At 44.3% G+C, this 121,896-nt stretch overlaps 1 protein-coding gene across 1 annotated transcript; it reads right to left on the bottom strand.

Moving 5' to 3' along the window:
* Positions 1-727: 727 nt before the first annotated feature.
* Positions 728-49,682, bottom strand: ADRA1B (adrenoceptor alpha 1B). Its single transcript, XM_059417275.1, has 2 exons — positions 48,185-49,682; positions 728-1,354 (listed from the first exon to the last, which is right to left on the bottom strand). Exons 1-2 carry the CDS (start codon positions 49,131-49,133, stop codon positions 747-749), a joined length of 1,557 nt encoding a protein of 518 aa, XP_059273258.1. The 5' UTR covers positions 49,134-49,682; the 3' UTR covers positions 728-746.
* Positions 49,683-121,896: the final 72,214 nt, after the last annotated feature.

Below are 121,896 nucleotides of genomic sequence, written 5' to 3'. Positions count from 1 at the left end.
TTAGATACCAGTGAGGGTCCAAAGCAGGCAAGGAGGATTTATGGGACAAATCCACCCGCTGACGTCCAGCCACAGGGTCAGATCTGTTTAGCCCTGGAGGGCCGTAATGGCAAGGGTAGAAGTGGGGCCAAGGGGCCCCAGCACAACTATCGCCCATAGGTTCGGTGGGACCGACGCAGACAAACCTGAAGGGGAAGGAAGAGGAGACTCCAGATCCTACCCACCGCCCTGTTCACAAACCGCTCAAAGGCGCACAGGAGAAATGACCTTTAATGTCCGATGTGTTTCCAACCCCGCCCAAGTGCCATCATTCAGTAAAGTACAAGGAGGGGCTTGAGAGGTACTAAGTCACGAGACAAACACCGCCCCCGCTGCCTCCCGGGCGCACACTCGCTCTGCCCCCGCGCGGGCGGCCCCACACACGCACACATGCAGACCACACGGACACCGCACAGACACACGCACGTGTACCCACGATTAAATACTTGTACAGAGGGACTCGTTTGGATATGTACAGAGAGAGAGAGAGACGGAAATCCCGGCCGGCGTCGGGTCCTCCAGGCTCTCAGCATGCTCGGCCCAGCTCTCCGCGCTGTACCTGGCACCCATGCCCCTGCCAGAAAAGCAGCTGCCCCTCTCCCCGCCCCCCTCCCCCCGTTTCCCCCTCGGGCCCGCGTCTCCGGGCGCCGACGCCCCCTCCCCCCCTCCGCCCGCCCTCCCCCCACGATGTTTCCTCCCCCGGGGCCCTAAAACTGCCCGGGCGCCAGGGGCATGTTGGTTTTGAAGCCCGGCTGCCCGTTGGCCACGTCGGTCGCGGCCTCGCAGCCACCGTTGCTGGCGCCGCCGTCGTCCCCGGGGCTCTCGGGTTCGGACAGGAGCTTGAAGGTGAAGAGGGGGCCAGAGTCGTGGCGGCCGCGGCGGCCGGGGGGCTCGGGCGCGGGCAGGCTCAGGAGCGCGCCGGGCGCCTTCCACTCCGGGAAGGCGCACAGCTCGACGGACGGCGGCGCGCCGCGGCCCAGGTAGCCCGGACTCGGCGAGGCCGAGGGCAGGGTCCGCTGGCTGCCGCTCAGGCAGCTGCCGCTGTCGTCCAGCGAGTCCTTGCGCGACTGCGAGCGTTCCAGCGAGCCGCCGCGCGTCCAAGGCCGGTAGGTGTAGGCGCAGCCGCCCAGGCGACGGCGACGGCGGCGGCGGCGGCGACCGCGGCACTGGCACCCGAGGATGCGCACGAAGGCGCGCTTGAACTCCTTGCTGGAGCACGGGTAGATGATGGGGTTGAGGCAGCTGTTGAAGTAGCCCAGCCAGAACACCACTTTGAACACGGCGTCGGGGGGCTTCAGGGTGGAGAACAGGGAGCCTGCAGCGGGGAGGGGTGGGGTGGGCACAGGGGCAGAAAGACAGACAGCAGTTCGTGAGTAGTCAGGCCCTCCTCTCCCTGCGCTCCGCCTGAACGCCGCGAACGCGCGGCAGTCCCGCCGCCTCGTCTCTGCCCAGGCCACCTTCTCTGCCCCAAGCGCTCGCCTTTCCATCTCTAAGGGAGCGAATGCGACATTCCTTTTCAGGGCCAATCTCCATAACTTTCGCTTCTCCTCTAAAACCTTTCCTGGCTAGCTAACCAGCCCCTAGGTTTCCATTTCTCTGGACTTGCCAGGACAGCGTTTACCACTTTCGACGCCAGCGATAATCATCATCACCGGCATTGGCTTAGTTCTTAGTTGGGAAGCATTGTGCTAGGGGCTTAGCTATATTATTTTATTCTACAGAAAGGCCTGGACGCAGATGCCGATTTATTTCCATAGTAGATATGAGAGGTATTAAAGACCTAAATGTGAAAGGTAAAACTTTAAAGGCAGAAGAAGACAACGTTCTTCTCTGATCTAGGAACGATCTTTTTGATCTAGCAGTGAAAGAAAAATGACTCAACACCGCAAAAAGATATACTACGAGCAAAGACGGGAGAGGAGATTTCCAATTTTTAAGACAGTCAAGGGATCAATATTTAGAATATAAAAGATACTCCTGCAAATCAACAAGAAAAAGAGCATTCCCAGTAGAAACGTGGGCAAAGAAAATGAACAGGCAATTTACAAAACAGGAAACCTCAGGGCTAATGAACATAGGTCAAGATGCTCAAAATATTAGGGGTTCAAATAAATTAAAATGAAAACCACAAAGAGATACAACATATCTGTTCAGCCGGCAAAATCAGGAAGCTGGAGAGTGCTAAGTGTAGGCAGGGTTGTGGGGACAGGGGGAGCCTTCTGCATGGCTAGTGCGGGCATAGGCTGTGAGGCCCTACTCAAGACTCTGGCCCTACCTGATGTCGTTAATTATATATACAGACTTCTTCTTCTACTACTACTACTACTACTTTTTTTAAAGATTTTATCCATTTATTTGACAGAGATCACAAGTAGGCAGAGAGGCAGGCAGAGAGAGGGGGAAGCAGGCTCCCTGCTGAGCGGAGAGCCCAATGTGGGGCTCCATTCCAGGACCCTGAGATCATGACCTGAGCTACCCAGGTGCCCCTATATACAGACCTCTTGACCCAGCAGTTCTGGTCCAGGGCATAGATCTCAAAGAACTTTCACACAGGTCCATAAGGTGATATTCACAAGTATACTCAGAGCACTGTTGCTTATGGTGACAGAGAGTTGGACAGAACTTAGGTGTCCCTCATTGGGAATTATGGAAAAGTAGAGTAGTATAGATGCCTAGTACAGTGACTGTGTCCCACTTAGAGTCCTGGACAGCATGTCCATATAGCACTAGGGAAAGATCTTAAAAAATATCATTCTTTATGAACAAATAGGAAACAGAATGAAGATTTACAACATAATACTATTTAAGTAACACACCAAACAACCACACACATTTTACAAAAACACTTCAAATAACGTCAAACACAAAATAGTTGCCTAAGGGTGAAGGCAGAGGGAAATGGAAATAAAAGGAAATAAATCAATAAAATAAGAGAGAGGGCTTATAATGAGGTGCTATGATGGAGAAACATGATTAACTCACCCCTTGAATTTCAGAACCAAAAATATTTTATGGCAATATTTAATTAAAAGCAATTTCCATTTTAAATGCAAGGCAACTAGGATTGGAGAGGGTAAATGACTTGCCCCAGGACACTCAGTATGTTTGTAGTATAGCTGGGATTTAAACTAAATTCTGTTTGAATACAAAATATGTTTTTAAAATGCTATTTACAATACCCTTTGTGGAAAAATGAGAAAAATATTAAAAAAAGAAAAAAGAAAAAACACACAACCCTGCACTGCAAAGAAATCAAATTGGGGTGCATAGACCTTCAGATCTTTTTTTCTGTTATACATCTATCTTTAAGTGTTTTGATAAATGCAATTATACTTTACAGGACTTGCCTTCTTCCTCCCTCCCTCCCTCCCCCCTTCCTTCCTTCCTTCCTTTTTTTGTTATTACAAACCATGTTCCTGGGCTCCTGGTGCAGGGCTAAGCCAGGCAAGGGTTTAAACTTAGAACGAGGGCTCTCCAGGGTTGTCTGGGTGGCTCAGTGGGTTAAGCGTCTGACTGTTGATTTCAGCTCAGGTTGAGATCTCAGGATCCTGAGATCAAGCCCCATGTTGGGCCCCAGGCTCAGCACAGAGTCCGCTTGAGAGTCTCCTCTTCTCTCTCTACCCTGCCTGCTCTAAATAAACTCTTTAAAAAAAAAAAAAAAGAAAGAAAGAGGGTTATCCATACCTGGATGTACTGATTCTTTTTTTTTTTTTTTAAGTTTATTTAAGTAATCTCTACACCCAGTGTGGGGCTCAAACTCACAACCCCAAGAAGCATGTGCAGTACAGACTGAGCCTGCCACACAACCTGTTATGATGATTCTTTTCCCAACTCAGGGGGAAATGTGGGAGTGAGCTAGATTCTTGGTTTGGTTTAAAGGAGGCAGATGAGGGCGACACTTCATGGTCTGATTTGTGACAAGGCCGGCACCATCAGGTTTTCATCCCATGATCCCAGATACTCCTTTGGATTAAGATGCTGTATGGAAGGCATTGGCTGAAATGCACATTTGGCATGTGAACACCTAGTCCCCATGACCGGATAGGTTGTCTCTGTCCGTGGGGATGTTCTTGTTTCTGTTACTGAGACTTCTTCTGAGTCTGAAGGGCTTAGGTACTGGCCTTGACAAATGCAAACCTGGAGAATAAATTTTGGGACAAGTGGAGAGAAGGCGGAAGAGCTAGGAAACCTTGTGCATTACCTTGGAGGGTAAATGCTGATGAGTGTGTATACAGGCGGGCACACCACCCTAATGAGGACACTTAGGGTCCAGGACTGGGGATGCACAGACAGTCATGCAAAAGTGAGGAGACCAAGAGTAGGAGAACTCCCTGAAAACAAACTCATAGCTGTGCTTGCCATAGCTTGTAGAATCGAAGTGCTTAATGGGGACGCTCCTTAGGGACTGGCTCTTTTAAAGGATACACAAACAACAATAATACTAGCGGCTAATATTCTTCAGAACCACTGTTTATATTGTAGGTGTGCTCTGTACAAGTCTTGTGCTAAACCCTTTATACCATCAGCCCATTTAATTATCACAATAATCGTCTGATGAAAGTACTATCATCAGTCCCATTTTATGGATTGGGACACTAACATATAATAGTAGTAGCTATTTACATTTTATACACTCATTCGTTTGCTCATTCATTCATTCCACAAATACTGAGTTCCCGTCAAGTGCCAGGGATGAGGCCAAGCTATGGGGATACAGAAATGACTTGGGGTGTGGCCTCTGTCCCAGGGCAGCCCACTGACAAGTGGGGAGGCAGGTGTGTTAAAAGTTCATTGCAACGGAACAGACATGGCATCACGATAGCAGCATAAATGATACTCTGTCCCCCTACACCCATGTGGCATTTCTTTCTGGTTCTTCTTCATCACTACCATATTCAAAGCCCCTTATCAAGGACAAAGATGGCTGGATATTTGCCTTTATTTTCTTACAAAGTATTCTTCAAGTACTGTAGCTCTGAGAAATATTCAGCCAAAAGTAAAGGGAGGATGCTGACTTTTTTCATAGCATTTATTTATAGCCACATTGTGAGTTTGGGCTCCCCGAGCTACTTGTTCCTCTGAGAAGAAGGTCATTCTCTGCCTTCCATTCTTTGCCTGCCTTTGTCACTCTTCTGCCGATGCGGGCAATGCGATCCTGTGGCTTGAAGACAGGATACGGGATCACTCAAACCTAGTTTTGAATTCCTTTTTTTTTGTGTGTGTACTGGCTGTTTGATTTTAGAAAAGTCAATTGGCCCTCTCAGACTCCATTTTCGCATCCATAAATTGGGGATAGTATCTGTTCCATAGGGTTATTTTGAACACATAAAAATACCCACGTAAAGTACTTGACACAGGGATAATAAATCATAAATAGTGGCCATTTTCCAAAAATACTTTATATCCTGGCCCAGTCAGGAGCCTTCTCCAGGAACTCTGCTCTGATGAACCCGTCCCAGCTCATACTGACTTCTTTCTTCTGTATTCCTCAGAAGGTATTACAATCACATCTTATTCTGTTATTTTACTGTTTGCCTGTTCAAGTTGTAAAGCCATCCCAGGGCTGGCTGAGTCCCCGCTCACCACTCAGACTTGAAATTCCTTCTTGGCAAGAACTACCTCTTCATTTCTTTTCTTTCCCTCTCCAGATTTGTATATTCTTATTACAAAAATAACAGATGGAGGGTTGAGTAGAGGGAACGTAGAGGATTTTTAGGGCAGTGAAACTATTCTGCATGATGTTATGATGGTGGATACATTCGTCCAAGTCCACAGCACGCAGAACACCGATAGCCCTAATCTAAGCTACGGGCTTTGGGAGACAATGAGGGGTCAGCAGAGTTCATCCACTGTAACAAATGTATCACACTGGTATGGACTGGTGATGATGGCAGAGGCTGTGCATGTGTGGGGGCACTGGGCATATGGGAAATCTCAGTACCTTCCTGTCAATTTGGGTGTGACTATAAAACTGCTTTAAAAAATAGTCTATTAAAAAAAAAAAACAACAAAACTCACTTGGAACCCCTGGCCGGCTCAGTAGGTAGAGCATTTTGATTGTTGATCTCAGAGTTGTAAGTTTGAGCCCCACCTTGGGTGTAGAGATTACTTAAAATAAAATCTTAAAAAAAATACAGTAACCACCTCACTTACTTAAAATAAAAAGTGACATGTACTGATTTAAAAAAATTACATTACAAAAAAAATTCTATTACAAAAAAAATTCTATATAATATAAATTGAAAATTCTTCTCCATTCAGATAGAGGACCAGAATTCACAGTTTTATTTTTAACCTTTAAGATTTTTTTTTTTTTTTAAATGTGGTGATACATGTATTGCATGCCTACCCTGAGCAAACCCTTGGTGACTTCTGATAGGGAGTCTCTTTCCTTACTAGAATTGGACTCGTTAGGATAGCATCCAAGCTCTTTCACCAGCAGCCAAGTGACCTTGGGCAGGTTTCACAGTGTCCCTAAGCCTTAGTTTTCTCAGCAGTAAAATGGGGCTAATAATGATGGTACCATGCCTCTGGGTTATTTTGAGAATATAGAAGATAAAACATATAAGGTGCTTATTAGCACTCAGGGTACCAGGAGCCTGCCATCCAATCAACTTTGGATTAAGGCTAATTAACAAAATAATTCTTTTTTAAGAAAGATTGATTTATTTATTTTAGAGAGAGAGAGAGAGAGAAAGAGAAAGAGAGCATGAGCAGGAGGGGCAGAGGGAGAGGGAGAGAGAATCTGGTGGAGTCTGAGAGCAAACCTGGACTTCGGGCTCAATCTCATGACCCTGAGATCACGACCTGGGTCGTGAAACCAAGAGTCAGATGCTTAACTGACTGCTCCACCCAAGCACCCCCACCAAATAATTCTTATTCTTGTCAATCACTGATTGGGCTAGAAGTCTAATTACAGGAAATCTCCAGGTGGGTCCTATGTTTGGTAACTCGATGTATCATTCTGAGTAAGTTGCTTTCCCTTTCTGGGCCCCACTTTCCCTCCTTCAGTTGACCGATCTGATCCGGGTTCTCCCTAGCTTTAAACTTCAGTTTCCAGGAAGCCAGAGATAGAAGCCCTGCCCATCCTGGCTGGGATGCACCCTCTTCTCTAGACCCACCACAGAGGGGCAGTGTGTGTCAAGGCCTGGACCAGCGGCCTCTCGGATTCCAGGCATGTTTCTGCCCCTTCTCTCCATCCCTCCCCCCAGCTGCACAGAATCTCCTGGGCTGAGGGGTCTTGTTTGCTACAGTGGCTGGTCCGGATGTGGTCAAGAAGCCGTAGTTAATTAGGGAAGGTGCTGAGCCTTTTTGGTGTGAAAGAGGATCAGTGACAGGGATCTTTTCTCCTGGGCACCCAAACAGACCTCTGGGGGGCCCAAAAAGCCAAGAGGAGAGGGAAGCAAAAATCAACAGGAAATGCGGGTTCCCGGAAGCCAGCTCTCTCCACTTTAGGTCAGGGCTGCATCAGCCTTTTTGACACGGCCACCAGCTCACGGTGCTCGTCCTTGAGGCTGGCTCCACTTCTCTTGCTCATGAAATGCTGTGAGGCTCCTTGCCCTGTATCTTAGAATCCTGGCTTGACGGGGCTGGGACACCTTCCTTAACTGGAGCTCAGTGAGGTAAGGGTCTTGGAGGTCCCTCAGCTGGTGACTAGCAGAACGACTGCCAGAACATGTTCAAGTATCATTTGATTCAACAAACATGGATTGAAGACGGGATATGGGATCACTCAAACCTAGTAGTGTAGGTCAGTGGTTAAGGACCTGCTTAGATGTCATAGGTAGGAAGATCTGGGTTCAAGTGCAAACGCTGGCTTCCCAGCTGTGTGACCTTGGAGAAGCTACTTGTGCTCAGTGAGGCTCAGGTTCCTGAAGAATGGATACAGTGAAAGTTCTTTTCTGTGGGGAGGAGATGAAGTTAGGCTTGCTAAGTGCCAGACATGTCAAAAGCACCCAATAAGCACAGCTATTCTGACGGCTTCAAATGCAGCCACTGTTACTACTGCCCATGCTGCTGTTAAGGCAGCATTACTGCTGCAAAGATGAGGGATGTGGCAATAAGCACAGGATCTGTGTGCGAAGCGGGTGTGGGGACTCCCACCCTCCTGCTCTGGCCCACACAGGCCCAAGGAGGGGGCACCCCGTCGTTCTCAAACATGCTGAAATTGTTCACTTGTTTTACTGGGGAAAGACCCCGTCTCAAGTCTGGGGCTCCCTCAGCACCGGTAACTTCATGCTTTTCTTTAGATCAGCTCACTTTTGGTGTCTAAACTAAAAATTTTTTAGGAAGCTTTCTGGCACTATTTTTAAATCAGCACCACTTGTTATAAATAGAATGTCATAGTAGAGAAAAATAAGATGAAAAAAAAAATGATTTAGTATCTCTGGATTGTTCAGACAGTGGTGGGCCCGAGGCCCTCTCTTTTTTTTCCAAAAGTTGGATTAGCTGGGATTGCGGGGTATTAAGTACTTGCTAAACGAAGACAACTTCCACTTTGAGGAGCTCAAGGGATTGAAGGAAAAGTGAATAGGGAAAATTTTTCTCACGGGAGAACCCAGCCTAGGGCACGTGGTCGCTGCTGAGTAAATATTTGCTCAATGACGGACTGATGGACCGAGTATGTGATTCAGTTTCTTGTGCCATCTCTGTTATTTCGAGCTATCCTGCACACCGCCTCACATCCAGAGTGAATTTGAGCAGCAGTTTAGAGGCAGCCCCGGGAAACGCTGTGGCTCTACTCGGATGCCTCCTGGTGGCCTCCTACTGAGGCCTTTTAAGCAAATCCAGTGGGACAACTAGTCGTTGGAACACTTCTAGTGGGTGGGAAGTGTAGGAGGGGGACCTGGAGGTGGAGGGGGTATGGAGAGCCCAGCAAAAGGTGCCCCGAGCCTGCCTTCCCAGGCCACTTGGGTTTTGCCTGCCTGAGGGCAAGGGCGATTTAGAGGGATTGGGAAATGTAAGGCTCAAAAGCCAAGGCTGAGCAGGATCAGCTCAGGGAGAAGTATTTTTTGGCTGGATGTGGTCCCAGTGGGTCAGCCCTTAAAATGCCACTCAGCCAATCAGAGCAGTGAACACAAGGTCTCAACCCTCTGTGAGCCTCCAGTCTTCAAAAGCACGGGTTGCGTTGGTGGAATAGTAGCTACCATTTGACAAGCTCTTACTCTGTGCCAGTCACTGGGTAAATGCTTAACCTTTGTTTGCTTTCTTTCAACCTCCAGGGTTCCCTGCCAGCCCAGCCTGGCTGTGCCGGGAGCAGCACTAGGGGCGCCATTCGACTCGGTAGTCTACAGCACTTTTAGGTGACTTTGGCCAACCTGCATGTGTCCCCGGGAGGCCATGACCCTTGCACTCAGGGGAACAGAAGGTAAGTCCCTGCATGTCACAGAGCCAATGGGTGATGGAGTTAGAATTTGAACGCAGGCCGCCTTCAGTCACCACCAATATAGTACACGGAGAGACAAAATATGCATGTGGATGTGGAGATGTCAACAGTGTTTATCCTTGGGTGGTAGACTCATGGGTGAATTTTCCCTCTGTGTGCTTTTCAATGTTTTCCAAAATTTTCTCCACAAACATGAGTTACTTTTGTAATTGGGAAAAAATCTAATAAGTAAATAAGTAAACCAAAAGATACTGTGTTTACTGGGTCCTTGTTTTATATCAGCCAACTTTCCTAGACTGTATTTCATTTAATTCTCACAACAACCTATGAGCAAAGTGGGATTATCCCTACTTTACAGAAAAGAACTGGAGGTACAAGTGGAGGTGGTACTTGTCCAAGGTCTCCCACAGGTAACAGGAAGAAAGAGGTGTGAAATGAGATTTTTTGTTGTTAAGCCCAGGAGCCTCCTCTGTAGTTCCTGGGGTGGCCGTGGGCACCCTGTCCTTATCCCCTTCCTGCAGGGTAGAAAAGGGGAGCATTTTTTATTCTTATGTATTCCTACATCTATAGGCCTTTATTAAACTTCGGCTGGAGGAATGACCAACAGGTGGCCTTGGAGATGCCCCATCGGATTGGGACCTAATGCAACATGTACTGGTCTTCCAGAGACTGGGTGGCTAGTAACATCCCCCGAGGCACTGACATTCTGAGACTCTAGGATTATAAATTTGACTTATTTGCCAGCATCTGACAAACTGATGACCTCAGGGGAGCCAGTGGGCGATAAAACCATTCTGATCAGCTTGCAAATTGAGTGGAACTCCTTTTCAACATGGCTCTCCTTAGGAGCATTTAGCTACACCTACAGCCAAGCCAAGTCTCCCCAGCTAAAACAGTTTGGCACAATAAAAACTCACAAATTTGAAATAGTTGCTAATTCTTTCAGCACCAGTTTTATAAAGGAGGTTTCCTTGGATTTGAAAATTCCCTTTGAGGTTTTCCATTTTCATTTGCCACTTAACTCTGGAATGAGGTCATAAAGTTGTCCAACAAATACAATATCTTTGGGGCCAACAGACCCATGCTAAGTTTTCAAGCAAATGAGGTGAACAGGAATAGTGACCCAAGCCACTATTTACAATGACCTATGAACCAGTTATTAGATACTATGTTTAGACACATGTGCTCATGCAATCCTTCCCCAGCCTTGCTGTTACTGTTTCTTATTTTACAGATGAAGCAACTGAGGTTTAAGAGATGAACAAAGTCACATGTCTAGTAAGGATTAAAATCCACTCTGAAAATCCAACTCCGAAGTCAGGGTTCTCACTCATTACTTAAGAATGAGAAAAAGAAGCTTCTATTCAGTTCCTTAAGCACCAGACAATTCCTCCCTCAACTGGGAACAATCTCTCTCTTAGCCATTGTCAAGGCCCTTTATCTGAACCCAGAAATGCGGCATTTATCACTTTCTACTTTGAATTACAGCTGCTGAGGGCTATGCCTCATCTCTTCTGATTAGACTGTGAGCTTCTAGAAAAGAGAGTTCATGTCTGATTTTTCTCTTTCCCGAGGGCCTAGCACAATGCCTGACACGTGATAGGCACTCGGCCAACATGTGTTATAGGAATGATATTAGTAATATGAATAATGCAATGGAAATATCTTAGCCCCTGGCTACTCAAAGTGAGGTTCATGGATAAATAGCCCCCATGTCATCTAGGTGCATGTTAGAAATGCAGAACCTCAGTGATCCAGTGAATCAGGATCGTTTTTTTTTTCTTTTCTTTTCAGGATCAGTTTTTTAACCAAGTCTTGAAGTGAAAAGCACTGCTTTAGCTCATGTTACAATTTTATTTTTAAAACTGTTTTCCTGGGTATCTTGGGATTTATGCCTGAGCAGCGGCTGGGCTGAAAGCCACCTCGCCATGAGGTCGACACTCTTGCCCCAAACCCTCCAGCGGCTCCTATAGTTTATAGGATAAAGTTCAAACTGCTGAGACTGGAATTAAGGACCTTCTCAACTTGGCTGCAGTGTACTGAATCTTCACAACACGAGATGACTTTTCTGGCTCCTTTCCCTTTATTCATGCTGTCCACTGGTCTGAGATGCCTTTCGCTCTCCCCTCCTGCTCTCCATCCTTTTCACACCTGGCTCAGATTCCTTCTACACATGACCACAGCCCACACTCCATGGCTTCCTCAGATGTGCAGAAGCAAGAGGAGGGAATAAGCCATCCATGAAGTCCTGCTAAGATCCCGGTGACCCACGTATCTTACCTAATTTCACCCTCACAACAGACAGGAGGAGAGGGGGTTCTCTAATTCTCCATTCTCTGTGACAGATGTGGAAATTGAATCTCCAAGGGAATGGAACTCACTCCAAGGTCACACAGCCATTAAATGGCAAAGCTGGGATTCTGACCCAAATCTGTCTGGTCCAAAGCTGGGCATTGCCTCTGAACTCTTAGAACACCTCTGGGATGGGGGACGGCTAGAACTGTTTGCTTGTTATTTGTCATGGTGACTTTAAATCTATTGTATCTGGCCATTAAGATGGCCAGGATCTAGGAACCAAGAGTTTTATGTCACTCTACTCCAGTGGTTCTTAACCTGCTAATGCTGGTTATGCAGATAACTTAGCATGATCTAATTTGAGGGGTTCACAGGACCCACTGAGTCCCATCCATGGGTACCCAGGAGGTGTGCCATCACAAGATTAACAGTCTTTGCTATTCACTGCAGATTCCTATCATAACAATTGCTGGACTTTAGCTGAGAGTCTCTTTCCCTTATTTACAAGATCCTCAAGGCCAGGGTCTGTCTTACTTGTCTTGGTTCCTCTGGCACCTAACACTGTACTTGCCTTATAGTGAATGTGTAAAAACATTTGTTGAGCCTACAACCTCCTCTTCCTGGGCCTAGGACAGCTTTCGATTTGAAGGAGGTGCTGAGTAAATGATTGTTGAGTGATTCCTTTGTTTATGCCATCCTTTCTTTCTTTTCTTTCTTTCTTTAAGTGGTAACCACATGCCAACACCCAGTTCAGTTCCCACCTCCTTCCTGGAAACTTACCCAACTGCTGCAGGCCTCCTCTTTATTTCCCGCCAGAACAGAGTCTGCAGCACATAGATTAATATGGGATGCCAATCTTAAAGGATGAGCCCCTTATCTCCTTAGGCAGCGTCAAAGCTTTTTGAAGAGGGGTCTTTGTCCTACACTTTTAGCACAGCACTGGGTATGCAGTCAGTGCCATCAATCACCCACTGATTAACGGATTGGCACATTTCATCTCCCAGGAAGGAAGCTACTTCCTGGTGTAGGCCCAGAGTGGAGAACAGAGGGGACGGACTGGTTTCCACAGCACTGAAAGATGGTTCTGATACCATCATGAACACTGAACGTGTTCCATGCTTCCATGACCTCACTGGAAATAGCAGTTTCCCTGAAGAACTCTTTTAGAAACTGCATATCAGTGGGACCTGTGTGAAAGAAGCTGTAAAACTTTATAAAAGGGCATAAAAGGAGACATGTATAAATGGAGAGCTATAGCTTGCTTTAAGTACAGGAAGTCTCTAAGAGAACTTTAGTTCTCTCCAAGTTCATCTGTAAATTCTAGACAATCTCATTAAAATGCCAAGATGAGGGGCACCTGGGTGGCTCACTTGTTAAGCATCTGCCTTCAGCTCAGGTCATGATCCTAGGGTCCTGAGATTGGGCCCTGCATTGGGGGTCCCTGCCCTGTGGGAAGCCTGCTTCTCCCTCTCCCACTCACCCTGCTTGTGTTCCCTCTTTTGCTGTGTCTGTCTCTGTCAAATAAATAAAAACAAAACAACAAAACAAAACAAAACAAAAACACCAAGAGGTGGTTTTTTTTTGTTTGTTTGTTTATTTGTTTTGTTTTTTTGAGGCGGGGGAGAGTACTAAATGATCCAGATATAGAAGAATATGGAATGTGGAAGAATAACCATGAAAAAAATAGCCAGGTCAATTGAAATAAATAAGGAATGGTGATATTGGGAAGATGGGTAAACCTACTCCCACAGATATTAAAACGTATCATAAAATCACAGGAAGTAAAAAATACCAGAGGTGCCTGTGTGGCTCAGTCAGTTCAGTGTCTGGCTTTGGCTGAGGTCATGATCCCAGGGTCCTGGGATCGAATCCGAATCCATCCAGCTCTCTGCTCAGTGGGGCGTCAGCTTCTAGCTTTCCCTCTGCCCCTCCCTCTGCTCATGCTCTCTCTCTCTCAAATAAAATCTTTAAAAAAATTACCAGAGCAGGAAGTGAAAGAAAAGGCAGATAAATCAATGAAATTATATAGTTTAGAAAGAGAGCCAAATATCTATGAGAATTTTATATGCCATTTCAGTGTTTATGGGAAAGAAGGGATGATTCTCTAGACAGTTTTGGGACACCAGGCTGGCTAGTTAGGAACAATTAAAACTGGATCCCGACTTTATTTATTTATTAAAAAAAAAAAGATTTTATTTATTTATTTGACAGAGAGAGAGAGCACAAGTAGGCAGAGAGACAGGCAGAGAGAGAGGGGGAAGCAGGCTCCCTGCCGAGCAGAGAGCCTGACTGTGGGGCTCAATCCCAGGACCCCGAGATCATGACCTGAGCTGAAGGCAGAGGTTCAACCCCCTGAGCCACCCAGGTGCCCCCCGACTTTATTTCTTAATTAAAATAAACCCAGAAGCATCCAAGATTTTAAGTGTAAGAATTATTAAAATATTAAAAGGTGTAAGTGAATATTTTTATAATTTTGAAATAGGAAAGAACTTTTTAAGCATGACAAAAGTTGTAAAGAACTTTACATGACAAAAGCATGTAAAGAAGAACATTGATGAGTTTGCTTAGACATTTCAATAAGGTTACAAACTTTGAGGGCGCCTGGGTGGCTCAGTGAGTTAAGCCTCTGCCTTCGGCTCAGGTCATGATCTCAGGGTCCTGGGATCGAGTCCTGCATTGGGCTCTCTGCTCAGCAGGGAGCCTGCTTCCTCCTCTCTCTCTCTGCCTGCCTCTCTGCCTACTTGTGATCTCTCTCTGTCAAATAAATAAATAAAATCTTTAAAAAAAAAAAAAAAGGTTACAAACTTTGAAAACAAAGTTAAAGGAAGAATTGAGAGAAATATTTGTAATTGAAGCAGTAGTTAAAGGAGTAATATTTCCAAAACACAAAGCTCTCTTTCAAATTAATCTCAGAAAAAATAACTCCATAGAAAACAAAGCAAATCACTATGGGTATGCAAATAACAAAAATTAGTACAACAGACAGCAAGTAAATTTGTGAAAAAATAGTAAAATTCCTTTACAAAATAAATAATGTAAATTAAACAGAAGCAAAATATTTCAAGTCTATTAGTTTAGGATATATTAAAATATTGCTTATGGTCAATTTGGCAAAGGTGTGGGAAAACAGATATTTTTGTATATTCTGGGTGGGAGTGTAGATTTTGGGTGGAAAATTGGCATTATCTAAAAAAAACTAAAATGAGCATAGCTTTTGATCTAAGTACTCCATGTCCAGAAATTTAGCTTAGAGAAGAACTCTTAAAAGACAGGAGAGATAAAAGTACAAGGAACTGCTATAATGGTCCCTCCAAATAGGAAATTACCTTAATTTCTAACAATAGGGGTTGTGAAATGAGCCGTGTATCATCACATGATGAAAAATCACAGATTATTAAAATGGTGAGCCAAGTCTACAAGGAGTGCTATCCATGACAGAATTAGCCAGAAAGAAGCCAATTTCAGGAAACAATGCCTTCCATGATCTGATTTTTACAGAGAAACTCTGTATGAGTGTGTGTGTGTGTGTGTGTGTGTGAGGACTGTGCATTAGCACGTCCACAGAAAAGGCAATCTGGGTGAATATACACCAAATTGTTCTCAGTGGTTATTTCTGAAGGATGGGTTTATGGGAAGACTTTCACTTTGTATTTAGAATTATTTGTGCAATGAACCCACATTGCTTTTGTCATGAAAGAGAGACAGCAAGAGAGAAGTGGAAAGGGGAGGGAGGCAGAGTGGGAGGGGAAGGGAGAGAAATTCTGAGCACAGAGAGGAAGAAGAAAAGGGCCAAAGTACAGGGTGAGTAGCTGGCACATCATTTCCTCTCCGGGCTCCCATTGCTTCACATCATGAAGCCACGGGGCTCCCAGGCCCCCTCCTTCTCAGAGTCTAAGCTTTGTATTCGCTTGGTTTCAGAGGTGGAATGAAAATGAGGGGAGAATGTACAGACATGCACCTGCAGCTAGAGCGTCTCTGAGCCCAGAACAAACAGGCCGCACACACTTGCTCCTTCCTTCCAAGGCACACGTGAGCCGGCCGCGTGGCGGAGAGGATCGGGGTGTTTGGATGAAAGGCTCTGTGAGAGAACAGGGACAATGACTAGCCTTGGGGAATCAGATGGTGAAATGGCAAGATTGGGCCACTTAGGCCATTAGACTCCGTTCGAGGCCTTTCATCCCTTCCCTCAGCAGCTGTCTGCCGAGTTCCCTGCCTTCCTCTCTCTGACTCATCCTTCTGTTCTGTCCTTTGGCTGGTGGCAATCAAAACCGTTCCCTATTTCCAAACTGGTCTACAGGCTCAGGTTGGGCCTGGGACCCACGGACAGCCCTGTGTCTGTCTCTTTTCCACTTGCATGGTCTGGTCTGGGACCCGCTCTTCCCTGCTCCTCAACCACAGAGAGCGTGACTGTGCTACTCCGCTGTCTCTAGGTGGTCCTGTCTTTTCGCCAGAGCCCTCTCCTGCCTTGGTGCATCTCGAGAGCTAGGCACATTGCTGGCCTCATGAATTATACTGTATAATAACACGATTAGCCTTTGTTGCTGAATGCATTCACTCTCCGGAGTTTTGCAAAAGGGGACTTTATCTTGCTTCTCAATCTTGGTTCAGAGGCACGCCACAGAATGACCCTGAAATTTCAGCTCCTTTTCAGAACTCGAAGGCTCCTTGCTGCTAGGAAACTTTCCAGGTAGAAGTGCCTGAAGGACAGAGAGCTGGCTGGGTTTGCTGAGGCCACATGGGAATGTTTTCTGGGAATTTCCATGAAGACGGGACCAATGGGTTCAATATTTACGGGTTGTGCTGTTTATATATGTGTAGCCTAGATGTCACCTGGGAGCATTCCTGCCCCTTGAAAGTGCGTTGGGATTATCGTGAGTGTTCCTTTTCCTTAACCTTGTCAAGTCCTCAGAATCATCCCTCAAAGTCTCTGGGGGGGGGGGGGGGGGCTAACTTCATTCCTGTCTCTCCTGCTTCTTGGGCTCCATTTCTCTTGACAGTGTGTTCTGCTAATTTCCCCTCAAAACATGATCCCACCAGAGAAAAATCACCTGGGCCAAGCATTTGAACCACTCTTTAAAGCCGGGCTCCCTGCTCCTGTCCCTGCCTCTCCTGTCTCAGCTCTTCTCCTCCCAGATTGCTCCAAGAGTTACAGAATATTTGCTTTTTCTTTTCTTTCCTTTCACTCTTAAGGTGAACATTTCTCTTCTCTCTTCTAGTTGTTTTGACATTGGCTTTGTGGAGGGCAGTGGGGGAGGGGACAGTTGGGGATGGTGATTGAGGGAGATGGGTTTAATTTTCCACACTTAGCACCAATTAAGATATTTCCCAAAGACAGTTCTTTTCTTCACAGAAAATCTAGATTTTTCAGAAAATACAGTTTTCTCCATCTCTTCCCATGTGAATAAATGCTCCGTTCCGTTCGATGTAAATTTGCAGATCGTTGCCCCTGCTTTTCTCCACTTCATAGCAAGTCTTTCCTGAGCACTTCCTGAGCCTGGAAGTGGCTGAGAATTTAATCCAGGAGATTAACATTGACTGGGGAAGCAGGGAGTGTTCAACAATGATTTTATTCAGTCCCCCTAAGCCACAAGGTGCCCATTTTAGGGACGAAAAACTATGGCTTTGAGTGATTTAGGAAATTGCTCAAGATTACAGAGTGATGGAGACGGGATTCAGTTCCAGGCCTGACACCAGAGCAACTGATCTCTCTGCTACCTCGAGGCTGATTCCCACAGACCGGAGACTCGTTATTTCCCTGGAACGTTCGGTGTGAGGGCGCCTGGAAGGAAACCAGGAGGTGCTGGTTATGTCTAGGCATGGAGAGAAGTGTGTGGGCGATGGTTCGGGAAGGAGGTGTTATTTGACTTTGCTACTTTCAGAGAGCTTTTCTGCAAAGAACAATTCCCTCCTCACACGTTTTGAGGAGCCAGAAACTGTAAGGGCAAGGAGTTGCATCCCCTTTGTGAGAGGGGTGCACTGAGGTTGCAAAGGCAATGAAGTAAGTGTGTTTTAGAGAGCCTGTAGCGTAAAGGGTGTTCTTGGTCCTTGAGAGGAGGCCCGACTCCCTGCACAGCGTCCTGATCACAAGGAAGGTGGAGAAGGCATGCTGACGCTCACAAGACAAACGGACTCAATCTCTATGATACTTCCAAAGAAAAGAAAGAAGAGGGTGCTGCTCCGAATTTAACCACAACAGTGACAACAGCAGTTTCCACCTGGTGAGACCTTAGAGGTTGCAAGCTCCGTATCTAATCCCTGATGTGCATTATTTCATTCAGGGTCTGAACAGCTCGAGGGAGCAGGTACAGCTGCTGTTCCCCATTTGACAGGTGTTGAAATTGAGGGTTGGAAGAGAAGTCATTTGCTCCCAGTCCCAGAGCTCTGAGAGAGTAGAGTTTTTTTTTTTTTTTGCAACCCAAGAGTGTTTGTTCTTCTCTCATCTGCTGTTTTGACTTTGTGAGGCAGGCCACCAAGGAGCGGAAGACTAAAAGAACATTTTAAAAAGTGGAGCAGATTTGTAGGGGAGTGGGGCGTGCAGGGGGAGACAGAAGAGCCATGTTTGGGTGTGAATAGACTAGTTTTCAGATGACTCACCTTCCCTGCCAAATCCAGGAGGAACTGTAATTATTTAGAATTGAAAAGTCATCCTTCTGCCATCTCCTGGCCTCTTAAAAAGTAAGTCAGCCCCAGGGGCCCACAAAGGTAGGGGGAGAAGGGATATTTCAACCACAGATTCTTCCATCCTCTGCAGAGAAGCAATGCCAAGAGCAAAAGCAAGAGACTAGGGCAACGTTTTCATAGGTTTGGGGAAAAATAAGTAGAGCTCAAAAGATGGAATGAAGCCATAAAACGCAGAACAGCCCCTTTCCCCATCACATCTCTGCCATCTTTCTGACAAAGATGTGGCAGTCTTGTGCAAAGTGAGACCCCAAAGCTGGCCGTGGCTGGGCGGCAAAGCCAGGGCAGTTCAGGTTCTAGGTTGAGAGGCTGCCTGCATTCTCTGTGTGCATTTCACCATGGTTTGGCACCCAACCTGTCCATCCAGATGGAGCTAAATCTTCCATGGGGTCACCCAAAAGGGCAATTCACTTAAGGGTGCTAATTCCGTACACCTCCTTCCCTCCAGGCTGCGACAGGATGTTCCCTCCCAATTCTGAAGATGTCACTGAACCTCAATGGATCATTATAAAAAAGGGTCCATTACTTCCAGAAGCAGGTGTTCTGGCCAAGGAACGCTCCCGGAAAAGCTGGCCTGGCAAAGCGGTATTTCCAGCAGATGGACGGGCGAGGCCCTGGCCTTCATGTCCCCTCCCCTCTTGTCCTCATCCACTGCTTGTGACGGGAGCCAGTGAGTAGGGTTGGTGGAGGTTTGACTGATCTGGGACGAGGCTCTCCAAACCATAAAGGAGCAGATGTGGGGGGAGATCATGACAAACAGCAGCCTGTGAAGAAGAAGCCCATTTGGCAGCCGGTCCCTCGCTTGTTCTTTGGAGGCCACCGAAGTGCCTGGTGGAGGCCAGCCGGGGCTGGCCCACCCTTCTGCTCAGAGCTCTCGCTGCTTCGCTAGAGGACAGCATGACCTCAGGAGGGAGTCGACCTGGGGATCTACTATCAGTCCACTAGTCCACTAGTAAGCACAGCGGTTCATAAAGGTGTCTGTGACTCCCTGTCAAATAAGTGGTTATTTGGTGGGCACGTGGGCGTTTTCTGTGTAACTGCTTCTAAATTCTGTCCGATTCTCAAAGGGCTCCATGAACCAAAAAAAAGGGGGGGGGATAAGAACCCTTGATTTAAAGAAAATCGATGTCTCCGTCAGGAACTGGGTTGCACGCATGCTCGGAAGAGTGCAGATCAGCTACAGGGAGTCTGGGCTGCGTGTCTCTAATGAACAGTGAAAGTTAATATTGCCCTGTGTTGGTGACAAGGCGAGTGGATAGGTGTTTCGATTCTGACGGTGGGAGTATTAATTGGGATGTGCCTGCTGGAGGGCAGTTGGGGAGTATGATGCCGAGACTTTACAATTTTATGTATTTAGTTACCCTGAAATTATAATTCTAGAAATTGATCTTAATGATTAAGGGCGCAGCCTCTGGAGTCATTGTCTATGTCACTGTGGGCAAGTTCCTTATGCTCTCTGGACCTCAGTTTCCTCATCTGTAAAACGGAGGCAATGTTATTTATCCGTCTAGATAGATATACACACAAAACACTTATACAATGCCTGAGACACAATAAATTCAGTGATTATTGTTTAGATATAAGGATTTTATTGTCACATTATTTATCGTAACTGAAAATTAGAAATAACCCCAAATAACCAACATAAGTGACTGGTTTCATGAACTATACAACTCAACCAGTAAAGATTAAATTAGTGAGTATCATTGAAAAAATGTTCATAGTATATTGGAAGACAAAGCAGTTTACAAAACAGTATGTATTATGCCCACAGAAAAGTGGCTGAAAAATACATATTAAATATTTCAATGATTATGTTGGAAGGGTGGCTTTTTATTGTCTTCTTTTTGTTTTTTTATGTCTTTTAAATTTTCTACAATGAACATTATAACTTTTTGCAATAAGGACAAAACTAACCTCAATAAAAAGAACTTTTTAAAAAAAAGATTTTATTTGAGAGAGAGAGAGAGAACAAGTGGTGGACTGGGGCAGAGGGAGAGAGAGAAGCAGATTCCCTGCTGGGAAGGAAGCCCACTGTGGGGCTCAATCCCAGGACCCTGGGATCATGACCTGAGCCAAGGCAAACGTTTAACCAACTGAGCCACCCAGGCACCCCCGAAAGTAACTTTAAAAAAAAAAATGATGACTAATCTGAGTTGGGAGACTGTGACCTTGAGTAGTCATTCCTGTGAGGGTTCCTTTCTTCAGGTCTGAAATGAAAAGTTGTACCTTCTTTCTTTCTTGAGAGAGGGGCACCTCAAATGGCAGGGGGAGGGTAAGCATGCTTTGTGAAGGGTGACACCTGGTGCCTGGAACCAGAGCAGCTCTCACAAAACAATCTGCCTTGTCATGCAGGACCCCTAGGTCCAGCTCTCTGGACTTTGAAAGCCTGCGTCTGGCTCTGGGCTCAAGTCCTGTTATGATTAACTCTGGGGGACTTGGCATGGATTGAGGATGAAAGGTAGAGTGACTTTCAGCCACGAAAATTAGTCTGCAGTCAGGATCCCAAGTTTAATCTCTGTGAAACCGATGGGCAAGTGTGGCCATGCTTACTAATTAGGCAACAGCAATGTAAATTGATCAAATCAATTCCCTTCGTGACGCAAAGCCTAAGAACCCAGAGACAGCTGGAGCTTGGAAGAGCTTCCAGAAAGCCAGAGAACATGAATCCCTTTCCCAGAGATGTTAACATGGTTAATCTAGATTGCTTTGCTAATTGTCGGCTCCCTGTTCAATAATGGATGATACGGTGACGCAATGTGGCTCCCTCGTCCCTGTCCCTCCTGTGGCCAGGCTCTGGGTTGGGCCTTGTAAATTGCGCTCATTCATTTCTTTCCTGGATTTACAGCAAGCATTAAACTTGATCAGGCTTAAAGAGCCCTTGCTTTCTGGAAAGAAGCAAAGTAATAGCCAGGGTTCCCATTTCATTTACGAATAGCTCCACTGTTAATTTGAAAGTCAATGTATTAAAAAAGAATGTAAAAAGGAAGCCATTAGAAGAAATGAGGCTTATTTCAGCAACCAAGTGTTGAGACCGGCATTTTCCATTTATTTAGTACAGATCAAAGGAAGACAAGAAAGAGAGAGGCTGTTGTGGTGAAATGAAATGAGTGTGGAGTACAGGAACAGACAGAAAAGCTCAGCTCTTGTCACTTTCCAGCCCTGAGAACATGGCCAATTATTTTACTTTCCTGAGCCTCGGTTTTCTTATTCATACAACGGAGACAATGACGCCATCTTCAAAGGGTTGGGCACGTTAAATAAGAGAACTGCGCTTGGTGCCTGGGATGTAATGAGTGCTCAGTAAATACTAGTTTTCTGTCCCGTCCTGTCCCCTGAACGAAGCCCTGAGATCACGTCTTCATTTTGTAGGACAGACTCATGTATCCTAGGCCTGCTGTTTGTGCTGCTGGACTTCCAGACTGTTCTTTTTGATGAGGCAACTGGCGGTCTTTCCAGAATTCGAACCACATGATTCTGAAGAGGGGGCTTAACAGAACGTGGGACTGGAAATTTGGGTCATGTTTGAAAAAACCATATTCAGTATTATACTCTAACATTTTATGTAAAACCCTGTCGTGTTCATAATACACAACACAAAACATGAAGTGTGAATCTTGGCTGGTGGTATGTGGATCTCTAATTGCAGAGGGTGTGCGATTTTTGATTTAGATAAAGGGAGTCATGGGTAAAGCAAAACTAAGAAAATTGTCATTCTGGCAAAACACACTTGGAATGCAAGCCGGTGACTGGAAGGGAACATGTGGGGAGCCCCTGGGTGAGGGTGTGGACAATCTTGTCTTACCTGTTCTGGTGCTGTTTACACAGCTGTGGTCACTTTGTGAAAGCAGGTAGGGTGCTACCCTTATGACTGGTGAGCTTTTCTGTGGTATGTCACACTTTGCTAAAAAATTTAAGGAAAAGTAAGTGATGTAGCCTTGGCACTCATTCAGTTGAGATGGGACAAGGCCTAAAGATGTCTCAGGTCAACCTACTGAGCAAAGTGGGAAATTCTCTGTAAATCATAGATGCTGCTTGCTCTTAGATCACCTAGGTTTTTTTTTTTCTTTTCTTTCTTTTTTTTTTTTTAATTTTTTTTAAGATTTGTTTATTCATTTGAAAAAGAAGAGAGAGCACACCCGAGTGCTGGGGAAAGGGAAGAAGGAGAGGAAGAGAGATGATCCTGAAGCAGACTCCCTGCTGATTGTGGAGCCTGTTGTGGGGCTTGATCTCAGGACTCTGATATCATGACCTGAGCCAAAATCAAGAGTTGGCTGCTTAACTGACTGAGCCATTGCCATGCCCCTGGTCTAGATTTCTATGTGTGAGAACAGAGTACAGTCCCAAGCTGCCTTGACCTCTCTCCTGGACCACTGCTCCAGCCTCCCCCGTGACCTCCCTGCCTCCGCTCTTGAGCCTCTACAATCCATTCCCTGTTTATCCACAGAAATCTTTAAAAAACATAAACCTGATCATATTACTTCCCTTTCCAAAATCCTCCAGTGACTTTCTATTGCATGTAGTGAAAACTCTGAGCTCTTTTTTTTTTTTTTTTTTTTAATATTTGATTTGAGAGTGAGCGATCATGAACAGGGGAGAGGGACAGAGGAAGAGGGAGAAGCAGACTCCCCGCTGAGCAAGAAGCCTGACTCAGGACTCTATCCCAGGACCCTGGGATTGTGACCTGAGTCAAATGCGGATGCTTAACTGACTGAGACACCCTGGTGCCCCTCTGAGCTCTTTTTTTTTTTTTTTTTTTTAAAGATTTTATTTGTTTATTTGACAAAGATCACAAAAAAAGAGAGGGGGGGGGAGAGAGAGAGAGAGAGAGAGAGAGGAAAGCAGGCTCCCTGCTGAGCAGAGAGCCCGATGCGGGACTCTATCCCAGGACTCTGGGATCATGACCTGAGCTGAAGGCAGCGGCTTAACCCACTGAGCCACCCAGGTGCCCCCCTTATCATGACCTACAAGACCTTATAAAATGTCCATGCTATCCTTCTATCAGGCATCCCTTATGACCTCTCTCCTCCTGTCTTTCTTCACCCCGGCATTCTGGCTGCCATCATTCCTGCTCAACCATGCCAAACACATTTTTACGTCAGGGCCTCTGCATTTCTTATCCCTGCTGCCCACAGGGCTTCCCTCTGGATCCCTGCAGGGCTGGGCTCCTTCTGATCTCACTCAGCTTTCCATCCAGGGCCTTCACCAGCCTGCCGCCAGCCCTCCCAGTGTTCTGGGGCTTTCTCACGGTCTTCACTGCCCTGTCCTTTTCTAGCACACCACCTCATTTTATTTCCTCCAGGGTATTTGCAGTGACTCGATATCATGTGGTTCCTTTTTTTTGTTTGTTTGTTTTGTTAAAGATTTTATTTATTTATTTGACAGAGATCACAAGTATGCAGAGAGGCAGGCAGAGAGAGAGGGGGGGAAGAAGGCTCCCCGCTGAGCAGAGAGCCTGATGCGGGTCTCGATCCCAGGACCTGGAGATCACAACCAGAGCCGGAGGCAGAGGCTTAACCCACTGAGCCACCCGGGGGCCCCCCATATGGTTCCTTTGTATGTGTACTATTTGTCCATGTACACCCTCCAAGGCTGGGACCCTCATGAAGGTGGGGACTTTGCTGTCCTGATCTACCCTACTTACAAGTGCCTGACACAGAGTAGGTATTTGATAGACTCTGGCTGTGATCGTGATAAGCCTCTCAATCTCTGATCTTCAGTTTCCAAACCTGTAAAACTAGGCTACTGATAAGCCTCTCCTTCCATTCCTAGGGTTGTTGTAAAGGTGATAGGAGATAAAGCACGTGGGTTTAGCACAGGGCTTGGCACAACCTACGAATGGTGGCTGCTGCGCCCGGGTGCTAATTGCGAGGCTTTGTTAATCTTATAGCCGCTAGAGGCCTCTGATTGATTTATCATGAGCAAACAATCATCTTTTGTTAGGGGCACTTGGACGAAATGGTAAATCAGGCATGTTGATAGACCAGCTTTCCCAACATTGTTCTGATGCTTCTTTGGCTGTTAGTGATTCTCTGTGTGCTGTGCAAATATTGACTGATGATTAGAGACTTTGTGCTACTTTGATGATCCTTCAAAAGACAGGGCAGATGGAACTTGTATCTAGAAGAATGAGCAGCACGCGGGACCCCTGTCTACGGTCAGATACGTGAGAAATGAAAACACAGGAGCACAACACTCAGGCCAGGAGACAGTGGCTGGTGAGAAAGCAGATTGCCAGGGGGCTCTCCACAGGACAAATGGGGCATCCCAAGGAAACTGGTCTCTTTCGAAATGTTCTGTAAAAACAAACCACCACCAAAAAACCTGTTCAAAATGTTCAGAGGGAACAGGAAGGGCCTCTGTGCGTTAAGAAGTTCACAAAGGTAAAGTGATCTCCGTCAGATGCTGATGTAAATAAATGGGCAGATCTTGGGTGAAGAACCTCAGTGAATGATAAAAGCACTGAATTTGCAAGGAAGAGAGAACCCAGAAAAATAAAATCGGGTAGCAAAAGTCAGAGAGAGAGGGAGGGAGAATGAGTGAAAATGAGAGCCATTTGTGGTAGGAAGTCAGCCACCCAGGTCATAAGACTGATTCGAAGAAAATCATCACAGAATTTTAGCTGCAAAATGAGAGAGTGTCCCATTGTGTTCGTTTTCATTTTATCCTTTTCCCCCCTTATGATCCAGGGAAGAAAAGGTGGGAAAAAATGGGGGAAAAGGCAAATGAAAAGCAAATCTCTTCTTTTCCCCAACCCCTGAAAAAAATCCCCTAAGTAGGTCGCATGCAGCATCCTCAGGCATCTCTGTGGGGGCCCAGGCTCCAGGAAGCATGAAAGAATTTCAAGGCATTGCCTAGATAGATCTGGTTAGTGAGAGATGATGACAGGTGACACCGAGAGGAAGTCATCCAACTAACAACTTTTAATCAGATTGGAGCAGGGAGTCGGGGACCTTTAGGTCTGGGGCTCTTTCGTCAGGGAAACCAGAGGGAGTAGCCCTGTGTGGGTATTTTGAGGGTGAAGCAAAGTTTAAAAGCATTTTGTTCTCCCCAGGCAGAATAGAAGAGCTCAATTAACAAAGTATTTGATTATACTTAGGTGGTGTTTTTCTTTGAAACTTCCTCTTTATTATATTTCTCTTCCTCCCCACCCTGAGATGATCTAATTTATACTTCTGTTTCAATAAAGAGGGCTTTAAAATGGTTAGCTCCACACGTAATAATGAATGCTTTTTCTCTGTAAAAATTAAGAACATAATTTGACCATTTTGACCATTTTCTGGTCAATTTTGACCATTACCTTTAATTCTGAGCTCTTCCTTCAGAGGAAGTTCTTGTTATCTTTTTGGTGCATAACCTTCCAGTTTTTCTTTCTTTCCTTTTTTTTTTTTTTTATGTGCTTCATACATATACACTCATAGAAAATAGAATGTTTGGAATTTTTATATATTTGGGGTAACAGTTCATACTATATGCAATACTATGAAACTTTCTTCCCTCTTCCCTGAGCAATTTCTTAATTAGTCTATACGTTTAATTCATTCTTTCTGACTCTTGTGTCAAAGTCCCCTGTACAGATATGTCAGGGTTAATTTCCTCACTTGCCGTATTATACCTGGATGTTTAGGTTGTTTTTCAATAAGAATATATATTTTTTAAATAGCTTTTTTCTTCTCTCTCTCTCTCTCTTTCGCATGAGCAGGGGAGGGGCAGAGGGAGAAGGGGAGAGAGAACCTTGAGTCGGTTCCACACACACTGTGGAGACTAACATGGGGCTCGATCTCATGACCCTGAGATGGGGACCTGAGCCAAAATCCAGAGTCAGAGGCTTAACTGACTGCACCACCCAGGCGCCCCATTTTTTTTTTTTTTAAAGATTTTATTTATTTATTTGACAGAGAGAAATCACAAGTAGGCAGAGAGGCAGGCAGAGAGAGAGAGAGAGAGGAGGAAGCAGGCTCCCTGCTGAGCAGAGAGCCCGATGCGGGACTCGATCCCAGGACCCCGAGATCATGACCTGAGCCGAAGGCAGCGGCTTAACCACTGAGCCACCCAGCAGGCGCCCCATTTTTAAATAACAGTTTTATTGAGACATATCACATATCATAAAATTCACCATCTTAAAGTGTACAATTAGTGGTTTTTAGTGTGTTCAGGGAATTGAACAAGCATCGCCACTATCTAATTCCAGAACATTTTCATCACTCTCGAAAGAAACCCAGTACTCATTAGCAATCACTACTATCCCTCCTCCCCTCAGCCTCTAGCAACCACTAATTTACTTTTTTTTTCTCTCTGTGGATTTGCCTGTTCTGGACATTTCATTTGGTGGAGTCATACAATATAGGACCTTTTTGCTTGGCTTTCCTTCTCATATCCTTTTCAAGCACTTTTTTTTTTTTTTTTGCACCTAATAATATCCCATTGTATGTATATATGGAATTTGTTTATCCATTTTTCAGGTGTCGGACATTTGGTTTATTTCCACTTTGGGGCTATTATGAACAATGCATCTGTAAACAGTTGTGCACAAATTTTGGGGTGAACGTATTTTCAGTTCTCTTGGGTGCATATCAGGAGTGGGACTGCGGGTCATAAGGCAGCTCTGGGTTTAACTTGTTGAGGAACTGCCAACTATTTTCCAAAGTTGCCACATAATTTTACATTGCCATGAATATATATTTTTTTAAACAAAAAAGAACATATTCATGGGGCAAATGGATGAGTTGATTGACTTGAGACATCGTCAACCATGTGTGCAGCAAGCTGAGAAACACACTAACTCAGAGCTCTCTGGTAGAACTTCCTGTAATGGTGACCATATTCCAAATATGCCTGGGCCCATGTGGCAACCACCAGACACATGTGGCTACTGAACTCTTAAAATGTGACTACTCTGACTGGGGAATGTAATTTTTAATTTTATTTAATTTTAACAAATTCAAATTTGATTTGCCCCGTGTGGCCTGGGGCTACTGTATCGGTCATTAGAGTGCTTAATCTCTCCTGTCTGTAAAAACTCACAGTTCCCAAAATAGTTGCCTTAATTTACCCAGAAAACGACGTGCCTCCTGGTCTGCACTGCACAGCTCTGAACTAGCTACTGTCACGGACATCACAGGGAATAATTCGGAGACTATGATGCATTAAATTCTAACTGTACCACATTGAAATTCAGGTAGCTCCCAACTTTTTCAGGGATGTGTTTGGGAAATTGGTACTTTGTGTATCTCCTTTATGCTTTCAACTCACTCAATTTATTTATATATATATATTTTATTGTTCTATTTTATTATTATTATTTTTTAAGCTCACTCAGTTTAAAGAACTGGCTTTGTTGTTTTGTTTCTTACTACAAAAGGAATACATATTCACTGTAGAGAAGCATGAGGGGAAATAAAAATTACCACAGGCAACTCCTGTTAATATCTTGGGGGGCGTGTGTGTGTGTGTGTGTGTGTATGTGTGTGTCCACACAATTTACTTTTACTTCAGCTTTGGGGACAGGGAACAGAAATGCCACTGGAACCAGTCTTCTTCCTCATAGTTACTGGGAGAAGACTTCATTCACACACTGAGTTCTCACTGCGTGTCAGGCCCGTGCTCCATGGAGTCAAGAGTCTGTTGGGGGACACTGAACATCAAAAACCCATTCTAGCCCAGGGTGACCAGGTGCTGATGGTAGGGAGAGAGAGAACAAAGAAAGTCCAGGAGAGGAGGAGCCTCTGCCTAGGGAGTTGTGGAAGTCTGCAAAGGGGTAGTGACACTGAGCCAGACATTTGAACTGGAAGAATTTATGACACAGGGAGGGAAGGACAGGGGGCACTGCAGGTAGAGGGCACAGTTATCAGGGAAGGGAGACTGCTCCTGTTCGGTTGGAGGGGGTAATAGTATGGGTCACGTGCAGCTTACTGCTTTGGTGTCATCGAATTCTCCTATTTGCCTGACGAGATAAGTAAAATATCATTCCCCTTTTATATAGGCAGAGAGTGGAAGTTGAGGGAAACTGAGTAATTCACCCAAGCTTGCACAGCTCGTGAGGGGCAGAGCTGGGATTCTGGCTTGTTGAGCACAAAGCTCAGTCTTGAGACATGAGATAGGCTGGAGCCCCGTCATGAAGAGACTTTTCTGCCACGTGCAGGAGCTGAGAAGTTACCTCACAGGAGGTTCAGCAGGATCCTGGCATGACTGGATCTGTGTTTGAGTGAGATCATTGTGGCTGTAATGCAAAGACAGTTTGGAGAGACCTCCATCCACTCTGTAAACAGGTCCGCAATTGAGCTGGGATTGAGTCCCTCTCGACACACACACACACACACACATACACACACACAGCTTCAGTGATAGGAGCCTCTGAGAATCCAGCACTTGTTGTCTCTGTCCTCCTTCCCAGTAAAAATCTGTAGCAGCAGCCTGAGTTCTGTGTCTATTCCAGACCATGGTTGGGGGCACGGGACCCAGCTCCTTGCCAGAGGACCTTGAACAAATCATTTCCCAGTTTCCTCTTCTGCAAAATGAAATTGCTGGAATTTCTGTGTTTAAATGCCCTTTCCATCTTTAAAACTGGCTCCTAAAAACAGTGGTACCTATTAAGGGATTTCACTGTGGCTATACACCATGATTTTTGGAGAGTGGCGGTCCCCAGATTTTAGAGCCTTTTAGTGTTTCCTGCGTGAGGCCAGAGATCTGGCTTTCTAGGCATCAATGAAGAAATAACAGAATCTTTTTTGTTTGCAGACTAGGCCAATGGAAGCAAATAACCTAATTAGGACATCACAAGCTGCTTGCCCAGTTAAAGCTAATTTAATTAAGGTCTTATTAGTTGTTATAACTACTTTTTAATGAAGGCTTATTACATTCAACTACGCAGATCCCAAGCAATTGTATTAAATGTTGGCAAATGACCCATTAGTCTTCAATTTCACTTTTTTTTTTGCATGGTGCCTACCTAACCTGATATTCAGATGCCTATGGTTGATTTTTTTCTTCAAAGCCACATGCAATGTTGAAGGCATATTTCCCTTTTTTACCTGATTTCCCATTTCTCTGGGATTCCCTGCACACCGGAGTTGTATTGGAGTGATACGAAAGATGAAGAAAGGCTTGCCAGTGGCCTCCCATATTTCCTAATATTTCCACCATTAATCACTCCCAAATGGCACAATTTTGAGGACTAGGGGCCCCCTCCTTAAAATGCCAATGGTACGGTGGAAACACAGAAAAAATGATTATTATGAATTAATTAACATCTTACCAAAGATTAGCTCATAATATTAGCTAATCGGCCAGTAAATGAGACTCAAGAAAATCAATCCGGGGAGTGAGTAGTTTTGATAATTGTAGGTGTGTAGAGCAAGGCGGGGAAAAAAATCAAGAGTTACTTTCTATTGTGCACCAGGCACTGGGCTAGATACTTCCACATTTATTATCCCCATTTAATCCTCTTAAGACCTCGATATGAATGCATTATCATAACTGAGCTACAGACAAGAAGCAGGAGCACAGAGAGGTTGAGCCAGCATCAAAGTTGCATGGATAGTAAGGGAGAGAGTGGGGATTTGAAGTCCCAGGACAGCAGGCAAAGGCTTGGAGAGGGTATCAGTGTGGGGAGCAGTACCAGGACACTGGGGATTAAATTCAGCCCTTGGGGGTGTAGTGGTATTATCTGTGGGCAGGTAAACCCGAGGACAAGTGACTGACACTAAAAACAAACCTGGCAGGGCTCACCCTCTGACCCTGGTGGGTCTGATGTGCTTGTTTTGTCTCCGTCCATCATCAGTGGGCAATGTGCTGGCATTAAGAGCATGGGATTGGCCTCAGTGATGCCAACACATAGGCCAGTTCCAGCTTTCTTCTGTAGGTATGAACCTGGGCAAGCTGTTTAAGCTGTCTCAGCCACAATTTTCTCATCTGGACCAAAGGATACTGGTGTCTTCCTCATATTCCTGTTGTGAAAGTTACAGGCCGTGTGTCAAGCATCCAGCCCAAGGAAAGTGCCAGTAAGGAGCCGCTTATCCACTTCTAAACTGATGAGCTGTGTGGCTACAGCGGGAGGGCCATAGGCAATAGGAAACGGATCCCTGGAGAAAGGGGCGGGGGGAATCCAGACTTATTAGGTTCATGGTTCTTAAACTTGAGTGCATACCAGAATCACCTGTGGGGCTCAGGAGACCCCCCCACCCCCATCCCATCACCTGGGCTGCAACTCCAGTCTTTGAATCAGTAGGTATGGGGTGGGGACCAAGAACTGTCACCTCTAACATGTTCCTGGGCAACGCTGGTGCTGCTGGACTGAGGACCACCTTGGAGACTCACTGGATAAGGTCACTCATAGAGGTTGCTCTCTGACTACCATAGATGGTCGCTCCAATCCCTGGGATGGCCATGGGCATCATATTCTGAGTCCTCCAGAGTCGGGGATGAAGCAGAGAAGCAGAGATCTTCCCCCGTTTTTACCTTGGTTTTGTGGTTTTTTGAGCCATTGGGAGCCAGTCCTTGCAAACAGGGGCCAAAAATGTTCACTTAATTATGATGCCTTATTTATTTTTTGCCATGCTGTTCTCTGAGCCTACTTAGGTTGAAGGGATATTGTGGTTTAAATGAACCAATTTGGTGGTGGAATGCGCTGATACAATTTGTTCTTCACAGAGAACAAGGAGGGGTTAGGTTCTAAGTAACAACTTCTAATTCATCTATTAGCCTCAAAATTTACATTTTTCAAAAGCTTTTCACTGGCTTAAAGGACAGATATTCTCAGACATGCAGAAGCAACAGTACTTGCCTTCCACCATTCTTTTTACCAAGAAGGGTAATCTCACTGGATACCAGTGAGATAATGTATGTAAAAGTGTCCAGCATAATGTCTTGTAAATTAAAAAAATATGATTTGCTATGTTCATTAAACAAATGTTTTCTGAGCCCTTTTAAAATGGTGACAGCATGCTTTTATATGAATGTTTCTTTGCTTTGGCACTACTGACATCTTGGACCACATAGTTGTCTGTCCTGTGCAGCATAGGGCGTTAAGCAGTATCCCTGGCCTCTTCCACTAGATGCCAGTAACACACTCCAGTTGTGACAATCAAAAATGTCTCCTGACATTGCCAAATGTCTCATGGGAGGCAGAGAGGGGAATCATCTTTTGTAAAGAACTATTGCTTTACATGAGCAATCTTATTTTATCCTCACAAGGGCCCAGTGGAGAACCTGTTATTTGTCTCATTTTAGAGTAGAAAGGAGGAACCGAGAGGTCAAGCAATTTGCCAAAGTCCACACAGCTGGTAAAGGAGCAGGATCAGAATTTGAATTCAGGACTGACATAATCCAGTCTTGAACACTCTTCTTGCTTCTTAGAGTTCACTTTAAGGAAGTGTGGGGAGGAGAGTCTATTTAATCACATACATTTATCCTGGTGGTTGCTTCTGAGGAGAGAGTTGAACCCAGGAGAGGGGTGGGGGCATTTAGATGTATTTGTAACATTTCATTTCTTCAAAGAAGAAAAAAGATGCATAGCCAATTCAGCAACATGTTAGCATTTGTGAAGTCTAGGTGGGAAGAGTCATGGGTATCTTAAATTATTTTTTGTACTTTTTGGAAAAAATGAGATAGCTCATAATTAAATACCAAAATAATTTTAAAAAGAGCAAAATGAGGAGAAATGCAAATATCTTCTGATATTTTCTGAGCATGCGACCATCCCAGTTGGCACTCTGTTTACTCAGGTTTTATTCTTTTCCTCTTTCTTAACAGAGGGATCCCCCAGCCTTCTAATGTGAAGGAATCAATCATAGTTTTGTTTCCCCAAAAGGCATAGCTCCTTTGCAGAATTGTTCATAATCATGAAAGTACTGGCAGGACCTTATTAAATATCTCCTCCAAAGTGGATCCTGTGTTAGAGCCTTCACGTATGTTAGTGACTCATGTTTATGCAATGTTTACTAGTGTTTGGTGCCCCCCTGAGTCCTTTTCGTCCTTCCTTTCTTGTTGCTTGCTTACAATCCTAAGATGATTTTGGTCACATTTTACAGATGAATTAATGGAGGCTTAGAGAGATGAACTGCACAGCCAGGACTCCAGACCTGGATTTGTCTGATTTCAATGTCCTTGTTCTTTCTAGTATCTTAAGCTGCTACTCAAACAGGAGTTAGCAAGGACCACAAGGCTGTCCCAGAGAAGGAAAGGTGCCAGCCCTCCCCACTGGATGGGTGGGGGGGGTGAGATGGCAGCAACAGGAGACAGGTGGCAGGAAAGGTTTTCCTGGTCAGTTCTGAGAACCTTTGGCTGGTCCCAGGAACCTGGCTTAGCTTCTCCTTGATCTTTGGCCCAGTGGCAGTGGGTCAAAGTTCATCCCATCCCTGCCCTGTCCCAGATGCTGGTTCCAACACTTCTAGATTTAGTACAGTCTGAAAATAACCCTGCCTCTCCTTCCAGATCAACAGTTCAAGGTCAGTATTAAATTTCACCCCTGGCTGACCAGGGCCCATTGACTACTTCTCAAAAAGCCTCCTCTCCCAGCCGAGTCTGCTCAACAGGCCATCTCCTTGCTTCTTGAGCAGTGCTCAACTCAATTTTCAGTTCATGAGGCTGGCATCTTCCACAATCAATTTGAATTTTGCAACTAAAATGTGGTGCACTTGCCACGCTCTCGTCTAAATATAGACTGTCCACTGCATTCCCTGGATCTGCACAGGCCCTCATGGTCGGGGGAGCGGGGGGGAGGCCGGGGCAAGTTCAGATGCCCAGAGAAATCCTTCCTCATTAACTCATCCTCCAAGGGCCCCAAGCTCAAGTGTTTTCCTCAAGGGTGGGGGACACCGCGTTTTCTTTTATATTGTTACAGATTTAAACCAGGAGGCCTGGAACCTCGAGCCACTGCTGTGGACAGTGGTGGGCCTGACAGCCTTGCGAAAAATCAAACCCGTTTATGCATCGTGTGTGACTGCTTTTTCTTCTCACATCCTGGGTAAAATAACACACATTCCAAGGCTGCTGCCTGCTCTAGCTCCCCTGATGGATGGGGTGTTGCATCCCAAGAGGGCAGATTGCTAGCCCTGAACTTGGGAAGCTGACACCAAATTAGTTGGAAGGATGTGAAGATTTCAAGCCATCTTACCATCTCTGAGGGGAAGCTGACTTGTCATGGGAGAATGCCTGAAACTTCTCCACTGGCAGTGAGAAGCTATCAGCGTGAAAAGCAGTTCCTTCGCTATGCTGAAACAACTTAGTGGGAGTGCAAATTGCGACACCCTTTCCAGAGGTTATTTGATGATATATGTTTGATGCCTTTTACCTGAATCTACCTTTTTGATCTAATCATTCAAAGTGGCCTTTATCCTAAGGAAATCCTAAAGAGCAGGTGCAAAAAGATCCTAAAGGAAAAATGGATATAGAAGAATATTTGTCACAGCTAAAAACTCAAAATAAAGGTACATCAAGAGAGGGTGGATTATTCCAAACATATAAAAAGATGCTTAGCCTCATTTTCACTAAATTTCCCCTATCAAGGCAGCAGAGGTCAGGAAGCTTGCTAACACACTGTTGGCAAATGCGTGGGCACTCTAAAATACCGGTTATGGAAATGCAAATGGGCATAACCTCTATGGAGGATGATTTGGCAATATTTATAAGAATGTAAAAAATTTACTCAGAATAGTCCACTTCCAGGATTTTGTCTTATAGATGGCGTAGGAAATAATGAAGTGTGTACAAGAATATTTACTACAGTGGTGTTTGTGATAACGAAAATTATGAAACAACTTAAATATCCTTCCATAGAGGCGGGGAAGCACAATGGAATAATATGCAGCTATTGAAAAGGATGAAGTTGCTGTACTTACACTGAAGTACTTATATAGGAAGATCTCCAAAATACATTATTTGGTGGAAAAAACCCAAAGTGCAAAGTAGTGTTTTTAGTATGTGATTGCCATTAGAAAGAACATATAAATATATCTCATAGAATATCTCTGAATGGCTATGCGGGAAATTGACAACAGCTGCCTCCAGGGACGGGAAGCAGATGGCTGGGGGCCACTGAAGTGAGAGGGACATATATACTTCTCACTCTACACTTTGTGAATGTGATACCCTGTGTATGTCTCACCTCCTTACATAAATGAGTTGTCATAAGTGGGTTGGTTAAACACATTATGGTACCTTCCATTATGGAATGCAATGCAGCATTAAAAATGTGAAAAATAAAAAAATGAAAAGATTCAGATTTATTGAAGTGGAAGAAGTCAACACTGATGCTTAGTGATAAAAGCACTAGGTGATTCAGTTTGTATGTACACACACGCACACACACTCATATAGAAAATTCTGGGAAGTTGATTATATAGAGAAGTATTATGGATGACCTTTGCTTTCTTTTTTATATCTTGATGTTGTGTCTAAATTATTTTTCATTATCAAGAGTGGCAAAATTCTTCTCGTTTTGAAAAAGAACATACAAAACCAAAAAACAACAAACACTTGACAACATAGTTTTGAACTGGGGCAGTGTTCCACTTAAAAATTATTTTCCATTCAAAAATTATGTGGTGATCACATAATAGTATATACATACACACCTATACACACATACACATATATGTTTATCAATAATATTAAATGTATGTAAAGTAAAATTAGATTAAAAATGATGCAATTTTTTTCTTTTTGGCCATTGATTTTTTTTTCTCTTAAGATCATAAAAAAATGAATAGCTCATTCCAACTCTATTGAAACTCAATTTATATTCTATTACATTTTCTTAATCACAAACAGAATATGTGCTTGTTGTAACACATGCAATAATAAAAAGGTATATAAAAAAGTTAATAATGCACTCTTCTTTCCTTCATTCTACCCCTGCAGGTGATGGAATTAATGGCTTTGAAAAATGAGATTACATGTTCCTCTACAAGTTACTTTTATAACTTAAATATCATGAACAATCTTCCTAAATAATAGATTAGTAGACATAGACCTAACCTATTTGTGTGTTTTTTTAAACTTTATTTATTTATTTTAGAAAGAGTGAGAGAGCGTGAGTGTGAGTTGGGGGAAGGGCACAGGGAGATGGAAAAGGAGAGAAGCAGACTCCCAGCTGAGCCAGACAAGGAGCTTGCTTGATCTCACCACCCTGAGATCACGACCTCAGCTGAAATGAAAAGTAAACGCTTAACCAGGTGCCCCTAACCTATTTGTTTTAATGACACTTTACATTTTACTATATTTTAAATTTCTTATTTATGTAAAATTAAACATAATCAGACCAAACCTAAAATATCAAACATTCCTTGCTGCAGTGGTTCCATTTCTAGGAATTTATCCTGAATATGTGGGCACAGACAAATATACGAAAATATTCATTGCAACAGGCTTTGTAGTAGTAAAAGGCCAAACATAACCTAAGTGTCAATCAATGAGGAAATTGGTAAGTACTACAGAATACTCCGTAAAATTGATTATGATACAGCCATGGAAAGGAAGGCAGTAACTCTATACATTGACATAGAACTATGTGCAAGACACCATGTTGCATGTAAAACATAATCTGCACTGTCTGATAGTTTTTACAAAATGATACATTTGTAAAGGTAAACAGCAGACGCCTGGGTGGCTCAGTTGGTTAAGCATCTGCCGTTGGCTCAGGTCATGATCCTGAAGTCCTGCAATCCAGTCCTGAATCAGGCTCCCTGCTCACCAGGGAGTCTGCTTCTCCCTCTGACCCACCCCCCCCTTTCATGTTCTCACTCTCCCAAATAAATAAAATCTTAAGAAAAAAAAGTTAGCTGATAAAAGTTGCTACAAGTAGTTCTGCAAAATAGTTACAAAGCACAATGGCATTGTCCAAGTTCCCTGTGGTCCTAAGACTTCATTGTTTGAAAGAAAAATGTCCAGAGAACTTTATATCCTGAAGTACATCTTTATAATGTCTTGTGGCAGGGTTCTTACTCTGGGGCTATGAGGTGGGGTCTGTGAACTTGGATGGGAAAAATCACTCTTTAAAAAATTTTTAAACTAACCTTTGGCTGAAAGTTAGCATTTTCTTCAGGAGGAATGTGGGCAGCAAACCACAGTAGAATTAGCAGGATTTGTCACCAGTAGAAATCAGATTTATGATATCATGTTACATTTGTTGCAGATATCTTAAAATATTTGCACTTGTCACTACTTCAAAATTATAGTGGTTATTTATTTAACTTGCTGCTAGATCTTGTTTATTTAATATGTTAATAAAGAAGAACATTTTTTATTCTATCATAAATTTGTTTTTTTCAACATTGGAATAACCATTTCAACATACTTTTTTTTTTTTGCAATCCTGTCTCTTACGTTTTTTTTGTTTAAGGTGAGAAGGGGCTTCACCAGGTTGCCAAAGGAGCCCAGGGAGCAAGAAAGCCCAAGAACCCTTGTGTTAAGGTAACTTCTGAAAGGCTGGGGACAAGAAGTCACAAATGGCTGCTGTGAGGGTGTACTTGGCAAGCAGGGAGAGGGGCCCTACCATGTTCTCTCGATGCCAGGGGGCGATTTATGGCCTGAATATATAAACTGGAGATATAATTTTGTTGTTGTTGTTCTAGTTGGTGGAACGAACTTCCCCCCACCAGCTGCCTCCCTGGATTCCTGCCCGGCTGTGCCGGTGGTGTGAGCCCTGGGGCCCATGCCTGCAAATGACAGTAAGCCCGGCTTGCCCTTGGTCCCATTTTAACCTCCTTCTGGGGCAAAGCCAGGGTGCTGAGCTCAGCCTCTGAGCAATGCAAGTCAGCCTGGTAAGAAGCTCTAGCTTAAAGAAGAATTTAAAAAATCATGCGAAGCCAAGCCCCAATGCATCCCACCTTCAGGGGAGCAAGACACTGGGAGCAGATACCCTTGGAAAAACTTAAGTGGGGATCCATGAGGAATGGTTGCCTTGTGTTAGAACATGCTGTTTCTGAACATTTTGGCCTGAACGGTTCCTTGATGCAAACTTACAGCACAATTTGCGTGCTCACAGCAGCGGGGTGCTTGATGGTTCAAAGGGGGCTCAGACGTGCTGCTGATGGGCGTGGTCAGATGTACTCTTGATGGAGTCCGAGGAAAACTGGCCTGCCAGTGAGCGCTCTGCCCTGGCTTGACTCACACTCAGTCCTGCCAGGAGTGGGAATGATGGATGGAGTGAAGCTGCCCCTCCCCCTACAGGGAGTCCAGCCTTAGGAGTCCTTCAGACACAGCTCACTCTCCCCTCTGCTCCCCAGATCTTATTATCTCAGCCTACCGCTTCTCTTGTCTCTGCATTCTGGAGACATGCGACCTTCAGGTCACACCACTTCTCTTGGGTGAGATGGATCCATTCCTTCATTTACTAAGCGTTTAAGGTCTATCCAGCCATGGTTCCAGATCCTGCCTCCAACACTGGTGTAACCAGGGTAAGTTAGCTGAATGAAGATCTAAAAATCCCGAATCAACATTTACAGTAACGCCTCTTGCCCACCAAGGAGAGACACATGAAGTTTCATCTTTCCTCCTGAAATTGTTGCTCACTTCATTCTCATTCTTTCTCTTTCACCAGATGGTTGAGGCTGTGGGGGCCCGATTCTCTCTTCTCCCCCACCTCCGGCTCCTCAGTGATCCTGAGGCAGTGTGGCACGCTCCTCTGCAGACACTCTTACTCTGGGGTTTCAAATAGGGAGGTACTTGTATCATTCAAATTTTGAGTGATAAATTTATTTTGAAAATAGGAGGGGGTTATGATAATCATCATCATCATGTTTTGGTAGCAGACATAATGGAGGCTGGGTTGTCTGGACACATCATTGTAAGCAATGCTGTATTACCCGACAAGCAGACCCAGTAAATCTTTAGAGCTTTAGCAAACCTGGGACATCTCCACATTTTTGTGATATAATTTGATTTCAAAGAAATCAAAGTAGTCTTCATGTAATAAGCCAGAATGTAGTGGGGCTAACATTTATTTTAAGGCCCATATGTGTGTGTGTACATGTATGTGTTTTAATTCAGAATTACAATGGAGGTGGGAGAAGCATTCACTTCTCATTACCTTGGACCTCCCTAAAGGTCTTAACCTGGCCCTGCTATAAAGTCCCCAGAATTGTTTCCTCCTCCCCTCCTTCTACAGGGACCAGGTCTGGCCATATCCCTCCAAGAGGTGAGAGGAACTTGACAAGGGCCAGTAATGTGAGGGGAAATGGGGTTGAATGGACAAGGTATCCCCCCGGAGTGGGTGGAATGGTAACCTTTTAATAAAGAATGAAGACGTTGTCCAATTTTCCAGCTCCTGCCTGTGTCCACTCTGGTCTTCACATAGCCCATCTTTCTTCCCTGGCCCCATGACAAGGTTCATACTGGCATTTGGTTTTACAAGAAGCAGTCATGATAGTCTCCTTTCAATGTGCCTCTGCTCATTTCTAGGAATGAGAGAAGTCATTTAACGCCTCTAAGCCTACTTCCTTATTTATAAAATGGGCATGACCCCAATACCTGTCCGATGGGAGAACGGTAGATAAGGCCTGGAATGCACTGTATGCATCATATAGCTGAAGTTGGTATTTTCACTGAGAGTCTACTGGGTACACATCTTCAGGTAAAGAGGACGAGATGAGTAAAACTTGGATCTATCCTCCAGAGGTTCGCAGCCCGAGAGCACTGCCAACGATTTACACATCACCCTGATCTCTATGGACAGGTGTAGCGGGCATCATAAACACAGGTAGAGGGAGGGATTGCTGCCAGGAAAGGCATGGGGACCAAGGAAGCTTCCATGAGAGAGGAGTCCGCAGAACTGGGGTTTTATAGATAGGCAGCGGTGGGATATTCAGAGGGTACAGAAAGAGCATTTCTAGTAGAGAGAAACAGTCTGAGCAAATGCACAGGGGAAGATACAAGATGTATTTGGGAGATGACGACTAATTCTATTCGAGTTACAGTACACTCCTAATTCTCCCTCTAAACTCATAGTGCTGTTGATTTTTTCATTCACTTAGCTTTTGTGAACACCTGTGTTAGGCAGGGAGGAAAGATGTGGTTACTGCTTATAAGACCGTCATAGTCTGTAGAGGAGACAGGTAAATTGACCAGTCATCTCTGCTGTTTGGGTGTGGGTGAAGGGCTCCTGCCTAGCCTCAGCATTCCTCTCTCTCTCTTTTTAAGACTTACTTATTTTATGGGGGGATAGAGAGAGAGAGGGGAAGAGAGAAAAGCAGACTCCCTGTTGAACACAGAGCCCCACGTGGGGCTCCATCCCAGGACCACAAGATCATGACCTGAGCAAAAATCAAGAGTTGTTCACTTAACCAGTTAAGCCACCCAGGTACCCTAGGCACCCGTCTGTTTATGGGAACTCCAAGGAGCTGGGAGGGACCCAGGAATTTTCTTTATAGCTGTATGGTTTTGTAAAGTTTTCAAAAGTAAGATCTATTAAGTGCAATTGATTAGGGCCTCTGTTTTGTTCCAGGCTGACGTCCCTCTATTGTATTTCCCGTTACATGGGTGTTGGTGAAGGGGCCATGAGCATTTTTGGGAGCTATTAAGAGTTGAGATATATTTCATTTGGGTTTTATCATATATGTGTATGTGTGTGTGTGTGTGTGTGTGTGTGTAACACACACACACATATATGTGTATATATACATATATATATGTAGTTTGCAGATTTTTCTTTCTGTATAGCTTGGTCCTCACTAGCCAGTTACTGCAAGGTGGAAAAATGGCTTCTAGAAATACTCTCTTGCTCATGATGCTGACTCTGCTAACTCACCTGGACTTGAGACATTAAGAGATAGGGCCAGAGGCTAAGTCGTGATATAAGTCCTGTAGTGCTGGGACCACATGTATGTGGGTGACAGAGGTGAATCATGGCCTGAAATATATTCAGCCAGAAACTAAAATTAACTGTGAAAAAGTCTTCCGAGTTTTATGTTTTCCTAAATTTGATAAAAGTCTTTTTTTTTAAAAAAATTGTTAATTTATTTGAGATAGAAAGAACAGTAGGAGGAGCATAGCGAGAGGGAAAAGCAGAATCCGTGTTGAGTGTGGGGTCAGACACAGGCCTCGATCTCACGACCCCAAGGCCATGACATGAGCCTAAATCAAGAATCAGATGCTCAACTGACTGAGCCACCCAGGTGCTCCCAAATTTTATAAAAGTCTTAAAAAAGTATGCGAAATTACCAATCATAAGTCAGGACTCTGCAAAATGTCTGAAGTATCCATAATAAAAGAGGAATTTTGAGTTCTCGTGGTAGGGGAAAGACCCAATTACTTTTATATGTATGTTCTCGCCAGGACATGATGCCTCTTGGTTGCTGAATGATAATCGGCTGCCACGTTCCCTCCCTTTCCTCCTTCTCTGAGTAGGCTCTGGTTTCCCCCAACTCCTTTTCAGGGTTCCACAAATCAGAGCTCAGAGCTCCACACTTAGGGTACACCCAGTGATAACCCTTTGGCCCTATCTGGTTCCCTCGATGCGAATCCAGATTCTATCCCTCATCACCTGGGTGGCCTGAGGTAAATCACTCAACCTCTCTGAGCTTCAGTTTCCTTATCTGTAAAATGGGGACAATAACCGCGGGAGAGGAGTCAGTGAGGGAACGTCCAGAAGCAACCCCCAGCCCTGTATCGCACAGTGAGCCTGGCACATGGCAAGACCTCATAAATGGGATCTATTAGTATTATTATTATCTGACATGGTCTGGGAGCACAGTGACTGCGGAAACATGCTGCAGATACCCGAGAAAGCAATTTCCCAGTGTGGCCCAGCAGACATCAGTTATTTTTATGAGCCACATACACGCTCAGGTAAAGGCATTTCCTGCATTACAGATCGGAACGAGCCCATCTGTGACGGGGCTGCGGCTACACCCACACCCGCTGGCATTTCTGTGGCCTGAATCCAGCAGGATTCAGTGCCTCCACAAATGGCCCCCTCTCCTGTTGTGGCCTTTGCATGTCATCCCTCCCCCTCCTGCCCTTCTGCCCCAGTCCTTTGAATGTCACTGCAAAGCGGAAGCTCGTTGTCCATCCCCTCCCTGCCTTGTGCCCCCCTTCCCTCCTTTGCTTCCTGCTTTCTCCCCCGAATATTTATTGTGTCTCGCCACCGTGGTATCTTCCATGATGCTAGGAGTTGAAAAGACTCACAATAAAATTGCAAAAACATCTTTGGTGGGGATAGACATAGGGCTACATCTTGTTTTTGTTTTTTTTGTTTTTTGTTTTCCAAATAGGACATTAAACACACGTACACACAGGACTATCATCACAACTGATTACCATCATTCCATCAAAGAAATGCTATTTCAGTGTCTCAAAATAGAAAGGACATAGTCTTTAGCACAAGAGGACAGTCGTTTATATCGAATACATTTGGAAAAACACAGGCTTTTCCTTATAGCTTTCCTCATTTTGTCGCAAGCCAATAAAAATGTTACGTCCACGGGCACCCCAGACAAATGTTCAGAAAGCTCTGTAGTAACAATAAGAACGATATAACAAATGCTTACAGAGTGCCGGATGTGGAGCCTGATACACTGTATCATTTACTAGCTGTGTGACCTGGGGCCAGTTACCAAACCTCTCTGATCTCTTGTTCTCTCAGCTATAAATGCAGGGATGATGACGCTGGCTCTGCAGAAGGCCTTTTGAGGACGGCGAGCAAGACATAGCGTTCAGCAGTGAGCAGTGGACCCAGGTCACTGAAGAGATGCTCCTGCTGCGCTCATTCTCTTCTTCTTGTCTGGGGAAGCTCTAGTTGAAAGAATTCACCTTCCTTCCTCCCAGCCTTCTGCCTTCCACCATGTGGACTAGCCCAGGGGACTGGGCAGGATTGGAGGTGCTTCCAGCCACACTGGGGGGAGCATAAGCAAGTTTTCTTGGCTCTCCGTGGGGTGCTCTTTCCAGGATTTCCCAGCCATAGAGTCGACTGGTGCTAGGCCCTTGCATAGGAATGACCTGGGAAATTGCTAGAAATCAGGATTCTCCACTCCCTCATGAGAAATTCTGATACAATAGGTCTGTGGTGGAGCCCAGGAATCTATGCTTCTGGGAAGAGCCCTCTGCCAGATGTTTCTGATGAACAGCTGGTTAGTTGTCCGTCACAGTGCCCAGCTTTTGGGTTGGGACATTCTATCTACTTGCAAGAGTGTCTGGCAGATCACTCCTAGCATGCTGTCCTATGAACCCTGATGAATAGGATCTGAGGAAGGTTCTGGAAGGAATCCTCTTGGCTGTGTTTTGTTGGCCTCCCAACAAATGATACCTGCCTAGCCCAGAAACTTTAGAGTTACTCCAGACACGTTTCTTGTTCTCACTAACCCTCCTAAATCATGTAACCAAACCATCCCCAAGTCCTTGAATGTCTCCGTTCCTCTCCGCCTTCACTGCCCTCAGCCAAGTCTGAATTACCTGAAGCTCCCCCGGGGCGCGTGGTCTCTAAATGGCCATGCCCCAGACTCATGCTCCATAGAGAGGCCCGGTTCATCATCTCAAGACATAACTCGGATGGTATCTCCTGTTTGCTTCAAATGTTGCAGTCGTGACCAGTGTAGCTTAAGATAAAATCTTAAGTCCTTGTTGTGGCCTAAAATCCCTGCGCGGGCTGGCCTCTGCCCACACCTGCAGCCCTGACCTGCCCTTGTCTTTCCCTACCCTCCCACCTCGTTACTTCCTCACCCGTTCCAGCCTCAGGACTCTCGGGCAGGCCCGTCCTTCCATCCAGACCCTCTCTTTCTACCTGCTGCCTTCACTGAGTTCGCTCCTCCATGGCTTGCCACTCAGGGACTCCTGTGATGTGCTGACTCTGGTAATTTACATCTCATAGCATCTCAGCCCTTTACTTTCAAGTTGTTTGTTGCCATTTGTGTGCGTGCGTTTTTCAAATGATTTGTGTTTTCCACTAGAACTAAATCTTATGAGGACATAGCACATAGCTGTTTTGCTCACCACTCTATCTTTAGTACAACCTGGACACAGCAGGCATCCCATAAATACATGCTTATTCAATGAATGAATGAAGGATTGAATGAATGATTCAAGATGCAGGGTTAGATTCTCAGATGGAGGGCAAGGCTCCACTTTTTCCCCTAGCAGGGGTGATAAAAGGCCCAGCATCAGGAGACCCACATCCTACACAGTGTTGGAAGTGGGGAGCAAATCTAGCCCTGAGCAAGACTGGGATGACCTTCCCTGACATTTTCTGGGTGAGTCTTTTTGCAGGAGTGAGCAGGGAGTGGAAGAAAGACAGGGCTTTGTAACAGAAGTACAATACCCAGCTTTTGACAAGGTGGCTTTGGAGTTTTGGAGCACATTTGGAGGAGAGCAGATTGGGACTGGGGAGGAAGAAGGCCGGACATCTCCTAGCTGCAGTCAGTGGAACAGGTATGTGCCTGTCCTAACAGACCGGGTTTCAACCCTTGGCTCTGTCATCTACTTACTGTGTGACCTGAGGCAAGAAGACTAACCTCTCTGAGCTCCTGCATATTCATCTTTAGAGAGGGAGTAATTACTCTCCCCTGTCAGGGAAGCTGTGAGGATTACTGAGATCATGTCTGTGAAGAGCCTAGAAGAACGTCTGGCACATAGTACCTGATCCATAAAAATATGACCTCATGAAGCTGTAAACATCGTGTAGGCAGAGCCATGTAGCACATAGTAGTTGCGTTAGGAAGTCTTTATTAATGATTTCATAAATGGCCGAATGTATTTTCCTTCAGAAGGACTTTCCTTTTCCTCTGTATAAAAATTTCTTCCTCATTCAGACTAATTGCTTTCCTTGTGGACACCTCAAATCCCCGTGTTTCAAAATCTCAGAGCTGAAGGGTTAGTGTGTGTGTGTTTGTGGGGGTGGCTCTGCCCTGAGTCATCTCTGAGACCCTCGCCCTCCCCTCTGCAGAAATTCATCAGTTCCAATCTGAATGAGAGGACTAGAGAAACAAATCAATGCAGAAAGGGATTCCCATTTGGTCCCAGTACTAGGAGAACACAACCGTTTCTTTGAAATTGACCTTCATCTATTTGGAGGGGAAAGCAGTTAGTTCAATAATGGCTTCCTGGTGCCTTTCAGCATTTTAAAAGACGGAAGAAAGATCTGGAGCGAGGCAAGGTTCCAGTGTTTTCTAAACAACGCACTAAACCCAGCTACCAGTTGGCTGCCCAGCACTTCCTGCCACCCGCAGCGCCCCCTCCCCCCCCACTCCAATCCATCCCTTCAATGCAGTGCACATCCCTGAGTAGCCTAGCCACTTCTTGAGTGGCTCCTGACCAGGAAGACTCCTGACCAGGTCTTCCCCAGGTGGGTGGCAGCTAGACTTCACTCTAATGCCCAGCGGCTGAAGAGTCCTTGGACATCTTGCATATGGCCCCTTGAGTAGAAATGCTGCTGTATTATATTCCAATTATTTCCTGTCCCTCCATGGCCCAATTCCAGGGACTGAATAAAGAGGTCCTTGTTTGATGGACTCCATCCCTGCTCCCAACTAAGTGAGAGCTGGTCCCTGGCCTGACTTGGTCTGAGGCCATAGGGGAAGGGTGGGGAGGAGGTAGGCAGGGTATTACAGGTGGGGAGAGCTCCACAGGAGATGAGGGGCCCAGCCCCACAGGCATCCCAGCCCTGCTCCCAAAAATAAAAACAAGGGAGGAAGGAAAACAAATGGGGCCCCTGCCCAGGACTCTGCAGAGGGCATGGCTATTTTCCCTCCTTCCCAGGAGGGATCCCAACCCTTCTCTCCCACAGAGAAGACAAACACAGCTATGGAAATCTCATGCTATCCAAGCACGTGGAAGTCTCTTGCTAATTGGAAGTTCCTTCTACCTTCACTTCCCTGTTTGCCAATGACTATCTCCCTCTAGATCTGCTTTCTCTCCTTGTTGAGTGAAAAGCATTTCATGGAAAATTTCAAATCTGGAGCCTTGTTCAGATTCCAAAAGAGTTACTGTTCTACATCATGCTCCCATTGTTTGGGTGTTATTTGAACTCAGGGGAAGTAGAAACCCATACCACCATTTTACTGGGATGGTCTTCCTAAATTATTAAGAACATGCTAATTAAGCACCTTCTCTGTTTGAAGCTCTTGAGTACCTTTCAAAGTCCATCCCAAACCCAAGGCCAAGTCCGTATTTCTTACCTGCCCAGGCTTGGGCAGCCAAGGGAGAGGATGCAGACAGAGTAGCTTAGGGATAGCACCTTGGGAGATCTTTGGGAGTCAGTGGCAGTGGTGTTCAGGAAGGTTTCATGGCAAGGAGAGGAGAAACAAGCTCTGAGAGCAGACCATGGAAACCAAAAACCTGAGATGTTAGGGGGTTATGGTCTCAGAAAGTCACGAACAGAAAAGGGAGAAAAGGCAGAGATAGGGTGCTTGAGAAGAAACTGAGGGTGAGTTTGTAGAGCAGGACCCACAGAGAAGCCACATCCTCCTGCACCAGCGGATGCCTGCAGAAGGGCTAAGCTCTGAAGCATTTAACTTGTGTCCAGGAGGCTGGAACCCGAAGGGAGCTGAGAGATTCTCTGCCAGTGATTCTCAAAGCCTCGTCTGTGGACCACCTCTTCAGAATCCCCTGGTAGGTGGTTAAACATGAGGGTTCCTGGGACCCATCCGATTTACTAAATCAGATTGTCTGTGGATTATGTCTAAGAAGCTGAATGTTTATCAAGTTCCACAGATGATTGTGATCTTTGTTAAAGTTTGAGAGCCCTTGATTTAGTCCAACCCTTCTGTTCCTTGGAAGTGAGATCTGAAGTCTAGAGAGGTAAAGCAACAAGCTTAGGGTAACAGAGCTGACTGATAGCAAATCTCATGTGAGAACTCTATTGCACTTGACTCCTGGGGCAGTGCTCTTTCCATTTCAACATGCTGGCAGCTTATTCACCTATTCGGATCTGTTTCCATCACCCCCTAAAGTGAAAGCCTGCACCTTTGATCCATTCCCTGCATCCTGCCGGGGTCTTCTCCTTCCTGAGGATGCTCTGGTCATAGCCTCTGCAGGCTGGGGGGCAGAGGCAGAAGGAAGAAAGGAGAAAGACTCAGTTCTGAGACTCTAATAACAGTTGTAGGGTTGACAAGTGAGTTGAGCAGGAGAAACACACTTACGGCTGAGGGGTGATTGGGATTTAGTTTGTAGTACAAAGCTAACTTTCACTGAGCTTTTGCTATGCACCAGACACTGCATTAAGTCCTTTCCATGCATTAGTGCAAACCCCATGGAGCAAACAGTAATTAGCCCTATTTTGCAGATGGAGAAACTGAGGCTCACAGACCAGCGGTCATTTGCCCAAGGCCCATGCTACCGCATGACCAAATCACTTCCACATACCACCATGATCTTTATATAGTCCAAAGCAGTGTGAACTGTTACCCACTTTAACCCAACAGGCCTACAAAAGGACCCCAAGACCTTGGGAAAAAAAGAAAGCTTCTCTGCAGTGAGATGTGACCACTCTTGGGGGGCACATACAGCTTCAAATGCTTCCCATGTAACACACTAAAAATATTTCCAAAAGGCATTAATTTGCAAGCCTGCCTCAGAAATGACAACATGGAGTGTAGGTTAAATACCTTTTTTCTTTAACTGTTTCAAATGGAAACTCCAGATGTCAATTTGCTTTCCTTCCATTTGCCCTTTTCTGGTGAAGGAAGTGTGTCTACAGAATTTTAGTTATTTGAGGGATTTGGTTAGGTTGCATTCTAACGGAGCCCTGGGTGTGATTGCAGGCATATATGGTCCATGGCAAGTAGCAGCCGTTACCTCTTCTGCTGTCATGGCACATGACTTTGCAATGATCACCTCCCTCCATTCATTTTCTGGAGTGTCCCCCAGGGATGGAAGAGAAAACCACAGCAGATCAGTGCCTTAGAGAAAGGACAAGTGTTTCCCAAGCCATGTGGACAGCATGTCACGGTACCCTCCTCTAGGTTTACCTCCTAGCCAGACCGTATCTTCATAGGAAAAATCAGGAAGCTTTTTGAACAACTTTGACCACTAAACAAAAGAAGATGGACATATTTGTATAGGAGAGGATGAACTCAATTTCATCCCAGCAGGATTTGGTGCCTGGCAGCCTAAGGTGAGGGACCCCTGTAAATTTAAATCTGGCTATTCCAGGAATCACCAGAGTTAGGAACATTTTTGGGTAAAAATTGAAAACATGTGACCCTCTGTCTTCCTTCTCTTTTAAATCTCAAGCTTTAGCTCACTCAAGGGCTGATTGGGGCAGTGCAGCTGTTAAAATGTTCTTATTAACTCATAACGAAGGGAATGCATTGAGGTGAGAGCAAGCGGTGAACGGAGCCGGGGGAGGACGCAGCCTCTGCAAAGCTCACAGCAAGCATGGGTCTCTGCAAGAGCCCTGGAAATGCTGAATGAAACCTGCCTTTCTGCGTACGAGCTGCCTGCCTGCTTCCCAAATGCCGCGTCTGCGGTAACTACAAACTATTTTGTATGCTGCATTAGTGACGCTGCCTTAACCGGCACATCATTACTACTGAGATAACGCTGGTGCGATGTTCAAGTCCAGTGTCCTTTTTAATTATTAAACTGACGCCGTTGAAGAGTCATTCCACATACCAGATTTTCCTCCTGTGGTTCTATTTCAAGTGACTAGCCCCTTTCTTAGCGTGTTCCACTAACACCTGAGTTGGTTCTTAGCCAGCTTCCCAGTCTGCAAAGCCTTTGCAGAACAAACAGTATTCTCCAATTGCCAAACACACACAGACCGCATAAAAAACAAAACCCACAAAAAAACTTTACAGTAAGCTCACCAGTAAACCCGAGATCTGAAAACACCCAGTTCCCCTCCGCCAGTCCCCAACTTACCAAGTGGTAGAGCGATGAAGAAGGGTAGCCAGCACAAGATGAACATACCAACCACAATGCCCAAGGTCTTGGCTGCCTTCTTTTCCCTGGAGAACTTAAAAAGTTTGACAGCTATGGAACTCCTGGGGTTGTGGCCCTTGGCCTTGGTACTGCTGAGGGTGTCCTCATGAAAGTTCTTGGAGTGGATTCTCAGAGTCAGCTCCTTGGAGTTGGACATCTCTTTCATGACTCCGGCCTCCAGGTTCTTGGTGGTCCTCTTGGCAACGATGTAGACGCGACAGTACATGACCAGAATGACCGCCAGAGGGATGTAAAAGGAGCCCAGGGAAGAGAAGAGGGCATAGAAGGGTTCTTCGGTGACCCCGCATTCCTTGTCATCGTTGGGCGCCGGCTCCTTCCACCCAAGGAGAGGCCCAATGGAGATGACCGTGGACAAGACCCAGACGCTGAGAAGCGCCAAGATGGCCTTCCTGCGGGTGACCAGCGTGGGGTACTGCAGGGAGTAGCGCACCCCAATGTAGCGATCGATGGAGATGGCGCATAGGCTCAGAATGGAGGCGGTGCAGCACAGGACATCCACGGCGGCCCAGATGTCACAGAAGATCCGTCCCAGCACCCAGTAGCCGAGCACCTCCAGGGCCGCAGAGAAAGGCAGCACGGTGAAGCTCAGCAGTAGGTCGGCAACGGCCAGGTTGACGATGAAGTAGTTGGTGGGTGTCCGCAGGTGACGGTTGCAGGCCACCGACAAGATGACGACGATGTTGCCCACGATGGCAAAGAGGATGAAGGCGCCCAGCACCAGGCCCACGGAGATGGCCCTGGTGATGTCCAGCTGGGGCAGTGTGGAGTTGCTCGAGGTCTGGTTGGGGCCAGTGAAGTTGGCATTTTTCAACTCTCCCCAGTGGGCAGGTGCTGATGTGTTGTGGCCGGTGTCCAGGTCGGGATTCATTTTAGAGTCGGCCCTCCATAGCCTGGGGTGAGCGGGCTGGAAGGGCTGCGGCCAAGCTCCTCAGCTGCCCTGCAACTTTGCTTCGCCCGCGGTCTTCTTCCCAGAGGCGCCCTCCCGGCGAGGAGTCATCTCCCCCGGGCAGCCCAGCCCCGCGGCGCGTCTCCTGCCTGCCTGCACCGAGCCGCCCGCTCGCCGGCTGTCAGAGGGAGGCGGCGAGAGAGGGGCCGAGGCGGCTGCTCCAAGTTTAATGGTCCACGTCAGGCGCGCGGGGCCGGGCGGGCGGGGAGCGGCGGGGGAGGGGCGGCGGCCAGGGGGCGCCCGGCTCGTCCCGGCCCGCGGCGGGTGTGCGGGCAGCGGCGGCCGGCCCGGTCAGCGCCGAGGAGGGTCTGCTCGCGACGAGCCGCCTCTGGGCTCACTGCACGGCGGTGACATCAGGCGGGGGAGCCCGGCGCCCTGACTCCGCGCGGCACTAGGGGGCAATGCGGGTCCAGCGAAGGCTCCCGCAGCCCCGACGTCGCCACCTGGGCAGCCCCGGGGCCGGACGCCGGCCCCCACCCCCACCCCCACCCCACCCCTACCTCACTCGTTGCCCACCCCCCAAGCCCCCAACGCGGCCCTCGGGCTGGGGAGGGGGAGGAGCGACGTGAGCGTGAGGACCCCGGTCCCCGACCCTGAGGTGGCCCGCTGGGATTGTTGCCCCTTCTAGTCTCCCTTCAGTCTCAAAAGTGGCGTGGGGTGCTTGCCGCTAATGGGGGGCATCTGGAGTCAGCGCCCAGATTTAGGGGGGTGTGCAACTTGTGTGGCACCTAGAAGAAGGATTGCAAGGTTAGGCAGGTGAGAGGGGTTTGAGTAAGATCTGAGACACCCCCCCCCCCCCGCCCCCCAGCTCCCTGTGAAACCTCTCTGGTCTTGTGATAAAGTCCAAGGGCTTCTCTTCATTCATTCGTTTATTCACTCCCTCCCTCACTCACTCCTTCAACAAATTGTTAACGAGTCCCCACTGTCTGCGCTGGGGACATAGCAATTGAACCAAGGAGACAAAGACCCCTGCCCTCCAGGAGCTTACACTCTACTGGGAGGAGACAGACAAGAAACAAATAAATAAACAAATCATGAGGTGTGTCTGATGCGGACAGGTGTAATAGAAAATAAAGCAAGGAGGGGAACTTGGGATGGTGTGTGTTGTGGGGAGGAGTATTGGAAATTTTAAAGGGGTTCTCACGATGTCACTGGAGTGATGTTTGAGTCAAGACCTGAAGAAATGAGAGACGAGCTAGTGGGCTATCTGGAGGTGAGGGTGGTGGTGGTGGCAGAGGGAGAGACTGCCAGGCATCTGGGGAAGGGACTTGTGACATCTGGATTATTGATTTTCTTCCCCCGTTTCTGTCTGATGTTCCCGTTGGACATTCAGTTATAGGGATGCACTCCCAAAGGTGAGCATATGGTACTTAGGAGTGAAGATACTGGTACTGGCTGAGGGAGAGCCTTATGCTTGTTGACATTTATTCAACACTTGTCATGTCATAAACAGCGTACTAAGTACATTCTGCATTTTCTCATAATCCTAAGAAGGAAGGGCTATTCTCATCATCATTTCCATTTTGTGGATGGGACAAGGTACAGTGAAGGTTAACTCTTTGCCCAAGTTCACACAGCCATAATGGAGAGAAGCTAGGATTTGATCCAAATAAAGGTCTATCTAGAATTGAGCACCCAGCAGCTGTGTCACACTTTTCGCCTGGAAGCACTGCAGGGGTGGATTTTTTTCCACCAGATTCATTGAGATATAACTGACATATAACCTTGGTGAGTTTAAGGTATACCATGTGCTGATTTGATGTGTATTGTAAAATGATTACCATTGTAGTGTTAGCAAACATCTTCATCATGTCACATAAATATAATTTCTTTCCTGTGGTGAGAACATTTAAGATCTACTCTCTTAGCAACTTTCAAGGATATAATACAATATTATTAATTATAGTCACCATGCTGTACATTAGATCCCCAGAACTTACTCATCTTACAACTGAAAGTTTGTACCATTTGATCAACATCTTCCATTCCACTGTCCCCAACCCCTGGCAATTACCCCTCAACCCTGTTTCTGTGAGTTTGGCTTTTTGATTACACATATAAGTGATATCATATAGTATTTCTTTCTCTCTATCTTACTTCACTTAGCATAATGCCCTCAAGTTTCATCCATGTTGTAGCTGTGGCAGGATTTCCTTCTTTCTCTTGGCTGAATAATATTCCATTGTGTATGTATACTGTAACTTTTTTTTTTAATCTACCCACCATTTGATGGACACTTAGGTTCTATCCATATCTTGGCTCTTGTGAATAATGTTGTAATGAACACGAAAGTACAGATATCTTTTTGAGATTATATTTTCATTGGCTCTGGCTATATAACCAGAAGTGGAATTATTGGATCATATGGTAGTTGTATTTTTAATTTTGGGGGAAACTCCATACTGTGTTCCAAAGTGACTCTAGCAATTTATATTTGAGGAAGGGAATGGATTGATTATTATAGAGGGAGCTGTCTTCCAGGTAGTAAAATTTTGGGACCTGAGTTGCTACTGTTAAGAGAGAACTCACATTGATTGAGCTTCTACTGAGAACCAAGCACTTACTTATTGTCTTTTATTCTTCACAACAATGCTTTGAGAGGGTCATAACCATAGTCCGTTGACAGAATAGAAACCCTGTGGTTCCAAGAGGACTAGTATATTGCTGAGGTCATGTGGCTAGCGGACTTGTGATAAAGCAATGTAGGGACAGCTGTAGATTGAAAGGTAAAGCTTGATGCCTTCTTTTCCTCTCGTCCAGAAGCCCACATCTAAGGCTTCCCACTGTCTGCCCTTGATAATCACTTTAACTTGATATTCAGAGGTGGGGAAACAGGAAGTCACTCAGGGTGATTTCCATTTGAACTCCTCAACCTAGAGGTAGGTTCTTAACCTCTTTTTTTTTATTAGAAAAACTTATAATACAAAATATGAATACATTTAATATATAATACAAAATATAAATGCATGATTATCACACACCTCTCTATGTTTTAATCTAAGACTTTAAACTTCTCCCACCAAATTGCAGAGATCCCCAAATGCACAAAATACACAATTTCAAGGGTTCCTTGATATTAAGAAATGTCTGGTCGAGGCAGCCCTGAAAACGGATTTTTTCCCCCTATTTCAATTAAATTTGCTCAAGTTGTATCTGAAGAATCTAAAATAACAGAGTCACAGGTTTATAGTGATTTAGCTCTTCAAGAGCTATCAAAACTTTCACTTGCCCATTTTTGCATTTTGGAGGTGGTCTAGGAGGGAAGTGGTAAACTCCTATAGATAGTCATGTGTAGAATTGGTTATCAAACTTTTTCTCCAGACCACAGAGCAGTGCTCCTTCCTCTACCCAGAGGGAAGCCACACATGATAGCCACTCATGACTTGGTTCAGGTATCTGAATGTGGAAGAGATTATTGAGCCAGATCAAAAGGTCCAAAATCCATGTAGATTTCAGACATATTGTCATTTACTGGTGTCTTTCACAAAGGCAGAACAAACATCCCACTGTAAGGGAAATAGGTATTAGCCTTAATAGCAGCCATGTACCAGGACCCCACTAAGCAACCTTTGCTAATGGTCCTTTCCTTGCTGCTCCTCTCCTCCCTTCACTGGAGCTGCCTCTTAACCCCCCTGGCTGATATTTGACCCATGGAATTGACCATTTGTTTAGGTGTCATGAGGATACAGAAGATATTTCATTTTCTCGGTACTCCCTGGGGCAAAGCCAAGCATAGAGCTCTGACTCACTCGAGGCTTGGGGAAGAAGAACCTTTTCATTATCCATCTGATTACATTAGAAACCTCTGATGTTGCAAGCTCCCATTTCTTTGAGCCCTCTAGGAGAAGCTGTCACTGAATTTGACCTGTGGGGAGACCAAGGCAATGGGAGGTTCTGAGATCAGCTTAGAGGCTCGATGGGAGGAGGTCTCTCACCTGTGACATGCAGTTTTGCAAGGTATTCCCTCTTTAGTTAGCTCTCTCAACCAGCCACAGACATCTAGATGTAATATGTAAGATCTAGATGTAAGGCATCGTGCTAGGTGCTGTTGGTAAATCGGAGATGAATTAAATCAAGCAAGTGATGACCTAACACCGAGTCAGGTGCTATGGGAGAGGATGACGATGGTAAAGCACCCTTCAGAGATTACCTACTATGTGCCAGGCACTGTGCTATGTACCCCACATGAGTTTACTCAAATGTTTACAACTCCGCGAGGTAAGAATTGTCCCCATGTTACAAACGAGGAAACTGAAGTCCAGAGAGTTCACTGAGTAGCTGAGTAAGCAGCATTGGTATTCGAAGCATTGTTGTCTGGCTCCAAAGTTCGTATCCTTCTCTCTGCACCAGACTGAGATTTAAAAAAAAAAAAAAAGGTGGCAGAAGGTTCAGTGTTAGCCCTGAAGGAAACTACAGCAGAAAACAGAATGTGATCAGGGTCCTGAGCAAAGCAGAGGTCAGGAAGGGGACGGCAAGGCAGAGCTGTCCAGGAGAGAGGGCCCTGCAGAGGGACTCCTTGGGTGAGGCTCCCTTGCCTTCCTGGCCAGCACTTGGTCTGCCAAGGATTTGAGAGCTGACTTGGGTTCTAATCCTGCTTCCTTCATTTTTTTTTTTTTTTTAAGATTTTATTTATTTGACAGAGAGAGTGTAAGAGAGCACAAGCAAGGGGAGCAACAGAGAGAAAAGGAGAAACACGGTCCCTGCTGAGCAGGGAGCCCAAAGACATGGGGCTTGATCCCAGGACGCCAGGATCATGACCTGAGCCAAAGGCAGATGCTTAACCGACAGAGCCACCCAGGTGCCCCTGCTTCCCTCATTTACTAGCTGTTAATGTGACCTTGGGTAAGATGATAAAGTGAACTCCAGCATCAAACAGACCTGGGTTTAGTCCCAGTTCCACTAATTTATTAGCTGGGCAAGTTAGTTAATCAATCTCAGCCCCAGTTTCTTTGTCTGTGAAATGAAGATTATGATAGTCTCTAACTCAGATTGGGCTGAGGTAAGGATTCAATGTGATAATGTATAAAGTGCCTAGGACAGGGTAATAGTAATAGTATCGGCCAAGGGTTATTAAGTGCATACTAGGTGCTAGGCATTTTGTCCCAAATGACTTATATGCATGATCTGATTTAATCCTCATAATACTATTGTGAGGTGGATGCTATTATGACTGACATTTTATAGATGAGGAAACTGAGTCTCAGAATGGTTGCTCAAGGCTGCCGGGCTAGCAGGTGACAGAGCAATGCACCCAGAGAATGAGGCTAAACATGAAAAAGGAGTGAGGCATCTGCTTCATGAGGTAGACTGTGGTCTCCAGGATGTGAAGGAGAATTTTTGCCCTTGGTGGAGCGCAGATGGGATTGATGAGAAGCCCCCTTTCTCCTGGGCAGGAGACGCCCGCTACAAGAGAGGCATTTCCTCTGCCTCTGAAGGCAGCAGGACTGAGAGATTTCAGCTCCCTCTGGGCCAAGCTGTCCTCTCTGGTAATTATAATTTGTCAATCTTTGGTGCGGCTTCCCCGGCCCAGAACTTCCGGTAGCACAGCATTTCCCGGGAAGGTAGAGAGAGATCCTTAGCAGTCCTTTTTGCAGCCAACTGGTGAAGATTAATTGCCAAGTCATCCAGGGGCTGAATTCATATCATGTACTCACGGAGAGCCTGGGAACCCTGAATTGGGGGCTGGGGGGCCAGGGCCCAGGGTGCCAGAACATGGAGTGTGAAAACCTGCTAACTCTGGAACAGAAGAACTGGTCCCTTCTTCTTATGCCCCAGCAGCAACTCTGGTGGGACAAGGTAAACAGGTTGCCAGCACCAGCCCACAGTGTTCCAGATGTGAGGGTCCGGGGGATTATGTGCTGTTTTCTCAAATGATTCTGGCTCTCCCTTTATGGCTGTGGGCTTTGCCCATCACTTTGCCCAGGAATCCATGGTGGTCCCAAGATTTCTCTAGAATGAGCCTATACATGGTGATCTGGTTTGAAGGTGGGTGGAAGCTGTGTTGGCACTGTGCTCTCCATGAGACCGACACCATTGTCCATAACAAAGACCAAGGGGAGGGAGCTGTTGGAGGTTTGACTGGGGCTAAAGCTCTCCCAAGATGCCCGTGTATTGCCACTGCCAGGATTTGCTTCCCAGCGACATTTGTTAAAACCATCAAAGGTTAATGCACAAGATCACAAAAAAAAAAATTATGGCAATGGACTCCTTACAGCTGACTTTCAAGTCACTGGCTCCTCTGGGCTCTTCTGCTATGGTCAGGATCACTCACTTCTGAGATGTCAGAGTCAGAAGGACCCTAGAGATCATCTAGTTCAGGGGTCAGCAGACTATAGCTGGTGAGATAAACCCAGTTTGTGTCTGATTTTTGTAAATAAAGTTTTATTGGAACACACAGCCAGGCTCATTCACTTATGTTTTTATTGTGGGTACTTTTCATGCTACAGTGACAGAGCTGGGTAGCTGCAATAGGACGGTCTGTCCTGCAAAACCTAAAATATTTACTCTCTGACCCTTGATAGAAAATGTTTATTGACCCCTGATGTAGTTCAATACTGTTATTTTACATGTGAGAACACAAAGGCCCAGAAAGGAGAAGGGATTTTCTTAAGGCAGACCCAGGTTAGTAGCCCAGAGATTTAAGCCCAGCCACATTACTGTTTTTTGCCACTGCTTTTGTTGTTGTTGTTGTTGTTGTTTTGTGTTGTTTTTTGCCTCTGTTTGTGCAGCCTGGCACAGGCTCTGAGTTTGAATCCCAGAGACAGTTGATGAGATGTGCGACCTTGGGCGAGCTATGTAACCTCTTTTAGTCTCCATTTTTTTCCTACCTGAGACCTGCAGATAATCCGTCCTATTTCTGGAGATAAAGCCCATATGAGGTGGTTGTGAGAATTTGTGAGAATTAAAGGAGCTGTAGTCTGTAACACTTAGGATGGGACCTGGCTCATAAAAACCACAATAAAATTGTGCTATTATTACTGATGTCCCCTGTGATCTTATGTGTATTAATCTTACCCTCCCACCTCCATGTTTCATAAAGAAAAGGACTATTCCTTATCAAGGGTTCTTTAACTTTTTGGGTCCTAGACCTTGTTGAGGTTCTACTGAGAGCTGTGGACACATTGCTTTACTCCACACTTTTCCTGAATTCCTTGTTGAGCTTCCTCAGTACCAAGTTCCTGGGAGGGCCCCTGGAGCAATTGATCTCCAGCCTGTTTCTTCTTATTTTTGTTTGTTGAGCCTGTCTCTTGCTAACTCTATCTCTGTGTAAACTCTTTCACTCTTGGGCAAAAGAAGGAATCCAGTGTTTTCCCTTTCATCATGGAGCAATGCTTGAATTGAGTAAAGTGAGTGGATCCTGGCCTTATCCTATCTTCCTGGAGCTCACGATCTAAGATGAGTAATGAGAACGTGCATCTGAGGATGCATAGAGAATTGTGTCTGACATTGAACATGAATGTGAGTTAAATAAGGAAACATAAATACATGACATAGGTCTCAAATTTCTCTATCCCTCCTCTTCTTCCTCTTTTGTGCTCTCTGAACCAAACCAACCAACCTTTTTTGGGGGCTTTCCACTTGCAATGGCCACCAAGTTCAGAAAGGTCTAAAGGAAGTGGTGGGAACCTTTTTCCTTGGGGGCATCTAAAAATTGTATCTGGTATTAGAGCCCAGCTTTGGAGAGGACAGACCTTGCCCCTGGGGAACAAGGCAAGGAAGTGATGTCAGAGGACGATTTCTGCCTTCTCATTTCCATTCCTTGACAGAGATGACAGCGTAGGGTCTTGGGGTGAGGGTGGGCATGCTTGGGAAAGGAGTGTGGCATCCCCATGGGTCCTGTGGGCATGGCAGAGTTGGGAGGAGTGTGAGAAAGAGGCAGTTTTCTTTGCCTATCTCTGCCATGCACTGAAGAATGCTGGGACAGGAAATGCCCAGCGTTTCTCAGCTATTTATTGGACGCCAACCCGACAAATTTGGAAGGTTGCCTCAGGAGTCCTGAAAAGATGAAGGGAGAAGGAGGAGGAGCCTTGTTTTTGTTTTTCTTTTTTCTTTGCCTTTTGTGGGACTTTCCTGGTAAGTGGTTGTGGTTGGGAATACGAGGAAGATTTTGTGGAATGTTCTAGACAGAAGCACCTGAAATAATAGTTATTAGCCACATGGTATGAATTGCACGTTTCTTGGCAGGGCTTCCAAATATCTCCAGCCCTTTGCAGTGCTCTCCATTTAAAGGTAAGAATTGCCTTCTTCCCATGGCCCTATTTTAATTAACTATGAGTACAGTTCTGCACCAAGAATGTGCCAAGCTAATTCACAGGCATCATCTTATTTAATTCTCCAAACAGAACTTTTGGGAAAGATGTTGTTGGCTCCAATTTACCTATGAGAAAACTGAGGACAAGAGATGTCAATAAACTTGCTTAAGTTTGCCCGGAGATGGGATTAGAGCAGAAGCAGTTTGACTCAAAGTTGATGCTTTTCATCTCCCAGATAACCCAAATTTGGCTGCAGGCTGACCTCACTGCTAAACAAAATTACAGGAATTTCTGGGCAAACCTCAGTGGGCTGGTGACAGAGATCTACAGAGGCATAAGTCAGTTTGGACTGTGTGCTACCACAGGATACAAAGTTCCTATGAGTCCTTCTGTGGAATTGGATCCAAGGACTACAACTTTCCTGCTAACCTCTCCTTGGGAGCTCAAGTAAGCTCAGGCTCGAGTTTCAATTCTTCCAAGCGCAAGGGTGGGAGACCTGATCCAATAATTTTCTGTAAGGACTTCAAAGGTTGTGTTGTTGATTCCATGATGGCAACCAACTGTTAGATTGAGAGAGAGAGAGAGAGAGCGCACACACAAGTCCATATCTAGACTCCAAAGAGCATGAGAGATGTGCAGCAGGACCTCAGGAAGTGGCTTATTAAACATTGTGAACTTGGGCAAAGTTATTTCATTTATTTAAGCTCCCAACTGTTTATCTGTTAAATGGGGATTTTAATAGTATTTACCCCATCAAGTTTTATAAGGATTAAATGAGGCTTTGGCACCTAGAAAGCTCTTAGTAAATATTAGTTATTGTTGATATTTTGTATCATCTTGAAAACACACACCAGGTTTCTCAGTATATGGAATATTTGGGTATAGATTTTCCTAGCTGATCTCTCAGTGATACTTTCAACCCTTCACTTGCCAATGGATGCAACTGTTTCCTTTTTTTTTTTTCTTCTGATACAAATAGCCCTGAACAAATAGTGGCTGGAAAAATAACAATAGTATGAACAACAATAACTATCACTTGCTGAGAAATTACTGTGTGCTGGGCTTGCCTTATTGGCTTTACATACCCCATCTTATTTTAACACAAGACTCCTATCAGGCATGGGGAAATATCTACCTGGCCTTTGAGAGGCAACTTCTGAAAGTGACTCCATCACACCCAGAGCCAAAGGCTTACTGGAAGTATTTCTTTATGCAGAGAACTAGGGATAATGGAGACCAAGCCAGAGTGGGTACTGATAGGCGTTAGGAGTGGGGTGTGGTAGGCTGTTGGTCCCATGAGCTTGCTGTGCAGAGGAAGGCAACCAGCTCATTCCAGCAGGCAGGGCCACAAACTCTCGGCTTGTAATTCTTGGCCACTGGTACAATTAGTGTCAATAGGAATTTTCCCTGTGTATCAGACTGAAGAGGCTCATAGGCTATAAACCATCACAGCAAAGGCAGGGAAGGAAGGGGGACCTGTACGAATCTCCACCTGCCCCTGATACTGTGGAAAGGACCAGATCCATGAGAAGGGGCAGAAGAGAAGGTGGGAAAAGGGCAGGGAACAAACTACAAGGAATACAGATCTTCAATTAAATTCCAGAGTTTGAATGAAGCTGTGAAAGGAAAAAAAAGGTATTCAGTATAGAGCTGTTTTCTCTCAAGTTAAGCTGGAGAACTTATCCCTAAAAGAGCTGGACCGGCTCCATGTATAAAAGTTCAGTTGTTTATTGTCACCTGAAAACTTTAGAATGTTTTTTTCCTCAGTCTAGGGGACTGCTCACTTTACCCCTTCCTGGTGCTGCTCTGTTGGAAGCCTAGGAATTTAGAAAGGAAGAAGTATGGAGCTACTGAGCAGGCAAAGGTTTGCTTAGACAGCCAGTGATGCTTTACTGGGCCTGAGTCACCTAGAGTGAGCTCCAGTAGGTCTGAAGTGAGGTCCAAGATGAATAAAGACATTTTTTCCCTTCAAGGATCTTTATGGGGAGGTGGGTACTACACTAGCCTTTAATAACAGTGTGGCAATAAATAACACTTCAAGACTCTTCAGTATCTAGTCATTTGTCATGCAAATGATGATAACCACAAGTGTTCTGAGTTTCAATTAGACTGTGTGTGTAATGCACTTTGTATTGGGTCTGACGAAGAGTAGGTCTACTCAGTAATGTCAATTCTTCCTTCTAAGGGAAGGAAGTCTTTTCCACGGCTGAGTAGGTTAGCTGGTCTCAGCTGAGGAGGGCTGCTCTCTTTAGGGCTCTGGGGAGTATATTCAACTTGTGAAGACATTTTTTCCAACTCCGTAAATGTACCCATTTGCATTCAGAATGGATATCTACTTAGAAACAATTATTCTCTTTGTGTTCAAGCTGGTCCCCTTGAACCCAGCCGAATTGCTCACTGGGTATATACAGAAGAAGGGAGGCATTCAGATGCAAAGCTGGAAGGGCTTGGAGAGGTTGTGTGACTCTTCCCTCATTTCACAGATGGGGAAACCAAGGCCAAACAAATGATGAGACCGTGTCACTCAGAGCTAGAACTGGTACTGAGTTCTCTGATGTCTAGCCCAGAACTCGTAAAAAGAACTCTAGCTCAAACTAGATACTATTTGCATTATTTAATCACAACAGAAGGCAATAGATTTTAAAAAAAGTTATCGGAGTAAACTGTTCCTCTGGTAAAGCTATGGACAGATACAGAGAACAAAAGGGAAATCGCCCTTTAATCCACTATCCAGAGAGAACATCACTGTAAATGTTTTGGCAAATGGTTTCTAGACTTTACACTCACACAATCACACACACGGGCAAAAATATGCACACATACACACGCCCACACAAACATGCATGCACGCACACACATACGGGTGCGTCTTGTTTGGGCTCCCAGCCTCTGTTCGACTTCCTTTTTGCACCAGCTGCTGTCCTCTGAGTTCCCCACCTCCCAGATCCTGACTAAGCATCCCCTGTGGCTCTAGGGTTGGAGACCCTGACTCCGTCAGAGCCCGTGGAGCTCACGGACACTTTTGGCAAGGGATTTAAAGATAAGGGGATGAAAGTTTGGAGTTAGGTGTGAGGTGTTCCAGATGTCATGTGACCCCTGTTCGGGAGCCTCTCTAGGTGTGGACATAAATGGAACTCAGTGATGTCATCTGCCCTCACAGATTCCCACAGGAGTCACAGAATAATTCCCATGCATTAGGATAGCTAGTTGGCTGTTACCAGTGGATCCAATTCTCAGTAGGACTTTTGAAGGAGTCATTTCATCTCTCTGGGCTCAGTTTCTGCCTCTGTAAAATGGGATAATACTTGGGAGACTGCAGGGAGGAGAATATATACCACTAGTACTACCAGTAGCAATAATAATGATTAAATTTACAGCTGCCTCTATTAATTGTTTGCTGTGATCAGGACTTATGCCAAGCAGTTTAATATATTGTTTCATTTAATCTTCACACCCACAGAGAATGGAAGGGGATCTGCTGTGTGAGATTGCTTGTGTAACCGTGAAGGACTGAGATGCGGGATCAGATTCCAGCTGTCCTGATTCCTGTCACAGTAATTTTGCTGGCTGATCCCTTCTGTTTCTTTGAACATTGGTAGGGGGATCTCGGAGCTTTTCCAGGCCTCTTGGCTGGGGGCCACCTCTGCCCTCTGCAGGGGACAGGACATTGGTTCCAGACTAGAGACTGGGAAGTGCCCACTGGGCTGTCGCTGAGAGGGCTGGGACACTGGCCAGAGCCCTCTCTGTCTGCAGCATCCCTCCTCCTGGCGGTGCCCCAGTGTTCCCTAGGTAACCACAGGGGACACAGCCCAGATTTATGGCCCTGCCGTTCCTGAGCAAGTACCTGACATGTTCTGTCTGAAAGCAGTGGTGTCTGGCTCTCAGATGACTCATCGGGAGGGGAACAGACATATGTGGGTGGTGCAGAAGGAAGGAAAACCCCCACTCTCACCTCCCACAGGCAGAGAGCCCGAGGGGAATTGCTCCATCACACAGACTGTTTAAAAGAAAAATATTCAAGGCTCCCATTTTATAGATGGGGACATTGAGGTCCTATTCCCTCTGTTCTTTTATTTAGTTCATGAATGTTGATTGAGCTTGGTGCCAGACTGTGGTAGATCGTGTGGGGGAACACAAACATGGAAAAAGCATAGACTGTCATTCACGATGCTATTGACTAAGCAAGGGGTATACAATGTGGAATGGGGAACTGTCATCAAGGTGGGATGTTCCAGTGTGGAAGGGCCTCAAGAGTTAGCCTGCCAGTCATTGGCATTTAAATAGTTCACGTGTTCTTTGGGCTTGGGGCAAGGGACTTTGCCCATGTGTTTGCAGGTGGGCTGGGACTGCCTCCCTACCATCTATCAGAGCCAAGGCACCCGCAGCAGCTCTCCATCTGGCTGCATAGAGGTCCCAAAGAGAAACCAGTGTGTCTCTCTCACCACCGGCTCCCTCACACTTCTCAAGAGGGACTCTGGCTACATATACCCTGACCAGCTGCAGTGCTTTAAGAACAGAACGTATTCTGGATGCTATTCTAAGAACGAAGTGTCAGTGTCAAAATCATGTTGCCAGTCAAAAAAAAAAAGGAGCAGGTTCAATTTCAGTCCATTCTTCTAGCATTTATTAGATGCTAAGGAAAGCTGGAAGGAACATGAAAGCCCTCAAGAAGCTTCTAGAAAAGTTTTGAGATTTTTTCCATTTGACTGATTTTAAGGCAGTTGAATGCTACAGAGCTGAAATTATATTTTACGGCCGGTTCATCAGTTCACACTGGTATTTAGCATGTCTTTATTCACTTTTAAAGTATTGTACCTATCGGAATTCTATTCAGCCTATCTGGCTGGTGCTGGAGGCAGGAGACTTGCTGAGATTCTCCTCACTTTTCCCTCTGAGGAAGGCGAGCACTCTGTTCTAAGGCAGAAGGGAGAAAAACAAGATTTGACTGGGTTATTGTAGAGAGTGAACCATCTCTGATCTCCACTCTTTGGGAGCTTGTTGGAATAGCATGCACAGTTTACATAGTAAATAAATCCACATTAATGTGCTTCCTTAAAAATAATGTCAGTACATCCAAATGTAGGTTTTCTCCTTCTGAGTAGTAACCTCAGCAGGCAATACACTTGTTTCAATTATCCAATTAAAACTATTTTTGGGGGGGGGTGCCTGGATGGCTCAAGTGGGTTAAGGCTCTGCCTTCAGCTCAGGTCATGATCCCAGGGTCCTGCTCAGCGGGGAGCCTGCTTCCCCCTCTCTCTGCCTGCCTCTCTGCCTACTTGTGATCTCTGTCTGTCAAATAAATAAATAAATAAAACCTTAAGAAAAAAACAAAAACAAAAACTATTTTTCCTCCTCTCTCAATATTGTTCTCAAACCAGTGCACATTCCTGTGTCCATCATGGCCAAGTCAAGCACTCATTATCTGAGAGTAGATGCGATTTCTAGAATCGATAGTCCTAAGAAGTTACCTAGCCCTGTGCTGTTTTATAAGGCTGGGAGCTGACCCTGCATCCTCTAGGCTACAGTTCCCAGGCTCCCTTGCCATCTCCCTTACTTCCAGCTGGGTTTGGTCAGTAGGGGGCATGGCAGCAGGGAGAGAAATAGGAGAAGTTAGGACATCTCTCTCTCTCTGTCTTTCTCAGGTGCTATTCCTAGTAAAATTTAGTTATTTCTATGGCTCCTGCCCCACCAGACAGATCCATAGTATAAATATATAAATATATATATATATATATATATATATTATAAACACACATATATCAATGGTTTTCTATATGCCAGGATGAACTTGCTTTAAGATATAACAGAAAAAAGATCTCAATCACAATAGCAACTGAATGTGTAATACCCAGGAAAAACTGTAACAAGAAACGTATAGGACAGCCATGGAGAAAATGACAAAACTGCAGTGAGCACCATGAAAACAGTTTAATCTATTAATTTAAGGCAATTACATAAAAAAGATATCAATGAGATTTGGAGGGAACTTAATAAATTATTCCAAAGTGCTTTTGGAAGAATAAATGCTCAAGAATAGCCAAGAAAATTTGGAAAAAGGAAAGTTATGTGTGGGGAATTGCCCTACTAGATTAAAATGCTTGACAATATGACTGGCAGAGGGTTAGGCTGGTAGATCATCAGAATAGAACAGATCAGCTAAAACCAGGTCCAACTCTGTGTGAAAATTAATATATAATAGAGGTGACATTTCCATTTTTCACAAATGGTGTCAAATTTGAATATTTGGAAAAAAAAATAAAGTGAGAGCCTTACTTCTCACCTTAAATAAATTATACACCCCAGACAAATTAGAGATTTAAATGTAAATATCTAAATCATAAAAATATTAGAAGAAAGTATAGGTACATGTTTTTATCTCTTTAGGGTTAGGAAAATTCTTTTTAACAATCAACACCAGAAGTCATAGAAGAAACAAGTACAAATACAAACAAAATTGTGAAATTTATAACAAAACTTCCTACATTATCAAGTTAAAACACAAAAGATGTTTTAAAAACATGTTCAATTTGTATGAATCATAGATCATAATATTCTAGGTATTTAAAAAAAACCCTTATGGATCAGCTACGAAAAGATGAATAACATCCAAAGAAAAAATGTGAAAAGATCATGAATTGATAAATCTTAAATAAACTACATGGATGATCAATAACCATATACAAATTTGTGTAGCAATAAATGTAAATTATACAATAACAATGTGTAGTTTTTACCTATTGGGCAGATAGTAAGGAATAAAACTAAGTCTGAAAAGCCTGGAAAGGCTGAGAGAAAATTGAACATTTCATACAGTGTTGGTAGGCGTGTAAATTGACACATTTCTCAAGGGTGTTCAACAACAGTTCTCAAAAGACTTGAACACGTGCATTTTTTTAAGATAGTAATTCCACTTCTTGGAATTTGCCTTAAGGGAACAAGCAAAGAAATGCACAAAGATCTGTTTATCTCAATTTTGATATGAAACCAAATTGATACACACACACTCACTCCTCGTTAGAAGCACCCTCAATGTCCACTAATAGGGAATTGCTTAAAGCTTTCCGAGAAGGCAATGTAGCCATTTAAAGGATAGTGATGGAAAGTCATGATGTAGTATATATTTAATGAATAGTCTTTCCAGAAAATATTGAAAGTGAAAAAAACCAGGATACCAACCTGTATGAATAGTTAGAGTCTGCTCTTACAATCCATATAAAAGTGTTAGATAATTTAGAAAGAGGTGGTAAACACAGATAAAAATATATTAGTTGGGATTATATCTGAGTAGGTGGAAGGCATACAGGGGGTTTCATTATCTCCTCTATTTCCTAAAGGCTTTTCCCCCTCCTTTTAAAAACAATAGGCATGAAATCAACTGTCCTCCTTTCCTAAAAAAAAAAAAATTTTTTTTTGGAAGGACAGAGTCAGATCCAAATCTGGAATCAAGATGGGAGGCTTTTTTTATTTAGAGCTCCATTAAAGAGCTGTACTTACCCATTTTCCACAAACTTTTGGCCCATTCTTTTCCCTCTAACTAGAAATACTCTTTCCAAGCTACCTTCCCCCTAATAATCCCAATCTTCTCCACCTATTAAAGTTCCACTCAGCCTTTGGGGGTTGACTAAGTCTCTGTAGGAACTCCCCCACCCCTCACCTGGCAGCCAGCTTTGCTTTTTCCTTCCTCAGTTCTCCCCACCACACCTCCAACACGGCTCCAGCATGGTCCATACCTGAAGCTGAGTCCCTCCCCACCCCCAACACTTTGTAGGAGAATCAAAGTAGAGTTTTATGGGCTGGGATGAAGGTGGGAAAACCCTTCCTGACAGATTGGAAAGCATCAACGTGGAAGGGAATGCAAATGCTTACAACCCTGAAAGCCCAAATGCAAGAATTAGGGAGGAGACAAAATCTGGCCAGCTGGGACAGACTTAAACTGGAACCAGATATCAGACCTATCAGGCCCCTGTGTTTGTAAGGACCCTTTGTTCTAGCTGATAGAAAACCAGCTGCAACTAGCTTAGTTAGTAAGCTAGTTGGGCTTCAGTAGCCAATGGAATGAAGGGTTTGAGACCCTTTGGATAAATCCTCATATATCATATCTCATCTTCATTTCTTTCCACAGGATAAAACTTCTTTTCCTCTGGTCCACAGGATGAGAAACACAACCACAAAAAAATTCTCATTTTTACATCTTAGATTGTAGGGAGCCACAAAAAGCCTGGCTCCTTTCCACCTTGCCCCCAAACTCCCACAGAAGGACTCAAACAAGTCTGCTTGGGTCAGGGGCTCACCTCTGGGCCAATTGGCTGTTGCTGGATGATGAGTTCTATGATTGGCCATTGACCTTTGCCAGGGGGAGGGGAGGTGTCACATTCTTCTGGGATGACTTCTGTGGTGACCATATAGATGAAGGAAGGGACAGTTCTTAGGAAAGAGGTTCTTCACAGGTATTCACCAGAGCACATAAGGATCCAAAATGGGATGGAGGAGAGAAAAGCCAGGAGGGTTTGCCTAAAAAACCACATAATGCTTGAAAACTTTCTTAAGAGCCAGCAGGAGTACAATGTTTAGATGGATTGGGCATCTGCCTTACTTTTTTTCTTCTAAATTATAAGTGCTCTGAGGCCCTGGATGTTTTTGTGGTTGTTTCTCATTTCCCAGCGCTTGTCATAACCCCTTACACTTAATGGGTGGTCAGTGAAGGTTTGTTGTAATTTTGATCTACAGTATTCTCATTGGAGGTTTTGCAAACTGTATCTGTATGACTTCAAAAAAGAGTACTGGAAGTGTTTTTGACATTAAGAAGTAACTCTACAGCCTTTCTCTCCAGTTAACTGCTTTGATGAGAGCACTCACTCGGAAGGGGAGAACTTGGTAAGCATGGTAATAACTTCTTTTATTTCCCCAGTCCCATTGTGTGTGTGTGCTGTGTGTGGGAGAGGCATGTAGATGGAATTCAGAATGCATACTGAGCATCTCAGAGTGTCATGCAGATGTCCCATTTCTGTTGGACTCTTGTCAGTGATACCAAGACCAGTTTTGGCCAGAGTTAGCAAAATTCACTTTTTAGAGTCACAAATTCAGACATTTCCAGCTAGCATTCTTATAGTGGGAGGTCCATACCAGGCTACTTATGCAAAAAGAATTTATTGCTTCATGTTAGAGAATGGCTGGCTTCAGGTGAACCTTAATGTAGAACTCAAAGAGTACCAGAAAACAATTTCTCTCTCTCTTTTTTTAAATTTGCTCTTTCTAGGGGTCTATTTTTTTTTTTAAGATTTATTTATTTGACAGGCAGATATCTTTTTTTTTTTTTAATTTCTTTTCAGCATAACAGTATTCATTGTTTTTGCACCACACCCAGTGCTCCATGCAATAACGTGCCCTCCATAATACCCACCACCTGGCTCCCTCAACCTCCCACCCCCTGCCCCTTCAAAACCCTCAGGTTGTTTTTTAGAGTCCATAGTCTTTAATGGTTCACCTCCCCTTCCAATTTCCCTCAACTCCCTTCTCCTCTCCATCTCTCCATGTCCTCCATGTTATTTGTTACGCTCCACAAATAAGTGAAACCATATGATAATTGACTCTCTCTGCTTGACTTATTTCACTTTCTTCCAGTCCCGTCCATGTTGCTACAAAAGTTGGGTATTCATTCTTTCTGATGAAGGCATAATACTCTATAGTGTATATGGACCACATCTTCCTTATCCATTCATCTGTTGAAGGGCATCTTGGTTCTTTTCACAGTTTGGAGACTGTGGCCATTGCTGCTATAAACATTGGGGGTACAGATGGCCCTTCTTTTCACTACATCTGTATCTTTGGGGTAAATACCCAGTAGTGCAATTGCAGGGTCATAGGGAAGCTCTATTTTTAATTTCTTGAGGAATCTCCACACTGTTCTCCAAAGTGGCTGCACCAAATTGCATTCCCACCAACAGTGTAAGAGGGTTCCCCTTTCTCCACATCCTCTCCAACACACGTTGTTTCCTGTCTTGCCAATTTTGGCCATTCTGACTGGTGTAAGGTGATATCTCAATGTGGTTTTATTTTGAATCTCCCTAATGGCTAGTGATGATGAACATTTTCTCATGTGTCTCATAGCCATTTGTATGTCTTCATTGGAGAAGTGTCTGTTCATATCTTCTGCCCATTTTTTTTCTAAGATTTTTATTTATTTATTGAACAGAGAGATCACAAGTAGGCAGAGAGGCAGGCAGAGAGAGAGGAGGAAGCAGGCTCCCTGCTGAGCAGAGATTCCGATGCAGGGCTCTCGATCCCAGCACCCTGGGATCATGACCTGAGCTGAAGGCAGAGGCTTAACCCACTGAGCCACCCAGGTGCCCCATCTTCTGCCCATTTTTTGATATGATTATCTGTTTTGTGTGTGTTGAGTTTGAGAAGTTCTTTATAAATCCTGGATATCAACCTTTTGTCTGTACTGTCATTTGCAAATATCTTCTCCCATTCCGTGGGTTGCCTCTTTCCTTTGCTGTGCACAAGTTTTTGATCTTGATGAAGTCCCAAAAGTTCATTGTCACTTTTGTTTCCTTTGCTTTTGGAGACATATCTTGAAAGAAGTTGCTGTGACAGATATCGAAGAGGTTACTGCCTATGTTCTCTTCTAGGATTCTGATGGATTCCTGTCTCACGTTGAGGTCTTTTACCCATTTTGAGTTTATCTTTGTGTATGGTGTAAGAGAATGGTCAAGTTTCATTCTTCTACATATAGCTGTCCAATTTTCCCAGCACCATGTATTGAAGAGGCTGTCTTTTTTCCACTGTATATTTTTTCCCGTTTTGTCAAAGATTATTTGACCATAGAGTTGAGGGTCCATATCTGGGCTCTCTACTCTGTTCCACTGGTCTATGTGTCTGTTTTTATGCCAGTACCATGCTGTCTTGGTGATCACAGCTTTGTAGTAAAGCTTGAAATCAGGTAACGTGATGCTGCCAGTTTTATTTTTGTTTTTCAACATTTCCTTAGCGATTCGGGGTCTCTTTTGATTCCATACCAATTTTAGGATTATCTGCTCCAGCTCTTTGAAAAATATTGGTGGAATTTTGATCAGAATGGCATTAAAAGTATAGATTGCTCTAGGCAATATAGACATTTTAACAATGTTTATTCTTCCGATCCAAGAGCATGGAACCGTCTCCCATCTTTTTGTGTCTTCTTCAATTTCTGTCATGAGTGTTCTGTGGTTCCTCAAGTATAGATCCTTTATCTCTTTGGTTAGGTTTATTCCAAGGTATCTTATGGGTTTTGGTGCTATAGTAAATGGAATCAATTCTCTAATTTCCCTTTCTGTATTTTCATTGTTAGTGTATAAGAAAGCCACTAATTTCTGTACATTGACTTTGTTGACAGGCAGATATGACAAGCAGGCAGAGAGGCAGGCAGAGAGAGAGAGAGAGAAATAAGCAGGATCCCCACCAAGCAGAGAGCCCAACATGGGGCTTGATCCCAGGACCCTGGGATCATTTTCTGAGCCGAAGGCAAAGGCTTTAACCCACTGAGCCACCCAGGTGCCCCTAGGGGTCTATTTTTTATTTTTTAAATTTTATTTATTTATTTTAGAGAGAAAGAATGGGGGTGGGGGTCAGAAGGAAAGGGAGAGAATCTCAAGCAGATTCCCCACTGATCATGGAGCCCAACTCGGGGTTTGATCCCATGGCCCTGAACTGAAATCAAGAGGCAGACATTCAACCAACAGAGCCACCCAGGTACTTTAAGGGTCTTTTTTTTTTTTTTAAATTAACCTATAATGTATTATTTGTTTCAGGGGTACAGGTCTGTGATTCATCAGTCTTACTCAATTCACAGCACTCACTATAGCACATACCCTCTGCAATGTCCATCACACTGTCACCCGATCCCTCCCACACCCTTCCCCTTCAGCAGTCCTCAATTTGTTTCCTGAAATTAAGAGTCTTTTGTGGTTTGTCTTCCTCTCTGGTTTCATCTTGTTTCATTTTTCCCTCCCTTCTCCTATGATCCCCTGTCTCACTTCTCGAATTCCTCGTATCAGAGTGATCATATGAGATCACTTCTCTGATTGACTTATTTCACTTAGTATAATACCCTCTAGTTCCAGGCACGTCATTGCAAATGGTAAGATTTCATTTTTGATGCCTGCATAGTATTCCATTGTATATATATCCCACATCTTCTTTATCATTCATTTGTTGATGGACATCTAGGTTCTTTCCATCATTTGCTATTGTAGACATTGCTGCTATAAACATTCAGGAGCACGTGTCCCTTCGGATCACTACTTTTTTATCTTTGGGGTAAATATCCAGTAGTGCAGTAGTGGGTCATAGGATAGCTCTATTTTCAAGTTTTTGAGGAACCTCTATACTATTCCAGAGTGGCTGCACCAGCTTGCATTCCCACCAACAGTGTAGGAAGGTTCCCCTTTCTCCACATCCTTACCAACACCTGTCATTTCCTGACTTGTTAATTTTAGCCATTCTGACTGGTGTGAGGTGGAATCTCACTGTGATTTTGATTTGTATTTCTCTGATGCCACGTGATGCTGAACACTTATTCATGTGTCTGTTGGCCATTTGGATGTCTTTGCAGAAATGTCTATTTATGTCTTCTTCCCATTTCTTAATTTGATTATTTGTTCTTTGGGTTTTGAGTTTGATAAGTTCTTTATAGATTTTGGACACTAGCCTTTTATCTGGTACATCATTTTCAAATATCTTCTCCCATTCTGTTGGTTGTCTTTGGATTTTGTTGACTGTTTCCTTTGCTGTGCAAAAGCTTTTGATCTTGATGAAATCCCAATAGTTCATTTTTGCCTTTGCTTCCCTTGCCTTTGGTGACGTTTCTAGGAAGAAGTTGCTGATTCTGAGGTCAAAGAGATTGTTGCCTGTGTTCTCCTCAAGGATTTTGATGGATTCGTCTCACACTGAGGTCTTTCATCCATTTTGAGTCTATTTTTGTGTGTGGTCTAAGGAAATGGTCCAGTTTCATTCTTCTGCATATGGCTGTCCAATTTTCCCAACACCATTTGTTGAAGAGACTTTCTTTTCCATTGGACATTCTTTCTTGCTTCATCAAATATTAGTTGACCATAGAGTTGAGGGTCCATTTATGGGCTCTCTATTCTGTGCCATTGATCTATGTGTCCATTTTTGTGCCAGTGCCATACTGTCTTGATGATAACAGCTTTGTAATAGAGCTTGAAATCTGGAATTGTGATGCCACAAACTTTGGTTTTCTTTTTCAACTTTCCTCTGGCTATTTGGGGTCTTTTCTGGTTCCATATAAATTTTAGGATTATTTGTTCAATTTCCTTGAAAAAAAATTGATGGTATTTTGATAGGGATTGCATTAAACATGTAGATTGCTTTAGGTAGCATAGACATTTTCACAGTATTTGTTCTTCCATTTCATGAGCATGGAACATTTTTCCATTTCTTTGTGTCTTCCTCAATTTCTTTCATGAGTACTCTATAGTTCTCTGAGTACAGATTCTTTGCCTTTTTGGTTAGATTTATTCCTAGGAATCTTATGGTTTTGGGTATAATTTTCAATGGGATCGACTCCTTAATTTCTTTTTCTTCTGTCTTATTGTTGATGTATAGAAATGCAACTGATTCCTGTGCATTGATTTTATATCCTGACCCTTTACTGAGTTTCTGTATGAGTTCTAGCAGTTTTGGAGTGGAGTCTTCTGGGTTTTCCACATAAAGTATTATATCATCTGCAAAGAGTCATAGTTTGACTTCTTCTTTGCTGATTCGGATACTTTTAATTTCTTTTTGTTATCTGATTGCTGAGGCTAGGACTTGCAGTATTATGTTGAATAGCAGTGGTGATAGTGGACAGCCCTGCCATGTTCCTGATGTTAGGGGAAAAACTCTCAGTTTTTCCCCATTGAAAATGATGTTCCTTGTGGGTTTTTAATAGATGGCTTTTATGATATTGAGGTATGTATCCTCTGTCCCTACACTATGAAGAGTTTTGGTCAAGAAAGTATGCTGTACTTTGTCAAATGTTTTTTCAGCATTTATTGAGAGTACCGTATGGTTCTTGTTCTTTCTTTTATTAATGTATTGTATCACATTGTGATACAATTTGTGATTTCTTTGTGGATGTTGAACCAACCTTGTAGCCCAGGAATAAATCCCACTTGGTCATGGTGAATATTCCTTTTATTAGTTTTTTTAAAAAAGATTTTATTTATTTGACACACACAGAGAGAGAGAGAGAGAGAGAAAGAGAGAGATCACAAGTAGGTAGAGAGACAGGCAGAGAGAGGGGAGAAGCAGGCTCCTTGCTGAGCAGAGAGCCCGATGCAGGTTATGATCCCAGGACCCTGAGATCATGACCTGAGCCGAAGGCAGAGGCTTAACCCACTGAGCCATCCAGGCACCCTGAACAATCCTTTTAATATACTGTTGGATCCTATTGGTCAGTATTTTGATGAGAATTTTTGTATCCATGTTAATCAGGGATATTAGTCTGTAATTCTCCTTTTCAGTGGGGTCTTTGTCTGGTTTTGGGGCCAAGGTAATGCTGGCCTCATTAAATGAGTTTGGAAGTCTTCCTTCCATGTCTATTTTTTGGGAACAGTTACAGGAGAATAGTTATTAATTCTTCTTTAAATGTTTGGTAGAAGCCCCCTGGGAAGCCCTCTGGCCCTAGGCTCTTGTGTTTTGGGAGATTTTGGATGACTGCTTCAATCTCCTTACTGGTTATGGGTCTGTTCAGGTTTTCTGTTTCTTCCTGGTTCAGTTTTGGTGGTTTATATGTCTCTAGGAATGCATTCATTTCTTCCAGATTGTCAAATTTGTTGGTGTATAGTTGCTCATAATATATTCTTATAATTGTTTGTATTTCTTTGGTGTTGGTTGCTATCTCTCCTCTTTCATTCATGATTTTATTAATTTGGGTCATTTCTCTTTTCTTTTTGATAAGTCTGGCAGGGGTTTATCAATCTTATTAATTCTTTCAAAGAACCAGCTCCTAGTTTCGTTGATTTGTTCTACTGTTCTTTCAGTTTCTCTTTCATTGATTTCTGTTCTGATTTTTGTTATTTCTCTTCTCCTGCTGGCTTCAGGCTTTATTTACTATTCTTTCTCCAGCTCCTTTAGGTGTAGGGTTAGGTTGTGTACTTGAGACCTTTCTTATTTCTTGAGAAAGGCTTGTATTGCTATATACTTTCCTCTCAGGACTGCCTTTGCTGCATCGGAAAGATTTTGAACAGTTGTGTTTTTATTTTCATTTGTCTCAATGAATTTTTTAAATTCTTCTCTAATTTCTTGAATGACCCATTCATTCTTTAGTAGGACGCTCTTTAGCATCCATGTATTTGAGTTCTTTCCAACTTTACTCTTGTGGTTGAGTTCTAGTTTCAGAGCATTGTAGTCTGAAAATATGTAGGGAATGATCCCAATATTTTGGTACTGGTTGAGACCTGATTTGTGACTCAGGATGTGATCTATTCCAGATAAAGTTCCACGTGCACTAGAGAAGAATGTGTATTCTGTTGTTTTGGGATGGAATGTTCTGAATATATCTGTGATGTCCATCTGGTCCAGTGTGCCATTTAAAATCTTTATTTCCTTGTTGATCTTTTGCTTAGATAATCTGTTCATTTCAGTGAGGGGGGTGTTAAAGTCCCTACTATTGTTGCATTATTGTTGATGTGTTCCTTTGATTTTGATATTAATTGGTTTATATAATTGGCTGCTCCTATGTAAGGGGCATAGATATTTAAAATTGTTAGATTTTCTTATTGGACAAGAATGATACAGTGCACTTCCTCATCTCTTATTATAGTCTTTTTAGTTTAAAATCTAATTTGTCTGATATAAGGATTGCCACCCCAGTTTTCTTTTGATGTCCATTAACATGATAAATTGTTCTTTTTTTTTTTCTTTCCCCCTAAGGTGAGTTTTTCTGACTTGTCATTTTGTCCAGAGAAGAATAGATGAATGAGAGAAAAAATGTTAAAAGGGTAACAATGACTCCAGAAAAACATACACTAACAAAATCAGAAAAGACCCAAAACTGGGGTGAGAAGAAAGAAAAAAAATATATGATTAGGCTGGTGAATAGAACAGAGCCACACACTTGATTCTGGGTGTGTTTTGGTCTGTTAGAAGAAACTGCCTCCCAAAATTTTAATGAAAGGAAAACTTATATATACACACAAATAAGGGTAAACACAATGAAGGGATGGAATATGACTGTAAAGATGAAAATTAAAACAGATTTAAAAAAAAGAATTGATAAGATAAGAAGTTGGTTGAAAAAAGAAAAAATAAGGAAGAATGTGATCAGGCTGGAGACTAGAACAAAGCCATATGCTAGATTTAGGGTACTTTTTTTTCTGTTAGAAGAAACTATATCTTTGGGCACCTGGGTGGCTCAGTTGGTTGAGTGTCTGCCTTTGGCTCAGGTCATGATCCCAGGGTCCAGGGATGCAGTCCAACATCAGGCTTCCTGCTCAGCAGGAAGCCTGCTTCTCCCTCTCTCACTTCCCCTACTTGTGTTTCCTCTCTCGCTGTGTTTCTCTCTGTCAAATAAAAAAATAAAAACTTTAAAAAAAGGAAGAAACTATATCCCAAAATTTTAAAGAAAGAAAAACTTAAATGTATACAAAAAACAAGGTTAAATACAATGAAGGAATAGGACTATAAAAATGAAAATTTAAAAAGATTTTAAAAAATATTTCAAAAAAGGTATTGATAAGATAAAATAGGTTAAAATAAGAAAGAGGAAAAATCTGAAAAAAAAAGAAAAAAGAAAAAAAAACTTTGAAAGACTAAAGAATCATGGGGGAAAAGACTATGAATTTTATGTTCTGTATTCCCCTAGCACTGGCATTTTTGCAGTTCTCATTGATCAGTAAACTTGGTCTTGGCTGGATGTTCTTATTCATCTTCTGGGGGAAGGACCTATTGCAGTGATTCTCAAATGTCTTTCCCTGAAGCAGAATTGCACCACCCTCGCCAGGGGCCAGGCTAAAGTGATCTGCTCAGTTTTGGTCTCGGGAGCTTTTTGTTCAATGAACACTTTCTGTACAACTTTGGAGGGAATGAAATGGGAATGAAAATGGCGGCCTCCCAGTCTCCAGCCTGGAGGAGCCGAGAGCTCGGTGGCCCCACTCCTCAGTGTGCCCTCAGAGAAAAGCAGTCAATCCCTCCTATCTCCCTGGTCTCTGGCTGCACTCTGTGCTCACCCAATCTGTGACCAAGCATTTCTATCTCTGGCACATGGCCCCATTTGGAATCTCCAAACCCAGCCAGTTCCTGCTGTGCTGCTCCCATGCTGCTCCTCCTGGAGGAGGAAGGGGAGCCTTCCTGGATCTGCCACTTTTGGGGTCCCTGCCTGAAGAGCAGTGTCCCGACTGTGCCTTGGATCACAGTTTATGGCAACTCAGAGCTGAGAGCTCACTCATCAGCTCCATCTCTGCAACCAGCTTCCCCACTCTGATACCTGGGAGCTCTGCTGTACTCAGGTACCCCCAACCCCAATCTTTCTGTGACCCTGAGTGTCCTGAGACCACACTGTCCCAGCGAAGATTCCACCTCCTGCTCAGCTACTGGAGCGGCATCTCTCAGCAGAGCAGACTTCTAAAAGATCTAAAATTGTGCTCCACTGCTCTCCTGCTTGCCAGTAAGTGTCTGATGGAGGCTCCTCCACCCCGCTGTGGTTTATATTCCCGAATATTGCCTTGGATTCACTTCTCTGCACGTCCTACCTTCCAAAAAGTGGTTGCTTTTCTGTTCCTAGAATTGCTGCTATTCTCTTCTATCTTCTGTTGAGTTTGTAGGTGTTCAGAATGGCTTGATAACTATCTAACTGAATTTCTGGGACCTGACAAAATTTAGGTCTCTTACTCCTCTGCCGTCTTGCTCCTCCACTTCTCAAGGGTCTATTTTTAAACAAGGTTTCCCTTCATATTCCCATGAATTACTGCCAACACTTCTTGGAGCCACATCCTTCCAGGTTTATATCCAGTAGAAAAGATGAAGCCCACTTCTGTGCTAGTTTAAAAAGTTCTCTGGACTTGAGTCTCATGGCCCTATTTGGGTTATAGGTCCAACTCTGAACCAGTCACTGTGGCTGCCGTTTTTGTGGTGGATGAGATACACTGCTTGGTTTAATTTAGTAATGTGCTCACAACTGTAGTAAAGCTCAAAAGTTTAGAGTGGGGAGGTCAACTCCCTGAAACAAAACTGGGCTATGATGTCACAGGAGGGGAAGATGTTGGGTGGCAAAATAATCAGCAAAGTTCACAACATATATACTTGGCAGGGATTTCAGGGACCCTGTGCTCTAAACAGCTCATTTCATTAGCTATAAAACTGAAATCCAGAAAAGGGAAAGAGCTTACCCCAGGACACTTAACAAATTAAGAGCAGAGCCAACAGTTCTTAAATTCCCATTTGGAGCTCTTTACCCTAAAGCACCTACTCTTTAAAAAAAAATTTTTTTTTTAATTTGATAGAGCTTACAAGTAGGCAGAGAGGCAGGCGGGGAGCAGGGGGAGCAGGCTCCCCAATGAGCAGAGAGCCTGATGCAGGACTCAATCCCAGGATGCTGGGATCATGACCTGGGCTGAAGGCAGAGGCTTTAACCCACTGAGCCACCCAGGCACCCTAAAGTACCTACTCTTTAAGGACCCATTTCTACAGCCTAGGTCATCATCTCCTACCTCCATTTTCATTTTCATGAAGGATAATAGGGGCATGGCTGCCAGGTACAGTTACACAGGTTATGGACTGCACAATTCCACGGGTACCATTTACATAAAAACCTATATAAATGGTGCCTTCTAGAGTTGTACAGAGCACAACCTGATGGGCCCGCATAGGGGTCCTGCACAGGAGAATAGATTTGGAATTTGTTCTTTCACAGGGATTGCAAACACTTGTCTCATGTAGTGATACTTCTCCCTCCAGTATCCATGACAGGCATTGCCTGTCAATCATGTCATTCTTTCCCACTAAGCTCATACTTAATCAGAGATCTTTTTCAACCCAACCTTTGAGGTTCCCACCAGTTTTCAACTGTAGCTGGCACTTGCCTTTCTGTTCTAAAATGAGTAGCCAAAATTTGTCTTCAGAATGATCCTCCTCCCAAACCTCTACCTTAGTTTCTATTCATTGATCTCAGCATCAGATAGTGAGAAAACTTCCTCCCAGAATAAGCAGTCAATACTGCCATGATGGTTTCAAAGAGTGTTTAAAGGATTAAATGAGATAATATAAGCAAAGTTCTTAGATTGTGATAGGTATCTTGCAAATAGTCAATAATTAGTAATTTAAACCTATGTCTGAAGTACTAACGGTCCCTTATGTTTGTATTCTTAACTAACTACTAGGTTATGAAAATAAGTCAGAGGTATAAATTATTGAGTATTATTGAGAATTAGATGTTTATCAGAGTTTCAGCTGTTATACACACACACACACGCACACATATACACCCCCCCCCCAAGGGGAAAAGGTATGTATATGGTTCCGTGATGCAGTGGCTTTTAAAATCCAAGGGATAATTCTCTGTTCTTAGGTCTTATGGCTGTCTCATGAGTCAGTCTCTCTTCATTCTCTCTCTCCCCAAACCTTCCATCTGTCTTTGTCTCTGTCTTTCTTTCTCCTGTCTGTTTTCAGAGGAAAGCAGTGAATAGCAGCGTTGTGGTTATGGCAGAGACCAGAAGGAGCCGTCCTTCAGTGGTTCTCCTTAGCAGTCCAGAAGCAGCCAAACATCTTTGGCAGGATCAGAGAGACCAGGACCCCTGGTTTGAGTGGAATCATTGGCAGAGCCAGCAGAGCTACCACAGAGCAGCCTTCTCTGTCTGTGGTTTGCCAGCCTTGCCAGGTTGAGCAAGGAGAGGGGGAGAGAGCAGGAAGGGTCAGTGGATGATATTAGCTTGAATGCATTGGAGTCAGGAGCTGTGCCAGTCCCAGAGTTCTCAGGCATACCAGGCTCTGGCAGGAACATTTCTTTTCAGGCTTCAGTGTCTCTTGTCCTTAGCCCGATATTAGGCCTTTTACAAGTGGACCAGGAAGAGACAGCCAAACTCTTTAGATGCCTGCTTAGATCAGAGTGACAGAGAATGTCGCTGCAGGAGGGGACTTTGAAGATCCAGACTCATCATTGTAAAGATGGGAATCTAGAAGCAAGATCTTGACTCAAATGTTCATCAGCAGAGATAGTCCTGGGCTCTTTTAAAGACTCCATGGAGGATTATGTGTTGGCACTTGATCTTGAAGAGAGGTGGATAGGGATCTCAGGTTCTTTGGAAGGACATTGGAGGAAACATATTTTGGGGCAGAAAATATTTAAAAAATTAAAAAAGTGTAAAAATCTGCTTTATTGACAACTTGCTTTATCCATGCATGAGTGTAAGATATTTCTAAGAAATAAGCCAGTGGGAGAGGCAGAAGAGTCCAGGGAAATAGCTCTGAGAGTCCCAGAAGCTGCATGCCCACCCCAGCTTTGCCATGTATTTACTGTGTGTCTTTTGGTCAGTGGTTTGACTGGCTGAGCCTTGAGTTCTACTTCAGTTGCGTGGGGAAAATAAAGCCATTAATACTGGGGAGTTAAAAAAAATAAGGAAAGGGAAGAAATAAAAACAATTTCCAAATTGCCCCAATTCCAATTGCTCCAAATTGCCCAAATCATATAAATAATTATTTGGGACCTGGACAGATTCTTCCGTGGAGCTCTTCCATTATCACAGAAGGGAATTCTTGGATTCTGATGGGCCAGGCACCAATATAGGTGTTTTATTCACGATCTCATTAAATATGTACCACAGTCCTGCATTTTTCCGTCGTGGTGACTAGAAGAAATAAGGTGTTTTCCCTGCCCCGTGCTGGGTAAAGCCCTCTGTCCTTGAGAATTTTGTCTAGGGGCTGGTTACATTTAAGATCCCAGTGGAGCAAAGCTGATGAGTGTGTTACCCTGAGATGATCACATCATAAAACAAGAATGGATTTGACAGAGGACTTAATGTGCTCTTCAATATGCGCTTGGTTTCGTATCATATTATGTTTCCAAACCCTGCAAAATAAGGGACTCACAGTGCCCCTACCTTTCCTCCCCACCCTTCCACACCCACATTCACTGAACAATAAATCGTCAGATGTGTCCTCTCTTCCCTGAGCACACACCTTCCATCTGAGTCAGAAGGAACACTTGAGAATTCCAGGAACACATTTAATCACTTAAAATTGGTGGGTGCCATCAGTCTCTGGGGAACTGATGCACGATCTGGGAATTATAGTTGAGCCTTCTTGTGGAAACTTGTCACTGAAAAGATGACTCCTTTCAGGCTCAGGTTTGGTTTCAGATCCAAAAATTTAAGGTTTTATGTTTGTCTACATTGATCTTGAGTAACTGAATTGGAAAGTGTTCTCTCTTCTACCTTTGCCTGTTGGTGCTTGTTTGCTTATTTATTTACTTAAGTAGAAGAATGCCCCCTTTAAAATGCATTCAATTCTAGAACATAGAATTATAAAATCTTAGTTCTCCTTAATATTCAAGTCACAGGAGTGTCATTTATTGATTCCACAAGTCTTTACAGAGATCCCTGTATGTGCCAAGCACTGCACTGGGTGATGAGATACCAGAATCATGGGTGGACACCCGGCCATCCTTTTGTCCATTATCCATTCATTGATTCAATAAAGATTTACTGAGTACCTCCTTGTGGGTATCAGGCACTGTACTATGTGATGGGAACCACAATGTTGAACAAGGCAACAATGATCCCTGGTTCATGGATCTTATAGTCTCCAAGGAGCATTAAAACCGGGCTGTGCCTTTCAGGAGCTCTTGGTTCAGTGGGTGAGGAGGACACACACAGGACCCTTGCAAGTTGCTGGATCAGAATTTCTGCGCAGTTGTGTAGCAGAATGCTCTGGAACATGGAAGGAAGGATGGGGATGACATTAGGGAAGGTTGGGACTGGCAATGCTGGTGCGAGCTTCGGAGGCCTGAGACGTGAATTGGAATCCCAGCTTTGCCTCTGGTAACTGTGTGACCTTCACCTCCCCTTGTCTGGGTGTCCACTTCCGTGAAATGAGAGTAGCAGCAGTATCTTCCCCAGGGCTGGGAAGCTACCACAAGGCTCTGTGGGGACAGTACTTTGTATAGTGCCTGGTGGCAAGCTTTCTTCTCCAGAGCCCATTCTGGACATGTTCCTGGAAGGTGAAGTTGCCCATTGGTTCTGAGATGTGGTGAGCTCGTGAAATGGGTCCAGTAGGTCTTTGCTGCCATTCTGGTCTAGAAGTGCAGGGCTGGGTGAGAGGAAGAGAATCCGACTCAGGTTAGGCCCACTTGTTGGCCTGGGTCAACATTTCTCAAAAGGTGGTGGCAAGGCCAATACTGAACAGTGTTAAGAGCTCTGTATTTTACATGTACTACAAAGATACTATTTTTCCACTTTTGGTAGTTCTCTAATGCTTCCTTTGAAAATAAATGTATGTAGTTTAAAACAAATGATATGATTAGAAGAAGCTCAAGGACTAGCAGAGTGTATGAAAATGTGGTAAAACCATTTGTGGTACTTTCCTGTGGGGGTTTGGCCTGGAATGAGGCTCTTGTGGGTACCAGTTCTCTGTAAGGGAAGTAACAACACTTCCTCTCAGGGAACAAGAAGGTGACATGAGGCTGTGCATGAGGAAGGCCTTGCCAGAGGCTTCAGGTGAGTACTCATCTTACCTGAGCTGCTCTGTTCCTACCTCACTCCAGATTGCATTTCCCTCTCTGATTGTCTTCATTGCCTGTATCACTATTTAAAATCATCTTGTTTACAATCCTCCTCCATAGGGATGCCTGGGTAACTCAGTCGGTTAGGTCACTGCCTTTGGCTCGGGTCATGATCCCAGGGTTCTGGGATCGAGTCCTGCATCGGGCTCCTTGCTTAGTGGGGAGCCTGCTTTTCTCTCTGTCTCTGCCTGCCACATTGCCTGCTTGTTCTCTCTCTCTCTATGACAAATAAATAAATAAAATCTTTAAAAAAAAAAAAAAAAGCAAAAAACCCCCCAACAATCCTCCTCCATAATTTCGAAAATCCAAATGCCCTGAAAATGGAACGTCAAAAAAAAAAAAAAAAAAGTTTTGGAACTCATCTGTTTATTTTTGATATAAACTTGCAGATTTTGTAGCAAAATCTGACCTAAACAGATATAGAATTATCTTTCTCCTTAACTTATCTTTAATTTGTGGAATAATTCATCCAAGATCACACAGTAAATGGCAGGGCTGGGACAGAAATCCAGGCCTAGGGGCCCCTGTGTGGCTCAGTGGGTTAAAGCCTCGGCTCAGGTCATAATCCCAGGGTCCCGGGATCGAGCCCCGCATTGGGCTCTCTGCTCAGCAGGGACCCTCCTTCCTCCTCCTCTCTCTCTCTGCCTACTTGTGATCTCTTGTCTGTCAAATAAATAGATAAAATCTTAAAAAAAAAAAAAAGAGTCACTTATGGTTTCCTCCCAATCCCATCTTGTTTCATTTATTCGGTCTTAATCTCACAAAACAAACTGAGGGTTGCCGGGGGGAGGGGGTTTGGGAGAAGGGGGTGGGATTATGGACATTGGGGAGGGTATGTGATTTGGTGAGTGCTGTGAAGTGTGTAAACCTGGTGATTCACAGACCTGTACCCCTGGGGATAAAAATATATGTTTATAAAAAATAAAAAATTTAAAAACTCAAAAAAAAAATATAGGAGAATTTATTAGATAATATTTTAGAAGCCAAAAAAAAAAAAAAAAAAAAAAGAAATCCAGGCCTAACTGGTCCTTCCAACATCTTTTCTACATAGCCTGGGCATTTAAGAGCTTCTCCATTTCCTTCCTTTGAATCGTTTCTGCAGATGACCAAGATGGAAACTCTTAGCTCCACCTGCTGAGCCCTGTAGCCCGAGGTGAACAGCTGGACAAGTGGAACCAGCCCCTTGAGTCACAGAGGACACACATTAACAGCAAGGGGCTCTATGGCTTTGTGGTTAATGTGTCAGGCTCTAGAATCCCATGGAGTTAGTTTTAGTCCTAGCTCTAATAGCAGATACCTCAAAGAACATAAGCTCCAGAGACCATGGTACAGATTCAAGAACATGCATTTGGTTAGTTTGGTTACATCATTAAATTAAATAATATCCTTATAGGTCAGAGTTCAGTGACAGGTGCAAACTAAGCATCTTCAAAGGAGAGCTACTATTTTCATTTACTGCTGGGAGCCCAATTTGAGTTTCAGAATCAATAACTCAAGCTTTTTGACAAGTGTAAGTGACTCCTATTTGATGAGAGCAAACCAGGGTAGAAACCTACAGAGACCCAAATCGGGACCTAGAAACTCTATGACTGGAGCAGTCCAGGCTTTGTACCCAATTCTGACTTCTCTGACACCACTCTGCCCTTGTTGCACACGTAGTAGGGCCTGGCCTACAGCAGAAGAACAGAGGGAACAGGGGCACAGAAGGGTGTTAGGAACATTCTCAGCACTGAATCACTGATGCTTTGCCCGAGGGCTAAAAGCACAGTTAATTTATTTGGTGTCTTTTCTACCTCCCAGTGATCCAGCTCCTGTCAGCTTGGGAACGTTAACTTAGGTCTGTGAGGGCCCCCCTTCCTGTTGTGTAAGCCGCCATTTTACCTGGTTTCCTCTCCCACCTCCACAAGCTTGCTCATGTGGGACATATCTCATGAGGAGGGGTCAGCTCTAGAGGAGCTGTCTTCATGAATAGAATTCAAGGTGGCAGAAGCTGAGCTGGAGAAGCGTAGCCTGAGTGATTTTCGAGCTACGCTTGTACTTAACACTGTGTAGTTTTGGATACTTCCTTTTTTTTCATTAGAAAAGTCATCTCAGAGTTTATTGATTAAATGAGTCTATGTAAGCAAAAGTGCAACATGAACTTGAAAGCAGTGTAAAGCTCTCAAGACTAGTATCTTTGGGTTCATGTGTATGACAGGGAGCCGTGTTAAAATGACATTTGCATTCATTTGTTTTTCTTCTGAAGAAGGATTCAGTAGACTATCCAGGACTCACTGAATGCAGTCCCCCTCTTAGAAGGTGGGTGAGTATAGGGCATTCTGTACTCACTGTGGGTGGGTATACTTAGAAGGGCAGTGCAGAGTGAGTTGTTGCATGATACAAGGGAAATGAGTCCAAAGAGAGCTCCTTACTGTGGGAATTACTGAAGATGGCTGGGGCAGAACCTATGTTCCCGAGATGGCTACATCAGTATATCTCCTGTTCCACAAGGTAATCTTACAACGTGATAGGGATAGTCCTGAGAGGTGGGTTCTGTGTTCCCCCTCCATGAAACAGGATGAACCTTTGTAACTGCCTTGCCCATCAGAATATGGTAGAAGTGATACCACATGGCTTCCAAGTTTAGATTGTAGAAGGCAGTACAACCTGGGTCTTGGATCCCAGCTACCATGTTGAAGAAAGCCAGAGCCATGGGGAGAGTTGAAGTCCATTACCCCCAGCTAGACCCCAGCCTACAGCCCACTTCTATCAGCAAACATTTGAGTGAATGAGCCCTCAGGTGAGTGAGGTCTCCAGTTTTTGAGTTTTCTAGGTGACACCCCAAAACATTGTGAAGTAGAAATAAGCCATTCCTACTGTGCCCTGACTTTATTCCTGGTCCCAGAAACCATGAGAAGCAATAAATGACTATTATTGTTGTAAGTCATGAAGTTTTGAGGTGATTTATGATGCAGCAGTAGATGACTAATTAAATAGATGATGATTTGGAATAGACGGGGCAGGACAAGTATCATACCCTTGGGAGATCCTTGGCTAATATTGCAAGGAGGCTGGAGGTTCCGAAACTGAAAGGGAGCAGAGGTCAATCATTTCTGACTGTGGTTGGCCTGGGAGAGGGCAGGAGATGCAAAAGAAACAAGAACTTCCTGGATGGAATGTTTCAGTGGGAGAGGCAGGCAGATGACCCTATCTCTGCCATTGAGTTTTGAGTTGACCCTCAAGACAAGGTTCTCTTCAGCAAGGTCGTCATGGCTGGAGATAGCATGCTCTTACACCTCTGGATGCTGGATACTGGAAGTTTATCCCAGCTCCTCAGGACTTCTGGAGTTTTATGCCAGAGCCTATTTACCTGCCATTACCTATTTCTCTTGGATATTGCAGGAGATAAAATTCCCTAAAACTCTTGGGCAATTGTAAGTTTTAGACTTAAGATGTAAGTTCTCTGGTCACAAAAGTATCAAGGGGTTTCTGCTAGCTGAGGTTCTTGATTGCAAACAATGGTCAATAATTTTAGATGACTTAAGCTGAAAATGAAATTATTGAAAAGATTTGGGTTGTTTTCAAAATCTCCCGGAAGGGTGGGGAATAAGGACTAGATCACATGATAGAATGAGTTTAGTAAGGACACAGTTTCCAGGGGCTCATGAGTGGCTCAGTTGGTTAAGCATCTGCCTTCTGCTCAGGTTATGATCTCAGGGTCCTGGGATTGAGCCCTGCTTTGGGCTCCCTGCTCAGAAGAGAACCTACTTCTCCCCATGCCCAACCCTGTTTGTATGCTTGCTCTCTATCTAGCTCAAATAAATAAATAAAAATCTTAAAAAAAAAAAAAAACATAGTTGCCACAGCCATTGGAAGCTGGATGTCACTGAACTCCAGATGCAGCTATTATTATGGTCCTTGGAACCCAGATAGAGCTTCTTCTCTATCCGGATGGAACCTCCCTGTCTCTACTTTGGGTTTACTAGCAGCCAATTCCAAGTCCAAGAGCAAATATACCTGATTGGTGGATGTTGGGTCATGTGCCAACTCCTAGCTGCAGGGAAAGCTGGGAAATCAAGGATCTAGCTGGGAAATCGATTTGTCTTTTTACAATGGAAAATCTTCCTCACATAGAAAGAGGCTTCAGGCACTGGGTAGACAAAAAATTACAAAGTTCCACTACTAAGTTCTAGGCTTGTTGCTATTGAGGATATATTAGTGTGTTACTGTATGTTCGTGTGGGCGAAGGAGAGCAGACCTTGAATTTGAGAACTATGGGAAGTTGCTGGCAAGATCATTATATGTGAGAAACGTGGTGTGCTGGTTATCTGCATGCTTATTCTCAGTACCATCCTTGCCCTTCAATGTTCTACTCCGCACAGGGTCTGGACCCTTGCAAACCATGGATTCTAGTAGGCTCAGCCAATTCAAAGCACTGGTAGGAAGCTGGAAGGTGGAAGGAGGTGAGAAGGCATGCTCTCTCTCTCACCACTTCCTGTGGGATCTTTGGGAGTGACTGTATGCTTTACAGTTGAGACACAACAGCTCAGTCCTTGTCTGGGAGAGCCCTCCTTACTGGTCCCAGTACAGTACAGCTGGCCCTCAGACAGCTGCTTTCTCTAGGCTCCTAGGTTCTGCCTTACCTCCCTCTCTTTGTTCTTTTAGCACTTCCCAGACTTTGTAACTAGCTCCCTGGGTTGAATCCCCTGTATTTGGAATACTAATAGGCTTTTTGTTTCCTCACTGGACTCTGACTGATGCACATGGTAATTTGGTAAGAATAATATGCCTCACATTTATAATATTCTCAATATCAAAGAGCTTTAATGTTTGGAATGCTGCCATTTCTTGCCTTTTCCATCTGGTAAACTCATATGCACCATTCAAAACTTTCTTCAGACTTTAGCTCTCCAGGAAGGCTTCCCTGATATTATCCCCACCCTCTGCTCCCTAAGCCCCAAGGGGCCGAATACAGTACCACTCACTTGTAAGTAGGTATGTGGCAGTAGTGTTCATTGATGTTGACAGTGACAGGCATGAAAATTAGAAGTGCATATTTTCAGGATAATGGTTTGATAGCTTTTCTTGGGCAAGAGTGCTGATTTTTAAGTCTGGAATTCTGGCCTGGATTCCATTAGTAGTTTACTGTGCAACCTTGGGCAAGCGAGCTGACTTCTCTGGGCTGCAGTTGCCCCTCTTGAAATACAGGTGGGTTCAATTAGGAGGGTGATTTTTAAATGTTTTCTGTGTGTAAGTTTTAAGTAATACTATGTGGAAAACCAACTGTAAAACCTTGACTGAAGTTAAGGGTGAGCATTCCCAGTACGCCTCTATCCCCAGACCTTTGGTAGTACCTCTGTCACACTTCTAGGGCTTCATAGAACAAAATTATAATTCTGCACTGGATCACTTTGTCTATGTATTTTAGTTTTACACATATGGGCACAGCAAATAGATGGAGTGAAGCCATTATTCATATGATAGTCTGCACATGGCCTTACTCCTACCAAAAGATTTAGGGAACCCGAGTACAGATCCTTCCTGAAACATGTCAAAGAAGAGATGTATATTTTGGCCACTGGAAAACCACTCACATTCAATGGTAGATGTAAATGGAATCCTGGGGAAATATTTGAATATGGACGGTCCAAGTCTTTTTACTATGAACCTAATGATTAAGATCATTGTAATTGCTTTGAATGCTGAGGCTCAGTTTCCTTATAACAAGCATTCCCTCTTGAAACTAACCATCTGTGTGGGTTCACATTTTCCAACCCTGTATGTAGCCTAATTGGCTCTATTGAGTTGAGGTGAGTATTCACCATTAATGTAGCTTGATACATTAAGAAATCATCTTTGCAACCATCCACAATAGAGAACTCAAGTGTTTGGACAAAGTTCAAGTGCCCTGACTTGTGCTTTCCTTATGGAGGGAAGAATCACAGGGGCATGGGGCAGAATAGAAACAAAAATTTTGAATAAGGCTGGGATCTATCCAGAGTTGTTCCTAAGAAGGAGAAACTTTGAGCATGAGAATTAGCATACATTCTCCATTCAGGTTTTCATGATTATCCTCATTACCTTTGCAGTCAACATCATTATCTTCAAAGGCACTGAGCCTTTATTGTATGTCAGGAATAATGCTCAGTGCATCCAATTCCTATAGCTATCTTACCCTTGTTATTTATAGATGAGAAAACTGAGGTATACAGAAGTTCTATTACTCACCGTTTTTGCATTCATCTGCTAACAAGTAACTGAACTTGGAGTCAGACCCACATCTGCTTAATTACAAGAACAGGCTCATAAATAGGCTACTGCCTTCTCATTTCTAGAACCCCACAATGCAAGGATGGGGTCCCAATGCCTGTTTGTCTTATTAGTAAGATGACATTGCCATCATTAGTCTGTCCCCTCACACAACAAGGCCTGTGAAGCCCCTACAGTAAAGCTCCTGGTGACTTGTCCTCTGCTTGAAGAGGCTTCAAGTGTTTGCCTTCCTTCCACGCCTGCAACCGCTGGGTGCTGTTGAGCTGTCACCTGGCTTGGGGGACCTGCTGAATCAAGACTGAAGCCAATTAACATAGAAAACCTGCCAAATCATCCTCCGCACCCCCAGCAGAGAGCCTAATTTCCTTGCTGATGAGAACTTCTCACTGGCAATGATCTTGTCCCTGCCATGGGGGATTTTCCAGAGAATCACGTGCCTCTCTTCAATGGCTGCAAAAAGTCAATTAATGAGCTAAAAAGGCAGAAATGAAGAAAAAAGTGGCAATGAGATGAGCATAGAGAGCTAGAGAATGTGGCCAATGATTACAGAGAAGACCCGTCATTTAAGCCAGACTGTGGGTCCCAGGAGAAGAGATGCCTTGGTTTAATGGTGATGGGAGAGACCACACTGGCTCCTGATCTCTGAAATCATCACTGTCCACAGTGATGAGCGCTAGACCTCAGTTTGAATCCCTGAGCGATACTGACATATGGTACTTTCAAATCAAATTTTTCCCTTTTCTGGGTTGTATGGCATGGAGTTAAAAGTGTAGGTCCTGGGTTTGAAGTGCTTAAATTCTGAATCTAGTCTGCACCACTTACCAACTGATTTTGAGCACATTATCTAATCTCTCCAAGACCTTGTTTTCTCAACTGTAGAATGGGATAATGATAATATTCATCTCACAGGGCTGCCACAAGGGTAAAGGGAAATAATTCTTGCAGAGTACTAAGCACCGTGGCTGGCACACTGAAAGCATTCTCTAACTTGGGATATTTTGATAAGTTTGGCTGCAAGTCACTGAACTTCCAGCTCAGAGAGGCTTTAAAAGGAAATGTGATAACTCAGGCAACCACAAGGTCAGGGAGAGGATGTCTTCCAAGTTGGTTAAATTAATTCTTCGGTGATGTCCTCAAGAACCCGGTTCCTTCCACATTTACGTTTTGTGATCCTGTGTTTTGACTCCACAGTTAAGCTGGTAATAGAACGGCTACCATGTAGATGTGTCAGCATCCTAGGGAAGAAGAGTGTCTTTCCTCTGACTCTATGTGAAACAAAAAGGTTTTTTTCAATCCCATCAGCAAACTTCTGTTTATGTCTCATTGGCCAGAATTGGGTCCCATGCCTGTTCTGACCAATCACTGTAAGAAGCATTTAACCAGTGGAATCATGGAATCGCCAGCAGTTAAGAGTAGAGTTCAGCTTCCTTTGAGGCTGCATGGAGGGAGGTTGGATGACTGAACAAAATTGAGGCTCCGTTAGGAAAAAGGAAGGGAGATACCGTTGCTGACTAGGCATCTGACTAAAATCTCCACAACTGATAAATTTCATTATCATTTTTATTATTACTGTCTTTATAATCAGTTTCTGCTTTAGACTACTTCTAGATATCCCAGTCTTTTGCGTTCTGAGAATCACGACTCTGATCTTACTTACCACTGTCAGTATGTGCTGGGCTAAGCTTGGTCTCTGCCTCATCTGATGAGAGGGCAACTGAAATGTAGCGTGCTGCTTCCAACTTTCATTCTTCAACCAGAAACACCTCAAGCCAAACACTGCAGTTACAGAGAGCTACTAAGAACGAGCCAAAAGAAATTGATTTCAAGATCCCAGCATCTGTCCTTCACAACAGTGAGTTGTGTAACTGAGCCGATGACATAGTTGATTATGTGCCAAAGAGTTTTTCTACTTTAGGAACATGCCCAGGAATCCTTTCTCTTCTGAGATGGCAAGCCCACCTCAAATAGTATTCTGGATTGAAGGGTGGTAGAGTTGAACATTTCTAGCTCATCGAGGTAGTTCCTCTGTGTCTTCTGGTCACAGATTGTGCGGATAACACTTTTTCTTTTTTTTTTAAAGAAAGACCCATGTGGATGGCTTGGTAAAAAATTACATTTTGGAGAAACAACCCAAAACACAATGATATATCAAATATTCCTCAGTTACATGGGACAACAATTTTTTTTAGCTCTTTCACCCCAAAACACAGTTTAGTTCCACATGCATAATTGTGTTGAAATTTTTCTTTTTAATTTAATTTATTCTTGGCTTTTGGTCACAAAGAAAGCTGCTTTGTTGAACAGATGGCATAGACCATTTCCGTGTGTTATGAGTAGTCAGTTCAATCAACCATCATCAACCCCTCATCTGCTAGTCAATTGGCCTGAGTCAATGAGAAAATTATGTGTTTGGTTCTGAGGGCAGACATGGGTCTTTTGCCTCATAGTTTAGATAACATTTTCCCTCCAACACATCAGGTCAGACACTGCTCTCTGATGTCATACTCCCAGGCAAATGGCAGAAATTCAGTACCATGAGAGTGCTCTCAATGATCAGCCAGGAAGTCTCCAGAATCTGGCAGAGTGAATTATGGTTCATTGAATAAGATGTTCATCACCCTCTTCTTAGAAATAAATTCCCTTTGCTTCATCAGAGAATCATGAACCCTCAGAGCTAGAAATGACTTTGGAGGTTATGTGTTTAAATGTTTTTGCTGCAAAGTCCATGGGGTGGGCCTAATTTGTGTCTGCTGCAGGGACTCTGATGGAGAGATTCTGTTTGTGTAAAGTCCCCATAGGCCTTCTAGGAGAGCCAGTGATGGAATATATTGGAACAGTTTGCTCTAGGCTAAAATTCTTGAAATGAGATGGGGAACAAGGGTTGCCCTTTGACTCTTGAATTGACTCTAAGTTTGAGTCTTCTTCTTCTTCCTTAAGATTTTATTTATTTATTTGAGAGATAGAGAGCATGTAAGAGAGCACGAACATGAGCAGGGAGGAGTAACAGAAGGAGATGTAGAAGCAGACTCCCTGCTCAGTCCATGTGGGAGTTGATCCTAGGACTCAGAGATCATGACCTGGGTCGAAGACAGATGCTTAACAGACTGAGCCACCCAGGCATCCCTTGAGCCAGTACTTGAATGGCCTGTCAAAGAAGGGGATTAATTTTGTATGCTATACATTTTACATCTTGCCCTCTATCCTGGTCCCAAAAAACCTTTTCCAAGTTCTCAGAAGAGAAGACATGATAAGAAATCATATGTGTGAGTCAAAGAAAAGAATCCTAACTCCAGGCTGCAAGATGCTGAGAACATAAGGAGACTCTGCTTACAAGTCTGATAAGAGTTTGGTTTTGTGATTCTTGGAGTGGTGGAGGCATGATGAGAACCAAGTCTGTGAAAGAGGAGAAGGAGTCCAGCTACTCATAAGCTAGAGAGCCTGTGACTGCTTGATCAATGCTGTTTAGGACTTGGCGCAAGGGGAGCAGTAAATACAATGGCACAGAGAGCCTGACACCAGCAGCTGCACATGAGAACTTCAGTGGTCACTAAGGAGGTGGTCATGTGAACTGAGCTCATTCATGTGTCTTCTTCCTCTAGGACCGTACATATTGGGAAGCTTGGTTGACCTTCATTCGTTCCAGCCATGGTGCCATGACATTGTTGTTTAGAGAACCCTTCAGCATTTTCCCTTCAGTCTCTCTTGCAAGCTAGTTAATGTTGGGTTCTGTTGATTGCAATTAAATTACCCTCACTGTTATCGGGTCCCTTTATGAATTAGCTAATTGTAGAATAGACAGACACCAGAGGCATGAGTTTGGCCAGTTAGGGGGCCTGAGCCCTGAAGCTGTCAGCTCATCACTGTCCTGCTACTTGAACACTGCCAAGCACAGCTGTATGTTCAGGCTACTGGGCAATGGAAATGTGTTAGTAGTGGATGCTTGGCACTTCACTGCAGGTGGAAGACACAGATGGTAGGCTGTCATGATACTTATCCTTGTCAAATATCATTGCTCTCTTTCTTGTCTCAATATGGCCTGTGCCAACAGAAAGAGGGCTCTGGGAGTCAGCACAGCTACGGAGTAACCCAGGTCAGGCTCTAGCTAGCTATGTCATCATGAGCCAGTCATTCTACCTTCCTGCAGTCAGTTTCGTCACCTGTGAAAGAATGAAATAACACATGGTAACCCAACATACAATACTAAGAACAGCAGAACAGCTCCAGTTGCCAGAAAGTTGCTGGCGGGCCAGGTGGTGGTAGTGGTGGTGGAAATCTGCCTACTCAGGCTTTCCCGTTACCTCTTCTTTTGTTCTTCAGGTACTCGTGGAGAACTCTAGAGACCTGAGGAACACACTGAGGACCAGATCGCTAAATGATTTCTAAGGAACTTTCCAGTCTACAATTCAACTTATTTTAATTATTATTATTAGAAAACAGTCACATTCCTGTTTCCTCCAGCCCTTCACTAACCATAGTCTTCATCCCTTTGCACACTATACTTTCTCTGTGTATACAACAGGGAAGGAAAAAAAAATGGACTATTTAGTTCTCGCTGATTAGATCTTTATTTTGGGGGATGGCCTGGATTACTGACAATATGCCATGGGACCACCAACAACCATGATAGGACATTTTCCTGCAGGAAGGACTCTTCCAGGTCACCTATGGCCCCTGTCAGGCTTGTCAGGGCTCCATGGCCCTGAAACAAACTTACAGAAGCACAAGAAGTTCTGAAAGCTTTGAGTCCCTAGAGCCCATGTTTGGATGTGCTAAGGATAAAATGCTTCTCGGAAAGCATCCTCAGAGATGCTCATCCTCTGAGAACCTTTCAGATAGATTTATAATACTGATACTTAACAGGTGTACAACAGATGTCAGCATTTCTATCCATCCATACTCCTTCCCTCCCCTTTTCTCCTTGAGAAATTTGCCAACAAGATGCTGAGGGATCCATGTTTGCACTAGGTGATCCCTCCCTGATGTCTGCCAGCTAGTTCTGATTGGTTTAAAAGTGACCACTTGACTCAGTGTCACCAGAAAGTTCTTCTCTACTGGGACACAGATTGCTTGTCGTTTAGATGTTGATTGACATGAAGCCATATGGGAATATGACTCTGGGACAGCTGCTATGTTGGGCCATGAGCAATAGTGGAAACAAGGATGCCAAGAAAAGAACACAGTAGGTATACAAAGAGAAGGTAGATAGCAGACAACACAAGGGAGAAGAAGGAGAGAGGAGAGGGAGGTAGGCAAGGAAGGAGGGAAGAGAGAGGAAGACAGAGAGAACTTTCTGATACTGTTCTCAGTCCACAAGATATTTAACCTTCCTACATTTAGCTTTTCTTTAGAGTCCCTTGGATACTTCCCTCAAACCTGAAGTGTTACTTGAACTAGCTGGAATAGGCTCTGTGTCTTGGCAATCAAGCAACCCTTAATTAAGAGAAAAGACTTAATGAAACAAGTCATGGCACCATCTACCCTGAAAGAGCTTGTTCATTTCTGTTCACTCAACTGATATTTACTTAACCTCAATGTGCCAGCACTGTGGATAACAGCATGAAGGATACTGCGATGAACAAATATTTAGGGGCTGGAAATGATTTCAAGTGTGGAATGGCTGAAAGTTCCAGCTTGGTGAGGAACAGCATGATGACTGTCATCCTTTATTTGAAGGGAAGTGATAGGAAGAGGAATTAGATTTGCTTTGTTAGCCCCAGAGGGCATAAGAAAGTTGATAGGCAGAAATGAGAAGGGGCAGATTGGGACTGAACATAGGGCAGAATTTTGCAGCAGTTTGGCATTGTTTAAAGATGAAACAGATTGTCTTGAGAGTTGAGTTTCTCCTATGATGGGGCCAAATGACCAGTGTCCGGGGATTTTGTAGGATAGATGAAAACATTGGTTGAAGGTTTAGGTTGTATAACTTCTAAGACTCTGCCCCAGAACTCTAGATTGTAATTTTATCTTGGACCTTTAGGTTTGCATGATTTCTGGCAGATTATTTAACTTGTCTGGAGCTTTTTCTCATCTGTGAAAATTAGGATAGAAACTCTCTTGCTCTGTGGTTGTGAAGGAATAAATTATATGGCACTTAGTAAATGCCTGGCACAGAGAAGGGACTCAGTAAATGAGTGTTTTCTTGATTCTTCTCTGACAGGTGAGGCTTTTCTTCTCATGAAATGCTGCTTTCTCCACTCCTGCTGCCGCTTCAGGGATTTTATTTGCTTTAAGCAGCTGTATAGTTCATGAAGACAATATAGCTTATGTCTTATTCTTGCTTAGCATAGGGCTGTGCACAAAGGAGGGCCTTCAAAAATACTAGTAGGTGGGATTCAGTATGGAGTCTTAGCTAACAATCCCCATGCCAAAACTTTTATGAGGATGCACTTCTCTACCTTTTAAAATTAAACACTGAGTCACAAGTAATGCTCACCCACAAAGAACTGCATGTGTGCGTTCATACAGATTGCACTCAAGTAAATGCACAAGGTGCGCAGACTGACATGACCATGCACATCTACACACACAGACAAGCACCAACTTTCTCTTCCCCTTCCCCCAGTCAAGAAGATGCAAGAGGAATTGGCCTGTGGGATGAGTCACAGAGGCAGTTGGGACTCAGCATCCCTGGGGAATCTTTATTTATAGACTCAACTGCTGGAGAGGGGGCTGAAACCATTCCTAAGGAGCTTCAGCGATGGAGAATGATAAGATAACCAGAAGATGTCGTTCCCACCACCGAGTTCTGTTAGAGGCAGGCGCCTGTTGCTGCGGAGCTGAGAAGCGCTGTGTCACTCCAGGGCTGCTGTCCATGGGGAGGAGTTGAACTGACTATGTTCTAGCTGGCCCATTGGCTGCTGCTGGGCCCCTTTCCTCACTGCACAGGCAATCTCTATGCTAATCCGAGCAAATCCTCCCAGCTCCAAACAAACAGAAACCTCTCTGGGCTTGCAGAGACCACTGATCACAGAGGATGCAGCTTAGATTCATAATGATACAGTCTAATCCGCTGGCCCAATGGTTCTGCCTTTGTCAACAGTGTGGTTTCTGTAATGAGCAGAGCAAGAGGCATGGGGAAAATGCAACGTTGGGCCCTACCTGCCTTCCCGTGGGAGTGGGTGGAAAGAGGCAGCTGGCTCTTTGCTGGTCTTTGAGGGACTGTCTGGTGAGGGGTGGTGGGGGGGGCAGTGAGGTTTTTGAGTGCAGACTCCATGTCTCATCTACTGTTACACTCCTAGCGCCCAGCACACTGTCTGACATAGAGGCAGTACCGAGATCTTAGTTACAACGGAATACATGAATGACCTCTTTAGTTTTCTAGTGTATGAAGGCCCCAGTTATAGTTCTTAGGTAAGATGCATGCTTAAGAGGAAAGAACATTTTCTAGGGAGCCAGGAAGACCAGGGCTCTAAGTCTCCCTCTTCTTCTAAAAGACCTCGGACAGGTCACCCAATCTCTCCAAGCCTCAGTTTGCTCATCTGAAAATGGGGATTGTGGATACCTATTATATTTGGGGGCTGTGCTAAGTATTAGAGAGAGTGCAGATATGTTACTTCACTATGATATATGCTACCTGGGAGGAATGGGTATCAAGTTATTATCAGCCAATAACACTTCAGTTGAATTAATTGGTCTGATTGCACTAGTAGGAAATAGTGATTCTCCCCCATCCCAAGACTGCCTGGGATGGTTTGTTCTTTTTTAAAAAAGATTTTGTGTCATTTATTTATTTATTTGAGAAAGAGAGAGAGAAGGAGCACCTTGTTAGTGTGAGCCGGGGGAATGGCAGAGGGAAAGGGAGAGAGACTCTCTCAAGCAGATCCTGCGTTGAGTGTGGAACCCGACATGCAGGGCTTGATCTTAGGACACAGAGATCATGAAGATCATGACCTGAGCTTAACCCAAGAGTCAGACACTCAGCTAACTGAGGCACCTAGGTGCCCCTGGGATGACTTGTTCCACTGGCCCCTTACTTCCAAGCCCTGCTCTGGTGGGAGTTTTCCTGAGCTCTCAGTGTTCTCCGCTGGCTCACATGTGTGCCTGGACCTTTGCTCCTAGCTGAGGCAGGAGATCCCTCGGACTGGTCACCAGCTGCCCAGTGCAGATGCTGTCCTCTGCCTCACATGCTTTTCCTCTTGACTTTTGACCCTCACTTGGCTCCTGGCCCTGAATGGTTTAGGTATAAGCTCCTGCTCTTCTTTGAGCTCTAGTGCTGGTCCTGAACTTTCTAACACGTCAGGGTTGCCAGAGACTGACCTGGCATTTGGTCCTGTCAGTTTCTACTTCTGATTCTTTGGGTTAGTTCAGCCCTGGAGTCCTGAATGGACAAAGCTGAAGAGACTTGAAACTGCCTTTCAAAGACAGAGAGTGCCAAATCCAACACTTGAGCTTTGAAGTAATCCCAGGGGAGGTCAGAGGGCAGGAGAGAACAGGAGAAGTCGGGAAGTGGAGGACAATCACCTCAATGGTATAATGTCCATCCTTGCTCTTGAGATAAAGAATGGTTACTGCAACCACCATTAAAACATCACTTCCTAGACTGACAGAATAATGTAGTGATTATTAAAAGCCCAGTCTTTTGAACCAGAAACATCTGAGTTTGAAACCTGGCCCTGTTGCTTGCTAGCCTGGGCAAGCTGCACCCTCTTTCTGAGATTCGGGTTCCTCACTTGTAAATGGGATCTGAAACAGTCTCTACCTCATAGGCTGGTTGAGAGCATTAAATAAGATGCTGGAGATGTAGTGCTTAGCACAGGGCCTGGGGGCACAGTACAAAGTCAAAGTAGTGGTTATGATGACTGAGATTTGTTCCTGTAACCCCTGCCTTAGTGGCTGCTCAGGGTCACCAGGAGGACCCCATAAGGTAAAGAACATGAGCATGTTTAGTAGAAGATTAGAGGGCTCAATGTCCACAGAGAGTATTAAAATAATTATCTTCTTTCTTAGTTTTTGAAATTTGCTAATTGATTGCTAATTGTTATCAGATATAGATTAGGTGCCTCACAGCAGGAAGGTGTGAAGGACTCCTGCAGGCCCAGATCCTGTATGACATTTTGATCTGGTGCAGCAGGATGGAAGGGGCTTCAACAGCATCTTCCTATTGTCCCAGGGTCTTCTGGGCTATCAATGTTGCTCAGGCTTTCAAGCTTAACTGTGTGGTTTATAAATGGGTAGGACCAAGAGCTAAAGCTTTATTTGCCAACCATTTCTCAAAGCCTGTGGCTCTGAGGCTGCCTGGGACTGAGTGATCCAAGGAGGTGACAAAGGACCAGCAACAAGCCCTGATTTATGACCCAAGGTTCCCATTCCAGAAGCCACATCATTAGTCCCTTTGGGAAAGAGCTTTGACCAGATGAACTGCCTTTCCAGCTGTAGGATAGAGTCCCAGGCCTGTTCCCAACGGCTTCTCTTTTTTATGTACCCCTTAGGGGAAAGAAAACCTGGAGAGCAACTTCTAGGGCTGGATCAATATGGGAACTTGCCCTCCTACTGGCCAGGCAAATGCAGTGGAAGATAGAGGTGGCGGAGGTCATAATGTATGTTGGACATATATAGAGTCCAGAAGAAGGGACAAATAATTTTCTACTTTGTATTCCAGTCTTACCTTACAACATCTACAGACATCGCAGTGGCTAATAGTGTTCTGCCACAGTAGTTCTTCTCTAGCATCCCAGTTGAAGTGGGGCTATTAGAGCAGAAATTTGGGATACCATGTGTGGCCACACCTTTCACCAGTGGTAGGTAGTACAAATACCTACCATTCTCCTCAGCTTCCTCTATAGCAACAGTGTGCTAAGGGCAACAGTGTGCTAAGGTGGACCCCTCCATAGATCCAGGCATGAGCCATGTTTGGTCTCACTCAAACATCCCATTTCTAGTCCCATTTGTTAACGATTGGTTTAGGTGTGGTCATTTGGCTTAGCTCTCGTCAATGGGATCCAAGGCAAAGTCTCCAGGAATCATCTAGAAAGATTTTTCTTTTTGATCCAAGAGAAACTTGTGAGGAGAAACTGTGGTCTCTCTTTTCTTTCTTTTGTATGTCATTGGGTGAGGATGTGGTGCTTGAAGCTGTGGCAACTATCTTGCCACCATGAGGAAAAAGCAAAGAGCATAGAGCCTTGATATTGGTGAGCCACTGACCAAACCCTGCATCTAACTGGCAACTTGTAGATTTTCTGTTAAAGTATTAACAGAAATTAAGAGAATTAATCAAATCTAGTCAGATACTTTACATGTATCAGAAGGCATTCAAACTAGTGTGTTAGGGAAATGTCTCTCCATTTGACTTTTTCTTTCCTCTCCCTTCCCTGCCTTAACTTAAAACACTCAAACTTAGCTGCCTGAAGAACCCAGCATGGGAATACCGAAAGGTGAACCTGGGCTGGTATTGGAGAAGCAAATTGGTGAGTGAGTGCTTCTTGTAAAGGGGCTGGTGCTGGTCATACAGGAATGCTAGCATGGCGTGCTTAGATGTTTTTATTGTTTCAGACAAACTGGAAAACTACATTTTTATGTGGAATCTTTCAATTTTATATGTGCATTTAAACTTTAAAGAAAGATACTGTATGGACCAAACCAACACATCTGAGTACTAGGTGTAGTTCAGGAGTCACACATTTGTGCCATAACAATTAACCCCCAAATACCATCTCTTCCTAGTTTGATTGCAACTGTGGCCTGTTAATGACTTCTTTCAGACTTTGTGTTGGGTGAGGCTGTGGCTATGGGCTTGGGTGACATAGGGATGGGAAACGAAGGGTAGGGGAAGGGAGGACAAAGGTGATGACTATGGCTTGCCATTAAGGTGGAGCATCCATAAGACAACAAACATTTACCCTATCAGTCAACCCTTTCTTCACATAGGTCTTGGGTGTGATTTTTACAGAAAGGATTACTGTCACTTTCTTCACAAAGTCCCAGTACCAGAGGCTCCCTTTTCTTATTCGAGCATCTCTCTTGTACATGTTCTAAAAATGGAGGTAAGGAGAATCTCTTCCACCAAAGAGCCAGAGGACCAGGAAGTTGGATGCTACCTCCTAGAAGACTGCCATCCCACAGGACTTGGTGAGTACTGTGGAGACACATGTTCTGTCTGGGAGCAAGAATCCTCAGGCTCATTTAGTCCAATAAGTGCACTGTTCTTTTCAGCAAAATAAAAATATCCCACGGAAAATCCAAGGACACTGACTGCCTAAAAGAGGCTTACACCAAAAGATCCTTCCTCTTCCATGCTAAAAGCATTTGGGTGGGTGGGTAAATACAAACACAACGCCCTAGGGGAGGCCTGGATGACTGTGGACCTTTTAGGTCTTTGCTAAACTCACTTTCCATGGACCTGGTGACTCTGCTCCTCAAGGACAAGTTGAGTCCTGGGTCACTGAGTGACCCAAGTAGGTTGTTTAATTTAAGTCCATGGGCTATAAAATTGGAAATCTTCATGTTTGCCTTTAGGTCATGAAATTAAAAAGTTTTTAGAGTGCCTTTGTTGAAAGGCATCAGAGAAGAGCTAACATGAACTTCATGCACTGTGCTGTGTAGAGCCCAACGATTCCCTCTTGATGACAAGGGAGGATGAGTCACCACAAGCTTCAGGGATTGAGAAGAAATGTCAATGAAGCCATGAATAATAGGTGCTGTACTGACACTTAAGAAGGTTAAGGGCAAGAATTAGTTGGCAGGGAAGAAAACAGTATGTAGGGGAGGCTGGCCCCAATCTTGCAGAGCCCCTGTAGCTCATTGCCCTTCAATTGTATATGCAACAAAATAAGGAATTTCTTTCATTTTAAAGGAAAAAAATGTGGATGTGTTGGAAAGAGAGGTCTTTTTTCAAGGACAGGGAAGTGAACTTGATGGCTTCTGGAAGCCCCTTCAGACTCCAGGACGTTATCATTACCAAGGGGGCTGGCAGTCAGAAATCAGTGAATCTTCTCCAAAGATCTCAGGCTCTTCAGAAGGAAATTCTGCAGAAGGGCAGAGCCCAACCTTGGGTACTTCTAGGTAGACCCCAACATCCCAGAAATGCTGAGGAGTGTTGGGATGTGTTTCATTCTCTGCCATCAAGAGGGTGAGTGGTTCAGAAGACATTTCCTGCCCTCTGCATAAGGAATAGGAAGTGAGGTTAAAGAGTTAGTGATTGTGTTTCCACAGACCTTCTGATCGAGTACTTTCCTGGTGTTTCATTTTGGCGGGACCAGCAAAGGATGGTCATCAAGAAAATGACCAAATGCCTCACCATCTGGTAGTATTTCCACTTGTTTGTCAGTTTAAAGTAGCCAGAAAAATCTCAGTGAGGGCCCGTGGATGGTCTAAGAGGAGAGGTGGCACCACCTCCACTGCTTCCACTACGATGGACATTGCTATGTCATTGACTAATATGTGCAGATTGACTGGTGTGAGCAGAGATGAGGATGTTAATAACAGCAAAGCCTGTCGAATGTTGGGTTCTCTAGAAGCGATGTCGATACAGGGTTTGGTATTAGGGGTCAACACCTGTGGAAAGGAGAGGCCTGGGAAGCTGGGAGTTTGAACTGTGATACGTGTTCCTGTTGTCCTATAGTGGGCCAAAAGGACTGAGCCTTTATCTGTCACTGGATATGCACTTCCAGGGAAGAGTCTGGTCTTGAGCAAAGTGGCTCTCAGCAGCTCAGATGATAGCACCTGCAGCAGGGGTCATGGTGAGTTCTTCCTTGAATGGAGATCCGTGTCCTTCACAAAATCCAAATCTCAAACCTAAAGGTTTACTGATGTGATAGCCATGGAATAGCCCCTTAGAACCCCACACTATCTTCTGACCAAGGCCACTTATAAAGTTACTGAAGTGTTTGTGATGGTGAGATGGTGAGAATGAGCATAGCAAGAACTCAGGCTTTGTATTTGGATAGACCTGGATGCAAAGACCATGTTAAAACTTACTAGATGTGTTACTTTGGGAAATTAATAACCTTCTGAACTCCATGTCCTATTCTGTAAGGTGGGGATGATAATATGAACTGGTCCTGGGCCTACTTGTTTTGAGATCCATACCTTCCCTTACTTTGTCAGTTCTGGGTCAAAGGAGCAGATCTCTGCAATCTTCTGTTCCCAGGCTCCTATATTGCTGGCTTCTACTTGGGTTTGGTCAACGGTGGGAGATCTTTGGGCAAGAAGAAGGGACAAGCCAGGACATTTTTCCTTTCCCCATCAGCTTCAAGTAGTATCTCTAGGAACAGTTGTGGCTCCACAGAGGGGAGTTAGCATTTTTTAAAAAAGATTTTATTTATTTATTTGAGAGTGAAAGACAGGCAGAGATAGTGAGTAGGGAGGAGAGGGAGAAGCAGGCTTTCCATTGAGCAGGGAGCCCAATGAAGGACTTGATCCCAGGACCCTGGGATCATGACCTGAGCTGAAGGCAGACCTTAACTAACTGAATCACCCAGGTGATCTGAGGGAAGCTAATATTAACAAGATCACACTTTAAGGGCTATGTGTATAGGTTTTAACAATGTTGATGAGCTAGTGCCTTAATAAATATTATTTTAGTTGATTAACCATCACTTATATAGAGGATGAGATATAAGATGGGAATTTTGATTAGAACATGGAAAAGCAGGTGATGGAAGTATGTCAAAGCTTGTACTGCATGGACATGATGAGTAAATAAAGTAGGATGAGGAGAGCTTCAGGTTGTCAAATAGTGGTAGTGAGCCCAAGGAGGGGAACCTACAGTAGAAGGTGTTTAAATAATGTGGAAGTACGGGACGCCTGGGTGGCTCAGTTGGTTAAATAATGTGGAAGTAAAGATTGTCAACATCACAGCTCTGCAAAAACTAGACCTTCAAAGATGTTTGAAATTAACATTTAAAGGCTCTCAAAATAGAGTATCAACCCACTTCTATTATTCTTTCTTGAACCTTGTAGTTGGTTGAATGGTGACCCCCCAAAGATATACCCAAATTTTAACTGCCGGTATCTAGGCAAGTGACCTTACTTGGAAATGAGTTCTTTGAATATATTAATTAAGGGTCTCAAGATGAGATCATGTTGGATTTTGAGTGACCCCCAAATCCAATGACTGGTGTCCTTTTAAGAGAAGGAAGAGGGAGGTTTGGGACACAAAGATACAGGGAAGATCACCACTCAAAGACAGAGGTGAGATTGGAGCTATCTCACCGCAAGTCAAGGAATGTGAGAACCATCAGAAGCTGGAAAAGGCAAAGAAAGAAATCTCCCCTATAGCCTCCAGGGGGAGTGAGGTCCTATTGACACCTTGATTTGGACTTCTGGCTTCCAGAACAGTGAAAGAATAAATTTCTGCTGTTTTAAGCTGCTTGATTTGTGGTGGTTTGTTGCGGAGCCCTACGAAACTAATACAGACCCAACTTTTGGCAGTATTGTTTCACTGGGCTATTTCTTGTAGCCTAGCTCTTTGCTGACTTCAGGTTATGTTACATTAGACATGCCTCATATTTCTATTTCATGCATGCAAATTTAACTGTGGCAAAAATAACAAGACATAGGCTAATTGGTAAATTGACAGAGGCAGAGAGTGTACGCTAATAGTCAAGCTACTGCCAGTTCTGCCCCCTTTCCACATAGTAAGTGGTGAGTGCCCTCCCTGGAGGATACAGGAAGCATGGCAATGATAGCTCCTTCTCTTCTCTTCCATGGACCTCACATTATGTGTGAGTTCAATATTTAAGAATCCCCATTCTTCACACATCATGGTACCTCAAAGCAAACTCATAAATTCATTTGATGCTCAGCTGAAGCACCAGAATTTTTTTCAGGACTAGAGAAAGCACTGGCTGTGTTGGATTTTTTGAGACATAGTATGCCATTCTCCTGCATGGTCCCTGCTGGCCATCATCTAGTCATGATTGTTTTTTCTTGCTTTGTGCATGATTCTAGAACTCAAATGCTGAGTGAGATTTGATTCTTTTGAATTCACTTTGCTTAGAATTCCCTAGCATGCCTCAACATGCCATCTTTTCCAAAAATTTTCCCTTCACCCCGTCATCTGTGTAGAATGTCTAGATTCTTCAACTTTGATAATATTCCTTCCACCTTGTTGACATATCTTGGCTTATAGGAACTTGTGCACATACACTAGCCTTCCTGACACAAGTTCCTTGAGGTTGGGGACCTCATATCATTGAATCCCCCATACATAAATAGATGGATGGTAGGTGGATGGATGGATACATTGATGAGTTTATAGATTTCAGAGAACAATCAAGTGGAAACTAGTAATCAAGTGAAGAAGAACTGTGTACACTTACAGTGCCTAAGGTGAGACTTGATGCACAAAATGAGACTAAGATTGACAGGTGACTCATACCCTTGCAGCTGGCTGGCTTCATTTCTCTGTTGGCTTAAAATAAACCACTGGTGCTGGGATACATCTGTATTGCAACTCAACTTAAATATCAGTTCCTCAAAGAACTCTTCCTGAGTCTTTCCTTTGTCACATGCTGTCAGGGCACCCTCTTTTTCCCTTCATAGCAAATGTTGTAGTTTAAAGCTGTATTTATATGTTTTTTGTGACTTTTAGTTGAATATCTTTTATATTCTCCCACCTCCTGGCTGACTTTAAACTCAAGAAAGGTAGGGTACATGTGTTTCTTAACCCTGGTGACCTAATGTCTAGCTCCGTGCCTGACATATATTACCACTGCTGCTGATGTCTAACGCAAATCACCTGTGTGGTACATGTCGAACACTGTTCAAAAGTGCTTTACATAAGTCATTTCCTTTTACCTTCAGAGCAACTCTATGAGCAGGAACTTTTATTATTCCCACATGAGGGAACAGAGTGAGAGTGTGATGGAGTTGAGATTTAAACTCAGCCATACTGGTCCCAAAGTAAGGACCGGTCACTAAATATTTGTCAAATAAATGGATCATGATGAATATTACTGTGTATTGAGGAACTCTGGGACTCAGAACTGGGAGCGAATGTATATATTTTCTGGGCTAACTTTATAGTCCGTGCAGTAATGTCTGCATTAGTTATTCCGTTAGTTCTTCAGATCGTTCTGCAACTTCCAGCAATGGAAACTCACTAACTTTTCTGATGGACATCTATCCATTGGTATGCTCTTCCTTACATGACCCTGAAATCCACTTCCATGGTATTTCTACCTGTGGGTACTTGTTCTACCCTCAGCAGTTCAAAATGATTTTAGTCCTTCCCATATAGCACTGAGAAGAGTTTCCAGTTAGATGACAGCTTCTTGCTAAACCATAGCATATTGGTATCCCAATGAAACTGGGGTGTCTATATCTGGATACACAGTTTCTCAGGCATGGATAGTGCAGGGAGGAGTAGGGTAGGATTATTTATCTCTATCCATGTGGCCTGATGTGCTGCTTGTTGAAGTGAAATTGAGTGTTTTGATAGTGGTAATAAAAATCCCTTTATTTTAGAGTTGAGAAGTTACAAAACAGTTCTGCGTGTTTGATTTCAGCTGATATTTTCTACAGTACATTTGACCTGTGTTACTTTTTGATCAGATGTTTTAGGACATTAGAGCTATAAGCAGTATGAGAGGTTCTCTGAGGCCCAGAAAGATTTAGTGGTTTGCTTAGGGTCAAACTAGTAATAAAATTAAGTTTCTTCCTGAAATTGGTACTTTCTGGAAACTATGTCTTTAGCATGAACTCCTATATGCCTGCAGGATTTCCCCACCTCTGGTTCTTTTCAATATGTTAACTGGGGTCAAAATTGTATTGGCAGTGAACTTACTGTCTTCAGAGGGGCAAACTGGCAATTAGATGACTTTTGGGCAAGGATATTATATCACAATAGTTGAGACATCTAATGAATATGGGTTTCCATAATCTTTCATTCTCATAGTTCTGTATCATCCATAGACTGCCTAGGGGTCAGGTAGAGTTTTAGCCATAAAGATTTGAAGAGTTCTATTAACCAAATCATGTCTGAGTTTAGCCACAAGTCTTCTCGCCTAAACTGGTAGAAGCCAACATTGTCATCCTTCAAGACTAAAACACCCTAGAAATAGGTAACTCTTCAACACTGATTATCAACTGCTTCTGGAAATTCCCCAAGACCTTTTGTCCAAATCCTGCTCGTTATTCACTCCCAGCTTGACTTCTATCCACTCTGAGTAGTCTTTCTCAATCCTGTCAACTAAAATGAGACTTTCCCTCCCACATACCACCCTGGCACGTGGTATCTTCCTCATAAAACTTATTAAAGTCTGCCTTATATTATGTATGCTTCCTTGTTTCATTTAAACACTCAGTATTGATTTGTGTATTAGCCCTCCATTTATTATTATTGTTAACTGTGTGCCAAACCTAGCACATTACATGTTTTGCCTTGTGTGTACATGTGTATGTGTGTGTCGGTGTGTTGCATTATTTACTCTTTGCAGTGACTCTGCAAAGTAGGTGTTATAATATCACCATTTTATGGATGAGGAAATTGAAATTTAGTTGTCAGTTTCCTAAAATTACATGGTAAGTTTGTGCCAGAGCTCAGCTCTTTGAGACTCTTTGAGTATTTTCCCCAGTCTGCGGCACAGTTTTTTGTATACACTAGGTGTTTAATAATATTTTTTCTGTTGTTTATTGCTGCAGACTCAGAAAATGTTATGCCATACTCAGAACATGAAAAGCATGGGGTGCCAGAGAATCAAAGGCAGGTGGGTATGCTGGGCTTTGGACTGAGGTAGAAGCAGTCCTCAGGCTGAGCCAGGGGAGCACGGAGGAACTACATTGTGATAGGAACTCTGCCACTTTTCATCACGTGGCCATAGGAACTATCGAAAATAGTGGGCAATGGTCTACATCTTTTTAGTTTTGGGTGAAAAGAGAGGTAGAACATTTTTGTTCTCTTAGCAATTGGTCTGACAATTCTTTCTCAGGAGAGATTCACCTTGGTGGGGGGAAAACCCTTATTAGGCCCATTAACAGTAAAAGCTGACACCCTGGGTATATGTGGCTGTGTCTAAGCAAAGAGGGAAAGGACGAGGGAAATATGAGAGATGGAGAGGGAGGGAGTGGTAGAATCAGCAAGATGATGAATCAGCTGTGCTGGGCTGTCCATGATGTAAGTACTCTCCAGAACTGCCTGAAGTTCAGTAAATTCTTGAAAAGCTTAGCAAATGGTCGGCACAAAAAGCTTTCTCTTTGAAAAATGGGGAAAAGACTGTGCCTTGGGACATAGTGATAGAATGACAACAGCAAACCAAACAGTAAGATTCTCAATACCAGGAAAAAAGCAAAGGTCTTGAGGAAGGTTTAAGGCTTTCCTGTGCAGTGGAACTGGGAGTTCAAGGCAATATTATCAAGATTTCAAGAGCTTGGGAGGCTAGCAACCACCTGTCACTTAGTAACATAGCCACAAGTGGTCATATGAGTAGTTTGAACTCAACTGAACAGAGAGTAAATAGATATATTTTGAGGACTTACTCAATGTCAGGCACCTTGCTTGGTTGGACATCATCTCAGGGTTGACCAGGAGAAATTGTGACCTTGACCAATAGGAGTGCTTCCCTCCTCTGTTCTGCTGAGAATTCTTTCTCAGTCTTGCTCATTCCAAAGGTAATTAATTCATATTATTCTTCTAAGAGGCAGGACCTCAATCTGGAACATTCTTTTCCTCACCTTGTCCCATCAAAGCTTATCCATTTAAAGAAGCTCTAGGATTTCTTTGAGAGTGATCTGAACTTGGTCTTAGAGGACCTAGGAGGAAATTTATGCTCTGGAACTTTCCAGCTGTTTGACTTAGGGCAATGCATTTCACTTTTAGGGGACATATTCATTTAGGTTTGTCTCCCTATAACAATTTTGACATGTCTGTCACCCCATGGGCTGCGAGTGGCTTAAGGGTAAGCAGTGTTATCTTGTCTGTAGCTTTAGCACTTTAGCATACAGTTCTTGGCAGTTGATAAAATTTGTTATTGGAATGAATTAATGATTGAATGCATACCTGTCCTTGCTTCTTCTGTGAAGCTGAATGAGTTAATGGTATGAAAGAATTTTTAATAAATACCCAAACTTGCTTGTTTATTAAGAACCTCATCACATCTAGCTCCAGATTAGAAAATATAAAGCTAACCCAATTTAAGGCATTAAGGTTTGAGAGTTAGCTGTGTGAGTTACCTCTGCTGGGAACTACTTAGGTTTTTTTTGTATGTAGGTTTTGGGAAGAGTGTTATATTTTACAAAGGGAATTTAATTAACCTGCAGGACTTATGGACAGCAGTGACTAGCATACTGAAAAAGAGATTTTTCAATAAGGGGCTTGCTTGACTTCTTTAAGCAGGAATAAAAATCTGCCAGCTTCAATCGTCTGCACAAATGCCACAACTACAGCATCTTTTCCAAAACTCCTGGAAAAATGCAGTACAGTTGTGACAGGCTATATCTTTAAGTTTGTCTCTATTTAAAATGAAGAGAAACAAGAGGCCAGAAACAAGCGACCAAGCCACAGAGTGATTGTGGGAACTAGAGAGAAGTGTGGGTTATGGACTGTATGAGTTACGTTTTTCTTTGGGTTTCATGCAAAAACTTCTCTCATTTCAAGTTGCATCTGCTTTGCACAAGTGATTTTTTTCCCCAGAGTACCATGAATGATTTATGACTTTCTGACGTCGCATCCCACAAGATTACATAAGGAACAGAGGAAAAACAAGTGATTGAGCCAAACTTAAAAAAAATCAAACATTTGCAAAAAGTAGATTTTATCTTGGCTTTAGTCAGATAACAGTTTTCTACTCACCAAAAGTGTGCCCTCAGTCCAAAGTGCACCCCACCTAGGTGAGGATCTGGCTGATTTCATTTCACCGTTGCATGTACATGACCATCAACTTCGTTTAGCCCCAGTGATGTCCTGGAATGTCCAATGGCCCAGATTCCTCCCATCTCCCCCAAAGTGAACTTTGCAGTTGGATTGTACAAATGGTCTCATTCGTTTGGTTAATGATTGGGCAAAAACACTGATGGGAGTAATATCTACTAGACTTGTCATTTTTAAAATCATAGGATAATAGAATTACAGCATTGACAGGGGCCTGGGACCATCTACTTCCAGCTGTTGTTTGCCAGAGAAAGAAACTTATGACAGAGAGCTGAAGTGGCATGCCCAAAGCCACATGGCGAGATCGCTTCAGAGAGATGGACAGAGACCTACCTCAGGGTAGAGTAGTTTGTGTGAATGTACCAAGAAACCCTCATCTCCTTAGTTAAGTGGATGTGTTAACATTGGATATTATTCTTCAACTACAGGGAATTCAGAGGTTATCTGATGGAATGTCTGTGGCTGACTGTGTTTATTGAGCCAGAGCCAATCTAGAAAAGGTGGCAAGAGCTTGCAAGGCCAGGGATGGTGTTGAGGTTTCGAGAATGAAGAGAAGGTTGGAGGGGGTGAGGTGCCTCCTTGGAGTAGTCAGAAGGAACCACATCGTAGGATGAAGGTTTGTTTGAAACTGAAGGTCTGGGTCAGTCAGTGGGTTTATATGCAGTTCCTGGTTTAAAGAGTAAGTAGGAGATGACAGCCTGAAGACAAGACCAGTGTGAGGAGTCCAGGAGCGATGGAGGGCAAGGGGGGGTGCCCAGGGGGAGGGCTATTGTTGAGCAGGAGACCCATCAGGTGGGGCGGGGCCAGCTGCTGGCTTCTGGGAGCCGGACTGGGCCACAGCTTTTCAAGTTGAAAGGCAGGGATTGAAAACCCACTATCATTACAGAGCAGTGTGTAGAGTGTGACTCTGTATACATGTCAGTCTCTCTTAACTGGTGGAATGGGGAGAACCAGGCCCTTTTCTGGTTAAGAGCACAGACTTAGGTAGTCAAAATTCTTGAATTTGCTTTTACCAGCTGTGTGATTCTCAGCATGTCATTTAACACCTTTATGCCCAATAACAGAATAAAACCTACTTTATCCATTTGTTATGAAGCTCTGAGATAATGGACACATAAGGCACTCAGCACAGAGTCTGGTACGTAGCAAAAGTATAACAAAATGTAGTTTTACTCTTGATTTCTGGAATAAGGTAAACTTGTATTTGAAACCCAGCTTTGTCACTTACGTGACCTTGGGAAGGTTACCACCTCCCCGAGCCTTAGTTCCCAATCTGTAAAATGGGGATGATACTTGCCACATTGTGGGATGTTGTAAGAATAAAATGAGGTACTACAAAAGGGCTCAGCCCCAAGTACTCAAAGGAAGGTAGTCCTGGGGGACTGGAGATGAGGTGAAAATATCAGACAATGAAGCCAGAGAAGTGAAAAGGAAAAATCTTCATAAAAATGTCGGCCATGATTTTTATTTTGCTCATGCTCAGTGTCCATGTCCTTGGAAGAAAAAAAATGTGTTTACAGTGAGCCTGCTTATTGAAAGGAAAGAATGGATAGTAAATAACAAAACTTAAATAAACAAAGGTAAAGCCTGCCACTTGCTTTGTAATGCTTTGGTGCGGATGGTAAGGAGAGGCAAGCCCAGCCTGCAGTGGGGACAAACCGCTGCTGGGAGACTTCTCTCAGGTGGGATCCCAGTGGCTGTTCTGGATCAAAATAACTACTTTTTTTTTTTTTTTTCTAAATCCCCTCATCAGACTAAGTGGTTTTAGGGTGTCGACTCGATCATAGTCAGTAGCAGAGATATCCTAATTTTTAGTCAATTGATGTACTGAATTACAGACTTTTAGAACTGGACATAATTTCAGCCTTGCCCTGAGGCAAGCTCTTGATGGACCTTTCCCTGCCTCAGGCCACGGGGAGGGATCAGAGAGGGAGACAAACCGCAGGAGACTCTGGACTGCAGGAAGCAAATTGAGGGTTGCTGGAGGGGAGGGGTTGAAGGGAGGAGGTAACTGGGTGATGAGCATTAAGGGGGGGTGCGTGATCTGATGAGGACTGGGAGTTATATGCAACCGATGTATCATTGAACACTACACCAAAAACTAATGATGTACTATATATTGGCTAATTGAATTTAAATAAAAACACCACCACCACCAATAACAGTAAGACGTCACTAGGAAAAAAAAAAAAGAAAAAGAAAAAGAAAACTCCCAGGGGGGCAGCAGCAGTGGTGTTCACTGTGGCTGCCAAATGCTGTCTATTCTCCGTCACTCCTAATTTGGAACTCTGAACCGTCCTCCATCCAGCAACCTCAACCTCTATCAGGAATGCGCTTTGCCCAATATGCTGATGTTTGCATCATTTGGAAGCTCTCTGAAGGTCTAAAAAAGGGCATTTAAATAAAATCTCAAGCTCTCCATTAGAAGGGAGATTTATTCATATGTTCATATAACCCTTTATTCAACAAATATTTGATGAGAGTTTATGGACCAGGTACAGAGCTATATATCAATCCATCAATAGCAAAGAAAAGAAAAAGCAGGATTAAAGGAAAAATGTAGATTGTCTTTCATATTAGGTTAGGAAAAAGGGCTCTGGACCAGGAGTGAGGTTGCAGAAGTTGCAGAAGTTCTGCTAAAGAGCTCTGAGATCTTAGGCATGTCATTTTCTCTTCTTTGGGTCTCAGATTTCCTCTGTGAAAATAAAGAGTTTGGGCAACTTAGCCTGGTCAGAATGATTCACTGAATTTTCCTTTTCGGAGATTAGACTGATTTGGGGTTTACATTGAATTGTTCCTTCTTATTTCTTTTCTCATTATCAGAAGCAAGGCCTGGGGGCTCCAGAGAGACTAAAGAAGAGGGTTTTCCCACTTGCACCTGTAAATCTGGTATGTGGCCTTGGCCGCCCACCCAGTGTTCGGTTTGCTGTCAAGACTGCAAGGCAGGTGGGAGCTGGGAGTTCTCAGTGATTGCAACTCTCAGAGGGGTGGGTGCCATGCATGGATCCAAACTTTGGCACAGGAAATCCAAAAGCTCCTGGAGACCAAAGCTGAAATCTTCCCTTCCACATCTTGATTTCTTTTTCTCTGTCCAAACTGTGAGTTGATTCCAGTTTAGTGGTCTCGAACTTGGCTTTCTAATACAAAACTTGTGTTGTTCAGTTCTTCAGGATTTTTGCTCCTGGCGACCCCCTCAAGATGTGTTTACTTGGTACGCCTTCCCAGGAAACAGGGGACCAAATTTTGCACGGGAGTGTAGAGTCTGCCGGTCCAAGAGGCAGTCCAAGCACTGCCCAAGCAGTGCTTCTGGTGGAGGCGGAAAGCAGATTTGACAATGGCACAATGCCACGTGTTGACATCCCACCGCGGCTGCGGGCATTTGGTCTGGAGTGAGGGGATGTGAGTGATGACGGGCTTCATCACCGTACTTGTGGAGACAGTTGAAGTGTCATGACTTTGTGGCAGATCATTCTCTCTCCTCCCACCCTCAGTCTTGAAGGAGCATCCCAGCCCTCAGCAAGGACTTCCAGGTGCTTCCAGGGAAGGCTCCTGCTGAGACAAGTCTGTATTCAGGGTAGTGCCTACCCTCACTGACCAACTCTCTTGGGCTGCCTTTAGCTTCCAGCACTGACTCATGGTGTCACCAGAGACATGGCATGTCAATTGTCCCATCTGTAAAACAAGGAAGATGAATTAAGTCAGGCTTTTTCCCTTGTGCCAGGAGGCAACCTCAGTGGTCCTCACAGCTGTCTGTGTGTGGTGGGGGGTGGGACACGATGAGGATTTGGTCCTTAAACCGAGCAACTCCTCTTTAATCTCTTTTACGTTCTGAACTTTGCCCATAAGATTTCCTTGGAAGAATGTGTTCTCTTTGGGGGAATAACAGAAAGGTTTCATAAAACCAATAGAGTAAATGCATTCATTTGTGCAACTTTGTTTTTGAGTACCAGTTGTGTGACGGGCACTAGGGCGGGGGCAACTGTACCAGCCACTGTCGGCGCCCTGCTCCTACCTGCCTGGGCTCCTCCTTCTTTTGCTCCAGAGCCTCCTCCTGCAGGTACCTGGGACTCTGCCTCAGGGCTGTCTTGGGCAGCCCCAGCATGCTCAGCCCTCGAACAGTGTGGGGATTGATACTGCAGGAGTAGTCTTCAATTCACAGATGGGGGTTGGTGGAAAGTACTCCTTGGTGGGGGCAACTCGGAGGCATGTTCTCCATCTTTTCCCAGAGGTCCCCATTGGGAATATGACTCAGTCGCTTGTTAACACATCTTGTTTTGGCTGCTTTCCCTTCCATCTTACTTTCCCAATCCCCTGTGGGTGCTTCCTGGGATCACTTCCCAAATGAACCATTGCCCCTGAGTCCTTGACTCAGGGTCTGCCCTGGGAAAGTGGGGATATTCTAACCTGTCCTTGTGAGGCTTTCGATTGTGTGTGTGTGTGTGTGTGTGTGTGTGTGTTGGATGATAATGAAAGTCCCTGTAGCTCTGGTTTAGTCAAGGAAACAGAGCCAAAGACCTGAAGCTGCCTTTGATCAGGGTAAGCCCCCTTCAGCCTTTAACCAACCTCCTGATTAAGTTGCCAAGTATTTACTGAGTGCCAACTGTGAACTGGTCCCATACTGGGCTCTGGGACAGGCAGCTAAGCATTGGATAGCAAAAGAAAACTTCAAGACCTCTTCTTTATGATTCACTGAAATTCTCTAGATTTAGAGAAACAAGAGTTATTCCTAGCCTGGTAAGAGAAGAAAAGACTAACCCGTGAACTAGTTTGAGAATAAAATCAAGGCAACAGGAGAGAAGGTGGGTTGTAAGACGGTTCACAAGTACAAGCTAGCTATAACATTATTATTAATATTAATCACATATATATGTGTGTACCCACATACGCACACCCACGTACACACACTACTTCCTAAAACTAAAGAATAAGTGTACCAGTAGCAAATGCATACCTGACTTAACCTTTGGAGACGGAGAGGGGCTTGGTTCCTTAAGAAGGCTGGTGTGCAGAGTTCATCTGGTTAGGGGCGGGGGACCCTTGTGGGCAGACCACAGAAGTCAGGGGTGTTGTGTTACAAAGTACCGTGTCAGCAGCAGAATGGTCTAGAACTGTCTTCTAGGTCTTCTCCATATCTGCAAGTGAAACTCCCTTAGAGAGCTTGTAGCCAGCTCCAAATGGCCTTGTTTCCCCCAGAGTTCCAAGGGAGCTTGGACCTTCATTACACGTAGGCTGTTACGTTTGTCTCTCTCCTCCAGCAATCCCCTTGGTTCGCTGTGCTAGACGATGAAGTTCCATGTCTCATCAGCCTGGGCAGGGATGCAAAGCTGTTATGTGAGAAACTTTGCTCAGTTGCAGGGGAATCTGAAGGCTATGTTGCCTGGCACTCAAACAATTGATCTATTTGTTTGAATAAAATGGGTCAATTCATTTAAAGAAAACAAAGCCAACGTGCCGGTTGTTCGGTATGGTGGAGACAAAACCACTATCTGAAAGAGGAAGTCCTCATCTTTCGCCAGGCGGCACAGACCCTTCGTAATCACCCTTGGTCAAATTTTTTCCCCTTTCCCTTTTTATTTTCCATAAAATAAACTTCTGAATCCAACAGCTCAGATCCCAGTTGTCTGGAAAGGATCTCCTTCCTTCTCTTGGCTCTCCCACATCCTCTGTTATCGAGATTATGAATTACCAAGAGTGGCCAGTTGTGGAGTGGGGGAGGGGCTGATGTGGATGGAGCAGGGCTCTGCAGCCTGTCTTTGTTTCCTCAGGCCAAAGTTTGAGCCTCAGCCCAGCTGCAATGGTGCCTCCAGGCCAAGAAGCTCTGTCCTTTCATTTCCCCACAGAACCAAGAAGAGGCCTGGGCCAGCTGCTAAACAGTATGGGGTTCCTTGGGTGTGGGGTCGGTGGCTATTCACCCTGTGAGACCTGGAGTCTCCTGAGGGTCTGGACAGTCCCCTTGTACAGCTCAACTTGGTTTCACCAATTTCTGCAGTCTTCAGAGACCAGTCCTTTATATCAGGTCTGCCTTTCTTCATTATTTGGATCCTCCATCATCAGCTTAGTCCAAACCTTGGCAAATGGTGTGGAGGCATCTCCTTCCAGGTTGGTGGCATAGCGAGAACCAGAAGCCTCTGCCTTCAACTAGGCAATCACAGGATCATCAGTCACAGGAGGCACAACTTTTAAGGGAAATGGGTTCCAAAGCGAACACACAAGGAGAAAAACTGGGTGTGGTAGAATTTCCCCATCTCTTGGAAGGACTTGGCCTTGCTGGAATCTGAGGGAGTCAGAACACAGCCATCTTCCCCTCAGTATTGAACTGGGACTGATGCTGCTTCTTGGTGCCTCAGATGTCATAGATGGCTTACTTTGAGACGAAATGAGAAAGTGTGCCTAAAGTCACTCTGTATGCAGTGGTGCTGATGCTACAAAAGGTAGCAGTGGACCGGCCGTTGGAGCACATCTTCTATCTGACACTCACCTTGGGATCCATGGTCAGTGGTTAGAAAGATGGGTGAAACCACATATACTATTAGATTATCTCTCCCTCTGGTTGTTTTGTTTCCTTGCTTCTTTGAACATTTCTTGCTAAATTTGTGTAAGTTTCATGTAACTTTTGGGTAAATCCACTTTATGTCATAATTAAGAGTGAGAGATTTGGAGTTGTGAATTGTAATTTTGGCTCTGCCCTCGTCTTGTGGTCTTGTGCTATTTACCTCATTCTCTCTGTACTTCTTTCCTTATCTCTATAATGGGAATAATAATACCTCATAGGGTTCTTGAGAGTTTCACATGAGAAAACATGCGCAACATGTTTGGCATAGGGTCTGGCTCAGGCAGTGGCTCTGACGATGTGAATGATGATGATGTAATGGTGTTCCTGAGGGCTAGATGCTGTACATGTCTACAACTTCTCTAATCTGGGATTCCATGCTTTCCCTTTTCTCACTTCTCCTTATTTCTTTGCTGTCTCTTTTAATTTGGCTTGGTTTTCACTAATTTGAGAATAAAAGCCAAAGCAAAGCAGTGGAGGGTGATGATCATAGGCACAAGGCATATATTACCTTCTCTCTGGATGTGAGATAACGTCTTTTTAGCCCATGTCTCAAGGGAAAAGGAACATATTGGACTGTGACTTTGATTTGATTAAGGACAGAAGAGTTGCATTGGGGATATTATTGTCTAATAACTAATAATTCAGGCTAATAATTATTTATGCTTAACAAATATCTGGAGCTATAAAAGCCAGTCCTGTGTCTGTTGCACAGTTCCAAAGTATCCTTAGGCAAGTCACTTTTCTCTGGGTCTCAGCTTTTCCCTTTGTATCATGAAGAGGTTGCGTTACTTCTATTAGTAAAAACTTTTCGTTCACCAAAATCCTACAAGGAGCTCCAATATAAAAAATTAGATCAAAGTGGAGCTATTCTGGTTGAAGAGCTCTTGGGTGGCACAGAGCTTTAGTAATTGGGGATCCTTTTTGCCTCCCCAAAGAGCTTCTTATGTATTTCCAGGATATTCTCTGCTCCAAGGAAAAAACCCCTCCGTCCTCAAGTCTTAACTAAATGGTTCTTCTACCTTCAACAATCTCAAATCTCTCAGATCCCGGTGAGAAAGGAACCAGATCTAAGAAGGAATTGCAAAGTGGCTCTCCACGTAAGTGTGCTGCCTACCATTGTTGGACTACTCTTTCTCTGAGACAACCACTGTGCTCAGCACTGGCAAAGGGTGCCTCCCTTAATCCTGACAAATTTTCTCAGAAGTAGCTACTGTCGTTGTTCCCATTTTACTCCTGGGAAAACCGAGAGTCAGAGATAAGTAAGTGGCCCAATGTGACAGAACTAGGATCTGAACCGGATCTCTCTCCAGAGCCTATGTTTTTAACCATTTATCCAGCTTCCAGTCATTGGGATCAAGGAGAGATTCTCAGCAGGCTTGAGGATGGCTGCTCTATTCTATGATCTTGCTCACTTTGCGAAACCACAGTTAACCGTAATTGTTTAGAAGAGGTTGCCAGATGTAATTTTGGGTAATGGATCTATGTAAACTTGCATGTTATGAACGTAAATAATTCACACCCTGAATGAGCTTGTTTGTTGGAGTGCCTTCTTCATCAACACTAAGACCCTGGAAAAATTGTTACACATGTACCCTGGGAGACAGACTGTAGGATGAGTTTCATAGATGGCCCAGTTGTCCTTGGGCTGGACAGGGAAGGTTGCTTTCTCTTTTGGCTGGTGCCTTAGCTTTTTCCAGTTCTTAGCCAAGTTCAGGAGCTCCTCCCCGCTCAGTCATCCAATCAGCTTGGAGTCAAACTCTTGGCTGGCCAGGCACCTGTTAATCAGGATGACTCAAGCCAAGAGCTAAGCCAACAGCCGTCTTGACACGTTAAATGATGCAGACAGCCCAAGAAACATGTTGGCTTTGCATTGTCCTTCTGACTCATCATCCTGTACGTGACTTGACTCTTCTGACCCCCCTGTACCACTTCTGGGGTGTTTTTCAGTTTACAAAACACTTTAAAATCCATCATTTCATTTGATCCCCAAGTCACCTCTAGGAGCTGGATAATCTTGGCTCCCATGTCTAGATGTGGAACCAAGACCCAGTGGGATTCCATAACTTGCCCCAAATTGCATGGCTACTAATTAACAGAGCAGTGACTCAAATCCAGACTTTCTGTTGCTAAATGATGTATCTCAGTTTTGACTCAGGCTATGGGATTTAAAATTCTCTCTCTTTCTTTATTCCCTAGTTTGACCTCTGACTTCATAAATCCCATTCTTTCCATCCCTGATTACATTACATGGGTTGGTAATTTCTGCTTCAGATGCTAGTCATTATTCCTTAAGGACTACACAATGACTCCATTTGTCTTCCAGTTCATTCCTACATTTTGTCATCCATTCACGAACATTTATTAAGTGCCTGCTCTGTACCAGGCACTGTGTTTCAGGGTTAGGACTATAAGGAAGCACAAGAGACCCTCCTGACCACTTCCATATTGGAAGCTACTGGCTACGTTCTTTTCTTGTTTTCATTGCTTTCTTCTCTTTCATCCATGGCCTTGCATGTTGGCCCAAAACAAACAAACCAACAAAAACCCAGGAGGAGGGCCTGAGCAGAGAAATGCAGATCTAGAGCACTCTGTCTAGAGCCAGGCTGGAGTGTGGCCTATGCAGTCATTGCTCACGTTTTGTGCTTGAAGGTCAGGGAGGTATGAGGCTGCCTGGGGAGCAGACACAGAGCAGAGGTGCCTGCCGGCTGGACCTCTTCCTCAGATGCTTGTGTTGAGCCTACGACGAATTTTCGGAAAAAAGCAAATTAGCCACCTACACTTAAAAAATCAGAAAATAAGGGCGGTGGGGTTATGGACATTGGGGAGGGTATGTGCTTTGGTGAGTGCTGTGAAGTGTGTAAACCTGGTGATTCACAGACCTGTACCCCTGGGGATAAAAATATATGTTTATAAAAAATAAAAAAATTATTAAAAAAAATCAGAAAACATTTCATACAAATCTAGATTCTTGGCCTCTCTTTAATGTTGAAAATATCTGCCAGGCCTGAGCCCGCACCAGAGAGCAACAAGGAATGAGAGTTGACTTGCTGCACCCTTTTAGAGAGGCACAGCCTTTCAGGTCTCACTGTCTCCAGACAATGGGGACATTCTCTCACTTCTGTGACCTGCCTGGCCCCTTCAGACGTTCTGAGTTTATGATCCTGGCGGAGCAATGGGTAGGCAGTATGCCTGGGGGACACTCATATTCACTGGGTAATGTACTCCTAGGGAGAGCCCTTTTTCTGGTTTTACCTCAAACTCCTCGTCTTTGCTCCAGATTCTATTCAGAGGATGTTGAGTGTGATCTTCCTAAAGTGAAGGAAGGACCTCTTCAGAGGCAGAGCAGTTCAGTGTGTTGTTCATTGCAAGGAGTGCCGGGGTAGGCAGCTGGGCCCTCCTGCTGAGGGAATGAAGCCTCGTCCCTGGTTTCCAGAGCACTGGCAAGTCATCAATGCCAAACCAAGCTGGAAATTAAAAGACACCCCCCTCCCCTGCCGGGCCAGTCCTGCCTACTAAAGAGAAAGGATAAGGAGGGGTGGGAGTTTACTGTTCAGTTTCAGAGCCAGGAACCACCCAGACTGGGGCTGGGAGGCAGTTTGTTTTTTGCACTCCAACTGCCACTGGACTGACTTTCCTCTTGTGATGTAATCTTGTTATGTTGCGGTTACACTAGACCGTGTAAATTCAGCCTTTGTTCTCCAACGAGACAAGCACTCCCTTGCCTGCCCTTTTCGCTTTTATAGGGAAAAAAATCATTACAGTATTTCCTAACTTAGACCAAATATACTTTTATGAGAAAAAAAATTAGGAACCCAAAGCCATATCGTACACATGATCCAGTGAAAACAGTATCCTGGGTTCTGAATTGTTTTTGCATCCTGCCTGAATTCTTTGAAAACTCTGAAAATGATATTATTTCCATTCATTCATTCATTCATTCATTCATGCAAAGTGGCTCCTCGCAGCAGAGGTTTTCCATAAATAGCAGCCCCAGTTGTAGGATTTCCAAGGTGCCTTCTGATTTGTTCTTTCACAAGATACTATCAACTTAGTGACCTGAATGTCATGTGTTGAGCGAAACACATGGCTGGGAGCTAGGGTTCTGGATTCTAGGACCAATCCACAGCTAGTCTGCTGTGTGACCTCAGGCAAGTCACTTTTCTCTGGCCTTCTAGTCTTCAGTGGCACAATGAACGGATTGGACCGGATCAGGCTTCCTGAGATGCCATCATTCCCGTAGCACTTTCTGTGATTTTCTCACAGTGCCGTCTGTCTGTTTTGTCGTTAATATAAGTACATCCCTTTTATAAATACATCTTCTATTGCTACTAAAAGTGGTAAACCAAATCATATCCCCCGAGTAGACGAGAGTCTTAAAAATAAATACAATGAGAGCAAAGCTGTCATGTTTCAATCAGGAACCATAAGCTGACAAAAATGGGAGCTCACATTGGCTCAGGGCTCTGGACCCAGCCTGCTTCCTCTGAAGTTACTCATTCAGTCCTCGTGGTAACTTCGTGAAACAGGGACTGTTATTATCCCCATTGTACAGATGAAGGAACTGAGTCACAGAGAGGTTGGTTACTTTGCCTTTTGTTCTGGAGTCAGTGTGTGCCTTAGCTGCGATTTGAACCCAAGCAGGTTGTGCCATGTTGCCTGTCAGTGTGGACCAGTTCTCTCTCTTTCTGTCAGAAAAGGGAGAGCAGCTTATGCCAGAGGGTGTTAGAGCTCTGAAGGAGAGTGTCTCACGCGTGTGAGCAGGAGATGTAAAAGAGAATCCGAAGGGGACAGTGTGCTCAAGTGATTCAATATCTTCTACTCCTTAACTCATCCTGAGCGCCTGTCATTTCGAATGTCTACCTGACCGAGAAAGTCCTAATCTGTGGTTCGCTTGCTCTGTACTTAAACCCTTATCTTGCTCATTTTCAATGGTTGAATATCACATTTTGCCCCTAGTTATTTTTCTTAAACTAAATTTTCAAAGAAAGGCACAAAATGGGATTTTTCACATGAGGCAACCCCCCTCCATTAGGAACACAAAGGGAGTCTGAGATTAGCTGTAATCAGCTAAGTCCCCATAATGCTGCAATAATGACTTGGAGTATCTTTTAATAGCAGTTAACAAACCCTGGAGGGCCAGAGTGGCTCCCTGGCAATTGTCATTCCCATCAGTCAACAGCTCTCTCTTTCATCCTGGATTCCTGGGTGATGCAGGGCGCTGGTTGGTGACAGCGGGTTGGGGGGGAGGTAGGAGGGATGGGGGGCCGGGAGGGATGGAGAGCGTTGCCTCAGGACCATCTCTGGAAGGAAAGGCTGAGTTGAGACTTGGGACTGCAAGGCTGACTCATAGCAGGCCTGGGGCCAGAGTCATGAAGAGTTGATTCAAACATTTTTGCAAAGCACTTCCCTGATGGGCGATAAAGGGCTCCCATAAATGTGACACATTCTCCGTCGCCTAAGAGATGTTGAGTGCGGCTGGCAGGTGGAATGGCCTGGAACTTCCTGCCGGCAGTCCGACTCACTCACACTGGCTGAGGCCTCACACCCTGAGTCGCTGTCACAGCATATGAGGAAGGGGGTCAGGTGGTGGTGGAGTAATGGACTGTTTCACAGCACAGGGAGGCCGGCTGGTCCTTCCTCATGCCTTAATAATCATACCAGGAACGGGTGTGGAGCCCATGCTATGGACAAGGCATCAGGCTAATGCTCAAGATGCACGGTCACCTCGAGTCCTCTCAGTAGCTCTCTGGGATCAGTACTATTATTTGCCCCATGCTATAGATGAGAAAACAGAGCCTTGGAGCAATGAAGTAACTAGTAGGCAGGGATGTCGGAATTTGAAGCCAGGCATTTAGACTTCAGAGCCAAAGCTTTTAAACCCTGTGATGCGCAAAAGAAAGGGGGTTATTGCACAGATATTGGGAAGCTCACAGAATGGAAGGGAGGAACGTTGGGGAGGACAGGAACCAGGGCAGACGGGGGACTGTTTCTTTAGGCTGCTACTGTTGAATGGTTCGATTCCAACCAGCCTTCGGGAGTACACAATACATCAGCAGCTGATTTCTGCTCTGTGATTTGAGGAGCAGCTGGTTACAGAATGTGCTGTGTTTTATTACTCTCTGCTCTTGGCTCAACTGTGGAGACAAGGTCTGTGGGATGTGTGACCTTGGAAAAAGCATTTAACCTCTCTGGGCCTTAGTTTCCTTATCTTTAAAATGGGGACAAAAATAGTAGTTATCACAAAGAGATATTGTGGGGATTAAATGAGTAACTATTTGCTAAGCATTTGGACTAGGACTTGACACTCAGCCAGCAGCATGGAGTGGTTGTCAGTAGGGAAAGGGTAGTAGCTGGTTGGACCCTGAGAGCTTGGGTTCTGGACACTTGCAGGGTCCCGTCTCTCTCTTAGTTATGTTGACATCTCACCCAAGGGAAGAGACCATTTTGCATGCATGGTCGTCTAGAGAACCTGGTGATTCAAAGTGTGGTCCACGGACCAGCAGCATATCACCCACGAGTTTGTTTGAAACACAGAAACTCAGGCCTCAACCTAGACCAAATCAATCTCTGTACTTACCCAGACCCCCAGGTGAGTCTTGGACACAGTCAAGTCAGTTTTAGAAACTTTAAAAGTAAATAAAAGAAGGAAGAAAACCCTAAAATCTTTTCTTTGTTGGAGATGCAGTCCAAAGGATACCATTTTGGTTCCCCAAGCTAGAACCATCAGGATCCTAATAATTCACACATTGGTAGAACTTGACAATCTGAAAAAATTTCACCCACTCTTTGCTTGCTCTGTGGCACCATCCTGTGAGGCACATAGAGCCGCTAGTAATATCATCTTCATTTTACAGATGTGAAAACTGAGGCTTAGAGCATTAAGTGACTTTCCAAAGTTCTCCTGCTACCAAGTGTCAGAACCAGGAGCCACATCCAGCTGTTCTGATGCCACACTTTGGGGCTCATTGTGGTTAACACCCTGTTGATCAATGAGGAAATAACCGCTGATGGTTCTTTCTCCTTCTCAATTATCCAGACACAGCCTGTCACCCAGTGCCCTGACTTTGTTCCATCTGGATGGCTGGGATTCAGCTTCTTGGTACGATTTCCCTGGTTCCAGCCTCAGCCAAGCTCTTGTGATAATAATGACAATATTAGAGCCCATTGAGACTTCCTGTGCTAAGTAAGATCTTTCATTGTGTCATTCAACCACAGCCACCCTAAGGGGTGGTACTGTTATTATCACCATCTTATCCCAGACAATGAAATGAAACTCAGGCTCCAAGTGAGGAAAGTATCCAAGATCCAATGATAGCAGGCAACGGAGCAGAGTTCTGAATGTGAGGAGTTGGTCACGCCTGTTTGCACACAAGCTTCTGAGCCAGCCTGGCCACCAATGGCCTGCTCTCCAAGCCTTTGCGGCATGGCTCCTGGCATCCTGTCCTTTCTCCTACTTTTCCCAGACAGCCTTTTCCTGAATACTCTGTTCCAATGAAGCTTCCTTCTTTTTGCATTTCACAGCAAATGCAGAAAAATGTATTATACTTTGTTGTGAAATACTCGTTTAATTATTTTGTTATTTTCATGAGACTGTGAGCTCTGTGCGGAGGCAGGGGCCACGTCTTCTTGTTCACAGAGTGTTGTCCCAACACAGTGACTAGAGCCGGTGCTCCGTAAATGTTTGTTGAATGAACTTTGCTTATGGCCTGAGTTTGGTTTCTTCACCTAGACAGTCATCATATAAGGAAAGTATACATAACTCCTTTTGTATCTGCCCCAGCCTCCAGCACAGAAAATAGTTCTGGAACAGGGTTAGATGGTTACCATTTATTGATACAAAGCCATGTGGTCTCCTGAGTCATTCACTCCCTCTCTGAGCATTCACTGAGGGCTGACACAGGCACTGGTGTTTAGTCCTCTGGGTTCTTACTGCTGTCTAGGATAAGGTGAGGTGAGGTTCTTATAATCACCTCTCTTATCACGGTCAGGATCCTGGTGGAGATTTCTGGCCCTGAAAGGCCAATCGTAAGGAGACACTCAACCTCAGACACTCTCGTGGACAGAGCTGGAGGTCCCATGGAATCAGTGACTTGGCTGACCACAGCCTGTGGCTAGGCTCCTGTGCCAGGCAGGAGCCTGAGGGAGGCCAGAGCATGCCCCTTCCCAGCCCCTTGGCAGACTCCAGTGCCAATGAACGAGGGGAGGAATTTCTGCCTTGGGAGCATGAGCCAACTGAGCGGCTGCCACAGAGCAGCTAAGGACATAAGTCATCCTAGCCTCCTGTGGTTTGCCTAGGAGCTGGTGCCAGACTGGGAGCTGGGCAGATCTTCCTAGGAGGGCTGAGATCTGCCAGAGAGAACAGCTGAGCTTAGGTGAGAGCTTTCTGGATGAGGACGCCCAGGTTTCCGGGCATGTGACTAACTCTTTCATCTTCAGCGCATGGTCTCACAGTCCACCCCTTGGCTTGTCTTCTAATTGCTCAGAGGCCATAGCTTCCTGGGAAGACTCTCTCTCCCCACTGGGAGCATTTCAGGTGGGCATGGGCCTCCTGTGCTATTCTAAAGATTCTTCTGGTTGTTGCTTGTGAAAGGGCTGGCCTGTGGTCCTTTCTACCTACCGCCAATGCTGGGAGGGCTAATTCCACCCACCACCCACCACTCGCCCTTTGAAAGAGTCCTGTTCTTCCTTCCTTGGAGTAAGCCCAGTTGCCCTTGCATGAAGGTGAAAACAAATCTATCACAAATGTCTCAGAAGAGTGCCTTAAAGCAGTACAAGGGGAAGGGCCTGTGTTGTGACCATTTTATAGGGTAGGGGGTGGGGAGGTGCTCTCCTAATGTGGGCCTTGGGAAATGTGTCACCAGATGCCCCACCTCCCACTTCTCCGCCTTTTCAGTACCTTCCCAGTCCCTCTTCAAATCCCTCTCTTTCCTCAAATCCTTACCACTATCCTCACCAACCACCCCCTCCTTCCCTTTCCACAGAAGGTCCCAGCCCCAGGGATCAGAAGCTTCCTGCAAATGACATTTGGCTCAGGCTCAGGCAGGAAGTGGGGGCGTGGATGGCATCAAAGTGAT

This window comes from Mustela nigripes, chromosome 12 (assembly GCF_022355385.1).
Source record: "Mustela nigripes isolate SB6536 chromosome 12, MUSNIG.SB6536, whole genome shotgun sequence".
Taxonomy (NCBI): Eukaryota; Metazoa; Chordata; class Mammalia; order Carnivora; family Mustelidae; genus Mustela; species Mustela nigripes.
Note: the sequence above shows the minus strand (reverse complement) of the source record. Positions and strands in the feature narration are given on the sequence as shown.

Excerpts from the sequence above, each read along its gene's own strand:
- ADRA1B (XM_059417275.1), bottom strand. The coding sequence starts at position 49,133 with ATGAATCCCGACCTGGACACCGGCCACAACACATCAGCACCTGCCCAC. Across the intron at positions 1,355-48,184 it reads CTTCATCGCTCTACCACTTG|GCTCCCTGTTCTCCACCCTG; the intron begins GTAAGTTGGGGA and ends TCCCCGCTGCAG.